The sequence below is a fragment of the Engystomops pustulosus genome, chromosome 6 (genome assembly GCF_040894005.1).
Source record: "Engystomops pustulosus chromosome 6, aEngPut4.maternal, whole genome shotgun sequence".
Taxonomy (NCBI): Eukaryota; Metazoa; Chordata; class Amphibia; order Anura; family Leptodactylidae; genus Engystomops; species Engystomops pustulosus.
In genome coordinates this window covers 91009083-91153261 of record NC_092416.1, presented here as the reverse complement: position 1 = coordinate 91153261, position 144179 = coordinate 91009083, and the positions used below count along the sequence as shown (strand labels likewise).

The window sequence follows — 144179 nt, the reverse complement described above, 5'->3', positions numbered from 1 at the left end:
AACTTAGTTCTGTTATTGCTGTACCGCTGTCTAAAATCATCAGAGATTCTTTATTGTATGATGTCTGGTGTGGTGCCAATATTTTAAAAAGGCTCTAGAACCTTTGCCAGGCAATTACAGTCCTATAAGCTTACAGGGGTATTCCCATCTGGGCATTTACATTTAATTTCATTCATTCATGTAAACATTTCTTCAATTCGATGTTATCAAAAAAAAAAAAAAATGTTCCTGTGTGAAGATAATAAACCTCCTCAGATACGACCACCTCACATTTTGGCAGCATTGACCAGACATGCACTATTGAGCCCTGCATCACCACCTGGATTCAGCAATCATTACCATAGGACAACTGTAGTATATACAGTAACTCCCGGACATTTCATATACAAAAACCTTTTTTATCTTTGTGCACGCACTCCAGCAGAGGTGGCCGTATCCGAGGAGTCAGTCTCGTTTCTAAGGGACAACATGACTACATTTATGAGAAATTATCTTCACACAGGAACATTTTTTTAATAACATCTAATTGAAGAAATGTTTATATATGGCAGATTAATGAAACAGAATGTGAATGCCCAGACGAGAATACTCTTAACCCCTAGGCGCACCACGACGTTATACTACGTCCCCGGGGCTAGATGCTTAGCGCACCGGGACGTAGTATAACGTCTAGCTTCTGGGACCGGCTCACGAACGGAGCCGGTACCAGAAGCAGCGGCTGTCAGCTGTCTATCACAGCTGACACCGCGCTGTAACACCCGCGATCGGAGCCGGCTCCGATCGCGGGTGTTAACCCCTTACACGCCGCGGTCAAGCATGACCGCGGCGTGTAAGGGTGTTCCTGCTGTGGATCGGATCCCCCGTGCCGCTTACCGGGGGATCCGATCCTCTTCCGGGCAGCTCCGAGGACTGGCATGTGCCCCGGAGCTGCCCGGTCTCCATGGCAGCCAGACCCCTTCCGGGTCTGGCTGTAAACTGTCTGAGCATGCGCAAGCTTGCTCAGACAGTTTACACTGCTCTACAATAAAATAGTATTGTAGAGCAGTGTATTGAACTTAAACCAGTGATCAGAGCATCACTGGTTTAAGTTCAAGTATGTATAAGTAAAAAAAAATGCAAAAACAGTTAACACTACACATTATAATAAATAAAAAATAAATACATAAAATATAAGCCCCTAAAATGTCACTTTCCCATAAAAAACTTAATAAAGTATAAAAAACATAAAAACACAAAAAAAACCTGCATATTTGGTATTGCCGCGTCCGTAACAATCTGCATAATAAAACAGAATTGTTACTGGACCCGCACGGTAAACGCCGGAGGAAAAAAACGCAAAAAACGTTCCGAAAAAAGATAATTTTTAATTAATACCCTATAAAAAATGCTCTAAAAAGTGATTTTAAAAATTTTATGCACTCTAAAATAAGCCCACTAAAAAGAACAACTGTTCTCGCAAAAAATAAGCCCCTAACCAGATTTGTCAGCCAAAAAATAAAAAAGTTATGCATATGAAAAGATGGTGATGCTAAAATGAATAAGATTTTCTCCAAATTTGTTTTTATTCAGTACAATTGAATAAAATACACAAAACCCCCACATATTTGGTATCCCTGCGTCCGTAACAATCTGTATAATAAAACAGAATTGTTATTAGATCCGCAAAGTGAACCCCGTAAAAAACAACCTAAAAAAACTCTCTCTGAAAAAGATGATTTTTTATTAATGCCCTTTAAAAATGCTCTAAAAAAAGTGATTTTAAAAAGTTACGCAATCTAAAATAAGACCACTAAAAAGAGCTATCATTCTTGCAAAAAATAAGCCCTTAAACAGATTTGTGAGGTGAAAAATAAAAAAGTTATACATATGAAAGACGGTGATGCTAAAATTAACAACAATTTTGCCAAATTACTTTTTATTCAGTAAAAATGGTAAAAAATTAAAAATATATATAAATGAAGTATTTTCATAATCGTGGCGACCCATAGAATAAAAAAAATATACTATTTTTATGGTATGGTTAACGGCCAAATAAAAAACACATAAAAATTTTCCTAAAAATTGATGATTTTCATTTCCTCCACCAACAAAGAGTTAATTAAATCTCACCAATTAAATGTAGATGCCCCAAAATTACATACCAGAAAAGTGCATCTCATGTGGCAAAAGAAATAAGCCCCTATAGGTCCTCATTAAAAAAAAGAAAAAAATTATAGCCTGTACAATGTGACATAGCAAATCTGATTTGGATGGCGCCTCCTTCCCTTCTATGCCCGGCCGTGCGCCCATACAGAAGTTACCACCACATATAGAGTATCCGTGTACTCGGGAGAAATTGGGTATCAAACTTTGTGGAGCCTTTTTTAATTTAATCCATTTTAAATGTTTAATTTTCCACCCAAAATGAGTGTATTGTGAAAAAATATTACAATTTGCAGACTGCACCTCCATTTTGTTTTAACCCCTATAAAACACGTAAAGGGTTAACAAACTTCTTAAAAGTAGTTTTTCATACGTTGAGGGGTGTAGTTTCCACAATGGGGTAATTTACGAGTCTTGCTATTATTTAGGCCTCTCAGTGTCAATTAGAAGTTGATCAGGTCCATCTAAGTACGGGTTTTGGCGATTTTACAAAAAATGTGAAAAATGGCACCCAAATTCTGAGCCTCATAACATTCTAGTAAAATATGTGGAATCTTAAAAAACCATGCCAACATAAAGCAGACATTTGGGAAATGTAAGTTATGAATTTATTTGGGTGCTATGACTTTCTGAATCAAAAGTAGAGAATTTAGAACGTTGAAAATAAAGAATTTTTCAAAATTTTTGCCAAATTTTGTTTTTTTTCATAACTAAACGCAAAAGATTTCATCCAAATTTTTAAACTAATTTGAAGTACAATGTGTCACGAGAAAACAATCTCAAAATCCCCTGGATATCTCACAGCGTTCCCACGCTATAACCACTTATAGTGACACAGGCCAGATTTGAAAAATGGGGCCGCGTCCTTTAGGCCAAAAGATGCTGTGTCCCGTAGGGGTTATTAATGAAACAGAATGTGAATGCCCAGACGAGAATACTCTTAACTTCCATTATGGGGAAAATTTTGGAAAGATTAGTAAAAGACTATATACTGCAGTAAGTGACAGCCAGCATGGGTTTAGTAAGGATAGAAGTTGTCAGGCTAACCTGATCTGCTTATATGAAGAGGTGAGCAGATACCTGGATGGAGGAGCTGCTGTGGATATTGTTGTTGGTACAGTACTGTTGGTACAGTAAGGTTTAGCAGCAAGGGAGGAATCATTAGCAATTGGATTAAAAACTGTTTTTCACTACATGGCTTGGTGTCATCTGCAAAAATAGACAGTGCTACCGGTAGTTTTAGTACAGTCCTGCTACATCTGGGTAGCACAAATGCATTGTACCAATTGGATTGAAAACTGGCTTAAGGATCATATCCAAATAATTGTGGTCAATGATTCCTACTCAGAATGTTCACCGGGGTTCTGTGCATGGCCCACTACTATTTAATATATTTATTAATGATATAGAGGTAGGAATTAATAGCACAATTTTTACAGATGACACCAAGATGTGTAGTGTTATACAGTCTATGGAGGATGTTCATAGGCTGCAGGGTGACTTGTACAAACAGTGTTTGGTCATTCACTTGGCAAATGAGATTCAATGTGGATAAATGTAAGGTTATGCACCTAGGGGCTAATAATCCACATGCAACATATGTCATTGGGGGAGAAAAATAACAGCATTCAATGTCAATCAGCTGCCTCTAAAGCCAGCAAGATCTTGTCATGTATCAAAAGTGGTATGGATTCTCGGGATAGGCATGTAATATTACCAAGATAGCAAAACATCACTTTTTTTTTACATATGTTTTTATGAATTGTAGATTTTTTTTTTAGATTCTATTTGCAGTCCATGATTATACAGTCTGCCTTCTAGGCCAAGCATCTTCTCTGTTTCGTTACGGACATGTGGTGATTTTACTTTAACCCCTTAAGGACACAGCCATTTTGTAGCTTAAGGCTCAGCCCGATTTTTTGGATTCTGACTTGCGTCTCTTTATACGGTTATAACTTTTGAACACTGTTACTTATCAAAGCGATTCTGAGATTGTTTTTTCCCCACATGTTGTACTTCATTTTAGTGGTAAATTTTGGCAGATAAGTTTTGCATTTATTTACAAAAAAAAAGAAAATATGATAAATTTTTGGAAAAATTTGCCATTTTCGAAATTCAAAATCATTGCGTTTTCAGGCAGATCGATTTACCACCTAAATAAGTTGCTGAATAACATTTCCCATTTGTCTACTTTACATTTTCATAATTTCTGAAATGTCTGGATAATTTATTTTGACGTCACGCGGCTTGCAAATAGAATATCGCTTTTCCGGATTTTCAGAATTGACTATTTTGGGGATAAATACAGTTTGGAATGAAATTTTACATATTTAGCATCAAAACCCCCTATATAACCAACCCATTTTCAAATCTGCACCCCTCAAGCTATCAGAAACAGCTTTTACGAAGATTGTTAACCCCTTGAGATCTTCATAGTAATTGAATCAAAATGGAGGTGAAATTTAGAATGGTCATATTGTTCCCTTATACGTTCATTTAGCCCTAAAATTTACACATTTCCAAAAGATAAAAAGAGAAAACCCACCATACAATTTGTTCTGCAATTTCTCCTGAGTACAAAGACCCCCCCCCACATGTGGCCGTTACTTGTTTTATGGGCGCACAGCGAGACGCAGAAGGGAAGGAGGGCGCTGCAGCTGCCAGGATTTTAGTTTCCTCATTGGCCCCTTTTGAAGGCTATAAAATTTTCGCTTTTTCGTTATTGGGGCCATGTGATGCCATTTTTTTTGCGGGATGAGATGCTTTTTCCACTGTTACCATTTTGGGGTTTGTATCACCTATTGTTGAAAATTTAGGAACGTTTTTTGAGGACAGGAGTAGAAAAGCATCAATTCTGTACTGGATTTTTTACTTCTTTTTTTTTTTGGTGTTCACCGTATAGACTAATAATCATGTTATCTTTATTCTATGGGTTGATACGATTACGGGGATACCAAACATGAATATATTTTCTTACGTTTTACTAAATTTGTCAAACAAAACCCTAATGTGGGGAAAAATCTATCATTTATGTATTGCCGTCTTCCAAGTGGCATAACATTGTTACTTTTTTGGCTACGGAGCTGGTTGATGGCTTGTTTTTTGCGGGACATGTTGTACATTGCACCAGTATCATGTCGCAGTACATATGGTTTTTTGATCACATTTTATAGCATTTTTTGTGGGATTGAAAAGGTAAAAATCATAATTTTTGGAGGGTTTATAACAGTTTTTTTTTACGGCGTTTATCGTGCGGGTTCAATAATGATTTACTTTTATTCTACGGGTTGTTACGGACGCGGTGATACTATATATGTGGGGTTTGTGTTATGATTTAGACTTTTTTTTGAGTTATATGTCTCTTTATATGTTTTGGGGGTTTGGGGCATTTTTAGTGATTTATGACTTTATTTTTTTATTGAATAACTTTTTTTTTTACTTTTTCACTTTTATACCATGGGATATGAAGAAGCAATCATCTGATTGCTTCTTCATGATAATATTCTGCAATACTCATGTATTGCAGAGTATTATCAGTGTCAGCCTATGCACTTGCATAGGCTGGCACTGTGCCAGTAAGATGACGTCACAGACGCCATCTTACTGGCAATTCTTGCAGGTAACTCTGGGGTCCAGATCGGACCCCAGAGTTACTATAGCAACGATCGGCGCACCCCGAAAACGGTTCGGGGGGGGCCGATCGTGGGGGAAAGATCCCCCAGATACATGTTAGATGCCGCGGTCGCGCTGACCGCGGCATTTAACGGGTTAAGCACCCGCGATCGGAGACAACTCCGATCGCGGGTGTTACACTGGGGTGCCGGCTATCAGTCACAGCCGGCACCCCGTCTTTCCCGATGCCGGTTCGGCTCAGATCTTGAGCTGAACCGGCATCAGCTCAGCGTCCGATATATCGGACGCTGAGCGCTAAGTCACTGCGCTCAGCGTCCGATATATCGGACGCTGAGCGTTAAGAGGTTAAAGTAGCTTTGTGGACATTGACAACAATAGACTTGAGCAGATTAACCAAGGAGAATCTTCTAGGTATGTTCTGGGCAGGAAGGGGCAGTCGATAAGCTATAGCATCCATCATAGGTAGTGAAACTAATTGCGTCAGGGACTCCTTGCATCATATATCACTATGATGCTAAGAGACCTGTCCTCAGTGCTGTGTTCGGTCTATGAAATCCAGCAGTACACAGTCCATGATTCACAGTCCAACCATGGCAGTGTGTGTCTCCGGCCTAACTCATCTTAACCTGTTGCATAAACTGTGTACCTGCTCAATAAGAGCTATACAACAACCTGCAACTTATTTTCTATGTGAACACAAAACACAATGCAATACAATTTTTTCCTAACATACAATATAATCTACAAATAGTCAGTGCAAATGGTTACAAGTTAATAAATTAGGTGTGTATTGGTTCTTATTTCACAATTTGATTTAAACTTAAAAAAAAAAAAAAAAAAAAGACAAAATTAAGACAATATCTTGAGCAGGACATTGCAGTTTACATGCTCCAGGAGTAGCAGCCAGTGTTGAGCAGCAGTTCTTTCAGCTACAGACAATATCTGCATTCCCATCTGTCCAATCACCTTCCACCACCATTGCCACCACCTCCGCCATTTCCTCCTTGGTTACCAGCATCGGACGCTCCAGACATCATTAAAAACAGAACAACGGGGATTATGTACATCCACTGTGAATGAATAAACAAATAAATCAGACATGTTAATCTTGCTGAAAAGTCCTAGCATTGGAAAGAAGGCTTAGAATGCGCAAATCCTTGAGTTTGAAAATTAAAGGGGAGAAAAGGGCTTCTTAAGAATACGTGCTGGGAAACATAGCAACCAATCGCAGGGACTCTTCATATTGTTTAAGGGGAACCTGTCATCAGAAATTGGCCTAATAAACCGCTACCAGTATGTTGTCAAGTAGTTTAGCAGCTTCTACATCATGTCTCTTTCATGGTCTGGTGTGGTGGCATCGACCAGAAAACCAACTTTACAGTGAGAAGTTACTTGGTTTTACGACATCAAGGAAGCGGAGAGTTGAACATTGAAGTTCAGCTCTCCCTGCCTTGGAATGCCCCCTTCACTGTAATTGATAGTCCTCCATCCAAGGACATCACTGACCAGATCTCCTGGAGTGTGGCGCATGATATCAATCACATTAGTGGAGGTGTTCAGAGGCAGGGAGAGCTTCCCTCCCTGACTTTATACAACCAAGTAACATCTTACTTCAAAGTTGGAAGCAGGGCCGTTAATCAAAACGTGGTATAGGAGCTGTTCAGCTGCTTGACAACAGAATGGTAGTGCTTTCTTAGACCCATTTCTGATGATAGGTTCCCTTTAAATGCACAGTGTAAATAGACAGCTGAACTGGACAACACTAGCTTTATTTTTACTGCAGAATCCATTATATTTCTCAATACTAAAACTCTAAGGGCATCCGCACACAAGGAATGGCTGCAGGGTTTACCTCAATGGAAATCTAACAGCCATTCTGCAAATCTCAGAAACCAGACAAAACAAACTTTTTTGTGATACGTGTAATGCCGCACTGCAAAGGTTGATTTCAATACTGTGGTCTGCAGAATTGGCTGACATGACTTATTTGCTGCAGATTTTTTTTCTGTGATATGCGTGTGGGATTGTCAAACCCTTAGACTACAGTACAATAATATTATGTTGTGTTAATTCTGCATGGCAAATCTGCACATAATAGGCAACATAGAAACTCTTAGTCTTTTAAAGGGGTTGGCAATTTATGTATCCAAGAATACAGTATTAAGGTTCTAGCAGGGCCTTTATGAACAGCAATGGCAGCTGATGAGCTAAAAGACATTTCTGATGCAGGAGCTTTGCTTTTCATAAGAGAGCCTTGCAGAACTTTTAAGAGATGGATATTAGTAAATAGCCTAATATCCTGCCCCCCACACGTTTGAAAAAAAAAAAAAATATGAGGTGTCTAGCCCATTTAAGCAATTTTCTTTAACCTTATGTGTTTAAGGGGAAGATTAAGCAGCTCTCCACGCCCTGTCAAATATAGACAGACGGCACAGATTTATGAATCATTTTACAAAAGAATTCTGTTGCAATTTGCACCAAACATAGTCTAAAACACCTAGCACCACATTTATCAAGAGTTTAGACTGTTTTTAGTCACTTTTGTACTGCATCAAAAGGCCACTTTGGAAAGTGTGCATCTCCTTATTTGCACAAAAATGTGCACCAGACAGTCTTCTGTTATTTGTTTTTTGAAGTGATGGAAGATACTATTGGAGGTCTGAGCACAGGATAGAACACATGAACAAAATGGTACTTGCCGTGCTACCCTAAACATCTAACCGATGCAACTTTCCCATCCAGTCATCTTCTTACCGCTCATGACCTGTAGTTTTCTTGAATAAAAATTGTGAAGACCACCACCATTATATGCTAAACTACCACAGTGAAAAGGGAAAGAGAAATGTGGAGACCCCCACCACCAGGACTACTAAGAAAGTTCTCTAACAGCCACGTAGACTAGAGTTGGGGAGCTGAAGTCATGCAAGTTTCTATGGCTGCAGACAACACAATGAAGCAGGAGGAACTCAGAGGTACATTTCTACAAAGCAAAAATAAGTCTGAGATCTGAGGTGCTAGTGAATGGATTACACGAGAATACAATACATCATCAATGTGCCTGCATCATATTGGTCCCACAGTCATCCCACCCTATCGATTCCTGACATCAAAGTCATCATTATTGCTAGGAATCACTACAGTGCAGCATGTCATCATGTTTTCTGTTCAGAAGTCTTGTCGGAAGGAGGCAGTGGCTCCGAGGATCATTGAGGACATGGAAACTTGTGGTCTCAAGTCTCTGGTCACTGTGGAAAGTAGCGCAATTATATTTTGCAGGCTGAATACACTGATGTGAAGTAGGCCTTAACTGTGGATTTTGTAACATGCTACAATAGATCTGTAAAGATCTAATGGTTTTCTATGAAACACAAACGCCTATTTATTAGCGTGAATCCAAAAGAAACAATAAGACCCGTCTCTCTCTGGCACTAGAGTCAGAGAGACAGTCAAGGCTGGGCAGCAATTTGAGGGATTAGCCAGGGTCAGGAAAACATGGTTGCATTTTCCAAATAACCTGACAATAGGTTGTGTCTGGTACTGCAGGTCCGCTCTCAGTAAAACATTGGTTACTGTGCTACAGTCACAGACCCCTGCATGAACCTCAAATAATGGAGAATATCCGATTCCTGTGGATCTCACACACCGATAACATGTTGCGAGATACCCACTAGAAAAAAGTGAACAGGAGGGAACCCAAGAAGTGTGAAAGCAACATCAATAAAATTAGGTCTATGAAATAAATGAAAGCTTATAACTGCTAAATTGCTGTGGCCAAAAGTGTATGTCACAAAATGCAAACAGATTTGCCCAGCAAGGGAATAGCTCCAAAATGCCACCTACTGTCCAAAAGTAGAAATAGCAGTTTCAACTGAACAAAAAGTGAATCTTTTCCCTGTTTGTAAAGGGAATGAGGTAAGTAGCAGTACATGTAATCTACTTACCAAATTATACAAGGTATTTAGTATGTGACTGGAAGTCACTCATTCAGGTTTAATACACTTATCCTAATCTCATTGCCCATTACAAACAGAAAAAAGTTTTGTGCCACTTTAAAAGTGATTCTGTACATCACAACCAGCTGTTACAACACGAATCCACCAGCCCCCACAGGTAGGACAGGTATGACATATCTTTTCTATCGTTCCCTCTTAGGTTTATCCACTACAAATAACCTCCCAAAGTCACATGCAGTTAAGCAGAGAAGAGTCACTTTGTCTGATAAGAGTCCTTCACAGAGGCTAAATGGGAAGTATCCCTTAACACACCTTGGCCTTTAGAGTACCAAGAATCTGAGCCAGAAAAAAAAAAAAAAAGATTAGACCCTTAACCCCTTAGCGCTCCGTGGCAGATATATCCACCATGGAGCGCAGTGACTTCGCGCTCACTGAGCTGATGCCGGCTCGGCTCTGGATCGGAGCCGAACTGGCATCGGGAAACACGGGGTGCCAGCTGTAACTAATAGCCGGCACCCCAGTGTAACACCCGCAATAGGAGTGAACCCGTTAAATGCCGCAGTCATGCCTCTGGGGGATTTTTTCCCTCAGATGATTGCTTGTTCATGTCCCATGGTGGAAAAAGTGAAAAAAAAAAAAAAAATGTTATTCAATAAAAAATAAAGTAATAAAATCAATAAAAAATGCCCATAAGCCCCATAACATATAAAGAGATATAAGCCCAAAAAAAGTCTAAATCATAACAAAACCTCCAAATATATAGTATCACCGCATCCGTAACAACCCGTAGAATAAAAAGTAAGTCATTATTGAACCCGTACGATGAACGCCGTTAAAAAAAAATTGTTGAAAACCTAAATTTTTACCTATTCAATCTTACAAAAAATGCAATAAAAAGTGATCAAAAAAACATATGTACTCCAGAATGATACTGGTGCAAAGTACAACATGTCCCGCAAAAAACAAGCCATCAACCAGCTCCGTAGCCAAAAAAGTAAAAAATGTTATGCCACTTGGAAGAAGGCAGTGCAAAAATGATAGATTTTTTCTCACATTACGGTTTTATTTGACAAATTTAGTAAAATGTAAGAAAACATATTCAAGTCTGGTATCCCCATAATTTTCAACAATAGAGGATACCAACCCCAAAATGGCAACACTGGAAAAAGCATCTCATCCCGCAAAAAAAAAAAAAAGTCGTCACATGGCCCCAATGACGAAAAAGCAAAAATTTTATAGCCTACAAAAGGGGCAACGAGAACTTAAATCCTGGCAGCTGCAGGTCCCTCCTTCCCTTCTGCGCCTCGCTGTGCACCCATAAAACAAGTCACGGCCACATGTGGGGTCTCTGTACTTGGGAGAAATTGGAGAACAAATTGTATGGTGAGTTTTCTATTTTTATCTTCTGGAAATGTGTAAATTTTAGGGCTAAATGAACGTATAACCGGCACAATTTGACCATTCTAAATTTCACCTCCATTTTGATTCAATTACTGAAGATGAAGATCAAGGGGTTATTAATCTTCCTAAAAGCTGTTTCCGATAGTTTGAGGGGTGCAGATTTGAAAATGGGTTGATTATATAGGGGGTTTTGATGCTAAATATGTAAAATTTCATTCAAAACAGTTTTATCCGCAAAAGAGTAACTTCTGAAAATACGGAAAATCGCTATTCGATTTGTAAGCTGCGCAACATTAAAATATATTATCCAGACATATGGGAAATGTTATTCAGCAACTTATTTAGGTGGTAAATCTATCTGCCTGAAAACACGATGATTTTGGAAAATAAACGCAAAACTTATCAGCCAACATTTACCACCAAAATGAAGTACAACATGTGGGGAAAAAAAAACAATTTTCAGAATCACTTTGATAAGTAACAGAGTTCAAAAGTTATAACCATATAAAGCGACGCAAGTCAGAATCCAAAAAATGGGGCTGAGCCTTAAGCTGTAAAATGGCTGCGTCCTTATGTGGTTAATCATTCAAATCGCATCAGGCTTGTGTGTTAAAGAACCAAGGAGGTGGGGAGTTAAAGAGGACCTGTCACCCAGAAAATGACCCCCACCAAATGTGCCCCCCCATAATCCTCTCCCCAGCCAGGTTTAAAAAAAAATGTATTTGTGGTAAGTAGATTTAAACCAATCCGACCTCTTACTAAATAAGAGGTCGGATTCTCGTATCCTGTGTCAGGGGAGTCGGCCTTATTCATAAGGGGGCCGGCCGATACACCCCCAGCATGCCCCTGTCAGCAGGGACCGGTATACACAGCGCGATCATGCCGCACTGACAGTGGCTGCGGGATACACAATACGGGGCATACCGCCGCGGAATACACACAGCGGGGACCTGTATACACAGCGTGGCCGGGCCGCACTAACAGCCGCTGTGGCCGCGCCAGGCTTACACACAGTTGAGATCCGGCAACGATTACTCAATACATGCGATGCTGCCTGCTTCTCCTACAGGACCCCGCTGACAGGGGCGTGCTGGGGGTGTGTCGGCCGGCCGCCTTATGAATAAGACCGACTCCCCTGACACAGGATACGAGAATCTGACCTCTTATTTAGTAAGAGGTCGGATAGATTTAAATCTACTTACCACAAATACATTTTTTTAAAAAACTGACTGGGGAGAAAGGGGCTGGGGATAGGATTATGGGGGGGGGGGTACATTTGGTAAAGGTCATTTTTTGGGTGACAGGTCCTCTTTAAAGACAGACAGAAATTGGATCTTTATCTGCAGCTAATGTGTATAAAGCTTTTAACAGTCTCTATTTGGTTCTGTAGCTCAAAGAACCACAATATGTTTGAAAGATGATATTCTCCTCTTGACACCATAACAAACCATGATTCTTGTTGCAGAATTGGGTCGCTTGGGCTCTCCAGCATCTAAAAATGTCTGATCTCAGATCTTTATTTATATAGTACCCTGATATTCTGCAGTGCTTCCTACATGCAATAGCTTACTATCGGGGAGAAGGTAGAGACAATGATTTTAGATGGGGATGAAACGCACAAATAAATAATGCTGGATGAGCTAGTCACAGGCACCATCTGTATTAGAGAAAACATGATGTATAGATCTGAAATGTGACTCTTCTCAGCTTGTTGATGACATTGAGGAAGAATGTTTAATTGAAGACAGACAAGTATTTACATAAAAGAGGGAAAGCTACTAGGCATCTCATCCCCTACCTGAGGGACTGGTAGATCAGACATGTAAAGGCTGCTGCCAGTGTTTCTATAACTAATAGATTGCTACCAGAAGTTCCTGTGAGCTACAGCAACCTATGCAGTTATGAAGATACACCTTCTTACCCATGTAGGTACTACAATTCTCAGTTGAAGTTTAGATAAATCTAGTGTGTATGTCACATAAGACAAACTGCCACTATAAAAGCTATGGAGTTTTCAGGTTGTACTACCTTTAAAGCCAATTAAAGCAAATTAAAGCCAAGGCATCCTTATGTATCAATTACAAACATAAGTTAGGTCTCAGAGCTCAGAGAAAAAAGTGCAAGTATGTAGAGGAGCATTAGAGAAGGGATAAAGTTGAAGTCAAGTGTATTACTTCAGTTCCTCAGGCCTGCTGTCCTGGCTCCCTTGGTACTTTCGCCGAATTGGTTAACATTAGCAACAGTGCCCCTCCTAGTATTAAATGCCACTGTGAGGAGGGAGAGACAAGACAGGCAGTCACAAAATATCCTAAATGAAGGGTTCATGGACATCATAGGGACCACCTGCTCAGCACCCCATTCTATTAAGCAAAGTGAAGAGCTACAAGTGTACAGCAGCTCACCCTCTGGTGGCGGTTTTACATAGATGACTATTAATACAATTCCTCCGTAGTCATCACTAGAGGAGAAAGGTAAGGTCATTCACAACTACACAATTTCCGAGCCTGAATTCACAGCAATCATATGATAGCTTGACTGGCATCATTGTAACAGAAATTGCTCATTAATCTATAGCTGCAATGTAAACTCCTAGAAAGACTTACATATTTAGCAAAAAAGGATTTTTGTTCTTGGGGATTCTTGGCTTTTTGTGCTTGCTCCATCTCCAAGCGCTCAATGTAAGCTGCAGTCTCGGGCCTAACAAAAGTGATGACAAAGTCAGATTAGAGCATATACCTCTTGATTTAAAAAAAAAAAAAAAATGCAGACAACAGGCTCTGGACTCACATTGCTGCTGGGATGGGCTGCTGAATATAGACAGTGGTGTTAAATTGTTCCAGATCTACATCCTCCACTTCTGCACCACTGCAAGATCCAGGGAGGGTTACTATGGATACTCCCACAATATTACCTGAGATGTCTGAATGAACAGTGATTTGATCTGAGAGGTGAGATTCAACAATGGAACACTGGGCAGGGGGGAAAAAAAAAACCTATTAAAAAAACCACATTCAGAAGTCTCTTCGTACATCTTCTTCAAGCAGAAGGCAGCCTGGACTGACAGTAGGCTTAATGTGTGAAGGGAAAATAGGAAGGCCACCTAAGAAGTGTCATCAGTATTCAATCCCACACATTGGAGAAGTCAGAAGCAAGGCGACCATGCAAGTGTACAGCAAAGTTTCCACTTAAAGGCATTGATGTGGAGCTGTAAGTCTTAGAGGAGTGATCCCATTTTAGCAAATAAATGTTATGATTTGCATTATGTGAAGTCTCAGAGGTGCACGGTTCATTGGAATCAGAGTATTCAGCTGTGTGTTATAACAAGCCGTGCACCTGTACGACATCACGTGACCAGGAACAGATATCTGTAGAATGACAGCAAGCAATTGAAACAGTAATTAGAAGCTGTTAGAACTTCTATCATCAGACAAATTAAAACATTTGCTGAAACAGGAACAACCCTTTAAAAAACCACCACTACAGACTCTTGGGTCCCCCACCTTTTTGATGATATGCCCATGCATGTAATCACAGATTTTAACCACCCGGGAGTGGGGTCATTATATAAACCAATGATTATTTACTAAAGTTTAATTTTATCTGGATATGTACCCTGCAGCAAATGAGAAAGATTATGGTTTATGATTATTATTTTTCCTTGGCAGAGTCTTGAGTCAGTGTCATGACACAGTATACAAACAATAGGGGAGACCGGGGCGGGGATTCCAACATACACCAACGTAAGGAGTAGTGACATATGAGAAATTCCCTACAATGGAGCTGAGTAGTGTAAGGCCACCTGTCAGACTTTCTACCAAGTTTTTTTAAAGTATGCTAAAAATAACAATGAGACATTAGTGTAGCAGTTTTGCTATAAAATTTTGGACAGAAAACATGCCTTAGTAAAAAAAATAAATCCAAATACATGTATACATACAGATCAAAGTGATACAGCAGTATGCCTAAACTAAGGTAAACATACCGCTCGGACAAATGATGTGACATACTCATGGGATTCTTCAGTAACTCCTAATTTACGAGGGATTCGGATTCTGTAAAGTCCATTTAGATTGGCAATGTCCTGTCAGCCATAAAGGAAGAATCATACATTAAATGTCTCAAGCAGATCACAAGACTGAATAGAGCCCATTTACCATGGGATGAGGTTTTCTTAAATGGAGCCTGTCACCAGGAGACCCATTTTCTGCACTCCCCCTGTCCCCACAGAGCATAGTACATACACTGCCAAAGTGTTTTTGTATATATAAAAAAAAAAAAAGTTTTACAGAAAAAAAGATATAAGTTATAGTTGTATAGTACCTTTCAATACTATGCGCTCTGAGACTAGGTGACTAGGCACTCGTCACCTGGGAGTGGCTGGAAAGGAGCACCACCCCACCCTTGGGAAACTGCTCCTCCACATGTCCTCTTCAAACATATGAAAACAACCATCACTTGGCTTAGCGACGCCCCATACAGCCAATCCCGGGTGATGGGAGTTATTCATTTATTTGAAAAGGACACATGGAGGAGCAGTTTCCCAAGGGGGGGGGGGGGGACTGCTCCTTTACAGCCATTCCCAGGTGACGAGTGCCTAGTCACAGAGCACATAGTATTGAAAGGTACTATAGAACATCTTTTTTCTGTAAAACCTTTTTTTTTTTCTAATACAAAAACACTTTGGCAGTGTATGTACTATACTCTATGGGGACTGCTAAAATGGGTGTCCTGGTAACAGGTTCCCTTTAACAGGACTTGCCCTTAATTTGTTCCTCTCGTCTTCTGTTAGTTGCTTCTGTAAAATAGACACACTCTGGTCTGTGGCAGGGCCCCAAATCAACGATCCTCTCTTCTTAAAGTTGATGCTGTCATCTATTTTGTATACAAAAAGTATATTTCTATAGTAAGTAAAATAGGCTAAACTCAATGTACATAAAAAAATATTAGTGGTTACAGGCTTGTTGACCGTTTCCACTAACAACTAGCAGAATTGTGAATGTACGTCTCTTTTATTATAAATGCATTCTAACAGATGGAACATTCCGTTACTGGTAGAGCTTGACTTCAATGCTAAACCACTTTATACAACCAGTTTGCATCTCTCTTCAAAGATGATTTTCTGGACGATGCCACCAGGAGGACCCAAGGAAGAAACATGATTTGGAAGGTATAAAGCTGCATGACTGCATATTTGTAGAAGTTTATTAGGTCAATTTCAGCTGACAGGTTAACTTTAAAGCGACATCTACCACCAGATTTAGCAGTGGTAGACCGTCACCAAAGCAATGCTTGTTACCTTAGGGGTTAAGTGCCAGTGCTTATGTCATGTTCCTCCACACCAAATAAAGCACTTTATAAAAAACTGCAAACGAGCCAGAGGTGCTCAGCCTCCGGTAGAATAATAATACACACGCCCCCTTCATCTATATTCACTCCGCCGGCCGCAAGCGCTGCAGATAGCCAGCAACGTCACCTGGCTGTCTGCAAATCTCAAGAATACTACACCTTGCACAGAGGACCTGAGACCAGAGCAGCTGTAAAAGGTCTACTGATCACCTGAGATTTGCAGACAGCCCGTTGACATCTGTTGTCTGCAGCACCTGCGGCCGGTCAGCAGGTTGAAATATATACATGTGAAGATGGCGTGCATATTTTATCATTGGACTGAGCCAGGAGGAGCTCAGCTACAGGAAAGACACATGCACGCCTCCCACTCATTTGCATTTATAAAGTGTTTTATTCAGTGTGGCGGACGTGGAGGAACAAGACAAACACTGTGATGCTTTGGTGACAGCCTACCACTGCCAATTCTGGTGGTAGATGTCCTTTAAGTCTGTTGTGTCACAACCCTCTCCCATTGAGCACCAACACATATCCACCTTTCACTCCAAAGGCATCAACTCCTCAGATTGTATCAGTTTAGGTTTGGCTACTAACTGCTCTCCATATGGGAAAACATCACTTCTGGGGAACACTTTCATCTCCTTGAAATATATACAAAAGCAATTACCAAGTTCAAATGAATGTTCCAATTCCAGGTTTGTTCCACAACTTTCTGATTCTCTCCCATCACCTGCCTAAAAAAGAAAGAGCCACATATAAAATTGACACAACAGTTGCGTGTTTTACATGGTGCAGCAAGTACTGCATTCTCTTACATCCTACATTATCAAGACAAATATACAAGGGCTGATGTCTAAAGTGACAGGCACCAGAAGACACCTCAGACCATAATGGACCCTTGGCATCAGAATACACAAAGCATCAAAAATATTAAGACTTAATGACGATTTCTTCTGAAATATTTGCATTCTGTTAAGGTATAACATCATGCCAGACCTATGTAAATGTGGTAACTCTGTGACTGTACAATACATCCCATGCTCCCATGTGTAGTATTAGCTAGTACTGCACGTCAGCGCCTCACCTTCAGCCTGCAGACATTGGCCTGAATCCCAGAAAGTAACAGAAAAGAGACTATTACAAATATGACCCAGCTGGACCCAACACCAGGGAGCAGCGGACCCCTTAACGCCGAGGACGCGGCCATTTTCAAAAACCTTCTCCGTCCTAAATCGACGGAAGCCATGACAGTTCGAGAAAGCCAACAGCATGCACGCCTGCGCACAACCAGCTTCCGGCTACGGACCACACCATTAATGGCTCACGGGGGTTAGCATGTTAAACCTTGTCGGCATTATTTCAAAACCTTGGTTGTTTTCTGTGTATCAACGACCATGATATGTCTTGTAGAAATCAGCAGAATGTGAACTCTTCGGTAAGTTGTATTGAAGATATAGACGATTCGGAACACTGCACATATGGTACGGTCTGAAGGGGTCGGCGGAGTTTCAAGTCTCGGTATCGTTGTCCTATTGGTGATGCTGACGCTCATGCGGTGTCGTAAGTTTAAAATGTGATGTGCAGAATGTACGCAAAAAAACAAGATTTTTTTTTTTTTAGACGTTCAAGTGAAGAAAACTGTGGGCACAATGCTCGTGCATTGAACACCCCAGGGGCCGTGTTCACACGTGGCGTTGCATTTTTTGACGCATTTGTAAAGACGTTCCTGGTCCATTATCTTCATGTGTTTGCGACCCTTCTGTTTCTATGTTATAACCGTTGTGTTTGTGAAAAAACAAACAAAATGCAACAGAAATTGGAGCGCGACAACTCCGTCATGGTTGTTGCTGAATGTCTTCACCCATGTGTAATCACAAAATTTTCACAATTGTTTTAACTCAAAGTCTGTACATGGCGCTTGGTTTTAAAGAGGACCTGCCATCCATAAATTCGGCACTAGGAGCTGCTTACTAAAGGCCGCAACGTTAGAAGGACAGCGTTACCAGTAACCTCCGACAGGCAGACAGTCATACCACCTTCATAACCCACATATACTTGAGTATAAGCTGAGGCCCCTAATTTTACCACTAAAAACTGGGAAAACCTATTAACTCGATTATAAACCGAGAGTGGGAAATGCATTGGTCACAGCCTCCCAGTATATAGCCAGCCCCCTTAAAGGGGTTGTACGGCTGCAGACATTATTCTCTACTTTCTAGATAACCTACAAACACTGACTACACTAATTCAATGTTATTAATTATTCTTGGGGGTTTTACAGATAATTAGATTGCAAGTTAGAAGGTCAGCAGTGTTTTCTACGCACCCATCTCCAGGGTAACAACAGGTACACTTTTAGCAGCGGTTGCCGTGCATGCGTGGTGGGCACTCAGCGATCCACGGCCACTTGCAAGCGTCAGCCTCCTTTGTGCGGGCACATGTGCCTCACACAATGTCATGCTCGTACATGGCTGCATTACATATATGGTGCCGTATTGAGTCAGGGGAGCCTGCAGAGCATGTGCAGCAGTCGTGCACGCTCCACAATACTAGTGCACAGCACAAGCAGCCAATGGCTGCTGTGCTGTGCATGAGTGGAGTGGAGTATCATGAGACTTGAAGTCCCGATGCAGAGTGCTGCGGCCATCTTGATTCATTGATCCTGGCCTTCAGGAATAAAAAGGTAAACCATTGTAAAAATAATGATTTCCACGTGATTTAAGTGGAAAACATTGTATTGGTATGAGTAGGCGATGTATTTATCACACCCAGGACTTATTTTTTTTGGTTTGGGGACCGTATAACCCCTTAAAGTATACAGCCACCCCCCTTTGCTCTACAGCCAGCCACCCCCCTTTAGTATATAGCCAGCCCACATAAAAAAATAAACTTACATACTCACCTTCCGGCATCCCCGATGCTCGCTGCGTGTTCTCTTCTGTATTCTTTCCGCTGTAACAGCCGGCAGAGACGCGGCCATGCGATCTGCCTGCCGCTGCATACTATGATGTCAACAGAGGCCACATCATAGTATGCGTCGGCCGACAGATCGCATGGCCACGGCCCTGCCAGCTGTTACAAGCACAGAGAAGACAGAAGAGGACCCGCAACGAGCATTGGGGACGCCGGAAGGTGAGTATGTAAGTTTATTTTTTTTATTGACTCGTGTATAAACACAATACCGAAAAGGAAGAAAAATGAGCACCGATGGTAATTTAGGTATGATTAAAAAGGGTAACATGTAACAAGACAGAGTGATAACGCAGCAAGCATATGCGGGTGCTGAGCAGCAGGAAACGTTCAGTGAGCTATAAGGTTATACAAATATAATAAGCAAAGTGCATAGAACTGAACATGCAGTGAAAAGGTATTATTGCATCACAATTATAAGTGGTACACAGACAGCCATAAAACGTAGTGATAATACCTGAAATCCAGTGGCAATAAAGTGCACAGAGGGGCCGCAAAGTGCTCAGCACCTCCCCAACACGTGTTTCGTCCACTCAGGACTTTGTCAAGGGGTGGTGCCAGAAAGGTGTGAGCAGATTAAAAACTGGAGCTGACCAATAGGGATTAAGAACACACCTGTGCAAGATGATGAGATGAAAGGACATAGGAGGTGGTAAGATGTATGGCGCATGTCCGGGGCATGTGCGCCAGGACGGGGAGCGGGACAAACGCATCATCCGGAGCAGTCATGTGATCCGGACGATGCGATGGCCGGCCGGCCGCCCGCACAGGCGCACAGCGGCCACCGGGCATGCGCACAACCACCTGTGAAAGGAAGCACCATCTTAGAAATGGGCAGGGAGTATACTCTGGCGATGCATGACAGACAATGGTATTGAATTCAATGGGCCATAGACGGAACTATATATATCAGGAGCGATGTATATAATAACCATATAAAGATGGAAGTAAAGTGCAAATGTGCATAAACAAATTAATAAATCAAAGTATACATGTGTAAATTCCCCCGCTCAAGAAATCTCTGTTTAAGATCAGCAGCCACCTCAGCCCATCCCAGTCAAACTATCAATGCGGTTTCAGTGGGCCAGTTTTTACTGATGAAAAGAATTTGTTCGACATCAGAAGAATTTGATAAACAGGCTGCTGATCTTAAACAGAGATTTCTTGAGCGGGGTTATAGTAAGAGATGTATCTCTAAAGCATATAGACGGGCATGCTCTACTGATCGTAATTCACTCCTGTATCCTAAGAAACCGATGAATACCAAACAACCTCCAAGATTCCTACCACCTACCACAATAGATGGAAAGACATGCAACAAATTTTCAAAAAGTTTTGGCCAATCCTCACAACTGACCCGATTTTGCAAAAGATATTAACAGCATATCCAGCTATTGTGTCTCGTAGAGCACGGAATCTGCGAGACACACTGGTACACAGCTATCTGGTCCCCGAACCACCCAAAAGGATCTTCGGAGTGCAGCCACCCAAATGGGGATGCACCCCTTGCGGGAAGTGCATCGCGTGCCCCAATGTGGAGAAATCAGTGGACTTTAAGTCCTCAGATGGGATAAAACATTTTACAATTACATGGTCCATCAATTGCACTACAAAAGGAGTAATCTACTACGCTATCTGCCCCTGCCAGAAAATCTACGTGGGTATGACAACCTATGAACTCAAAATTAGAATCCGTGAACATGTCACAGGAATTTTGGTTGCAGCATCCGTCTCATCGGAAGAGGACATTCTCAAGCTCAAACCCATTCCCCGCCACTTTAGGCAAGTCCACAATTCAGACCCGTCTGGGTTTAAAGTTATTGGGATTGATCATGTAAGGTTGGACCTTTGGGGGGGTGCTTTAAAACGTAAATTGCTCGAGCTCGAATCTAAATGGATCTGGACATTGCAAACTGTGTCACCCCAGGGATTAAATGAAAACTTTGGGTTCTCTGCTTTTCTCTGATATGTTCTTCTATTCACTGGGTCTATCTGTTGGCCTCTGCGTTCTCTACCTGTGGTGCAGTCCTTGTTTTTATAATTTTATATATGATTTTACTAACATGTTTTTCTTCTTTTTCATAGAATAGTATTGTCTTTGAATGAGCTGATCTACACTCACCGGCCACTTTATTAGGTACACCATGCTAGTAACGGGTTGGACCCCCTTTTGCCTTCAGAACTGCCTCAATTCTTCGTGGCATAGATTCAACAAGGTGCTGAAAGCATTCCTTAGAGATTTTGGTCCATATTGACATGATGGCATCACACAGTTGCCGCAGATTTGTCGGCTGCACATCCATGATGCGAATCTCCCGTTCCACCACATCCCAAAGATGCTCTATTGGATTGAGATCTGGTGACTGTGGAGGCCATTTGAGTACAGTGGACTCATTGTCATGTTCAAGAAACCAGTCTGAGATGACTCCAGCTTTATGACATGGCGCATTATCCTGCTGAAAGTAGCCATCAGATGTTGGGTACATTGTGGTCATAAAGGGATGGACATGGTCAGCAACAATACTCAGGTAGGCTGTGGCGTTGCAACAATGCTCAATTGGTACCAAGGGGCCCAAAGAGTGCCAAGAAAATATTCCCCACACCATGACACCACCACCACCAGCCTGAACCGTTGATACAAGGCAGGATGGATCCATGCTTTCATGTTGATGACGCCAAATTCTGACCCTACCATCCGAATGTCGCAGCAGAAATCGAGACTCATCAGACCAGGCAACGTTTTTCCAATCTTCTACTGTCCAATTTCGATGAGCTTGTGCAAATTGTAGCCTCAGTTTCCTGTTCTTAGCTGAAAGGAGTGGCACCCGGTGTGGTCTTCTGCTGCTGTAGCCCATCTGCCTCAAAGTTCGACGTACTGTGCGTTCAGAGATGCTCTTCTGCCTACCTTGGTTGTAACGGGTGGCGATTTGAGTCACTGTTGCCTTTCTATCAGCTCGAACCAGTCTGCCCATTCTCCTCTAACCTCTGGCATCAACAAGGCATTTCCGCCCACAGAACTGCCGCTCACTGGATGTTTGTCTTTTTCGGACCATTCTCTGTAAACCCTAGAGATGGTTGTGCGTGAAAATCCCTGTAGATCAGCAGTTTCTGAAATACTCAGACCAGCCCTTCTGGCACCAACAACCATGGCTTGTTCAAAGGCACTCAAATCAGCTTTCTTCCCCATACTGATGCTCGGTTTGAACTGCAGGAGATTGTCTTGACCATGTCTACATGCCTAAATGCACAGAGTTGCCGCCATGTGATTGGCTGATTAGAAATTAAGTGTTAACGAGCAGTTGGACAGGTGTACCTAATAAAGTGGCCGTTGAGTGTATATTCTACGCATCCTATCTGTCTCCTGGTGAAATTGACATGCGTTCTTTTCTCATTTGACTTTGGGATAACTCTCGGATTGGCCAGTGCGCGGCTTCGCTTTATATGTTTTGAATTGGTATCCGTATGGCTGTCCACCTATTTTGGGCAGCATTCCTGTCCTATACAGGCAGTCCCTGGGTTACATACAAGATAGGGACTGTAGGTTTGTTCTTAAGTTGAATTTGGATGTAAGTCGGAACTGTATGTTTTATCATTGCAATCCCAGCCAGAACTTTCTTAGTCTCTTTGACAATTGGATTTTAAAAATGTTGGATTGTCATAAGAATCAAGATTAACAATAAAGCTTCATTACAGACACTTTTGATAACTGTTACAGCTGTTTATTGTAGTCTAGGACTAAAGTACAATAAATTACCAATATCCAGAGGTCCGTTTGTAACTAGGGGTCGTATGTAAGTCGAGTGTTCTTAAGTAGGGGACTGCCTGTATATGCTCTAACACTCAGCACTTTTTTATTTTATTTTTACACAGTTTACTATCACTATGCATCACTGTTCATGCAGATGCTAACACTTGTCATTTCGTCTCTTTGTATTTTAATGTGTTTACTCTCAGTTAACACATGGTCATAGATAACAATTTTTAGTGGCATTGGTATCTTCCTTGCCTGTTTTGTGCATAATATTGACTCACCTGTATCTTTCACGTTTTATCTGCACTTTCTATTTGTACTGCTTTTTGTATGAATTTACACATGTATACTGTGATTTATTAATTTGTTTATGCACATTTGCACTTTACTTCCATCTTTATATGGTTATTATATACATCGCTCCTGATATATAGTTCCGCCTATGGCCCATTGAATTCAATACCGTTGTCTGTCATGTATACTCCCTGCCCATTTCTAAGATGGTGCTTCCTTTCACAGGTGGTTGTGCGCATGCCCGGTGGCCGCTGTGCGCCTGCGCGGGCGGGCGCCCGGCCATTGCATCGTCCGGATCACATGACTGCTCCGGATGATGCGTTTGTCCCGCCCCCCGTCCTGGCGCACATGCGCCATACATCTTACCACCTCCTACGTCCTTTCATCTCATCATCTTGCACAGGTGCGTTCTTAATCCCTATTGGTCAGCTCCAGTTTTTAATTTGCTCACAACTTTCTGGCACCACCCCTTGACAAAGTCCTGAGTGGACGGGGAGGTGCTGAGTAGCAGCCCCTCTGTGCACTTTATTGCCACTGGATTTCAGGTATTATCACTACGTTTTATGGCTGTCTGTGTACCACTTATAATTGTGATGCAATAATACTTTTTTATTGCATGTTCAGTTCTATGCACTTTGCTTATTATATTTGTATAACCTTATAGCTCACTGAACGTTTCCTGCTGCTCAGCACCCGCATATGCTTGCTGCGTTATCACTCTGTCTTGTTACATATTACCCTTTTTAATCATACCTAATAAAATCGTGGTTTTATTATTACTATCGGTGCTCATTTTTCTTCCTTTTTCGGTATTGTATTTGCTAAGAGCGGATGATTTTACAACATTACTGTGCCCCTTCTTATGTATGGCACATGCCCATTACTGTTTGGTATAGGTCCATCTCTTTCTTGATAGGATTTGTGACTCGTGTATAAGCCTATATGAGATTTTTTCTTGTCTGAATAATGTTTGCATGATATGTAGGATATTATGAGGCTAATAGCTTTTCGAGCGTTTTGAGGCATTTAAAGGGAACCTACCACCACGAATCTACCTATAAAGGTAGATCAGGTGGTAGGTGGATGTAAGGGACGTGAGGAGAGCTCTTTTTAGAGCTAATCCTCACGTCCCCGCTAACTTTTGGGAAACTTTATTGACCGAATATGTAAATTTAGTTATGCGGCTACTGGGGCGTGGAGTAGCCGGCACGAGGCTATACAGCGCGGCTACTCCACGCCCCAGTAGCCACATTACTCCTCCTACCCTGTTGTGTGCGGCGCGCAGCTACGAGCCGGCTACTGCGCCGCACACAACAGGGTAGGAGGAGTAATGTGGCTACTGGGGGGTGGAGTAGCCGCACTGTGTAGCCTCGTGCCGGCTACTCCACGCCCCAGTAGCCGCATAACTAAATTTACATATTCGGTCAATAAAGTTTCCCAAAAGTTAGCGGGGACGTGAGGATTAGCTCTAAAAAGAGCTCTCCTCACGTCCCTTACTTCCACCTACCACCCAATCTACCTTTATAGGTAGATTCGTGGTGGTAGGTTCTCTTTAAAGGATGTCTGTGCATGGTTGCCACCATATTGAGTCAGATTGATGCAAAAATGAGACTCCATAGAAAACCTACACAGACCAAGTAAAATCGACACACTAGCCCCGACACATGTTTCGCACACCCCCAGAGAAAGTATCATCTATGCAAAACACTTGTTGGAGCTAGTGTGCCACCTACACTGGGTCTCTATAATCCCCTTAACCCCTTCCCGCCAGAAGATGACAAAATTAAAAAAAAATTTGTACAGGAGGTTTTGTAAATGTATGAAAACATTATAAAACCTATACAAATTTGGTATCCACATGATCGTACTGACCCAAAGAATAAAGTAGACATGTCATTTGGGGCACACAGTGAAAGCTGTAAAATCCAAGCCCACAAGAAAACGGAGTAAATGCGTTTTTTCACCATTTTCACTGCATTTGGATTTTTTTTCCTGCTTCCCAGTAAACGGCATGGCATATTCAATACCATAACTATATTAATAAAACCATAAAAATTAAAGTTACATATTTTTGAAGGTGGGGAGTGCATAGTGGAAATGAAAAACCAAAAAAGGGCCAGGTAGTTAAGGGGTTAAAGGTTCAGTGCATTTTATTTGTTGCTGATGTACCTTTATGGATTTTTGCTCTGCCTGACCTATGATGAAATGTTATTTGTTAGGCAGTTACCTTTATTATGAGGTTTCTGGGTTCAGTACTACAGTGGGGTACTCTGACCAAACTTTACCTTGTAGGCTGACATACTGTTTTTTTTTAACTTCTGTTATCTCACTCAGCCCACAAAAACACCTCCATACACTGAAGTATGAAAAAGTTAATTTAATAACATTTTCTTATACAAAAGATTTTATTTTTTTTAAAAAAATTCCTGAAAACAAAATAATACCAATGTAAATTTGGTATCTCCTTTTTTTTTTTTTTTGTTAAAGGAAACCTTCCACTTGTAGTGGCAGGTTTCCGATAGCAATATCGGGCACCAGCTCAGGGTGAGCTGGTGCCGGAGCTTATTTTAGTTAGTGTTTTAAACCGCGGTATCGCGGTTTAAAACACTTTTTAAACGTTGTAGCCGGCGCAGGCAGGTACGCGCTCGGCGCTTACCGTGCACGCGGCTACATAGGAAGTGAATGAGAGCCGCGTGCACGGTAAGCGCCGAGCGCGTACCTGCCTGCGCCGGCTACAACGTTTAAAAAGTGTTTTAAACCGCGATACCGCGGTTTAAAACACTAACTAAAATAAGCTCCGGCACCAGCTCACCCTGAGCTGGTGCCCGGTATTGCCATCGGAAACCTGCCACTACAAGTGGTAGGTTTCCTTTAAGAGGAAATACAAGTTGTTACTTTAAAGTTCTGGATTTTTAGAGGAGAGAGCGATAAATGCCATTGATACATTTATATACACATACAGTATATACACATCAAATTTGCACACATTCTACAAAGTACATACACATTATATATATATACAGGCAGTCCGCGGGTTACGTACAAGATAGGTCCCTTGGGTTTGTACTTAAGTTGAATTTGTATGTAAGTCGGAACTGTATATCTTTTAATTATAGCTCAATTTTTTTTTTTGTAATTGGACCAAGGATTATCAATAAAGCTTTGATACAGACCCCTTACAGCTGATCAATGCAGCCAGGGAGGAGAGGAAAGCATCCAGAGAGCTTACAGAAGGGTCCCTCTGTAACTAGGGGTTGTCTGTAAATCGGGTGTCCTTAAGAAGGGGACAGCCTGTATATACATAAAATAGTATATATTTATCATATACTTATACATACAGAATACACTCACCATATATATGCATACATGCCATATAAACACACCATATACACACACATACTGCATGTAGATAGATACATACTGCATATACACATACATACAGTGCATACACACATATACAGCATATGCATATACATTCATACAGCTTTTACATAAATACACATACAGCATATGCACATACATATACATACAAAAACATAATTGTGTATCGGGGGGCCACGCTGAAGGGTGGGTGGTTCCTTCGTCCATCCAGGGCCCCTGTGCAATGCGGGCTACGGCTGTTGTTACACCTCTAGTCTTACCCCACTAAACTGCCAGCCCCCTCAGATAGGGTTTGGAATGTCCTTTCTAGAATTCCCTCTTTTATGTGAATCTCTCCCACAAAGTCAGGCAAATATGACTCTTCTCACCTCATCTTCAAATGAGAAGAGTCAAGTTTAGAGGTTGCAGAACCAAATGCTTTATATAATCTGAAAGATGAGATCCGTATCTTTAATATGACACAAAAATTTATTTCTAGGTCCTATAGAAAAGAAGATAGGGACATCTGAACTCAGGGCCAATGCTAGCATATTTGCTGCCTGAGGCGAATATTAAAATGCTGCCCCCCACTCCTGTTCCATTGTCCGCTCCCTGTTTAGTAAATGCTGAAAACTTTACTAACAATTAACATCCCCACAGGACTGACACTGTGTGACTGGCTACAGGTTCTGAGTCATTAGTGGCATCTAGAACCTTATAGATGACAACACTGTGCTCCTAAATGATATATATCCCTCACAACACAACTGACCTCAATCTCCCCCCATATATAAAACATCCCTACATTCTACTGGAATTATAGAATGCACAGCACTCCAATCAATATAGAACACCCCTAATTTATTCATACAGACCCCTCCAACATTTGGTTTACATGATGCAAAGTAATCTGTTGTATCTTATAACTAATATATCCCACCCTGTTATGTTACATATGATTTTATATACAGTTCTCCTCTGACCAATGTAAATATATAGCACCCCCAAATGAATATATACTGTATATATATATTATTTATTTTTATTCTTTTTCTTTTTATATATCCCTGCTCTCATATATTTAAAGACCACGTTATTCACCGCCCAATTAAATTATACACAGCTCCCATATACAGATCCCCTCCAGCTTAAATAAAATGTTCCCCCCCATCTACAGCCCTCCCAGCTTAGTAATATACTGTATCCCATATACAGCCTCCCAGCTTAGTAATATACTGTATCCCATATACAGCCCCCAGATTGGTAATATACTGTATCCCATATACAGCCCTCCCAGCTTAGTAATATACTGTATCCCATATACAGCCCTCCCAGCTTAGTAATATACTGTATCCCATATACAGCCCTCCCAGCTTAGTAATATACTGTATCCCATATACAGCCCTCCCAGCTTAGTAATATACTGTATCCCATATACAGCCCTCCCAGCTTAGTAATATACTGTATCCCATATACAGCCCTCCCAGCTTAGTAATATACTGTATCCCATATACATCCCCCAGCTTAGTAATATACTGTATCCCATATACATCCCCCAGCTTAGTAATATACTGTATCCCATATACATCCCCCCAGCTTAGTAATATACTGTATCCCATATACATCCCCCCAGCTTAGTAATATACAGTAGCTGAAATCTGGCCCCATATAATATATACAGCACCCCCCCCCCAGTATAAAACAATTATGGCCCCATATAATATATACAGCAGCCCCCCCAGAAGAAAACGATTCTGGACACATATAAATAATATAAATATATACAGAAACCTCCCCACCTCTACCCCGTTATTTCAGTATTCGCCCCTTATTAGCCACATTTAATTAATAAGAGTATATGAAAAATATTAAAACTTATGCTCTCCTCGAGGCAGGGTGCTCCCTCTTCAGTGAGCCGCAGCTCCCATCAGAGACATGGGCACGTGATCGTCCGCTGTCTGTGTCCCTGCATAGAATGGAGAGACACCAGTAGCCAGGTAGGTGCTGTTTCGCTCAGCATGTAAATCGCGTCTGTGTCTTAAAGAGACAGGCGTGATTTATTTAGTTGTTGGGCGATTTGGGCGTCAACAAACGCCTCTCTTTAAAGGGCTCCGCATTCTGCCGTCTGAGGCAAGATTTTCATCTCGCCTCATAGCAGATGCGGCCCTGTCTGAACTACACCTGCAACCACTGAACTTGACTCATCTCATGTGAAATTAGGTGAGAAGGCTTATATTTGCCTGACTTTCGGGAAGATTCTTTTTATAGGTAAGTGGATGAGATTGCATAAAAGAGATTTCATACCCTACCTGAGGGTTCTATTAGTTTAATGGGGCAAAACCTGTTGACAGGTTCTCTTTAAGTCATGTTAACGAGTTCAACATCTATGTGCAGCATATTCACTGCAGGTATATATTAAAGTAATCAGAAATTGGCATAATAAACCACTGCCAGAATGTTGTCAAGCAGCTAAACAGCTTCTAGATGATGTTTCTTTCATGGTCCATTGTGGTGGAATCATCCAGAAAATCAACTTTAAAATGAGATTTAAATGGGTTTTATGAAGTCAAGGAGGCGGAGAGTTTAACACAGAAATCAAGCTTTTCCTGCCTTAAAATACCCCATTCACTGTAATTGACGGCCCTGTGTCCATCATTGATCAGATCTACTGAAGTTCGGTGAATGATGTCAACTACAAGGCAAGAAGTTTTGAGAGTCAGGGAGAGCTTGATTTTAGTGTTTAACTCTCCGCCTCCCTGATTCAATTCAGTAGGTTTCTGGTGCTGATTTTTTTGAAGAAGAATTTGCTCCATCAGAATCCTCACAATATGCTTCATAATATGCACAGAAAAATCATGAAAAAATGTTGTCCTCTACTTGGTAACATATGCTCAATATTATTTTGATTAACTGCAGGTGGCGTAATATCTTTTAGAAATTTTTTTCATACACACGGGTTTTGTCTAGTGTAAATTAGTTTTTTTCTACAGTTGTTATTTTTAGTACTTTTATGAGATATGCATTACACTACAGTATTGAATATATGTTTAGATTTTATGGTTGCATAGTTCACACTTGTTTAATTGTAATTCTTTATGTACAGTATTTAGTTATGTGGCAAATTGTGCATGTCACATCTCAGGATTGCTTGGCTTCTTTCACTTATAGTATTCTAAAAGTTTGAACACTAGGAAGTGTTTGTAGTTTTAGTTGTTCTGTCAATGAGGAATAAATTTTGGTGTGTATGTATTTTAATGAACTCATGCAGCAGGTGGCGCTCACACGCCACTAACAATACATAGAGCTTTCATGTTATTTATTATTGCTGGATATTATAAAGTTATCCGAAGTTAAACCATCTGACAGGTGTACTACAGGTGGACAATGAAGCAAATCTTACAGTGTAATATGGTAATTGAATTATTGCTTTGACAGCTTACATGAAGGGAGTCAACACTTAGATCAATCTAAACTTTTTAATTACTTATAGACCAGTGATGGCGAACCTTTTGGTGGCCGAGTGTCCAAACTGCAATCTAAAACCCACCTTATTTATCGCGAGGAGCCAACAAAAAATGAAAGCATTAACTTATTGCTCCCTGTTCTTCAACAACTTTCGATCATATTGGCCTCCTGAGGAAACGATGGAAAATTTGCATCATTTTAGCTTCTTTCAAGTGTCCCTCTGCACACAGAGAATCATGGGGCCAGCAGAAAGTCCTCCAAAGATACTCATTCTCCCTCTTCATACAGTCCCAAGCAGCGAAGTAAGTATCACTTTAATAAAGGACCGAAAGCAACATCTTTTAAGTTGCTTGGAACCACAGGAAGATTCTTTGAATCCTGTCTGGTGCGCTGGGGCAATGGCTTGGGTGCCCACAGAAAGGGCTCTGAGTGCCACCTCTGGCACCTGTGCCATAGGTTCGCCACCACTGTTATAGACCATTCTGGGAATTTATCATCACCTTGTCTAGTTGCTTTTACTACTATACTTTTCAGTTGAAATACAAAAGTCTTAACTGAGACTCAAAGTCTCAAAAAGTACAATAGTAATATAGTAGTAAAATAAACAATAGCACAATAAAGCTCGCCCTCCCCTGTTGTCTCAAATTTTTGAAAAGGATGCCTAGAAGGATGCAAATATATATTAACCCCTTATCACCGACACTAGTTTTCAGCTCAATGACCAGACTCAATTTTTGAAATCTGACAAGTCTCACGATAATTGGTTACAACTTTGGAACGCTTTAACATATCCCGGTGATTTTGAGAATGTTTTCTCGTGACACATTGTACTTCATGTTAGTTATAAAATTTAAGTGATAAGTTTTGCGTTTCGTTCTGAAAAAAAGTGAAAATTTGGCATAAGTTTGTAAAAATTCTTCATTTTCCAAGTTTGAAATGTTCTGGTTTCCAGACAAGATGTAAAACTACCTAAAAAGCTTGATAATTAACATTTACGGAATGTCTGCTTTATGTTGGGATGATATTTTATGCTTCCGGTCATTTTTCTAGGATGTTATGAGGTGCAGAACTTTAGGTGCGATTTTTCTTATTTTCATGAAAATTGCCAAAACTCACATTTTGAGGGACAACTCAGCTTTCATGTGACTTTGAAAGGCCTAAATAATAGTAAAACCCATAAAATTTCCCCACTATAGAAACTTCACACCTCAACGTATGTAAAACAACTTCTATTAAGTCTATTAACCCTTTTAGTGTTTCATATGGGTTAAAACAATATGGACCTGTGATTTAGAAACTATAGAATTTTTTTGGAAAATACATTCATTTAGGCCAAAACTGACAGTTTCAGAATAAATTAAATGATGAAACGCACTGCAACGTTTGATGCCCAATTCCTCCGGAGTGTACTGGTACCCCATATGTGGTGGTAAACTGCTTTATGGGCGCAAGGCCGAGTATAGAATGAATGGAGGCGCCATTCACAGCAGATTTGTATTGTCACATTATGCGACCTATATTTTTTTTTTTTTTTGGTAATGCGAACATATGAGGGCTTATTTTTTATGGGATGAGATACAATTTATAGATAATTCATTGAGAGTCTAAAGCTTATTCATGAGATTTTATTAACTATTTCAAGGGGGACACAAACAAAATCATCAATTTTTATTTTGGATTGTTAGCATTTTTTTTCCCCGCTCACCGTAACATAAAAATAATATTTTATCTTTATTCTCTGGTTCACTACGATTGCAGTGATACCTCATTTATATAGTTTTTCTTATTTTTGCTCAATTTTCCTGAGCAAAACCAATATTGGAGAAAATCATATTGTTTTTACTATTGACAACTTTTTAGGGCCATAACTTCTGTATTTTTCTGTTGCCAGATCTGGTTGAGGGCTTATTTTTTGTACAAACAGTTGTTCTTTTCAGTCTTATCATATTAGGGAACGTAACTTTTTTTGATCACTTTTTAGAACATTTTTTGTGATGGTGTTTGATGAAAAATTGTATATTATGGGAAGTTTTTAGATTTTTTTTTTTTTTTTTTACGTCGTTCACCGAGCGGGTTCAATATTGATTTAAATTTATTATACAGATTAATACGGATGCGTTGATACCAAATATGTACGTGTTTTTGTGTTTTATATACTTTATTTGCATTTTATGTGTTACTGGGGAGATTATGGGACTTTTATTTTATTTAATTATATTATAAAATGATTTAATTTATTTTTTTTAACTTTTTTACATTTTCTACTTATTTGCTTGAACAAGCGATTGTATGATCGCTTGCTCAAGCCTTTACACTGCAATACACTTGTATTTCAGTGTATAGTGTAAGTAACTGAGCACACCGCGCATGCTCAGTTACACACAGCCGGGTCCTGCCAGGAAGGCAGAACCCGGCGGGGAGAGAAGCCTGCATCCTCGGGTCACTCGTCGGGACCCGGGGCAGCGGCACGAGGGATCGGATCCCCCGGTAAGCACACACCAGGGGGGTCCAATCCACGTGGGACACACTTGCACGTGTGTAAGGGGTTAAACACCCAGGATCGGAGTTTTTCCGGTCCCGGGTGTTAGTGCCGGGTCTGGGCTGTGAAATCACAGCCCGGCACCAGCGAGACCCGGTGTCCCGAAATCTTCTTCTGACACGCCGACGTAGAAAGGCGTATGCGTCAGAAGAAGTACCCTTAATGACCGCCGTAAAAAGCTGATACAACGGTCATTAAGGGGTTAAAATGGAGACACCCCAATCCAAATATCTAGATAGATTTTACTCTTAATTTGTCTTGTGTGGCAGGCTTGTCCAAAATTATGATGATTTTATTATGGAGGTTGTCTGGAGGCTGATGGTGGCGTTTCTGCCCCTGTGTCTATGCACTCGCTGTAGCCTCTCCTGGCTTAGGATTATCAATGGGCACAGCTGTCCACCGCATACATCAGGAGATGGGAACCTTGTGATATATCCTACATGCAGTTTGTTTGGTAAATGCTTTTTAACCCCTTCACGCTCCGTGACGGATATATCCGCCATGGAGCTGTGAAGGTTGTATGAAGAAGGCTCACGGGCTGAGCCTTCTTCATACAGAGATGGGCTTTGCTGCATATCGCAGCAAAGACCCATCACTATCACCCGCGGTCGGTGCTTGCACCGATCGCGGGTGTCAACCTTTTCTTTGCCGCCGGCGGCACTTTAAATTTGGCGGCGCATGGGAGCCGCCATCTTACCTCTGATCGCTGCTCCCCCGAACGTCATCGGGGGGCGGCGATCGGTTGCCATGGTAGCCTCGGGTCTTCGTTTGACCCGAGGATACATGGCTTCTGCATATCCATTACAATGAGCCTGTGGCTCATTGTAATGTATAGTAAGCAGAAATGCCATATACTGCGATACAGTAGTATTGCAGTATATGGCAGGAGCGATCAGACCATCTAGGGTTAATGTACCCTAGAGGGTCTAAGAAATAGTGGGAAAAAAAAGAAAAAAAAAGTTTAAAAAATGTAAAAAAAATAATAAAATATTAAAAGTTCAAATCACCCCCCTTTCCCTAGAACTGATATAAAATATAATAAATAGTAAAAATCACAGACACATTAGGTATCGCCGCGTCCCAAAATGTATCAAAATATAACAACGGTTATTGACGGCGGTGACCTCCGGAACGGCAAATGGCGCCCAAATGTCCAAAACGCGACTTTTACACCTTTTTAGATGACATAAAAAATGTAATAAAAAATGATCAAAATGTCGCACAGTCCTCAAAACGGTAGCAATGAGAACGTCGGCTCATTTCGCAAAAAATTAACCTTACACAGCTCCATGCGCCAAAGTATGAAAAAGTTATTCGCGTCAGAAGATGGCAAAAAATTTTTTTCTTTTTTGTACACATTCGTTTCATTTTTGAAAATGTATTAAAATGCAATAAAACCTGTATAAATTTGGTATCACCGCGATCGCACCAAACCAAAGAATAAAGTAGAGGTGTTATTTGGAGTGCAGAGTGAAAGTCGTAAAAACAGCCCACAAGAACATGATGCACATGCAGTTTTTTTCAATTTTTCCACATTTGGAATTTTTTTGCGGCTTCCCACTACATGGCATGGAATAATAAATAACATCATGGGAAAGTAAAATTTGTTACGCACAAAATAAGCCCTCACACAGGTCTGTACACGGAAAAATGAAAAAGTTATGGATTTTTGAAGATGGAGAGCGAGAAATTAGCGAAAATACCCTGCGTCCTTAAGGGGTTAAAGAGAACCTGTCCCCTCACCAATGGCACACAAACCTCAAATAGTCCCTTGTTCTTTATTTTAAGAATGTCCAATTGCAGCTTTTCTAAATCTTACACCGTATTTTTTGGACTATAAGGCGCACAAAAAATCCTTAGATTTTTCTCAGAAATCAAAGGTGCGCCTTATAGTCCAGTGCGCCTTATATATGAACCTTACTTACAGACAACAGCTGCCTTGAACTGTGCACAGGTCTGCCACCTGCTGGTCATTCATTCTTATAATCAGGTGCGCCTTATATATGAACCTAGACATTTTAGCAGGTATTTATTGATGGTGCGCCTCATACTCTGGTGCGCCTTATAGTCCGAAAAATACTGTACATTGCATTATTCTTCTAAAAATGTTTTATTTTCCTTATTGCTGTCATAAGATAGAGGCAAGGAGGTAGGTGTTCAACCATACAGTAAAGTTTTTCACTCACAGCCACTCTTTGCAATGCCCCTGACAGCTGACGTCACTCTTGCCTTCTGTGGAATTCTCATGCATATGTGGTGCGCCCTATATAAATGAGGTGTCTCCATAATCAAAGTGCCCCAAAGAATAAGGATAATGAATATGGTGGATGAATGGGCAAAAAAACCTTTTGTCCACCCAGAAAAAGCATTCTCGCTGGGGTGAATCCTTCATTTCTGCCCCCCTCCCAAAGGAACAGGCTATTTCTCGCTACCCAGCCATACATTTAAACTGCAGGTACGATCCCAAAATCTACAGCACTTCTCCTCCAGTCTGCCCTTGCATCTGCTTTATTTATGATGATCATACACGCTAATAGGGAAAATGATAATAAGACGGCTGCCCATATTAAAAACCATTAATGTCAGAAATACAGTTTTCAACAGGAATATTAGCCAATCTCCGTTCCACTATAGGTATTATCTTAACTAAATCAACTGGGGAATAGTCTGGGAATTGGCTGTAAGGACACCTTTCTTTCCTGGTGTTCTAAAACTCACAAGACATATATTTGGTTGTGTAGCTTCACAAAAAAAAATCGTCAGTCATTTATTTTTTTCCGTAGGAAATGGGACACGCCAATGTCTTGAAGGACGCAGAATTCTCCAGTGTTTCCTTTCAGCCATCCCCTGTACCAGGGCTCCTTATACCACTCTGGTACAAGGGTTGGGAGAGAGAAAGAGTGGACAGCACACCACATTGAATGGCCCAGCTTTTCACACACCTGTCAGAAGAGAGAAATCAGGAGAGACACTTAATAGTCTGCCACCACTAATGCTTTCTATAAATATGAATAAGCAGTGGGAGTGGTAATAAATTATTTCAATCATTATTAATACATGGGCATTGTCACTCCCTTATGAAGCTAAAAGCCATGCAGTTTGACAGTAAATCTTCATTGCATTAGTGGAATACAGTCACTATGAAATGTGCAACAGTCATTGCTGAGACAGAATAGATTGCATTAAAGATTGCAATGGGATAAAATAACGTAATTGGGCTAGAGGCAGAGGAAGTCTATGTTAAACTTTTTGACTCCAAATTTACCTGTATGCCAAACCACGAGTGTGCCGTGATTCTTGTACCACAAGAATCTTTGAAAGAGATTGGATGATATTCATAGGGTAGTTTGTAGCAAGTATACGGTCATCCATTTTATAAATTACTACTCAGCTGTGATGCAAAACTTTGATTGTGGCAAAATTACATGGTGACGTTTTTGCCCACTGGTCCTATGTAGTGAAAGTGTCTAGTGCATCTGCACTTGTCGTATGCGCTCGATTTAACTACAATAACAACAATACGATTTGGCTACATTTAGCTACAATAAAAGAGTACTACACATTCATAGGGTTGTTACCTGCGATTTTTCATTATGAAAAAGTTTGGGGGCTTTTTTAGTTAGCTTAGCATTCCTCCAATTGAAATTTGATCAATAAAATGTGACTTTAGATTGAGTGCCCCTCTTTTAAGTAGAACAATTTCTTCTATTAATAGATTGTCCACAAAGTGAATTCAATTGATTGAATAAGTAAAAACCTTACTAAACAGAGGGTTTAAATATACTAAGCTAAACAAAGCTAAAAAAACAAAAAAAAAAAACATTCCTTTTGGAGACTTTTTTTCACCCCCTGTAAAAGTTATAGGGGGCTTAGAATATCACCATATACAAAAGGCTATATAAATTTCTAATAATTTATCACATATTCATTATATATATATATATATATATATATAGATGGCACTATAAAGTTTAAATGTATCAGAGTTATGTGTAGACTCCCTTGGACAAGAAAAGTGTTCTCGAGCAAGTAGAGTGCACTACTCTGTTCCATTTTTTCACTGATGACTCATAGACTAAAGTTTATAAGGGTCAGAGAAAATCAGATGCTATATGGATGCAACTCAATAAAAACCGTCTGGGTTATAGCCGTCATTTTAGAATGGATGTCTATATGTACCCAATTCTAATATATTTGAAATATATAAGGAAACCTCTGAAGTGCATAGAATTGTGGTTATCGTTCATCGCCACCTGACAAGCTTTTTAGTAATGTGATAGTCCCCATGCAGTTATTTGTTAAAACCATGACATTCCCCATCCCAACAGATATCTAGTCTGCACAAATGTGACATGTCATTGAGTGTGTCAGCTCAATCTGTCATCTGTGTGTGGTTTGCTTCAAGTTTCTATCATCTCATTGTGAGAAATGACTTAGCTGTGCTGTGTAAACATTGAAGATGCCTCAAATGGCATTATACTGGGCAGGTCAAAAATATGTGTACAACAAATTATAACAGCCATTGCATTGTAGAGGTTAAACCATATGGATAGTGACTTTAATAGCTATCAAAAATTGTAATATTTTTAATGGATAATTTTAATAAATTATAAAAGTAATTTACTGGTAAATTCATGCTGCCAGGAAACTAATGCGTAACTGCACTGTTATAAATGCCTTTATCTACCCTCTCATATAGTCTTTTTGCTTGGGTCTTTTAACAGACTGAAGCAGGTCTATTGCAGCATCTGTCCATCCATATTTTATTCTCTGTACATGTACAGTTATCTATGTATTTATATTTTCTTAAATCTATATATAGGGTATGTATATGTGTGTGTGTGTATATATATATATCTGTCACAACATAAGATATACACACTGCATATGATATTAAAATGATGCATCTTACCTATATATGGAATTTGTAGTCCCCTGGTTCTATGATATCTGAAAATGTATGACTAAGTCTCCAAATAAAAACACACATGTTCCCTCCCCAGGTCAGAGGGATCCAAGCGACCAATCAGGAAGCAGAGGCTTTGATGGCAGGAAATGCTAGTTCTCGGGCTTCCTGCATTAAAGGAAGTATGGGCTGAGGGAAGTGAAGTCACTACTAACAAAATAGGCTGCTGTTTACTCTAACAATCAAATATTAAGAGCATAAACAGGAAGAGGTGTTAGAGGAATGGAGGGCGGAGGTCTCTGCATAGAGGGTGTGTGAAAGGAGTCATAAGAGAAAGAAACCTTTCACCCTGATTTCATATCCAGAAGTTTCACTCTGATGCCCTTTCATGTGGTTACAGACCTGGGTTACTATATTGATGGTTACCGTTGCATAGTAGGGTGAGGTTCGCATACTGCGGTTTCACTTCCATGTATTCTATTGATCAGCTTGATATGTGAGATCAATCTGTCTTCATGATACTTTTGGCCATAAACTGTCACTGAAGTAAATTGAGCCTCATGATCTTGTTGAGATTACATACATATACTTCTTGAGTGCAGCATTTTATCCAACTTAATGAACCACAACTATATGTATGACATGCAAACCCCTGCAAACTGTAACCCCTATTTATCAGGCATTTATCAAATTAATTTGAAATGGATAGGTTTTAGATTGGTTTCTTTAGAAAGCCATTCAATATTCCATGCTATGGCCTTATGTTATCATAAAAGGGTAGTTTTCTTGCTGACCAGTGTGAATCACTTTGTAGCTAGAAACATCTACCATAATAGAGAACACACAGAGAAAGATTTTACTGATGTGACAACATCTTCGAGGCATACATATAGTGACATGGACAAGAAAATAGCATTAATCAGGGAAATACAATACAAAGTAGTGCATTAGATACAAATCAGTACAGGTAGTCCCCTACTTAAAGAGGACCTGTCACCTAAATTTTCGGCACTAGGAGGTGCTTACTAAAGTAAAGTAAGCAGCTCCTAGTGCTTGATCAAACGCTGCAGTGTTAGAGTGATAGCGTTACCGGAGACCTCCGGTAAAGCTATCAAACACTGCGGCGGGGTACAGTGTAATCATCAGACAGCTTGCAAAGCTGTCCGATGTATTCATGAGGGGGCGGTCCGAGGCGCTGCCTCTTCCCCGGATCGCCCCACTAGCTCCATAGGCTGCAGTCACCGCCCCTAGCCACGCCCCAACCCCGCCCCCTCATGAATACGTCGGACAGCTTTGCGAGCTGTCCGCCAATTACATTGTATCCTGCCACAGTGTTTGATAGCGTTACCGGAGGTTTCCGGTAACGCTATCACTCTAACACTGCGGCGTTTGATCAAGCACTAGGACAGTGATGGCGAACCTATGGCACTGGTGCCAGAGGTGGCACTCAGAGCCCTTTCTGTGGGCACTCAGGCCATCACCAGAGAGGACTCCAGGTATCTTCCTGCAGTCCCAGACAGCCCAGGACTTGCTGTACACAGATCTATTTTAAAGTGACAGTGCTACCTGGGACTATTTTCTGCTGTATTGGTGTCCTCAGAGTGCTTGTATCAATGAAAACTGTGACAGAGAAGGGAGTATAAATCACAAATTAAATTTCTGTGTTTGGACTTTGCGATAAATAAGCGGGTCTTTGTTGTAGTTTGGGCACTCAGTCTCTAAAAGGTTCGCCATCACTGCACTAGGAGCTGCTTACTTCAGTAAGCAGCTCCTAGTGCCAATAAATTGGGTGACAGGTCCTCTTAAAGGACACCCGACTTACAGATGACCCCTAGTTAAAGACGGACCCCTCTGTCCCCTGTGACCTCTGGTGAAGCTCTCTGAATGCTTTACTATAGTTGCAGACTGCAATGATCAGCTGTAAGGTGTCTGTAATTAAGCTTTATTGATAATCATTGGTCTAAATACAGCAAAAAACATTTTTACTTCAAATTCAACTTAAGTATAAACCCAAGGAAACTATATTGTACGTAACCCGAGGACTACCTGTACAGTGCTAAAGTAAGGAGTTTTATCCCAGTCCTCAAAATGTGTGGTCACCTTGTTAAAGGGCACCTACCACCCCGATTCTACCTATAAAGGTATAAGGGGTGGTAGATGGATGGATGGGATGTGAGGAGAGCCCTTTTTTGGGCTAATCCTCACGTCCCGGGTGTCTTTTAGAAAACTTTATTGCAGTTATTTGCCAATTTTTTTTTTATGCGGCTCCTGGGGCGTGGAGTAGCCAGACATGAGGCTACTAGTCGCGGCTACTCCACGCCCCAGTAGCCACGTTACTCCGCCTACCAGGTAATCTTCGGCGCGCAGCTCCTGGTAGTTGCGTGCCCTCGTCCGAGTCCCCCGGCTACTGCGCATGTGCAGTAGTTCTGGCCCCTGAGCCGCGGCCGCGCAGCCGAAGGCCTGCGTTCTGCGTATGCGCAGAACGCAGGGGACCCGGACGAGGGCGCGGAACTACCAGTAGCTGCGCGCCGAAGATTACCTGGTAGACGCAGTAACGTGGCTACTGGGGTGTGGAGTAGCCGCCACTAGTAGCCCCATGTCCGGCTGAGGATTCCACCTTTATAGGTAGAATCGGGGTGGTAGGTTCCCTTTAAGTTGTCACCATTCTAGATAAAAGGCGGAGTCACCCCAATAAGCCTCTCATGTCTTCCATCAAGTACCAGCTGGTGTATTGGAATTTCCACAGTTTTTGTGATAACTAATCTCCTGAAAAAGCTTTTGGCTTTCTAATTTTTTTTCTTTTGGAGTTGTCACCTCCTGAGCAAGACGAATTGCTTTGATGACGTAGTACTGCCATATTTTTGAATAAAATGGGCAAAAAAACATTCTGTTCATAGTAAGTAGGAGACAATGAACTGAGATGTAATATAACTGAAGATCATAATGTGGATTTATATGTATTTCAGTCTGGAATGGCTACATATACATAATATGAATAGGAATGCTGTTTTCACCTAGCATCTACTACTGATGAGATAATCCAGAAATGTATTAATAACAGTTAAAATACTGATGGTAATCTTTTTTATTCCAGGTAATTTTCTGTTTTAAAGGAAATGCTAAGTGCGGAGGCATAATAATATACACAGCGGCTTTTCAAGATGTTGTGTTATTAAGAGTTATGTTTCCCTCCCCACCCAGGGAAATTCCTGTCATCCTTGACCATACATATGATTTCCTGGACATTTCCTCTGTTGCTCTTTTTTTAGGATTTTTGATGTCAAAAGAAATGCTCACAGCAGCCCCCTTAATGAAATGTCAGCAGATACCCACTTAAGGAAATGTCAGCAGATACCCACTTAAGGAAATGTCAGCAGAAGCCCCCTTAATGATGTTTCTAACATGCATATAATTGATTTTCTTCACCTTTTTATGGTCACGGTTTATATGGATCTGTTGGGTATCTGCAGATCTGACACTGGGCTAAACCAAGAGAAATGTCTACGGTAATATGAGTTCTTATAAAATTGTTTCAGGCCAAGATTGAACCTCAAAATTTCCCCAGATTATACACCATGTTCCTAATTATTTTGCAAATTATATTTAGCCCTGATTTCCTTAAATGGTCAATGCAAATGACAGTCAATATAATAAAAGTCATCACTCATTAGAGTATAAATCAAATTTCATTAAACAAACCTCCCAATGATATATTCTTGAAAACAACTCAAAATTGTTATGCACAGCAGAGTTTCGAATTATTTTGTAGGTTGCAAAGGACTGAAACTGATAATTTGTTGAATTTGCAGCATTAGGAGGTCACATTCACTGAAATCAAAAGCTATTTCAATCCAAAACATCTACTTTTATGCCCATAGCAGCCAATGACAGAGGTATCTTTGCAGCATTAGGAACCCTAAAGGGACCTGCCAGCTCTCCCCATGATTCCGGCCCTAAACATGACTCCGCCACCTCCTTGCGGACGTCGCAGCCTTGCAGGGACATGGTGGCCATTCACCAACCATCTACTATTCCATCCATCTGGATCATCCAGGGTTGCACAACACTCATCAGTACACAAGACTGTTTGAAAATTAGTCTTCATGTATGTCTGGGCCCACTAGCCCTAACCATATCATCAACAAGACAGCAGCTCGGTAGCTAAAATGGTAGCAATAAAACATCATCATGGGCTGCAAAAAATGACACCTTTAACAGCTCTGCACACCAAAGTATGAAAAAGTTATTAGCCTCTGTAAATTAAGATTTTTTTTTTACACAAGTGAAAGTCATGAAAACAGAGCCCACAAGAAAATTTGCCAATGTAGTTGTTTATCAGTTGCAACGCAGTTTTCTCGCTTCTCAGTACATGCCATGCATAAATATAAAAGCTTTGATTCCATGTCCTTTGCGTTTATAGTGATTTCCCATTGTGACCTTGATTCCGTTCCTGACTATGCTCCTCAGCTGCCTGCCTTGACCTGTTGGTATGTCCCCGACTCTGATCCCGTGCTACCCGTCCTGACCTTTCGCCTGTCCCTGACTACGATTCTGCCTAACGTCTGTGTACCTTGCCTTGGCTGCCACTGCGGACAAAGTCGCACCTGTGGAATGACGTGGTGGTACCATACCGCAGCAAGTCCAACCCGCTTTGTGGCGGGGCCTGGTGAAAGAAGGGTGCCACTTAGACTCCGGTCCCAGGTGCCGGCTTACGTCCTCGTCCGCAGTGGTCCAGTGGGTCCACTACCCCTGGAGCCTGACACAGCCCCTTCCAGCCCCCCATATTTTTTAAACTTTTGGACAACCCCTTTGATATACAAGGTGAGTCAAAAGTCCCAGGGCAACCTTTTAAGCAACAATAGTAAAATTAAATGTCTGATTGCCCCAGGAAGTGATGAGTGAGGGGCCCTATCATTACAAAAATTCTCCTCATGCAGGTTGATAAAGATTGGTTTAGCACCTTCAGCTCTGAGTTCAGCATTGCGGATAACAGGGACAACCGGTCAAATAGTTGTGCATCTTGGAGAACATTCCTGGGTGCTGTTCGACTTTCTGTGCTGATAACTTTTGATCTAATAGAAATCTTGCAATCAAACATAGTTTGATTCCTTCACATCCCTCTCCCAATCAGTCACTTCTCACGCACTAAAAATTTTATCTCTTTCCTTTTTTCTGGTGTTTTTACCTCTTCCTTCAAACATTTTGTTGTAACCCCGTTACTAAAATAACCCTCCCTGGAGCCATACAGTGTTACTACTGACCAGTCTTTATTCTCCTTTTCATCTCCATACTATTACTAGGTTTATTCTCAACTTACTCGTTATATCTCTGCTAACTCCCTCTTTGCCCCCCTACAATCTGGATTCCGCACTTGCACTCCACTGAAACTGCTATTTCTAAAGTTTCAAATGATCTCCTACTCAATATTTAAAACTGTGGACCACCATCTCGTACTCAATATGCTTTGCTCCATTGGACACTGGTCTCTTGGGTTTCTTTTGATCTCTCTAACCACAGTTTTAGTGTCTCTGGATCTCTCTAGTCTCCTCTTACTGTTGGGGTTCCTCAGGGCTCAGTCCTAGGTACTCTTCTCTTTTCCCTCTATACCCCCCCCCCCCTCCGCTGGAGTAACCATTAGCAGATTTGCTTTTCAGTATCATCTGAATACCCAACTATTTACTTCTGTGCATAACATCACTTGTACGTTACATTTGGTTGCAAAGCTCCAAAGATTCTCTATGTTCCGTTTTTAATATCATGACCTCCCTCTATCTGAAGCGTAATCTTTCTATGACTGAACATCTTGTCTTTCAACCATATACTAATCAACCTAACCCTGACATATCCGTTTCCAATCTGCTGTCTTGGGGTTGTGCTGGACTTTGACCTTTGGTTTGCGCCTTACATGCATTACTTGCATGCTCCTGCCACTTGCACCTCAAAAACATTCATAGAATTGGTCCTTTCTTGACCATGGAAACTTCTAAAACCCTAATTGTCACACTGATTCGACTAATGTAACTCCCTACTGAATGGTCTACTAAACTCTCTCCTCTACAAACTATTCTTAACCCCTTACAGACGCAGCCATTTTGTAGCTCAGCCCAATTTTTTTGTATTCTGAATTGGGCCGCTTTACGGTTACTTATCAAAACGATTCTAAGAAAGTGTATTTTTTCCCCTCACATGTTGTACTTCATTTTAGTGTTAAATGTTGGCTGATAAGTTTTTTGCTTTTATTTAAAGAAAAAAAGAAAAAAATGATACATTTTTTGAAAAATTTGCCATTTTCGAAAATTTTAATCATTTTCAGGCAGATAGATTTACCACCTAAATAAATTGCTGAATTACATTTCCCATATGTCAACTTTGCATTTTCATAATTTTCGAAATGTCTGGATAATTATTTTTGATGTCACACAGCTTACAAATCGAACATCGATTTTCCGTATTTTCAGAATTTACTATTTTGGGGATAAATGAAAATTTTTTTACATATTTAACACCAGAAAACCCCATATATAACAACACGTTTTCAATTCTGCACCACGTAAACTATCAGAAACAGTTTTTAGGAAGATTGTTAACCTCTTGAGATATTCATAGTAATTACCTTATATACTCGAGTATAAGCCTAGTTTTTCAGCACAAAATTTGTGCTCAAAAACCCTAACTCGGCTTATACTCGAGTCAACTAAAAACATAAAGACAAAACTCACCTTTCTGACGTCACCCATAGGTCCTCTTCTGTCTGAGACAGTCTGAGACAGAAGAGGACCTATGGGGGACGTCGGAAAGATGAGTACAGTGTTATTTTTTTTCCTACTACAGGGGCTGGGCAGGCTGTATGCTACAGGGGTTGGGCAGGCTGTATGCTACAGGGGCTGGGAGACTATATACTGGGAGGCTGTAACCAATGCATTTCCCACCCTCGGCTTATACTTGAGTCAATAGGTTTTCCCAGTTTTTGTGTTGAAATTAGGGGTCTCGGCTTATACTCGAGTATATACGGTAAATCAAAATAAAGGTGAAATTTAGAATGGTGAAATTTTGTCGGTTATACCTTTACACATTTCCAAAGGATAAAGAGAAAAGTCATCTTAAAATTTGTTATGCAATTTCTCCCGAGTACAACGACTTCCCCACATGTGGCCGTTACTTGTTTTTTGGGCGCACTGCGAGGCGCAGAAAGGAATAAGCGCCCTGCAGCTGCCAGGATTTTAGTTTCCTCATTGGTCCCTTTTGTAGGCTATAAAATTTTTACTTTTTGGGGCCATGTGATGGCATTTTTTTTTTTTTGTGGGATGAGATGCTTTTTCCAGTGTTACCATTTTGGGGTCGGTATCCACTATTCTTGAAAATTTTAGGAACTTTTTTTTTTTTAGGTCAGGAGTAGAAAAGCATCAATTCTGTACTGGATTTTTAACTTTTTTTTTTTTGGGGTGTTTACTACATAGCCTAATAATCATGTTATCTTTATTCTATGGGTCAATACAAATACGGGGATACCATACTTGAATATTTTTTCTTACGTTTTACTAAATTTGTCAAATAAAACCCTAATGTGGGGAAAAATCTATCATTTTTGCAAGTGGCATAACATTTTTACTTTTTTGGCTACGGAGCTGGTTGATGGCTCAATGTTTTTGCGGGACATGTTGTACTTTGCAACAGTATAATTATTTAATTTTTTATCATATTTTATTGCATTTTTTGTGGGATTAAATAGGTAAAAATTATTTTTGGCGGGTTGTCATGGATGGGGGGGATACTCTATATGTGTGTTATGATTTAGACTTTTTTGCGCATTATGTGTCTCTTTATATGTTATGGTGTTTATGGGCATTTTTATAGATTTTTTTTTGTTTTTATTGAATAACATCCTCGGAGCCCGAGGATGCGCGATCTCGGGAACGAGGCCGGAGTTACTGCGCATGCGCAGAACTCCGGCTTCTCGGACGACGGCGCGCAGCTGCCAGGAGCTGCGCGCCGAAGATCACAGGGTAGGCGGGGAAAGCGGCTACTGGGGCATGGAGTAGCCGCGCCGTGTAGCCTCGTGTCCGGCTACTCCACGCCCCAGTAGCCGCTTACCGTATATACTCGAGTATAAGCCGACCCGAGTATAAGCCGAGACCCCTAATTTTACCACCAAAAACTGGGAAAAACGACTGACTCGAGTATAAGCCGAGGGTGGGAAATGCATTGGTCAAACCCCCCCCAGTAGTATACAGCCTGCCAGCCCCCAGAAGAATACAGCAGCCCCTAGTAGTATACAGCAGCCCCCTGTAGTATACAGCAGCCCCCTGTAGTATACAGCAGCCCCCTGTAGTATACAGCAAGCCCCTAGTAGTATACAGCAGCCCCCATGTAGTATACAGCAAGCCCCTAGTAGTATACAGCAGCCCCTAGTAGTATACAGCAAGCCCCTAGTAGTATACAGCAGCCCCTAGTAGTATACAGCAGCCCCCCTGTAGTATACAGCAGCCCCCCTGTAGTATACAGCAGCCCCCCTGTAGTATACAGCAAGCCCCTTGTAGTATACAGCAGCCCCTAGTAGTATACAGCTGCACCCCAGTAGTATACAGCAGCCCCCCAGTAGTATACAGCAGCCCCCCAGTAGTATACAGAAGCCCCCAGTAGTATACAGCAGCCCCCCAGTAGTATACAGCAGCCCCCCAGTAGTATACAGCAGCCCCCAGTAGTATACAGCAGCCCCCTAGTAGTATACAGCCTGCCCCTAGTAGTATACAGCCTGCCCCTAGTAGTATACAGCCTGCCCTCAGTATGCCTAGCGAATAATAAAAAAAATAAACTTAATACTCACCCTCCGACGATACTCACCTTTGATGCTTAGTGGCGGCTCCCGGTCCTCGGCGACGGCTCCCGGTCCTCGGCGGCGGCTCCCGGTCCTTGGCGGCGGCTTCTCTCTTCTCTCTTCATGTGCCGGCAGTCGCGTCCATGCGACTTGCCGGCGGGCGCACAGTGCGATGCGGCGGTGTCGCCGCTGATGACGTCATCAGCGGCGACACCGCTGCATCATATTGTGCGCCCGCTGGCAAGTCGCATAGACGCGACTGCCGGCACATGAAGAGAGAAGCCGCCGCAGAGGATCGGGAGCTGCCGCCGAGGACTAGGAGCCGCCGCCGAGGACCGGGAGCCGGAGGGTGAGTATTAATTTTTTTTTTTTTAATTAACTCGTGTATTTTTTTTTATTAACTCGTGTATAAGCCGAGATTAGGTTTTTCAGCACATTTTTTGTGCTGAAAAACTCGGCTTATACACGAGTATATACGGTAATAAAATTTACATATCAAGGCAATAAAGTTTATGCTACGCTAGCGGGGACGTGAGGATTAGCTCTAAAAAGGGCTATCCTCACGTCCCATACATCCACCTACCACCCGATCTACCTTTATAGGTAGATTCGTGGTGGTAGGTGCCCTTTAACTACCAAACTTTCAAATGTATAAAAGGGAGAAATAACTGATCGGCACAGCTTATACTCTGGTGAATGAGCCAATCAGGAACAGCACTGAAGGACTCCCAGCAACAGGATTTAGCAGTCTTCAGTGGTGTGGTGCAATGCAATGAAGAGAAGAGCGCGGCACTTACTGAGGCAGTAGAGCAGGGTAGACACCTGTGCCCTAAAACCCATTTTTCCAGGCCACTGTGGTTCATTCAGCATTTTTATATATCTGTTGATTCATTTATTTATTTTATCCCTTAATGAATGAACCATTTTACAAGTCACCTTCTGTGTCACCCCTTCATCCACATAGACTATAAGCTCTTGCAAGCAGTGCCCCTTTTCTCATCTGATTGTGTTATTGCTCTGTAATGTTATACCCCATGATCTGTACAGCGCTTTGGAATATGATGGTGCTATATAAATAAACCTCCATTATTATTGTTAGTCTGTTTTGCTATATTTGCCTTAAAAAGGACCTTTCACCAGCTCACACATTAGATGAGCACATTCTCTAGGGGCTGCTACACAGATTCAGGAGAAGTTTCTTTCTAGCCCCCATAGTTGCAGAGTTATCAGTCCCAATATCGGACCATTATAATCTATGTTTGGTCAGAGAGTAGAAACTGGAGGTGTGTTTTATGCTAATCTTCTTTCATACTGTCAAATCAATGTCAGAGGCTTCAGTGCACATATCAATAAAGTGTTGCAGAACCTTTAATAGGTGTATATTGTAAAAGGAAACCTACCACGTGAAATAGTAGTTGTAAGCTTCAAATACCGAGCTGTATTGCGGTTTAAACACTTTTTAATCTTTATATGTGAAGCATGCGTGCGAGCATGACGTCTCCGGCACTTCCTGTGTAGGCGTGTACATGGTGCGCTGAAGCTGCTTCACATATAAAGATTAAACAGTTTTTAAACCGCAATACAGCAGTTTATGACAATAACGAAAATACGCTCCGGCACCAGTTCACCCTGAGCTGATGCTCGATATTTGCAGCTTACACCTACTATTTCACGTGGTAGGTTTCCTTTAAATTACCTAATAACCTGCCGCCAAACTTACACACACCTTACAAGAAGCATTCGTTAAAGTGGCCAACCCCTATAAGAAAAAAATACCAAGGTTAGGTAAAATATCCGGTAAATGTACAATACTTATCTGACAGAACTCACACAAATAATGACAACATTTTCTTCTGCAGCTGTTGAATTAAATTGATATAGAAAGCATTTTAACTAAAAAACATGATGCGAACCTGCAGCAGCTACTACACTAATGCAGCGAATAAACATCCAAATGCTGTTTCAAAGATTATATGTGATTAAATTAGGTGTAAAATATAAAAGAACAAATCCCTTTAGTTATAAAATGAACCATGCAAAACTACGCAGCACCTTGCACCCTTTAATCCATTTCCCTGAATCCATCCCCACTGTCGTCCAAAAAATGCCCCCTCTCCTTTTCGTTCTCTCTTGTCATCCCTTGCCTCTGTACATAGTTGTGCCCCTGAGCGCCAGGAAGCTGTCAATGTGAACTGTAGTGCGGTCACCTCGAATCAGGGCGCTGGAGCGAACAGGAAGAGCACTAATTGCCAGTGCTATGGGGAGGGTTTATGGAGAGGGGAGGGGGTGATGGCAGGGGGTAGATAAGAGTGTAGCCTCAGGTTAGAACTTTTAGACATTAATGTAGTCATATAATGCCATCCCACACACAGAGCCGTGTTTACAGCTCTGTGATTCCTTCAGTATAGTGACAGGAGGAAGCAGTGATGGAGGTAGAATCCCTGCCCAAGCATGATATCCATACAGTATATACAGCCTGCACCGATTGCTAGCTATATCAAACTTATTAATTTTACCAAGAAGCAACTTCTTGGTAAATCGGAGCATTGTACTGGTACTTAACAAAGCCTCTATGCAGATGGCTATACAGTCTTTACTTAAATTCACATTTAATTAATTTGCCATATACATTAATTCAACTGGATGTTATTTAAAAATATATCTGTGTAAATATAATTTCTCATAAATGTAGGCACGTTGTCCCTTACAAACATGATAATTGTCCTTGTATATGACCACCCCCAAACCCTGGCAGCAGTGGCCACACATGTGCTACTGATCTCTGCCGATTGCCTGGATTTAGTGTTCATTACCACAGCACGGCTGGGAAACATGCAGTAACTACTGGACATTTCATATGCAAATACTTTCTTTGTGCAATCACTCCAGCAGAGGTGAGCGTATCCAAGGCCAACAATCTTGTTTCTAAAGCAGTGTCCCCCAACCTTTTTGTATCCGGGGACCAGCTGAAACCAAAAAATTTTTTCCAGGGACCGTGGCAGGTATTATTCTTGTGTGCCCCCACAAATACCCCCTATGTAACCACAACCCATATAATGTCCACTGTCCATCAGCCCCTTGTTTAAAATGCATCATTTCACTGTGAGGAAAAGAATATACATACAACATATACACAAGTATAAGCCGACCCGAGTGTAAACCGAGGTACCTAATTTTACCACAAAGAAATCGGAAAACTTAGCCTTGCGTATAAGCCTAGTGTGGAAAATGCAGCCGCTACTCTTTCATAAAATGTCCAGCAGTCTCCCCTCATCAATGAAATGTCCAGCAGCAGCCTCCCCTCATTAATAAAGTGTCTGCAGCAGCCTCCCTCATATATTAAATGTCTAGAGCAGCCTCCCTGCCATTAATGAAATGTCCACAGTAGCTTCCCTGCTTTTAATGAAATGTCCGGAGCAGCCTACCTACCATTAATGAAATGTCCACAGCAGCCTCCCTGCCATTAATAAAATGTCCACAGCAGAGCGCCCCCCCCCAAAGCAATATCCCCAGCAGTACCCCCCTCCCTATAAAATCTCCCCAGCAGTGCTCCCCACCTATAAAATTTCTACAGAAATGCCCTCCCTAATGAAATGCCCCCAGGAGTGCTCCCTCCTAATAAAATGCCCACTGCAGTGCTCCCCATTAATTAAACGCCCCTTGCAGTGCTCCCCCCATTAATTAAACACCCCTTGCAGTGCTCCCCCCATTAATTAAACGCCCCTTGCAGTGCTCCCCCTAATGAAATGCCCACTGCAGTGCTCCCCATTAATTAAACGCCCCTTGCAGTGCTCCCCCCATTAATTAAACACCCCTTGCAGTGCTCCCCCCATTAATTAAACACCCCTTGCAGTGCTCCCCCCATTAATTAAACGCCCCTTGCAGTGCTCCCCCTAATGAAATGCCCCAGCAGTAGTCACCCATTAATGAAATGCCCCCAGCAGTGCTCCCACCCTAATGAAATGGGGTGTTCGCCCCACCAATTAAATGTCCATAACTCATAAAAATAATAAAATTAACACTTAATTCCGGTTCTCCTCCGGTGCACCCCGCGACCCTGGCTTCTTCTATCCTCAGTGCCACTGCCCACAGTGTTGGGAAGCTGAGGAAAAAAGAAGCCAGAGCCCACGGGGTGAATAGCAGTGCTGGAGGTAAGTACCTGTTTTTTTTTTGTTCCCCAAGTTTAAGTTTTTGGCCGCGACCCAGGACCAAGCGATTGAAGGACAAAATGACTAATTAATGTATATGGCAGATGAATTCAATTAAATGTGAATGTCCAGATTAGAATACTCCATTAAAGGTACACATTGCATTCACCCACTTACTTATAAGGGTAAATCACTCATAGTCAAAATTCATACTGTATAAGTCAACCATTTACAAAAAAGTTGAAAAATGCAAGGAGTGTATACACTTTTTCCTGTGGCCTATACAGGTCAGAAGATGAATGCAGCATTATGGATATTTTTCACTTTCATGTTTGCAGCTTGGATGGAGTGGCTGAGCACATGCTCAACCTCTTTCTCCATTCATTAGGAGAATGTGGTTGAATCCCCTCAGGTCAGCGTGTTTTATCCTATCCTATGGATAACATGGATAAGACTTTCCTGAAGCCCTGACAATGTTTATGAATTGAGAAGAGGGAAAATGTCTTTGCATATCTTTGCTTTGACCACTGAGATTTTTGAGGAGCATGAAATGTTCACTAACACAAGTAGATTGCACACATCCTATGTTAATAGATGGCTATTTAGGTAAGAAAATCATTACAGACTCTGTTTGCTGTGTTTAAATAGCCAATTTAGGCAATTATAGTAATCTTGCATAATTCATTATACAAGAGGTGCCTCAGGTTTTTTGTCGTCTCCTCAGAAACTAAACCCCACAAACCAGAATATAGCTGACACTGGCAGCCCCAACACCAGATTCTGCCCCCCAACAGAACATGCCATGGCTGACACCACCGCTATCTCCAAAGCCAGACTATGGCTTATGCCACCGCCAGATTGTGGCTGATGCGGCCGACCCCCCTGACCAGACTATGACAGGCTTCTGTGTTACATTAACTTTTTTGTTATAGATGTGTTCCCTGCTGTTATTTTATACAGTTCCCAAATAACAGTGATCTTATAGTAAGATCCCATTGGATCAGTGATCTATATACACAGCGATGTATAGAGAATGCACATCACACCATCCCTGCATGCCTCTCACCCCTCCCCCCTGATGCTCTGGGAATCACAATGACATCATCAATGACATCATGGTACCCCTCTGCAGTCACAGTATGAGCACTATATTCAGGGGCTACTGTGACAGGGAACTGATGATATTGACCCCGTCACAGTACAGAATTAGGCTGCCAGATTGACAGCCTGTTGCTGCCGATAGTTCATCTGAACACTGTACTAAGTGTCATGTGAACAGGCGGGCTCCTCACTGCTGAAGCTCCCGGCCCCTGTAGAGGGTCATGTTACCAGAGTACTGAGTGACTGAACTCTGGCCACATGGTCTGATATCTGGGCCAGGATCTACAACAAAAAAGGGACAAGAGAAGGCTTCAGCCTGCTGTCTTGACAGAGGAAGAGGTGAGAAAAGTTGCACACAAATTTATCCACATGTCTCAAGTCTCTCCAGAGATGTTGAATTGGTTTAGGTCAGGGCTCTGGCTGCGGGTCAGGGCTACTTAGCCACATTCATCCCATCTTCAATTGCAACCAGTTGTTCTGTCCCTGCAGCTCAAAAACGCCTCCATGATTCTGCCACCAACATGTTTCACAGTTGGGATTGTTTTTAGCAGGTGATGAGCAGTTCCTGGTATTCACCACACAAACTGCTTATAATAAACACCAAAAAGTTCAATGTTCATCTCATCAGACCAGAGAATCTTATTTCTCATAGTCTTGGAGTCCTTTCTGTTTTTTTGCAAACGGTATGCAGGCTTTTATATTTCTGCATTGAGGGGAGGCTTCTGCCTGCACACTGTCATAAAGCCTCGACTCATGGAGGGCTGCAGTTTCAGTTGACTTTGTGTAACTTTCTCCCATCTCCCTATTGCATCTCTGGGTCTAAGCCACAGTGATGTTGGTGTTCTTTCTTTACCTCTCTCACCAAGGCACTTCTCCACCCAGTTGATTAGTTTGGCTGGACAGCAAGGTTGAGGAAGAGTTGTAGTCATCCTAAACTGAATACTTTCCCTTCCCACTATAAATTTTTTTTCTTCCTTACATGAAATTAATTAAGAAACATTCTCTCTGCAATAGCTGGGATATCTATAATTACAACATCCTTCTTTGATCTCAGATGTATAGAAGTGTACCCCACCCTGAAACCCACAAGTCTCGTCTGAACTGTCCCGGAAAGGTGCTTCTTAAAAGTGAAATGAATGTTCCCAAAGTCAAATCCCCCCTTTTGCACCTCTCTCTGGTCTGATGTGGGTCATCAGGAGTAACAGAATTCTAACTTCAACCAGGTCACAGATGCCACTCCTGCCACATATCACTGCACAAAGAAATCTCACATCTCTCTGTGCCACCTGTATAGGTATAAATGTAAAAAAATAATTTATTAAAGATAAATTCAATAAAATTGTTGACATGTTTAGTTAATAGATAACAAAGTCAAAAGAAATAAAGTACAGGTCTGCTCTAACCCCAGGCGCTCGAATCCAGGAGACGCCCTCCACTCTCTTCAGTACACAGGTAACAAAAGGAAATAGGGTCAGCACTCACTTGTTCCAATGCACGTTGAATGTTCTTTATTCAACCATGATGAAAAGCAATAAAAATTACAGCCATGAGAATTAGCGGTAAATCTTACACATTTCAAACCTATTGAGGTCCTTAGTCATACACAACCTTATGAGAAAGTGAGCTTACTGTCATCTTAGCCTGAAAGATACACCCTGTTCTAATTGTGAACAGGTGATAGTACATCAGAGAAACTCCTACTCTCAGAAACAAAGCACCATACACATTGATAGGATAGGATCAATGGAACTAGGGGCTAGGCTGTTACCTAATGTAGGCGCTCTTCTAGTAGAAAAAATTGCAACCCTCCTGTGGGATAGTATTCAAATTCAGAGAAGGAATGGACGGCACCCACCAATCTTCAATAAAATATCTTCTTGCTCTTTATTTCACATTACAGGAGCAAAGACATACTCTCAACTGTGCATGCAAGGGAGGTGGGGGGTTGAAGGCAGAATGCCTGTAGTCGGTGGCAACGGCCGTTTCGCGCAGACCCGCGCTTCTTCCGGCCTCCGATGTCAGTGATTTAAAACATGTAAAGGTATTTATGCACCATCAGACTTAATAGGGTACTCCCTCCAGAGTAAATGGGCCTCATGATAGGTGATGAGGGCCATCAATCTCAGCCCCCAGGAAGTCTACCTTTAACCCACCAATCCTTATGCCCGGGCCGCTAAACTCACCTGGTGCCTAGTAGCTCCACCCACCAAATCTCGGCCCATCCAGCAGGAGGTTGTCTGGGGCCACGCCACGCCATTCTGATCTTAGGCAGCGGCGCCGGCTGGGTGACGCCTCGTCAGGTGACGCGTTGCCGTGACAACGCGGCTGAGCATCACCAGAAGACGACACTTACGAGCGGGTGCACTACAGACCGTGGTGGGGTGCAGACAGATGGCATCCAAAACGGTGATACGAAGCCGTGCCCAATCATGAAAGGCATAAAATTCGCAATGTTTCGATTCGCAATGAATCTTTCTCATGCTTGAGAAAGATTCATTGGAATCGAAACAAGCATGAGAAAGATTCATTGCGAATCGAAACGTCGCAAATTTTATGCCTTCTATGTGAATAAAGCCTTCATTCTTTGGAATCTTCTGCGTGCTGTGGCCTCCTCCATCAATTAAAGGGATTACTATTCATGTGAGATATCATATCTGTATCGGGTTACCTGAGACAAAAAAGGATTTGTGTCTGAAAAAATGTAAATTTCCTCCCACCATGCAACAAACAAATATTTGCAAGCGATGGGAAATACATTGCTCCCATCGCCACTCCAGATTTTTGCAATAAAAAGAATTGTCATATTGAAAATAATAAGAATTGAGTAAATAATTTGTGACCTGTATGATGAACATTCTTAAATCAGGATAATATTTAGAGTATTTATCCAGTTGATAAGTTAACACTGTGCGGGTCATTCACTAAGGGCCCGAATCGCGTTTTTCCGTCAGATTACCCGAATATCACTGGTTTACGACGATTTTCCCTGAATTGCCCCGGGTTTTTGGCGCACGCGATCGGATTGTGGCACATCGGCGCCGGCATGCACGCAATGGAAATCGGGAGGCGTGGCCATCAGAAAACCCGACAGATTCGGAAAAACCGCCGTATTTAAAAAAAAAAAGTGTTGCTTGACACGCGCTTACCTGCACCCAGCAACGGATCATGAACTCCAGTGAACTCCGACGGACTTCAGCGCAGCAGCGACACCTGGTGAACATCGGGCGCACTAAGTGAATCGCCGGAAGACCCGAATCCTCCACTGTATTGTATGTAATGGAGTGTGGAATACTCGTGTAAAGGGCTTCTTTGTCATATGTAAGCCAAGAATAGTCAGAAGTATATTCAGTATGTTGCAATACCTGTAGGTCATGTTTGCTATCATTTAAATATACAAAACATTGTGTGACTAGCGGCTGTAAAAGAGAATCTAACCAAGCTCCCAAACGCTCAGTTAGGCAATCTAAACCCACGACGATTGACCCCATTTGGGAGGAAATTTATTTCTTTGACGCTTTAGTACTGTATGGAATATGGGAGTAGTTGGATTAATAACTTTTAGATAATCTGTTTCCTTCTGTGAAAAAACAGCCAGATGTAAACCCTCTTCTACTAGATTACATAGTTGCTGGTTAAACTGTGCTGTAGGATTATGGCTTGATGGGACATAGTTACTACAGTCATTTAATAATGACTTATTTGGCTCAAATGTTATTAAGGAAACATTGTAATAGTCCTTGGAATCATCAAGATGATCATTTTCCATATTGGTATTGAAAAAATGTTTTTTAAGTCAATGTCCTGGCAAAACTATTTACATCAAGTATTGTTCTGTATAGGTCAAAGTGATAAGTAGGAGCAAACTTCAAACCTTTAGATAAAAGGGATTCCTCTGATTTCGTTATAATGTATGAAGACAAATTAACAACGCTTACTCATTCTTTGCTGTCTTTGATTCTATCTTGGGATATTGTCGAGCAGTGTTTCCTCCCTCCTCTCCTTGTGCATTTTTTTTTTGTCTTATTTTCGCATTTGGATGGAAGAACCAGTTTATCCATAGTGGTAGTTTCCAATGTAACTGATTCAGCTCATTAATATTCTGAGCTGTCTGCTTCCATGGAACTGAAGCTAACAGATATTTTGCCATTGTTGGTATTTGAGCATTATTTTCTTTAGAATTGTCCCCATTCATACACAGTGTTTGTTTGATAGTCCAAGAGATCCTGTCGAAATTCTCTTTTTTTTTTTTTTACTGTGGTGATTGTCAATGTCAATTCAGCAATCTAATCTTTTAATTTTTTTAGGGTACATTCAGCCGTCTGTGGGGATGTATATGCAGCCGCAAATTTGTGTCTGCGTATACATCCCCATAGACGGCAATGGCGACCGCTCTATCTTTCCCCACAGGCCATGCGCCGCTTTTCTCTATGAAGGGGTCACCTCCTCCTTCTCTCCAGCACACAGCAGTATGTCCTGCCGGCATACGGATGTGTGTATGTACCCTTATCCATATTGTGAAATTCTTTGTTTTGTATATGGGGTTGAAGGCCTTTTTGTATATGTTCATTTTCAGTACGTACTGAAATGCTCAAAGGCTGCTAAACATTTTATATGCAAACACAATGGAAGCACAACAACTTTTCGCTTCAGTTCTCTAGAAAGAGTTAAAAACTACAACAGAGGGGGAGAAGCAAAAAGAAACTGCTAAACCGTGAGGGTTTTGGGATACTTCTTAAGGACAGCATTTGTCCCAAAGGTCTAAATGTTAGGAATGATATGCTTCAAAACTATTGACATATGTTGGGTTGTCATAAGAATCAATATTAACACTAAAGATTCATTACAGACACATTTGATAACTGTTAGAGCTGATCATTGTAGCCTAGGACTAAAGTACAATAAATTACCAATATCCAGAGGTCCGTTTGTAAGTAGGGGTCGTATTTAAGTCGAGTGTTCTTAAGTAGGGGACCGCCTGTATATATGTGTTCGTGTATATATATATATATAATATATATATATTTTATGTATCTTTGTTTTTTTATGTACCTTTGCCTTGTTTCTGAGAGTAGGAGTTTCTTTGATGTGCTATCACCTGTTTACAATTAGAACGGGGGCATATCTTTCAGACCAAGATGGCATATCAGTAAGCTCGCTTTCTCATAAGGTTAGCTATGAAAATAAGGAACATTTCTCGTGCATTGGAACAGAGTGCCGACCCTATTTCCTTTTGTTACCTGTGTACTAATTGATAATAAAGCTAACTGAAAGATTTTCAAATCTTTAATCTTCCTTGTCCTTCATGTGACACCTCAACAGGGTGAAAAGAATTTATTGGTTTCCTATAAAAGTCTGTACCATGATCTTCTTTTGATTTCTTCTGCAAGATTTCTTCTGCAATTTTTACTTTGAAGTACAAAACTTGATACCAGTCCAAAATTATTATCCTAAAGAGGACCTGTCACCCATAAATTGGGAACTAGGAGCTGCTTACTAAACAAGTGTTTAAACAAATGCCGCAAACACTATCTAACACTGCGGCGGAGTACAATGTACAGATGCTGCCTCTTCCCCGGACCGCCCGCTCGCTCCATAAACCGACGGTGACTGCCGCCCCAACCCTGCCCCCTCATGAATACATCGGACCGTTTGGCCAGCAGTCCGGCATTTACATTGTACTCCGCCGCAGTGATAGCGTAACCGGAGGTTTCCCGTAACGCTATCACTCTAACACTGCGGCGTTTGTTTAAGCACTAGGAGCTGCTTACTTTAGTAAGTAACCCAATTTATGGGTGACAGGTCCTCTTTAAAGACATTTTTCCGTGTAGTGATGGGTCATTCGCGAATGAGCCTGCACTAAGAGGCGGTTTTCGTATAAACGACGGGAGTTGGCTCCCTTCAGTGAGCTGATGGCTCACTTAACCCCCCTAATCTGCTAACCCCATAAAAATCGGGTTCAAAGTGGAATGGTGTGTGGTGGTATTTAATAGGGAGCAGTTCAGGGCCAGAAGAGCCAGTGAGCGGAGCCTAATCATCCAGCTCACTAAGAAGAGCCAGCCTTCTGACCCAAGGTCCTTTACCAGTTACGTTTGCCACACCTACCCCACGTATGTATCTGATCACATGGTAGTATCATGGCATGATCACAGCATGCCTCCATGGAAATCTACCCTTCCTGCATGGATACTGTTGTGAATTCATGTGATCAAATACATACATGGGTTAGACTGTGTAAATGTAACAGGACCCTAGAAGACATCACCATGGCATGAAGTGGCCAATGATGTAACAAACCTCTCTCTCTCTCAATGTTCCACATAGCTGCATGTTCTTTAGAAGTGAGAATTGTACACGGAGGCAGGGCAATGCAGTAACCACTGAATATGCAGGGCTTCATTGGACTCACTTAGTGTCATTGGACTCACATCAGGTGAGCTTACAAACTGATATTTTAACATTTCAGCCATGAAAAGGAACCATTTAGGGATAAGGGCAATGCTTTTTAATCATAGTTTTTAATTAAGTATTTATTTTGTGTGGGTTAATTTAAGGTTCTCTTTAACTATTCTTATTTACATCTTAAAGAGGACCTTTCACCACCTCACACATGTGGAGATTCACATATCATTCTGTACGGGCTGCTACACAGATTCAGGGGCACTTAGAATTTTCTTTCTAGCTCTCATGGTTGCAGGGAGATCAGTCCTAGTATCTGACCATTGTAATCTGTGTTTGGTCAGAGAGGAGGAGCAGGGGATGGAGGTGTGTACTATGCTAATATTCTGTCATACTGACAGCAGCAGGCAATGTCAGAGAAACTTCTATGAACAATAGTGAGCTGTGATGTTCATTTAAAGGCTATGTTCACACACTTTCCGCTAGAACTCTGTTGTCATTGCGTTTCCGCTGTGCGACCAGGATGCAAACTCAATGGAAATGTGAGTGCAGTGTAAACACAAACGCATTGTAAACACACGTGCAATTCAAACGCAAATGCTTTGTAAAGACTTATGCAATGTAAATTCAAAGACAATATAAACGCAGACCTGATGCAAGTTTAAAACGCCACGCAAGTGTAAACGATACGCCAACATAAATGTAAGAATGAACGTGACGCAAGCACAACGGAAATGCCACATAAGTGTAATTGTGAAACCATGCAAACGTCGCATCAGCACAAACGCGACGCAAATGCAAACCCCACATAAGCGTAAGTGTAAAAGTGTCACAAAGGCAAACACTGCATACACCGAGTAAAGTCACAGCTCACAACAGTTCACACCCAGCTGCCTTTCAGTATCCCTGGAAAGCTAGGTGGTTCGCTGTAGAGCTCAGGCTGTATTAGCTGTGTGATTAGTTTGTTAATAGTGTACAGTAGTACCTTGATTGTAAAGTTGCTCCTGTCAGTGAATAGCGCTCACTAATACATAGATCATAAAAGTGTTTGTCCATTAGTAGCATCCAGTAATAGCCTGATTGTAAAGTTGTTTGTAAGAATCCTTTCTATGGACACCTAGCCACACCCAGCTGCCTTTCAGTATTCCTGGAAAACTAGGTAGTTTACTTTGGAGCTCAGGGCTGAATTAGCTGTGGGATTCATGATGTAAGGCCTCACCAGTCATCTATGGGGTGCGGAATCCTAGGATAAATTGCTGTCATTTAGGTGACTCAGGGTGAATTATAATTTCTCCTGAACCAGACTCTGAGCATGTCTGCCTGACCTGTGTCTGCTCAGACTAGTCATTTTTTCTGGAACTCTATATCCTGCCTGCAGTTGTGGATCTTTGAAACCTGCCAGAAGCTCTGGAACCCTGGATCCTGCCTGCAGCTCTAGAACCCTGGATCCTGCCTGCAGCTCTAGAACCCTGGATCCTGCCTGTAGCTCTAGAACCCTGGACCCTCCTGCAGCTCTAGAACCCTGGATCCTGCCTGCAGCTCTAGAAACTTGGATCCTGCCTGCAGCTCTAGAACCCTGGATCCTGCCTGTAGCTCTACAACCCTGGACCCTCCTGCAGCTCTAGAACCCTGGATCCTGCCTGCAGCACTAGAACCCTGTAGAGCCAGTGGAATTTCATATATCCAACCAGTTAATCCGTATCCATTTTGTCCTTTGTTCCTGCTATCTGGCTCTTCAAAATAAATATAACTTTTTTTGTATCAGTCTTTTTATTGATTTTATTAAAAAGAGGAACACGTTTTATGTATTGCAATACCTGTACATTCAAGCTTAAGGTTTACTTGTATAATTATACTGTAGAACAGAAAATACATAGAACAATGTACATAAACAATACCAATAACATTGCCCGTTAATCTTAATTTTTTACATTCTTTTTAGAATAAGTACTACTGGAAAAAAAAAGAAGCAGGTGAACAAAGTTTAGATTATGTTGGCATTTGTGAGCAGATAAATATTTTGTCCAATCTGCCCATTTATTTTCAAAAGAGCCTTGGTAATCCTTAGTGTTAGAAATTAGTGACTCCATTTTGTAATTATTATTAATTGTATTCATAATTTCCTGCATGAAGGGAAGGGATGCATTTTTTTGCAAATAGGTTTCTAATAAGGTTCAAAAAGTGTGAAATAACTGTTAGGTGAGAAATTTGGATATCCTCTAATCTTAAATATAGTAAGGTGATACCTGGGTTCCAGGTTCCAAGGGATGGGATAAGAGATAATGGGGCACATTATTTACCCGGTCCCACAGAGTTCACGAAAGTGCTTTGTCCATCTATAATGCACTCTGCCACAATTTACTAAGAACGTGCGTCCGATATCCTGCATGGGTCACTTCCCCGCTCAGGTCCCCCGGAGTTCACCTTCTTCTTCCTGGTGTATGTAAGTGCAATGTCTTATGACATAATTCGATTCTTAAATCCCGCACTCAGTCCGAATCAGTCGGATCGTCCAACGCCACACCGCCCGATTTCTCTTGCACAGAAGCCAGGGCAGCTGCGCCACAATTCAATCGCGTACAACACAATCCCAGCGCAAACCACTGTTAAATACCTGTTAAAGCTGCGCAAATATCAAAAACCGTGAACAGTCCGACGAAAGTGCGATCCATGACCCATAGTAAATAAGCCCCAATTGCTTTTATTTTTGCATAGATTGATTTCCACATTATTTGTATTGGTATACATTTCCACCAGATATGTAGTAGGGTTCCTGTTTCTGTATGGAGTTAAATACTACCTATAGATCAGCTTTCTTGATGTTTCCTGGTGGTTGGCGCATTTTAGATGTGGTGGTGGTGGTTAGGGAGAAAGCGTGATCCCAAGTGGATGTATTGTATGTCTAATTCAATTCTTTTTCCCAATAAAGAATTGGATTTGCTCCTATGCATATCTATGTTTTATATGATTTCTCTTAGCTTAAGGTATTTGAAAAAGTCATTTTTTGGTATTTTATATTTTTCTCTTATGCCCTGGAAGGTATGCAAATTGCCATTGGAGTAGATATTGTTTATGGCAATTATACTAAAGGAGATCCAGTTGGAGTAGTCTATTTTGGGCAATATTCTTTGAATAATTCCTATTGGGAGATCTAGGAAATTGAGAGATATTAGTTCTCTTGTAGGGGAGTCTTTATTCCAAAATTGTAAGCCTGCTTTAACAGTAGGTGAGATGCATTTGGTAATTTCCCTTGATATTGCAATTTGCCACAGAAGAGAGTGTATATTTGTTTGGTTTAATAAGTCTGTTTTGATTTTTACCCATTGTTTGGAAGGGCCGTTGGACCACCAGGTTTTAATTTGATCTAACAGAGCAGCTTGGTAATATGCTTTAATAATGGGGCCGTGTAGTCCTCCTTTGTTAGAGGGTAAATATGAGATTTTTGCTGCTACCCTAGCTTTCAGGCATTTCCATATAAATTTCTGTAGGGCTTGTGGTATGCGTTATAATGTGGTAAATTGTACATTAACCGGATTGTTTCTAAAAAAGTATAACATTTTTGGTAAGAGTATATCATTTTGGTTGCTACACTTCTGCCAAGCCAAGAAATTGGGTAATTGAGAAAGATTAAATATGTTTTTGTAATTGTACTAGTAGTAATGAAAAATTGGTAACTGCAAGGTTTTTTATTGGATAAGTTAAGACAATAACGAGGTATGGTATTTTCCCTTTAGTCCAAATATATGGGAATTTAGCTTCTAATATCTCCTGAGACGCTTGGGGAATGGCCATATTCAGTATTAGAGATTTGGGTTCATTAATTTTATAATAACTTACTGAGCTGAATTCTTTAATTATATTGGGTATGTGTGATAGTGTGTTTTCTGAGGAAGTTACACAGATGATCACGTCATTGGCCAATGTGGTGATCTTTATTGCCTATTTGTAGTCATGACATGTGTGGGTATGTGTTGTGCTAGCAGTTTTTTTTATAAGCATGTATATTAATTGGGATGGAGGACATCCGTGACGGGTTCTGTTAGTTATTTAAAATAGTTAGAAATGATATCCTGACGTGTAGCTGGGCATGTTGGCTGTTTTCCTGGATTAGGAACTGTGATTATTATTGCTTCTAACATTTCATTTGGGAATTACCGTATATACTCGAGTATTAGCAGAGACCCCTAATTTTACCACCAAAACTGGGAAAACCTATTGACTCGAGTATAAGCCGAGGGTGGGAAATGCATTGATCACAGACCCCCCCCCCCCAGTATATAGCCAGCAAGCCCCCAGTAGTATATAGCCAGCAAGCCCCCAGTAGTATATAGCCAGCAAGTCCCCAGTAGTATATAGCCAGCCTGCCTCCATGAAGTATACAGCCTGCCTGCCCCCAGTAGTATACAGCCAGCCTGCCCCCAGTAGTATACAGCCAGCCTGCCCCAAGTAGTATACAGCCAGCCTGCCCCCTGTAGTATACAGCCAGCCTGCCCCCTGTAGTATACAGCCAGCCTGCCCCCTGTAGTATACAGCCAGCCCAGCCTGCCCCCTGTAGTATACAGCCCAGCCTGCCCCCTGTAGTATACAGCCAGCCCAGCCTGTCCCCTGTAGTATACAGCCAGCCCAGCCTGCCTCCTGTAGTATACAGCCAGCCCAGCCTGCCTCCTGTAGTATACAGCCAGCCCAGCCTGCCCCCTGTAGTATACAGCCAGCCCAGCCTGCCCCCTGTAGTATACAGCCAGCCCAGCCTGCCCCCTGTAGTATACAGCCAGCCCAGCCTGCCCCCTGTAGTATACAGCCAGCCCAGCCTGCCCCCTGTAGTATACAGCCAGCCCAGCCTGCCCCCTGTAGTATACAGCCAGCCCAGCCTGCCCCCTGTAGTATACAGCCAGCCCAGCCTGCCCCCACTAGTATACAGCCAGCCCAACCTGCCCCCACTAGTATACAGCCAGCCCAGCCTGCCCCCTGTAGTATACAGCCCAGCCTGTCCCCAGTACTACACAGCGAGCCCAGCACAAAAAAAACAAACAAAAAAAACGCATATACTCCGATGTGCCCCGATGCTCAGCGCTGCTCCCACAATGTCAGCACGGATCCTCTTCTGGCTTCCGCGCCTGTCTTCTGTCTTCGGTAAAATCCTGCAGGGCGCGGCCATGTTCTTCCCGGTCGGCAGGCGCATAGCATGGCGCAACCGCTGCTGACGTCATTCTATGCGCCAGCCAGAAGAAAAACATGGTGGCGTCCTGCAGGATGTTACCGAAGGAAGAAGACAGAAGAGTGCCCACGCTGACATTGGGGGAGCAGCGCGATAAGTATATACGGTATTGTGAGTGGAATATGCTATTAAATACTTTAGTCATGTATGGGGTAAGGGTTTTTTTTTTTTTTTTTTTTTAAGTTGTTAGTGAGTCCGTCAGGGACTGATGATTTTGTTCAGATTTAGTTACAAAACTACCTTTGTAATTTGTACTTCTGAAATTGGTTTTACTAATAAAGCCTATTGTGTTTTAGGAATTGTAGGTAATTTGTCTCTTTTTAAAGAGGATTCTATTTCATCTAGATTTGGTTGAGGAGTTAATGGATCATTTTGTAGGTTATAGAGTGGTGAATAATATTTAGAAAATGTGTTTGCTATTCCTTGTGGGTCCTTTATTTTGTTCCTATCTGAGGACATAATGTATGGGATTTTAGTTTTGAGCATTTGAGTTTTTAGTTGCTTAGCTAGTAATGCTCCAGATTTGTTGCTTTGCCAGTAGTGGCTTAGTTTCAATCTTTGTAACGCTAGTTCAGGTTTATACATGTTAATAGTGTGGAGTTGGTTTTGTAATTGTGACAGATCCATGGTTCTGTCTTGTAAGAATGATATTTTATTTAATATATTTAAAGGAAACCTACCATTTAGAATGGCAGGGGTAAGCTGTAAGTACCGAGCACCAGCTCAGGGTGAGCTGGTGCCGGTACTTACTTTCATTAGTGTTATAAACCGCGGTATCGCGGTTTTAACACTTTTTAAACTCTAGACCAGAACAGGCGGAGATGTTGCGCGCGCACGGTCGCGCGCAGCGCCGAAGCCTCTCCTGCTCTAAAGTTTAAAAAGTGTTAAAACCGCGATAACGGTCACCCTGAGCTGGTGCTCGGTACTTACAGCTTACCCCGGCCATTCTAAATGGTAGGTTTCCTTTAACTCCACTAGTTTGGCATTAATTTGAAAAGTCTGCTTATCTCTCTTTTTCTTTTTTTGTGCAGCTATATTTGTATAGGGGGATATTTATCATATGCCATCTTAAACCCTGTCGCCATCTTACGGGTACTACCTGAAGGGCTGCCATGTGAACGGTTGGCAGCCCCTGAAGACGGCACGGGGCGGCTCGATCGTTGGGGAAAGACCCCTTTCAGGCGAGTTACGCTGATCGCAGCATTTAATCGGTTAAACACCCGCAACTGGCTACAGCTACACACAACTGGCTACAGCTGACATCCAGTGTATCCCGATGCCAGCTAGGTCAATCACGATATATCGGACACAGAGTGTTAAGCAGTTAAGAATTTCTTTTGCTGCTTGTTTGGGGAATAAATTGAAACCAGTGTATAGGCTATGTTACAATTGAGAAGAATATATCTTCCTTTAAATATATTTCCCATATTTTCCCATTTCCCATTATATGGGAAAAATTCCTATTTTTAAACCTGAAAATGTCATAATCTTGTAGGTGCGTCTCTTGGAGAAATAAAATGTCGGCTTTAAGCATTTTTGTCTCCAGACAAGAGATCTCTTGAACTGATAGTTAAAACCCTTAAAATTTAGGAACACTATATTAAATGCCATATTTATCCAGATCTGATTACTCAGAATTACCCTATCACAGTAAACCTGATGAGGGCACTAATTGCTGATCTAAGGGTATCAAGCCACTCACAACTACATTCAGATTTCTCTAACTTACAACAAGAAATAGAGGGATGGACAACAGAACATTCCATATTGAAAACAAAATGGCAGAGGTTATGATTATGCACCAGCTATTGGCCGCCCAACAGCAGACTCCAGTTCCTGCACCTTCCGCTCGAGTGGCTACAGTGACTTCTGCAGGACCCAGACTGCATTTATCTATGCTGTCCAAATATGACATAGACACCAAGTCATGCTGGGCCTTCACATCCAGCTGATGCCTATGCAGTTCACAACAGAGACGTCTAAGGACTTCATGCTATCCAGATATTCCCGGGCTTTGCTAACTACTACCAGCATTTTATACCACATTTCTCCTCCCTCATGTCTCCTATTGTGGCGTTAACAAAGAATGACGCTGATCCTAAACTCTGGCTTACGGCGACTTAAGAGGCATTCTTTAAGCTTAAGTCAGCATTTGCCTCTGATACTGAGAAACTGTTGCTACTCCAGGTTGACGCCTCCTACGTGGGAGCTGGAGCCATTCTCACGCAGAAAGGCCCCAAAGGCCAAATGTTCACCTGTGGTTTCTTCACAAATACCTTTTCAGCTGCAGAGAAGAACTATTCTATAGGAGATCGGGAATTACTGGCCATAAAACTTGCTCTGGAAGAGTGGCATTATCTTCTGGAAGGAGCTCGTCATCTGATCTGTGTCTATGCGGATCACAAGAACCTCTTGTATCTTCAGACTACCCAGTGTCTCAACCCACAACAGGCTCGCTGGTCCCTCTTCTTTTTTTGTTAGAACTGGCTCCTCGACATATTGTTCTGCCTGAACGTCTGCTGCCTGTCGTCCTGCTCTTCGGAGGTTATTGACTTGGGGACATTGCTCTCCTGTGGCTGGGCACCCTAGGGTGCAACGCTCTGTCACTCTCATTTCCTCTTTCTACAGGTGGCCAGATCCGGTCAAGGATGTGTGCCCGAAACAAGCCATCTCATCTCAAACTTGCCGGTCTTCTTCTGCCATTGACGATACCCAGCTGTCCATGGACTCACGTGGCCATGGACTTTATCACGTATTGTCATCTAGGTGGTAACAGACCGGTCCTCCAAGATGTCGCACTTTGTTCCTCTGCCAGGTTTGCCATCAGCTCCATATCTCACCAGTCTGTTCTTCCGCCACATCTTCCGGCTTCATGGACTTCCTCAGCACATCGTCTCAGACTGTGGGGTTCTGTTCGTTTCCAAGTTCTTGCGATCCGTGTGCAGTCAACTTCAAGTGAAGCTGGATTTCTCCACTGCATACCATCCACACAGTACAATGGACAAGTAGAGAGAGTTAAGCAGACTCTGGGCAGTTTTCTCCGTCATTTTGTCTCTGCTTGTCAGGACGACTGGTTTTCCTACAACTCCTTGGACTTGGAATCTGCTGGCTCCACTCCATTCTTCATAGTCTAAGGACAGCACCCACGCCCACCTCTTCCACTCTCCATGTCTGCTGATGTTCTTGCCATAGAAGAGTTGGGAACAGACTCGTTAATCTCTACTTCGGGCCTGCACCAAAACTTGGGCCGATAAGAAACTCACACCTCTTCCAGTTTTTTCTCCAGGTGATAAAGTGTGGCTGTCTTCCAGATATGTCTGGCTGAAGATTCCCAGCTACAGACTAGGTCCATGTTTCCTTGGTCCATTCGATGCACATCCCGATGTACACATCCCACTATGCACATCCCGAGGTCCTGGATATGAAGATGGTGAGAGGGAAGCGTTCTTCCTTGTCAACTGGAAGGGGTTCGGGCCTGAGGAGAGTTCATGGGAGCCTGAGGGTAACATCCTGGACCATACTCTCCTGCAAAGGTTTCTTCAGACAAAGACGAGGGGGAGGGCGGGGGTACTGTCACATGTGCTCCTGCAACCTCCATCCCGGGTCGCAGGTGCACCTGTGTGCCTCCTCCCGCCTGCTGCAGCCCTGCTTACCTGCTTTTGTCCGAGAGTCTCCTCGCTCCAGCGCGTTGGCATTCTTAGATTTAAAGGGCCAGCGTGCCCATAATAGGGTGTTAAAATTTTAGTCTGTTGAATTCAATGGGTTTTGTGGTTAGGTCAAAGTTCATACCAAAGTCTGGGTCCCGAGCCAAATTTTTTCCCAGTATTTGGAGAACCCATCAAACCCAAATTTTGCTCAACATGCTCCTCACTACTTGTTGGCTTTGGAAAATTGGCACAGCAGTACTACTGGTTATGAACGCATAATAATACTCAACACGAAGAAAAAGTACTATGTGTCATGAGACCAGGAAACAAATTGTAAAGTTTATTAAATAGATACAAAGAATACCACACAAACAATAATAAAAACAATTTAAACGTACCAAAGTACCTCCAAATTCACACGTTGCTTCATCTAGGTACATGAAGCAACAAAACACCTCCTATTAGGGTCAAATCTGACCCTCACCATCTCACAGTGAATTAGTATGATAATATGTATATCCACAACCACTAGGGCAGTGGTGGCGAACCTATGGCACTGGTGCCAGAGGCGGCACTCGGAGCCCTCTCTGTGGGCACCCAGGTCATCATCCCAGCATGAACTTCACCAGACAGGACTCAAAGAATCTTCCTACAGAATCTCCCTACAATGATAGGCGAATTTGCCCTCCTCCTTTCAACTGTGTTGGTGTCTTTAGGAGGTTGAATGATTGAAAGTTGTCAAAGAACAAGGAGAAATAAATTACTGCTTAGATTGCTCTGCTGGCACTTTGCAATAAATAAGTGGCTTTTGTTTGAAGTTTGGGAACTCAGGCTCTAAAAGGTTCGCCATCACTGCGCTAGGGTATATAGGAGCGCATTGTCAAACATAAACACCAATGAAAAGATCTACAACTGAGTACTTGTGAGACCTAAAAAAATAATAAGGAAAGACAATTGCACAAGTTTCCCTAATATACGTTACAAGTCAGATAGCAGCAAGCAAGGTCAGATAATCACAGCATTGGCCCGGGGTGGTGAAGATATGGGAGGTGTGGTACACGTTATGTCTCCAGCAACAGGATTGCTGCTTACAATGCATCCTATTTGGTATGTATGTATTGGCGCAAACCTACTGGATAGACTCAAAACTATTGCCAAATTCATGTGAAGCAAACGAGATGTAAGATATACAACAGAATAATAAAGGTGACCTCCTGAATAGGTAGTATATACCAAAGTAAACATATGGTATCAAGGAAGGTAAATATATAGGTATTGTTAATGAATCGGCAAAGCAAGTAGGCTTATAAAAACACTGTTGTGGTCATACAGAACAGCAAGTGCTAGCAATTGAAGGTACTCGCGTATAAGATATCAATAGGAGTACAAACCAAGAAATAGTACAAATATGATTCTGACCACAGAATAAAGAATCATAGATTATAAACATTTTAAAAAGTTATATATATTATTAAATATCGATGGCAAGAAGGAAAATAGATATGGCAGTTTAGATTTATCAAAATATGTGGCCATGTGTATACGTCCACAGGCAACCGAGCATAGGATTACAAACGGATAAGGATGCATTGTAGAAAGACAATGATCAAAATGCAAACTGCAAGTGCAAACAATAAAATTATAGCAGCATTGTAAAAAGTAAAAGTGTAAACATGCAATTAAGTAAACAAGATTTGATATAAACCATAAATAAGGAAAGTGTCATCCATATGTCAAAAAAATATATAAGTGACACAGCCCCAGTTGAGTACAAAGTGTACCTACAACTAAAATGTACCACATATCATGTGGATGAGACCGCTAATCTAAGCAGCATACAAATGTTTAATATGTATAAATATACCACATACCATGTGAGCAAACCTACTTGTCAAGGCGGCATATATGTAACCATTGCGAATCCCTAATAAATAAAGAAATCATCCTTCCATCTAAAAACCAGATGCCCGTGAGATTAAAAAAAATGCTTCATAGCCATGATATCTTAGATGAATTGAGACAACCAGGGGATCTAAATAGGCGCACTAACATCTATCCCAAATATACTGGTACCATAAAAGAAAAGAAGTAATATAAAGATAATAATAACATTTATGTCCCAAATGGTGCATGCTAGATTAGGAGCATCGAGGGCAGCCAGGGTAGGTGTAAAGATCTTGGAATAATGATCAACATTCATTGTCCATGTGGAAAATGGTTAGTAATGGTAAGTATCTTGGAGTCAATTCATATGTAATCAATTGGAGTCTCTAAGGTCCTTTAGAACAGGGGAAATGGGGCCCGTTTCAGTTGAGGAGATTGTATCAATATGATCTTAGGGAAAGATGTAACAAGAACAGTAAAAATAATGTTGGAATTCTTGAAGTCCCAGATGTCTTCCGTCTGAAGAGAAGCCAATACTGCAGAGCTGGAAGAAGTACTTCTAAGGTAAGTCTTCTTCTGTTGGAAGGGAGAAATTCTTCAGCATATTATGTCCGATTCAGGTCAGTTTTGGATGTAGATTATGGTGGAGATAACTACAAGGTATCTACCCATGCTGATAGTTATCCAGGGTTTTCAGGATTCTGCTGTGATTAGTTCACTCCTAGGATATATACAGACAATATACGGTCGTAAGCTAAGAGAAATAAGTAAGGCAACAATCTTAATTGTTAATGTACAAAATACCAAAAAGTGTGTGATACATAGTATGAGAAAAGAATTTAAAAGAAAAAAAAGGAAAGCGTGACATTAAGGGGACTTTAAGAGTCCAAAACTCCATGGGGCACTGAGACTGCCCAGTGAAGGTGAAGTTATTGACACATATTGGACATATTACTGTGATAAAGAGAAACAGAAAAGCATTGAATCCTTGACTTAGCCCTGGTGGAATGTATGTTCCAGATGGTTCTTCACCGGTCACTGTATCATCAGCACTTCTAGAATCCTGTGAACAATAAGTCCTCATTGATACTAAGGAAAGGGGGCCCAATGCTTGCATCCTTGCCTTAGCACTAAAACAGAGCTGTAATACTGCTTGAGTGGCCAGATCCAGCTGTAAGATACTGCTACAATTCATTAGCTAAGCAGCGCTGCCTGTTCTTTTCCCTACAGAGCTGCTATACCTGGAAGTCCTGGAAGTATACAGGTGGCTAGTAGCATGGCAGGGAAAAAATACATGAAGCGCGTGGATACCTTATTAATTGGCATAGTATGTTGAGAAAATTGTTGACGTACCGTGTTAGCCAGGAAAAATCAAAAATACTTTTGTGTAAAAACTACAAAAGTGCTTAAAGAATGATACCTTTATTAGCTAACCAGAAAAATTATATTTGGTGCAAGCTTTCAGGGTACACAGGCCCTTTCTTCAGGCATGGATACAAATGAAGCACTGAGAGAAAAACACAATATTTGAGGGATGTTACAACAAGATAATTTGAGGACATTTACTTGCAGTGTATGGGAAGCAGAATGTCACCACAGTATGCCAACCTGTTCATGGCAAAACTAGAGGAGGAGTTTCTTGCAACCTGCGCCACTAAACCTCTAGCATACTTACGGTATATTGATGACCTGCTTATTATCTGGTCAGGATCTGAGGATGAACTGTTGTCTTTCCACAAAAGTTATAACAAATTCCATCCTACCATAAAACTCTCCCTGGACTACTCAAAATCTAAGGTAAATTTCCTGGACACAACCATATACATTAAGGACAACAGCATACAAACTACAATTTATCAAAAACCTACAGGTCGTCCAGCGTACCTGATGTGGAACAGTTTTCATCCAAAATATATCAAGAAATCTATTGTCTACAGCCAAGCTCTGAGATGCATCCGGATCTGCTCAGAGAGTGAGGATAGAGAACAACACCTTCTATCACTAAGAAGAACATTCTTACAACAGGGATATCGCCCCCAGGTTATAGATAGACAGATCCACAGAGCTAGAAGGATTCCAAGGAGCAGCCTGCTGGAATACCAACAGAAAGAGGACAAGTGCAGAGTACCCCTGGTGGTCATGTACAACCCACAAATGAAGATTTTAAAGAAAATTGCAGCAGATCTCCAAGCCATTCTTCATAAGGACAACAGACTAGAGGACATATTCCTGACCCTAGCCCGCCTTGCCTACAAATAGCCACCAAATATGAGGAATCTCCTGGTAAGAAGTGCCCTCTCACAATCTACACAGATAGGCACTTTTCCCTGCCATAACAAAAGATGCAAGACTTGTGCCCATGTTCTATCATCAAGCACAGTCCACATCCCCAACACACAACAGGAGTATAAAATCCCGGGCACATTCTCCTGTAGATCCTTCAATGTACATGATACTGTGCACAAAAATAATATATACATTGGGGAGACTCAACAAAAACTTCAGAGCAGGATGAACTCTCACAGACACACCATAAGTGAGGGGATGGACACACCTGTGGGAAAACACTTTTCTGGACCAGGCCACAGCGAGAAGGATTTAAAGGTCCTAATACTGAAAGGTGACTTTAAGGACAACAGTGAAAGGAAAACCTGGGAGTTTAAACTGATGATGACCTTCTAGTCACTGACACAAGGGCTCAATATTGCACCTGGATTTATGGCTCATTACATGGACTCACTTCAATCCCCACAAGAGACTAACTCCAGACCCCTACCATCCTAGACTCTATACACAGACAGTATTACTAATAAATTACCACATATAAACTCCATTTACTGATGATATTTATTGCCATATTGTTATTATGTAAACACCACCCTGCAAAGGACAATAATGACTGGATAATACTGCAATACTAAATGATAACCTATTCACACAGACCAGTATTTACCACCTTATAGTGACCATATAGTAGTAGATACCAGTCCTGCACAGAGGATGCAGTGTAATCCAATGACTTACAGGGGAAGTCCTTGATGTCTCTTCACCAGTGCACCTCAGGACTGGGACTTGTCACATTCCAGCAGCTGAAGGAACGTATCGCTATCGAGCAGTTTTTGTGCAATTGACCTAAAGAATTACAGAAGCACATTTGTGACTGGAAGCCAAAGTAAAATTTGGAAACAGCTGGCCTGGCAGATGAGTACAGCAACCAGGAGACCTTCTGGTTGGAGAGGGGGTAAGACTAACACCATCCCTATTACGCCTGCACCCAAGGGGCTACCTGCTCATGCTCCCCTCTCCACATCATTGGGTGAACCCCATTTATGTCAGCCCAGACACTTCAATGCCATATGTCCACAGCACCAGAAAGGCCCAGGACTGTCCCTGACACCAACTCCTCTTTGTTTTTGTGGGTGGGTATGGTGGGAGGTCCCATGATAGTTTGCAGCCCGTCACCATAGGCCAGGCCATGGCCATGGGACTGAGAGAGAGTGGGGCTGGGCTGACCCTTGTACGGCCTGAACTGGTGTCCCCATAGGATTTGATACCCGGGAAAATCCTCACTGTTTCTGGAATTGGAGGAACTGAACCTGCACTGCCTATTGCCAAGGTGTACTTGGACTGGGGTACGGGGAGAAGTGTGAGGGAGGTGGGGGTGTCATCTGACATTCATGTGAGTGTCGTGCTAGGAACAGACTTGGGGTGATTAGTGTCTCAGAATGTGACCCCAGAATTATCCGGGACTGATTCCTCAGATGGCAATATCGAGCCTGCCGCTGTAGCTGATACTGTGATTGATTGTTATGACAGTGATGTTGATATTGTCAATGTTATTAATGTGTGTGACATACCTACTGCCAGGAATGTGGGGGTAGGTAGGGTCTTGGGTCCCACTTTGCTCTTGGGGAGGTGACCATCCAAGCATGGGGTCAGGCTTCTATAAGGAGGGGCCTGTCAGCCTTTTGATACCGGTTGTCCTCTGAGACTCCTAGTGTAGGGAGAGGCTGTGAGGAAAGGGCTTGTAGGGGAGGACGGGAAAATACCTGGACTTGTTAAGCTTCCAGGTACAGACTCCATGCAGAGCTTACCCTCAGCCGGACTGTCCAGGACAGGGTCTATCGGTCTGCCTTGACAACTGGGTCAGAGCTGGAGAGGAAGTGGACGCTACCTGTGGTCACAGTGACCATCGCCTCTGGGACCCACAGTCGGAGCCTTGTAGCCCTTGGGGGCTCGCTGACTTCCTCCCTTCTGATCAAGTGGCTGCCAGGCTAGATGGAGGCCAGGAGACCGATCCGGTGAAACTGGCAGAAGACATGGGGGTTTCTTGTACTCTCACCATGTTGAGTCAGTGGTCTCAGGTAGGAGGGCCTGCCAGTGACGCTGGGAAAGTGCCACGTCCAGCCAGGGGTTTCCAGCATCGTTGGACACCGACACTTTCCTGAAAGTTCAGGAGAAATAGGTGGTAGAGTCTCCTTTGGACTCCGACTCCAAGCGAGCCTGGGAGCAAGGGCCAATGGTGTGCCCTACTGAATTGTCCTTTGGTACAGAGGTATGGATCTCCCTCAGTTTCTTAAACAGGAGACAGTGAGTCATAAAACTTTCGGACCAATATGTTGGTTATGAAGTTATGGTCCATCTCAGCCCAATGGAAACTACATTTTTGGATTTGTTATCGTCAGGGGATCACAGTGTCCCAATTCCCAAAGCTCTAACACCCTTAAGTCCGGAGATATACATAACTTGGGATGGTACCATACCAAATGGGTCAGGTTTGGTATCAATGCAATACAGGGATTCACCCGGATCTAGTGATACCAGAACCCTGACCCTATGACTTCCCCTTTTGACATCCAAGTTTCTGGATGTAATACCAGGTAGGAGCAACCTATAAGCACTCCTAGAGGTGTGCAGAGGTGTGTCTGCACCTAATATAATCAGAACACCCCTGATGCTTTCGTCTTTTGTCTGGGAAACAATTTATCATCAAGTGCAGAGGAAAGATCTTAAGGTGTGGACTATTAGATTCCATTAGGCCCACACGTACGGTAACTAACATAAGGATTGCTAATACTTGTAGTTCTATCTGTGTATTTGTACTCTGCTTAACTGTAAATATATATATATGTGTGTGTGTATATATATATATATATATATATATATATATATATATATATATAAATATATATATATATAAATATATATATCTATTGTGTGTACAGTTTGTCTAGAATGCCCTTAAAGGAAACCTACCATATGAAATAGTAGGTGTAAGCTGCAAATACTGAGCACCAGCTCAGGGTGAGCTGGTGCCGGAGCTTATTTTCGTTAGTGTCATAAACCGCTGTATTGCGGTTTAAACACTTTTTAATCTTTATATCCGAAGCAGCTTCGGCACACGAAGCGCACGACCATGTGCACACCTACATAGGAAGTGCTGGAGAGCCGGTGACGTCACGCGAGCAAGATCGTGCGCATGGTGCGCCGAAACTGCTTCGGGTATAAAGATTAAAAAGTGTTTAAACCGCGATACAGTGTATCTCGTTTTAAACGAAAGTAAGCTGGTGCTCGATATTTGCAGCTTACACCTACAATTTCATATGGTAGGTTTCCTTTAAGGCAATTAAATATAAAATTTAACCTGTGTTGCTCTTTTATCTCGATCCACGCACCCCAAAATCTCGGTTATATACATGATGCTGTGTTGGTTCCTCACCTTATATTATACCGTTACGGAACGGGCTTATATTAAAAGAGAACTGGTAGTAGCCTTATTGGGTTGATAATATTCAGTTTCACTGAGGCTAGTTAAATGGGTCTTATAGCTATTCAGGGTTGTGATTTATTGTTGTGCCATATCCGGAAGTTGTGTGGACAACTTTAAATCACTTTGTTCTAGGAGTGTCTAAAAAGGATAATTAAGCGACTTACGTACCTTTCAGTGGTCCAAAACATCACAGTTTCTTACATACCCAGGCTGTAATGTCGATGGATTGTTGCTCTCAAATGGGGAGCGATGATCGAAACAAAGATGGCAGCTGTCACTGTCTTTTGACTGCCACCGACACCCGCATATTTGTACCAATCTTAGATTTTGCTGCATATTGCAGCAAACACCCACTGCTAATACCCATCTCTGTATGATGAGAGCTCACTCTGTGATGCTTCTTCATACATGCTTAACAGATCCATGCCATAATAGTAGCATGTATTATATATACTGGGCCACCTCATATATTATATATGTGTTAGGATCAGTGGACCCTCCGGACCACCGCGGGAGATGGAACTAGCCAACACCCGGAACCGGAGCCCAGCGGCACCTGGTATTCACCAGAGCCCGCCGCAAAGCGGGTTGGACTTGCTGCGGCAGGATACCACTAGGTCGTTCCCAGGTGTGACTAGCCCACGGTGGCAGCCAAGGTTGAGGTACCTTAGCGGATGACAATCTCGTAGGCAGGTCCAGGCACAGGGTCAGGGCAGGCGGCAGAGATGCAACGTCAGGTCCAAGTCCGGGGTCAGCAACAGGAGGTCCAGGCAGGTGGGAACGGGAACACAGGCACACAGCAACACGGAGGAACTCAGGTAACACGGCAACACAGGACTCAGGAGCGGGAATACACAGGAACGCAGGAATACACAGGAACGCAGGAATACTCGCTTGGAAGCTTTCTCTAAGGCTATGAGGCACAAAGATCCGGCAGGGGACACAAGAAGAGGCAGGATTCTTAAAAGTGAGGTTCAGCCAGTGCACCAATTAGCGGTGCGCTGGCCCTTTAAATTTTCGGCAGGAGCCACGCGCGAGCCCTAGGACACGCGCGCACGGCAGTCCGGGGGAGAGCAGGAGCCGGGAGAGGTGAGTGAAGAGACCGGCCTGCAGCGGGGGCAAACGGGGGAGCACGGATGCGCCCGCGATCCGAGACAGGGATCGCGGGAGCACCCGTGACAATATGCTGAGCCCATTTAATTATTTAATTTACTGGGTCCGTGCTCCCAGTAAATGTAGGTTACTGTCACATGTACCGCTATTGCAGGGGCCAGGCCCTGGCCTGATCTCATTAGCATTTCCAGTTAAAGACAGCAATAGCGGTACATGTGACTGCACCCTTAATATACAGGGCCCCCATCAATTAATTATTTAATATACTGCCCCTCCCCCACAATTAATTTTTTTGTATGTTGCCCCACCACTTTTAATTATTTCAGATGCAGCCCCCACCAGAAATAAATATTTCATATGTTGCCCCCACCATAGTGAATTATTTCATTTGCTGCCCCCACCATCATGAATTATTTCATGTGCTTCCCCCTCCCCCATAATGCTTCCCCCCCCCACACACAATTAATTATTTAATTTATTGGGCCCCCACCATCTTTTTACTGCTATTAGTACTCACCAATGGCTCCCGCATTCTCTTTCTTCCGCCTGCTGCCAGACAGGAAGGGGTGCACGGCTGCGTGATGACGGGGTTGTCTTCCAGCCACATCACTCCATCTGCAGTAATGGTGCTCAAGCCGTTTCCGGTCGCATGGAGCACTGTTCAATCACAGGCAGGAGTTTCCTGTCTGGACGGACAGAGGCCCCTGCCTTGGTGCTAGGTGTCAGCCGGGGCCCATCGTCGGGCTCAGCAGGAGCCTGTTAATTGCTGTTCTTGGAGCACCATGCCAGGGTCCCCTGCGAAATAATCCAGATTGCGGTGCCATGGTTAATCCAGCTCTGGGCACAGGAATCTATTGAAATATTAGAAGAATTAATCTGTTGCAATATTCCTTACAATTTATTATTGGGGCATTACTTAAAGGTAGTCTGGCCTTTCCTTTGATATCCTACAACGTTTCTATTAAATGATGTCAGGACTTATCTCAGGACTATATAAGGGCAAAATCTCAGACATATGTTAGATACAATATATTTACTCTCCTAGCTTCCATGATATGCAAAAAACTGTATATATATAGCAAGGACACTGGAGTTTGTGTCTTAAAAACCAACATGAGAGCGGCCTTCGATGGCGAGCCTGGGATGTCGAGGTGATGGTTATTGTCTGTGACATCCTTCCTCTCTGTGCCTTGCTCCTACCTCCCCCACTGCTCGCCCTAGGGCCAGGATTCTGCTCCTGTCGCCTAACACCCATTCCGCTGCGCCAGCTCCCTCCGCTGTGGTGTCAGAGGCAGAGCACAGGATGGGTGAAGGGAAGGGAGAGAAACAGAGAGGTTATTTTTATAAAGAACATGACCTTTCAGCAAGGGCCTGGAAGGAAACGGGAGCTTGAAAGAGCAATGAGGAATGTAAATACATATATATGCTCTTTAACCCGTGGCTACTGGGGGAGGGCATACAAATTCTTGTTCCAACAAGCTTAAAAAAGTATTGCATATTATTACATATATTATGCTAAAATGAACAACTACACTCTGTCTTTACACAAACATCTACGGTATATAAAACTTTTTTATACTTCAGTGAACTGTCAAAGTTGTTCAGGTCTGAGCAAATCTGCTTTGCTGTGTTAATTAAATGTAGGGCTTAAAATGGTCGTGAGAATAGTTTGTCACAGCATAGTCACCCTCTTGGTCAGCAAGAGGTTAGTGTAGTAAAACCCTATCAAAAACAATGGCATTGGCTACAGCTCCCACACTTTCTGGTATAGTATGTTGAGAAAATTGTAGAAGTACTGTGTTAGCCAGGAAAAATAAAATATCTGATGTAAATACTTTTGTGTAAAAGCTACAAAAGTGCTTAAGGAATGATACCTTTATTGGCTAACCAGAAAAATATAATTTTTATACCATATATTTTGTATACCAATAAAGGTATCATTCCTGAAGCACTTTTGTAGTTTTAACCCCTTAACGCTCTGCGCCGTAGCTCTGCGGCGCAGAGGTACAGGGGATGTATGAAGAGGGCTCACGGGCTGAGTCCTCTTCATACAAAGTCAAATAGAATAGAAAACCGCCGGAGACTGGCAAGTCACCTAGGGGGATGTCAGCACTGCCAGACCAGGAGCGGGGGTAATTGATGGCAGAAACATAGGCACAGCACTTCGGGCTTGATATGATTAGAATATATGGGTGGTGCTCAGCTGTTTAACCAGGTAGATGATCCATGCAAAAAAGACAAGAGATAGCGGCACTCACCCGGGAATCTTCTTTATTTAGGTTGATGCATAAGACAGGGAGGTGCAGCACAAGAAAGGCTTCGGCGACGGGCCGTTTCGCGCACTCCTGTGCTTCGTCTAGCCGTAACTAGCTAGACGAAGTGCAGGAGTGCGCGAAACGGCCCGTCGCCGAAGCCTTTCTTGTGCTGCACCTCCCTGTCTTATGCATTCCCGGGTGAGTGCCGCTATCTCTTGTGTTTTTTTGCATGGATCCTCTACCTCTTCATACAAAGGTTGGGGTTGTTGCATATTGCAGCAAACCCCCATCGCTAATAACCGCGGTCGGTGCTTGCACCGATCACGGCTATTAACCTTTTGATTGCCGCCGGCAAAGTCGCCGGCGGCACTTAAAAGACATCGGCGCGTGGGCGCCGCCATCTTTATTCTGATCGCCGCGCCCCTGAACGTCATCGGGGGGCGGCAATTGGTTGCCATGGTAGCCTCGGGTCTTTGTTTGATCTGAGGCTTAATTGCTTCTGCAGATTCGTTACAATGAGCCAGTGGCTCATTGTAATGAATCATGTGCAAAATTGCCATATATTGCAATACAGAAGTATTGCAGTATATGGTAGGAACGATCTGACTATCTAGGGTTAATGTACCCTAGATGGTCTAAGAATTAGTGAAAAAAAAAAGTTTAAAAAAAGTTTAAAAAATAAAAAAAATTTATAAAATATAAAAAATTTAAATCACCCCCCTTTCGCTAGAACTGATATAAAACATAATAAACAGTAAAAATCACAGACACATTAGGCATCGCCACGTCCCAAAATGCCCGATCTATCAAAATATAAAAACGGTTACGGCCGGCGGTGACCTCCGAGATGGGAAATGGCGCCCAAATGTCCGAAATGCGACTTTGACACCTTTTTACATCACATAAAAAATGGAATAAAAATGATAAAAATGTCGCACAGACCTCAAAATGGTAGCTATGAAAACGTTGGCTCATTTCGCAAAAAATTACATCTAACACAGCTTTGTGCGCCAAAGTATGAAAAAGTTATTAGATTCAGAAGATGGAAATTTTTTTTTTCTTTTTTGTACACATTCGTTTAATTTTTGAAAATGTATTAAAACACAATAAAACCTATATAAATTTGGTATCACCGCGAGCGTACCGAACCAAAGAATAAAGCTGAGTTGTTATTTGGAGCGCACAGTCAAAGTCGTAAAAACTGAACCCACAAGAATGTGACGCAAGTGCATTTTTAAAATTTTTTTTCCACATTTGGAATTTTTTTTTAGCTTCGCAGTACACGGCATGTTAAAATAAATAACATTACGGGAAAGTAAAATTTGTTACGCACAAAATAAGCCCTCAAACAGGTCTGTACACGTAAAAATGAAAAAGTTATGGATTTTTGAAGGTGGAGAGCGAGAAATGAGGGAAAAAACCCTGCATTCTTAAGGGGTTAAAGTATTTACATCAGAAATTTTGACACTTTCTGGTAAACAGAGAAATAAGAAGTGTCTCGTTTGCCCATGTGACCCATATCCCAGGTTGCAGGCGCACCCATGTGCCTTACTGTGCACCCGAAGCCTGCACGTTTTCTCACCTCTCCCGGCTCCAGCGGCGCTCTCCTCGCTCCCCGTGGTCCGGCGCACATGTTCCCATCCCCTAGGACGTGCGCCCCGCCGGCTCTGTAAAATTTTAAGGGCCTGCGTGCAGATAATTGTCGCTGGCTGGCTGCCTGTCAAGATAAATTCCTGCCCCTTCCTGTTTCCCCTGCCGGATCTTTGTTCTCTATGCCTGAGAGAAAGCTTTGTCCGATGCCCTTTGCAATTATCCTAATATACCTTGGTGACCTCGATTCCGTTCCTGACTCCGATCCCGTGCTGCCTGTCCAGACCTACCGTTACATCTCCGACTCTGATCCTGTGCTGCCTGTCTCGACCCCGACCGCGAGCTTGCCTTACTATTCTGTACTTCGCCATTGACCGTCACCGCGGAGAAAGTCGCATCTGTGGAACGACCTGGTGGTACCACACTGCAACAAGTCTAACCCGCTTTGCAGCGGGCTCTGGTGAAAGCCGGATGCCACTTTCAGTCCCCATTGTCTGCAATGGTCCGGAGGATCCACTACCACTGGTTTTTTTTCTTTTTGTTATGGCATTTACCACATGGGATAGTTTTATTATAAATTTAATTGATCTGGCATTTTTTGGATGTGTGGATACTGAAAATGTTCTCTTTGTTTATTTCTAAGGAAAAACAGGATGATTTGAGTCATATAATATGGTAGGGACATAGGTCATATAATAGAGTGTCAAACAAGTATACTGTAGGTGAGGTTACTCGAGCCTAATAGTGGATCACATTATTTGTCAGAAAGCTTTATGCACATATATTTCTCTTTTTGATGGTGACATGATCTTATGTTCCAGAAGGAGTAAATTTTTAAGCAGCTGCTACATTGTGGATTATGCAAGGGACATCAGCAGAGGAAATATAATGGATGCAGATTCTCTCTGCCATTTGAACTCTGTTTGGGATCTGTCTTTTAACAAAATCAATTCAAATGATTGTGATATGTGATCACTAGAATCACAAGAAGCATGTGTCCCTAGGGCCGTATTAAGGCTGGTGGGGGCCACTGGGCGCAAAATCTGGTGGGGGCCCCCATTGAATGTAGTTTAGACAGGGTAGAGTAATTGCTATATACAGCCTCTCTAGTAATAACTATATACGGATCCCAGTATTCACTATATACAACCCCCAGTAATCACTATATACAACCCACCAGCAATCACTGTACACAGCCCAAAGTAATCGCTAAATGCAGCCCCCAGTAATCACTATATGCAGCCCCCCCAGAAATCACTATATAGAGCTCCCCAGTAATCACTATATACAGCCCCCAACATTCACTATATACAGCCCCCCAGTATTCACTGTATACAGCTCCCCAGTAATCACTATATACATACACCCATAATAACTATTTAAACCCCCTATAATAACTGTATACAGACACCCATAATAACTACACCCCCTCATAAAAACCATATACACCCCCTAAAATAACAAACTATATACAGTCCCCCAATAATAACTATATACACCCCCCTATAATAGCTAGCTATATACAGTCCCCCTATTATAACTATATACACATTTTATAATAACTAACTATATACAGACACCCATAATTACTTTTTTCACCCCTTACGCATGCCTCATGCGTGCTGACTGCCCGGTACAGCAAATACACAGCCCAGTGCCCAATACACAGTGGGTGATTCAGGTGGCCATGCGACCGCCAAAATCGCCCACATTTGGTGGGGGCCCCTTTAAGGGCAAAGTGGTGGGGGCCCTGGGGCGCGCTCCCCAGGAGCCCCCCTATAATCCAGCCCTGTGTGCCCCTTATGGAGTTCTGGTCCTCATGTACATCCTCAATCAACTTTTGTGGAACTTCCAGGACTGCTATCTCTTGCAGTCCCACAGAAATGAATGTAGTACTGGACAAGCACAAGAACTTGGGGAGGAGTGCCCCCATTCTAATCTAGGCACCACTATACTGATGAGCTTACACATTGTTTAAGCTTTTACGTATAGTGACACATAGATCTTTGTAATCATTATGACATAGAGTGGATTTTACTAATATTTTTTTTGCTGGGTCCTGGAATAACCTTGTTTTCATTCTGGATCTAAATGTAATGGCTCAGACACCGTTCTCTGTGCAATAGCATACTTCTTGATAGCTGCAAGGAAGGTTAGCGGAATACTGCATATTTTTGTGTAATTTAAAGATTGAATTGTCATTATTTTAGTAAACAATATGTAAAACAATTTTCGAGACACATTATAGGTGCCATCAGTGAAAGTTATGGCACAGCACCCAACCTGGTCTTGGTACTGCCAACAAGGGTAACATTGTTTTTAGTATTCCAATCATTTTTTATTAAATTTTAAGTAACATTAAACAAACCCTTTGTTACCTTAGTGCATGGATGAATGCACTCTTAAATGATGTACACCACACACCCAGTAATATGCGGTTACACTGCAGGAAATAAACATGAGTTGTTAGAGAGAGATAGAGTAGAGTTTAATAGGATCACAGTGCATAACATAGAGGACAGTTCATGCTATACACTAATAATGCACAATAGGGAGATAATGCATGCCAAGCTGACTGTATCTGAAACACAGTGTAGGGGCATGCGAGTGGCACACAGACAAATCATACAAAAACAAAGCAGCAAGTTCCAATGGTGAAGTCTATCTCCAGCCCTAGTGAGGACATTGGTAATTTTCCAAACATTATACCCAAGAACACAAAAAAACCCACATTAAACACAGCTGTATACACTATTAGAACATAGGACTAAATGACAGCAATGTCAAGTGAAAAGAGACATACTCCATCAGTATATGCAATGTTGGGGCAGCACCAAAAAGTTTTCAATTGGTTATGAAACATGCACTTAAAGTAATCAAACAAAATGGAAAAGAAGGTTTTCAACAGTGCAAATGTATAGAAATTCCTAGATAATTGGTGCAGTTTCTAGAATAGGATATTCCTTAACATTATGTCTGAGTTTCTTCTCTGAAAATAGGAACAATGGCAGCAAGATCCTGTTAAGTTTTTGTTGCTTAAAGGGAACCTACCACTACAGATCAACCTTTAAAGGTAGATCGGGTGGTAGGTGGATCTATAGGACATGAGGATAGCCCTTTTAAGGAATATGTAGAGTAGAAAGAATATGTACATTTTCAAAAGCGGCTACTGGGGTCTGGAGTAGCTGGAGCTGAGATTACACCGCACAGCTACTACACGCCCCAGTAGCTTCTTCGACCCTCCTGCCCGAAATCTTCGATGCACAGCTCCTCGTAGCTGTGCACACTTGTTCGCGGGCCTGCTACTGCGTGCAGAGATTTAAGGTAGGAGGATGGAAGAGGATACTGGGGCCTGGAGTAGCCACGCCATGTAGCATGCGCTCCGGCTCCACACCCCAGTAGCCTCTTTAGAAAATGTACATATTCGGATAGTAAAAGCTATTTTAAAAAGTGCTGGGACGTGAGGATCAGCCCTTAAAAGGGCTACCCTCACGTCCTATAGATCCACCTACTAAACGATCTACATTTATAGGTAGATTTGTGATGTTAGGTTCCCTTTAAAGGGGCTGCTGTTAACATGCAGTACAGGGAACGGACCACAGCTTCAGCTTCATGTTGAATAGAAGCACTGCTTTGCAGGAAGTCACATTGCTGAGTATTGATGCATGGAACCTGTAATTTATTTTCCTAAATTTTGATACTTCATTTAAAGTATGGTTAAAGGAAGTCTACCATCAGTTATGACCATACAAAACTGCAACCAGCGTTAAGTACCTTTATGGTCCTGGTGATTTGTGTAACCTGTGTGATCCGTGTAAGTTATTTTTCCCAATTATTGTTGGCCTTGAGTACTGAAGTAATGACCTGTGCTATGAGAACTACTTCTCAGCTAATCTCATCTGCTCTTCGAGTATGTTTGTATGCCCTGAAAAACCTGTTAAAGCACAAATATTGGAGGCTCATAGGACATCTGGACATCTAAATAGCCAAAAGCAGTACAACTCTGTACTAAATACATAAAATGAGGTGCTGAACACATAATGGGCAGTGGTGTAATATGTATATAAAAGGTTGCAACATTTGTATTACTCCACTGTTTGTAGCTGACATATAGTTGACTTCCTGTGCACACATCTTTATGAAATAGGTGCTATTCTCGGAAGCACAGGAAGTGCCCCTCTTCATCAGTCGCCCCCAATACGTTTGTACTCACACAGCAGAATTTTTATGAGGATTTTCCATGTTCTGCACCATTTCTTTATTCATAAAAGCATATTGAGGAAAAATTTTAATTAGATGTCACTTTTCCTCACAGGTTACATGTGAAGATCATGGAACTGTAACTGGGAACCACATATAGATAATCAATAGGGGAGAATTATCAGGACTGTACACGAGTCCTGAAAATATATTGCAATTACAAGCGAACCTCGAGTTATTGCGATTTTTTTTTCCTCCCTGAAAGTTTGCAGGCTATAGCGTAATGCTATGGCAGGCGGGACCTAGTATAGAATTGTCAGCCACTACAGCCGCTTTCCATGTACATTGGTGTTGTTGATATATCCCTCATCCCTTTAAAACATGTGGTTACAGCTAACACCATGACAAAAATTAAATATTTATGTATGTAAATGTGGCAAATGTCCATATGCATTACAAAGATCCTTTCAGTGCAGCATATGCTGAAAGATGAATGTTTTTCATTTTGTATTTCAGACTTTTAGCTGTAGTTAGGACTGAGTTTGTCATTGGGTAATAGATTTCATTATACACAGTGTATAGATTCATTTCCAATTCTTCTGGTGAACTGAATGACAGCTCTCATTTCAGAATTTTAATTTGTGATGTTGAGACATATAGGAAAAAGTTTATTACAAAATTTCAAGGAAACTTTCAAAATACTTCTTGTGGAAGATGTCTGCTGCAGTTGGCCACCATATATTATAAGTGTCAGATAATCTGTATTCCTGGTACTAAACCTGTGCCACAACAATTTTGTAGAGCTGAATAATAGTGGTTCTTCCATATTAAAAAACACACACAGTATATAAATATACAGGTAAACAACAGCATCCATCACTTCACAAATTAGAAAACTAAAGTTTCAAAGTCAATATCAATAAAAAATAAATTGTTGATGGTTCTATCATTTCAAAACCCTGAAATAGTTAAAAAGGTTGCTGTATATTTGTAATTGGCTCAAAATTATTTAAACACTTCTAACCACTAGGCCAGTCTGCAACTGGTGCCTTTTTGTCTATCCAGAAGATCCAGGAACCTTTGGAATAGGATCTGAGGTGCTGACAGGGAGACTTAAATGGATATTCTTACCTGGGCAAACACATTTAATTTAATTCATCTACCATATGCAGACATTTCTTCAATTGCATGTTATTAAATAAAATGTGATTGTGTGAAGACAATTTCCCATAAATTTAGCCATGCTGTTGCTTAGAAACAGAATCTTTGTCTTTGGATGCAACCACCAACATGCTCTTCCAGAGGTGGCCACACATGACCTTTTCAGGCCTGACCAATCAACTGGATTCAGAATTCAATACCACAGGAAGGCTGTAAGACATGTAGTATTTCTGAATGTTTCATTTGAAAACATAATTTTTCTTTGCACAATCACTCCAGCAGTGTTCGTCATATCCAAGGACAGCTGTTCTAAGGGACCATGTGACTATATTTTTGGGAAATTATCTTTATAGGTAAATTTTTTTAACCTCTTAGCAACATGTGATGAATACTTGTCAGCAAACACCCACCGGTAACACCCACGAACAGTGCTAATGGTGGTAAAAAGCCGGCAGTGCATGAGTCTTTGTTTGACCCAAGGGCGTATGATTTCTGGCCATTTGTTAGAATGTGTCCTCACACAGCTCATTATATGGAAAAAAAATTATAGATTAGTTATAGGTGGGGAGTAGAAAATGAAAACTCAAAAATAAAAAAGGGCCTGGTCGTTAAGGGGTTAAATAACATACAATTAAAGAACTGTATGTATATGGAAAATTAATTAAATTAAATGTCCCTGTCCAGATTAGAATACTCCTTTAAGCTGAGTATTGCTTTTTTAATGTTTTAACCCATTCTGATCCTATGTAAATAATTTACTACATGGACACTCCGAACCTTCTCTATCACCTCCAAGTCACACATAGAAGCCTCTTGTTGTGGTGCCCTTTTCTACAAGATTTGCATAATGGAAAAATTGTTTAGCCAATACTGTATACCATAACAGTGTGGTCACCAATGAACTTCATTCCCTAAGTATTCGCTCCACAATGAAAAGAAGTAAAAATATTGCAAGAACCCTATAAAAACCATTGGCAAAACCCTAGACATGTGAGCATATAACATGAGAATAGCAGGAGTGACATGTTTGGCACTTTAACCTGAATTTTCTATTATCTAGTGAAAATAAACACTCAGATCAAATACCATATTCCCATTCAAATCTGCAAATCCAGATTAGAAATATCAGTGTATTACTAACACCCAGTGAAGATCTATATACTACAGCATCGGTTGGTGCAATATTACAAATTCTTCTGGGGTTATAAAACTTGTTTCCCCTTTGTTATGCTGGAAATAGTTAATTCTTGAAGAACAGACATTAAAAGCACTGTTCTTAATACCAGGAAGCTTTCTTAAGACAATCTTTAAGACAGAGGTGCGGATGTTTAGTCCTGAAAGCAACAATATCCATTTGTTTAACAGCTCCATTTATCAGAATCAGAGTCTTTGATCAATTTCTGGCTGTAGATAAAAAATCTTCTCATTCCTGGTTAAGTTTTCACCGGGCAGTGTTCTAAAGTAGCATCAATAAAACTGTGGGAAATGGGTGATTTTTGCTTATCAAAATCAGACCATCTTGCGCATAGTTCAGAAAAGAATTCTGTTGACTTTTTAAGGTTGAATGTTCTTGTGTTGACAATACTGATAAGTCCTTTCTAAGAAAGCTGGTGAATCTAATGGAGTCTTCCTCCATTTGTAACACAGAGGTCTGTTGATTCATGAGAAAAGAAACTTGAGTTGACAGTCAATGGATACTTGTCCTTTTTTATATTCACTGAAGCCTGGGCCAATATTGGGTAAGATCTGGGTCTCCTCCTGGTACTTGAACAGGTACAGAAACCCCTGGAGAGATCAGACCTGTATAAATAAATATAATTAGCAAATTGTATTAACTATCATGCTGTTTTATGATGGAGAATTGTAATGCAAATATATATGGAAAATTTATATTTTAAGGAGGTATATACATTTCTTAGCCAGAGTTGAAGGCCTCAAAAAGAGAGAATGCTTCTCTAAATGACACAAAAAACATGTGCAGCACAGTCTTATTGGAATGGGCTTCATATAATATCACATTCTCCAGCAGTAGTTGCTGTATGATACATGAGACTGTATGTACTTTCCCCTTTAATAATAGCTGTTAGTTATAGTAATGTTAGGGTTAATAAGCTGGTTTTGGTTTTCCTTATAATAAAGAATGAACCTTAAAAAGATAAAGTGCCTTATATGTACAGTTATTAATATTACTAAATGAAATTATACACTGAAATACATGGCTAACAGCTGCCCAGAAGCCCTTAAAAATGTTCCTGGGTTATGAACAAAATAGGTTCTTTAGTCCTAAAAGGACTTACTCATAGATCCAGACACCATGATTGGATATATTTGTTATCCATGGCCTCTGGGGCATCTGGTTTATCATTCTTGATTTTGATGTGATTGGGGTTTTTTTGTTTTTAATGTGAAATGTCACCTGTCACCTCCAAAGTCATGCAAAAATGAGAAGAAAGGAGTAATATTTTGTCTGAGATGAGTGATTTGTCCAATATTTATACCTTTACCAGATTTCTCAAAAGTACTAGTATTAGAATATAATCATATCATATTTATACAGACGTTTCAGTCATTCCGGACTTTTATCAAGCTAGAGCTAAATATGAAGAGGTGAACACCTGGAGGTGCTGAAGAGTTCCACCTTTGCAGGTTTTTCAACTGAATGGATGATTGCCTGCAAATAGTTAAAGTGTAAATATATATTTTTTTTTATTATAGAATTTTTTTTTTATTTCACAACCGAATAGAGCAGGTGATAATAGTAAACTTTGTAATATACTTCATAAAGTAAAGTAGATTCTCTATGTATTTTTTCTGCTCATCCTTCTACTATAAACGGTGCATCTGAAAACAGTCAGGGGTGCTGTCCACCTCAGGCAAATAAGCAGACTTATTATTAACTCTTTCCATATCTACAGCATATTTATTTTGATCATTTCGCTCTCTGAGGTGATTAGCTTATCCAGTGACTGTAAAAGTCATTAGACAATTTATCATGCTTCTTTATCTCTATCTATCAGTGGTGTACAGAGACAGTCACCTGGCCAATCTGGGGTCTCATGTTTATGCTAAAAGTTTGTTTTGGGATAGGTTGGGGATATTTTCTGATGTGTAGAAAGATATCTTTTGTATATTTAGCACTTGCCTGTAGAGCCACTAGCAGTGGACCCCAGATTCTGGTTATTCATGTGAGTTTGAAGTTGAGGAGGTGTATATGCATCGTAACTGCGCACAGTGACTGAAGGACTTGGTGGTATCATGCAGGAATAGGAAGAGGACTGGCTAGCAACTGGCTGCGGAGAAATGAAAAAGAAGACATTTTTATATAGCGTATTTATCTACTGTATATAGAAAAAGAAAGACAGAGTCATATATATTTATTTAACAACAGCACTGCCAATAGAAAGATGAATTAGATTGTTCAGCTTACCTGGATGGGGAGGTTATTTGGCATACTGAAGCTTGGCAAAGGTGGAAGAGAACCATAGGTGTTTGTTATAGCTGCTTCGGTGCGGCTGAGCATGGACCCTATGGTAAAAGTTACAATAATGTGTATGTTGGAACAAATAAACTTTCAATCTTCAATAAACAAACTTTAAACAAACATGACCTTTAATAGGACTCTTTCTGTGGCCAAGATTAGGTTTGTGACAGAAGATTTTTTTGTCCTATAGAACTATATAGAAAAGAATTTGTAAAGTATTATTTATTAAGGAGTCTTTTGTTGGAATTATTGTCAAGGCTGGTGTCACTTGAAGTTGAGATATTACACGATCTTATGAACATGCTGCCAGTAATATACAGTGTAAAGTAGATTTTCTGTAGCCCTACCTTATAGTGCTCTTTTATGTAACCCCTCCCATTACTGTAGCCCCTTTTTCTGTAGCCCCCTTTTTATGTCTTTATAAGAAAGGGCTACAGGAAATGGAACATCATAATACCCCTTTTTCTATAGCCATCTATAAACAATGGGGCAGATTTATCAAGATGTCTAAGAGTAAGAATGTTCTTAGTTGCCCATGGCAACCAATTACAGCTCCCCTTTAAAATATTCATGAGCACTGGTAAAATGAAAGCTTGATAAATCTGCCCCAATGTTCCCTTGTCTTTGGCCTTTTCACTGGGAGGAAAAAAAATATATACATACCGCATATACTCGATCCACATAAAATAAGCAATTTAATTAGCGCAGCCCCCACAGCCATGTCCCCAGCACAGCCCCCATAGTCATGTCCCCAGCGCATCCCCCATAGTAATGTCCCTATCGCAGCCCCCCATAGTAATGTCCCTATCGCAGCCCCCCATAGTAATGTCCCCAGCGCAGCCCCCCATAGTAATGTCCCCAGCGCAGCCCCCCATAGTCATGTCCCTAGTGCAGCCCCCCATAGTCATGTCCCTAGTGCAGCCCCCGTAGTCATGTCCCAAGTGCATCCCTCATAGTCATGTCCCCAGTGCAGCCCCCAAAGAAGTGTCCCCTGCACAGGCCACTTAAAAATGTAAAAAACCCTGTATACTTACCTCTGACGCTAATGTGGGAAATGTGGCCTCTACTCTTCAATGAAATGTCCCCAGCGCAGCCCCCCATAGTAATATCCCCAGCGCATCCCCCATAGTAATGTCCCCAGCGCATCCCCCATAGTAATGTCCCCAGCGCAGCCCCCCATAGTAATGTCCCCAGTGCAGCCCCCCATAGTAGTGTCCCCTGCACAGTCCCAATATATATGAATGATATAGAAAATCAATAAGTTATATAATCATACTGGGTGGGGCAGGGCGAAGAGGAAAACAAGTAATACAGAAGTCTCTTCTCCATGTGCGGTTGTTTTAAATCTATGTTTTCTTTCGAACATGGCAACATTTGGCAAAGTAGCGTTTTTTATTTTGTTGTGCCCATGGTTACTTGGTTACGTAGTTCACTTACACCTCTTCTACAAAGCACACTATTATTAATTTTTTATGGTTTGTGAGAGGAGAGCAATTATTATTGTCTGCCTAGGACACCAAAATGACTTGTCCAACCCAAATGACCACTAATGGGCTAGACACAGTCAGACAAATGTCACAACCCGACCTCCAATCATAGCTGCCATCTTAAGCAGTAAAAATACACAAGTAGATGCAGCCATTCATTTATGATCGCAACCTAGGATTGATTTTACCTATGTCTCATATTCACAAGGCACCACATCAGCCTTCAACGGAACGGCATGGCACCACACGCGTGCTGCACCGTACCGCTCCCGTAGGGGACCGTACGCCCATTGCCGTGTATGGGGGACATATATACACCATATATACGACGACCGTATATACGTCCCCCATACCCTCATGTGAATGTAGCCTTAGACTGTATACATGATTACTACTCCTTAACAGTTAAAGGAAATCTACCATCAAAATCAAGCATGGAAAACCAAGGGCACTCAAAATTATGCTAATGAGCCAAAAGAGTTCTGGGGGTGTTACCATAGCCCCATAGCTACAGCTTAACTGTTATATGGTTAGTACCACCTCCCTCCTTCCACTGTGTGCTAAAACTCTCTACTGTCATGAGCTTACAGTAGGGAGGGGGAAGGGGAAGTGCTGATTGAGCAGCAACGGCTGTGACAGTGTAAAACCGTTTGAAGCCAGAGCACAGAGGGGCTCTGGTAATGACTCTACAGAGTCCTTATTAGAATAAATTGATTTTATAAGTTGATTTTAGAAGGATGGCTTACATGGATAACACATATAAAAAATTACCACATTCACAGTGACTGGATCTATGAGTAAGTGCCCCTGGTTTATCATGCTTGATTTTGATGGTAGATTTCCTTGAAGCATGATGTTAAGAAGTTAAATTTCTACACTCTTACAGCTAACCTTCTTGGAAGTAACATTCTCTTGTGAACCACCACCTCCTCCTTCCAGGGCAGTAAAATTATTTTCTCTTAAAGGCCATCTGCCAGGATGAAGGACTGTATGCAAATGAGCCTGTGGCGTTCCAGGCTCCATAGGTGTTATTGGAACCTGGAGTCCCTCAGGCTCAATTGCACATTTTTTCATCCTGGTGGTAGATGCCCTTTAAGGAAAACTCCAAAGCTTGGCACATATACTGGGGTGGCAGGCCACGTTTTAGTTTTGTCAGTTTTACCTGAGGTGCTGGGCTGTGGTATAGACTGATAGACACTGCTGGAGAATGAGCTGTTAATGGAAAGGTGGCTGGAAGCATTACTAGCTTGACGTCTCTGGTTTCGTAATTTCTCTTCTCGTCTCCATTTGGCTCTTCGGTTGGAAAACCAGACCTGTTGTATAATGAAACAATTGCCAACATTTGTTAAAGTGTTTGTGCCAGTTTTCTGCACAGCGCTCTGTGTAACCTATGTTTGCTAGGTTAAGTGTGATTTTGCAGATAAATATGAATCAATGATATTTATTATCAGGGTCAGTGAGAATTCAAGAATTCAGAATATGTCATGAATTCATGAAATTATTAAAACTCATCAGGCAATACGGTTACTATGGTTTTTATTCTGAAAGGTTTATAGAATATATACCTGAGTAAAGATAGTGTTTTTTTTTTTGTTTTGTTTTTTTTTAATAGGGCAATTCAATATTCTTTGTACTGGCCAGAGCTCACATTACTGATCTCATTACAGAGCTCACTTAGACTTACCTGGATTCGTGCTTCAGGCAGGTCGATCTTTGCTGCTAATCTCTCCCTAGCAAAAACATCGGGGTAGTGGGTTCTCTCAAACTCTGGTGCAAAAAAAATCAAGATGAGCATAAAAGTGCATTGACACATACATTGTATTTTTCATAAGATTAGACAGCTTTTTCTTACATCTGTTTCCTGCTATTCTTTACCTAAACAATTTGTTTTGCCTGTGGTGGTATCCAGCCAAGTACAATACAATACAGGGAATTCATTGAGACTGGCGTTTTGAAAGCCAGTCTTCAAATTCCCCCACTGTCTCTCCCATGCGTGTATCTATTAGGAGGCTCTGGCCTCTTAGTAAATACGGGTGCAAACTCCGCCATATCGGACCGAAGACCAGGTCTCAACTGGCAAAGTTTTATACTAAAGTCTCGGCCGGAGTTTCCGGATGTGATTATAGTAAATATTCACGTCCCTGTCCACCCTATGCCTGCCCCGTACCAGGCCCCGTACCCGCTTCCTGAAACGCCAAAAGTGATGTGCTGGAGGTATATATGTGATGCGTAAATTTGAAATGTATATGTTTGAAAAAGTGTGTAAATATCTGTAAACTGTATGTGTGCATGAGCATATAAATGTGAGTCATTGCATAAATGTGTCAGTGTACAAATGTATATTCTTTTAAGAAGTAGGGGGGGGTCTCCATTCAGAAGTCTGCTATGGTGCCCAGCCCAACCGTAGTTACGCCCCTGTTTGGATGCAAAAGTCCTGAGCACTATATGGCTGCTGCTACTTGCATGTAAAGTTGTTTTGGGGGAACATAAGCTATTGAAAATGGAAATTATCTTAGCATAACTAGTAAAATCCATTTGTTTAATTTATTCCATTAAATGTACAAATCCACAAATAACCCAAGATGGATTAAAATAAAGAAATGGATTCTAAAGCTGATGATATGATTTCCATTTAATCTGATTCCTCGGTTGAACATTTATGCCATGCATCTTGGATTTCGTTCACAGGATTTCACCTGCCTTACTACTAGAGAAGCATGAATTTCATGGATGATCAGAATCTAACAAACAATTATCGATCCAAAATAAAATATTGGAGTCTTCCTGGACATAAACGTGTACTGCTCTCTGTAGTTTGTTTTTGCAGTTTGTGTGTCACCACTGCAAAATGGTTGCAAAAACAGTTTTTGGGGCAGATTTACTTACCCGGTCCATTCGCGATCCAGCGGTGCGTTCTCTGCGCTGGATTCGGGTCCGGCCGGGATTCATCAAGGTAGTTCCTCGCCGTCCACCAGGTGGCGCTGCTGCGCTGAAAAGCATCTGAACGCGCTGGAGTTCACCGGGCCGGACCAAGTGAAGGTAAGCATGTCCCAAGCGACACTTTTCTTTTTTTAGATGTGGCGGTTTTTCCGAATGTATGTCAACCATTTTTGTAAATCTTCTAAAAAAAAATGTAACCTGTGTCAAAGTTAACTGCCAAGGAAACAAATTATGGAGCAGGTCCTATGCCCAGGCAGTCTTATTATTGTCATTGGCGGGTTTATGTTGCGCATCCAAGGTTGACATACGGGCTGCAATCAACGGTCCACTGGACCATTGTTTGTGGTGCTAGAACTGTACACATTTTTGTCCAGGAGGGTTATATTCTGTAATTTATGAGTGGGATGGCAAATTATTGCATGAAAGGTGTTATTGCCTGCAGTATTTTTTTGTACAGTGCGCCTCACCAGTTAACTACAACCCCTTTGTAGCGACATAGTACTGTAGATATCAAAACAAGTATCTATCAGTGTTAACTGAATAAGGACGAGTGCCGTGCCATGGACCTATGCTAGACAGAAGTTCTCTGAGCCGTCTGTTGGCTCTGCTGCATATGGGGGCCATAAGAGCCCTGTGCATCATATATGTCACGGGTGCTCCTGTGACCCATGTTCCGGGTTGCAGGCACACTTGTGTTCACCCCCTCTCGCCAGGAGCCTCGATTCCGTTCCTAACTCCGATTCCATGCTGCCTGTCCTGACCTACCACTACATCTCCAACTCTGATCCTGTACTGCCTGTCTCAACCTCCTGCTTGCCCTCTACCATGAGTTTGCCTTACGATTCTGTACTTCGCCTTGACCGCCACCGTGGACAAAATCACACCTCTGCAATGACCTGGTGGTACCATGCCGCTACAAGTCCAACCTGCTTTGTAGCGGGCTCTGGTGAAAACTAGGTAGCACTTAGACTCCGGTCACAGGTGTTGGCCTACATCATCGTCCGCAGTGATCCAGTGGGTCTACTAACCCTGGTTACTGACAGTAAGGTTTGTAGGGGCTTTATCACTCAGTAATCCTTGCACATTGAATTCATTCCTACGCAGTTTGTCAGAGAACGGTCTAAAGTGGCTTTCATTATTAGCCTCCTCTCTGGGAAGGCCCTGGCATGGGCTACTCCCATCTGGGACAGGAAAGACCCGGTCTGTCTTTGAGGAACCAGCCTGGGCATCTTTTGCTGAGTCACCCTGCTGAACTCAAGTGTCCAGTCCAGTCCGTCCTCAAGTGTCCAGGAAACCCACGCACCTAGGGTTCTTGGGAGGAGCGTCCCTAGGTGAGAGCAAAGCTTCACCACGACTGAAATTGCCTGTTTTACACAGCTCCAGGAGAGGTACTCAGGTTCAAGCCACAGCCTTCTTGGATTCTGGTTCCGCAGGAAATTTGGAGGATGCTGCCCTGGTAATTTTGAGGGTCCTGCTCCCAGTATCACCTACCTGTGGTCCGCCTAGAGAAGCCGCAGGATATCTCCTGTGTCTGTAGGCAGGTCCTCAGAAATCCAGTATATGAAAGCACCTAGCTTCTGTCTCTGCAAGTTGGGGTTATGCATTTTATGTGCTTCCCATATCTACGTCTGCTGTTCTGTTGGGTCTCCCGTTGTTGTAGCAACTGGCACCAGTGCTCGAATGGTAGACTGGGGAATGGTAGACCAGTCTCGCTGTCTCTCGGTTCTTTGGCCGGTGTCCACCATCTCTGCTTTGGTATCCTCCAAGCCTCTGGTGGGTCTTCCCGCTGCTTATATGGACTTTGCCGAAACAAGCAGAGACTCTTCCACCATACTGTCCTTATGACTGTCCTATAGAGCTGCTGCCGGGCATGTCTCCGCCACTAGGTCGGGTATACCCATTGTCCGTACCCGAGACCATGGCTATGTCAGCCTATATCAAGAAGAATCTGCAGAAATTGTTCATCTGCAAGTCTTTGTCTCCTGCCACTAGTTTGCTTTATGATTCTGTACTTTCCCTTGGCCGCCACCGTGGACAAAGTCACGCCTGTGGAACGACCTGGTGGTACCACATTGCAACAAGTCCAACCTGCTTTGCGGCGGACTCTTTTGAAAACCGGGTACCACTCAGATTCCGGACTTACATTATTGTCCGCGGTGGTCCAGTAGGTCAGCTACCCCAGGTTCCTGACAATATATCAATCACCATCATAGTGATCAGTATGTGGCATGGCACTTGTCACAGTCGTGATCAGGGATTAATCACGGAATAAAATAAAATGGCCTTTTTTTTTTTGCTTTTCAATGTGTTTTTCATGCGCATACGACATGTGTGCAAAGGACTCATAACTGCGGTCTTTTCTATGGCTATTGATCAGTGAAAATCACATTAAACTTGCATGTGTCTCAGAGTGCAATGCATTTTTAATGCATCTCCATAGACTTTTTCATGTGTGTGGCTTTCAAAAGTAGAGCATGCTAAGAGTTTCACGTTCATACAAAGAAACGTGTGCGTGCATGTGCATGAAAAAAAATGCAGGTCTAACAAAACCCATTGAATACAGCCTGCCCCCTGTAGTATACAGCCAGCTTGCCCCCTGTAGTATTCAGCCAGCCAGCCCCATTTAGTATACAGCCAGCCCCATGTAGTATATAGCCAGCTTGCTCCCTGTAGTATACAGCCAGCTCCCTATAGTATACAGCCTGCCAGCCATCAGTAGTATACAGTCAGCCCACCCAGCACTTTAAAAAAAATAGACTTATATAGTCACCATGCGGCAGCCCCAATGCGCAGATCAGCTCCCCAATGTCGACACAGCTCCGCTTCTATCTTCCCTGTGGCTCCTCTTCTGTCTTCGGTCTTCTGTAACAGCCGGCAGAGACACGGCCGTCATAGTATGTGCCGGCCTAAAGATAACATGGCCGCGTCAATGCCGGCTGTTGCCAAAGACAGAAGAGGAGCCGACCGACATTGGGGAGCCACGCTGAGCATGGAGGCTGCCAGAGGGCGAGTATATACGTTTAAAAACTTGGCTAATACACAAGTATATTCGATAATTTACAAGTGTTCATTTTTGTAGTAGTACTCCTGCCGACTCTGTACCCCCCTAAATTATGCTCCAGATTTCAGGTGACATTATGACTCACCTGAAACATCAAATAAATATCTCTCCTTCACATATCCTGTTGTATAAGTTCTACCTGAGTGAAGTTGCTTCCCCCCCCCCCTTCCCACTTGTTTAAATCAAATAGAATTGGTGTCAAACGATTGTGTGACAATTGTGCTGGTTTGTGCAGCAAAAAATTTTGTTTCTGCCGCTATCGTTTTTAAGATATTAATAAAAGTTTCCAAAGGTCATCAGAGGTCAACCAGCCCCCCCAAATTAACAGAACTGGTGACAATCAATTGTGCTACATTTTTGCTAGATTGTGCTGCTTTTGTTTAAGAGATATTAACAAAATTGTAAAGGTCAGCCAGCCCCCCACCACCACCACATTAACCGAATCAAACAAAACTGGTTACAAACGTTTGTGCTGCTTTGTGCAGCAAAAATTTTCAATTTTGCTGCTATTATTTTAAGGTATATTTAGGTGTTTATATAAGTTCAGGTGTTTAGGATGAACTGGTGAAAAAACAAACCTAGTGACACTTCTCTGGTTTGATCACCAGGGGAAGCTAGCAAACACATACTTTGGAAGGAAAAAACCCTGCTGACCTCTGGAAATAATGATCAATACATTTGATCAGGAGAGTGTGCCAAACCCAGACTGCACAGGAAGATCAAGCAATGATCTGTGTGTAACCCTCTACCTTCTTAGAAAACTGATTGACATACTTAAGTAAGTATATGTAAGAAATGTGTATCTGTGTGTGAAAATAAATGAATATAACCTTTATTAAATACACAAGTATGCTGAAGTACATGCATGTATGTATATTTGCATGTGTGTATGTCAATATGTGCCTTTGTGCATTTTCCAGCATGTGTCTAAGTGCGTGCATGTGCATGTCTATCATTGTGCATGTTTCTGCAATTGTGTCATTTTGCATGAGGTTCTCAGCTGCAGTAGAACATAATATACACTTCAGCTGCTAAAGAAGAGTTTCTGCAGCATTTCAATGATCTTTGCACACATTGGTAGTAAAAAGGAAAGTCAGAAGGTGTCAGATTACTCTGCACACTAAGAAGAGCCGGCTCTTCTGGCTCCTGAACGGCTCCATATTTAATATATAATATGGAGCCTCAGGCCAGTCAATGGCCACACGCCACACCACTTTTAACCAAATTGTATCGGGTTAAAGGGGGCACGATGAGCCGGTTAGGGACTGTGTTAAGTGAGCTATCAGCTCACTAAGGTGACCCGGCTCACGTCATTCACAAACAAGAGCCAGGTTCGCGAACGACACTAGAAAGGAGAAGGCTGCTACAAAATAAAGAATAATAGTTGTATAATAACCAGAAACAGTGTTACTCCTTTTGGGCTACTGGACTACTAATTTCTGTATAAGTTGTTGAAAGATAAGTTATAGTTTAATATATAATATTCATAAAAGTCTTTTTATTAAATGGTAATTATAGGCTACCAATTTCTTACTTTAATCTCCTGTGTCTGCAGCATACAGCATTGGGTGACATCGCCCAAGAAGATTGGGAGGAGGTCTGTATTACATCCGTAACAGGTGCTTTATTCACACTTCCTCTTTCTCAAGCAGGTCTTTGTATACTGGTTAGGGTTCATTTCCCCTCAGCTTTTCAGATGAAACTATGGCATATGCCCTTCCAGATTCATCCCTAGTCTAATACTGAGTAAGAATGGACATAAATTTGCCATAATTCCATTCCAGGTTAAAGAGAGACATCATAAGCATTTAGGATGCCTATAGGGATTGTCATGCTGATTTTAGTTTGGGAACTTTGTTCCTGGTTTATTAATTGCAGGGCTAAGATGAGGGGTAGGTGACTGCCCAGGGGTCCACTCTTCCTCACAAATTGGGGTGCGCAATTCTGCCACCATCCACATAGAAGTCACCTTTAAGACAAACATATTGATGATTAGGAGAACGGCGCCCTGTATGCTTGAGTAAAGAGGTTGTGCTGGGTGCTCTCCTTGCCATTCTGATTGCTCTGTGGCTGCAGACTCCACTATTATCCTGCACTTTATCCTGCACAATGTACATGTGAGACATACCCCCTCTCTATCTCTCTCTGATTATCTTATAGCTCATGGCTGCCATGTGCTCTAACTAATGTAGTAACTATCTCCCTGTACACTCCCTGTCTCTAAGTAATGTAGTAAATATCTCTCCCTGAACACCCTCAGCTTTCCCTACACTTGTATATATACAAATACAGTCTCCTCTGCCCCTTCCCTTCTCTCGGCAGCAGGAAATGCTTCCTGCTCTGTAAGCATGCCTCCCCTTGCAGCTGGTACAGAGTAGTGATGGAAAGTCCGGCTCATCTTAGCGAGCTGGCTCATTAGGCTCCACTCACTAAGAGGAGCCGGCTCTTTTGGTTCCTGAACGGCTCCCTATTGAATATATAATAGGGAGCCGCAGGCCAGTCAGTCACACCACACCACTTTTAACCCAATTTTATCAAGTTAAAGGGGGCATGGTGAACTGTTCAGGGTGGGGTTAAGTGAGCCATCGGCTCACTAAGGTGAGCCGGCTCACGGCGTTCACACAAATAAATGAGTCTTTGTGCCGGCTCTTTCGCGAACGATTCATCACTACTACAGAGATGGCAGGGTTTTATGCAGTGCCATGTAAAAGATGCCTACTGTCCTCCAAGGAAATGGAAAAAGTTGAATACAGTAAATAAGGATATATGTGTATATATGGATATATGTGTCTTATATGCATATGTGTGTGTCTATATTATGTGTGTAAATGTCTGTATTATACATATATTTGTGTGCGTGTCTATATTATACATACGTGTGTGTGTGTATATGATAATATATGTATATAAATATATATTTGTATTTGACTGTACAACACATATATGTTTATGCATATGACATACATGTATGTGTTGTAATGTGGTTAGGATCATATGTCGCATAGGCTATATACTCACCACTGCTTGTGGAGACACACATACCATTCTGTAGGGACTGTTACACAGATTCAGTGGCTCTTTGAATTTCTAGCCCCCATGGTTGTGAAGATATCAGGTCCAGTATCTGACCATTAAAATCTGAGTTTGGTCAGAGAGGAGGGGCTGGAGGCGTGGGTTTTGCTAATCTCCTCTCCTACTATCCAATCAGCAGTAAGCAATGTCAAAGAAGCTGCTATGAAAAGTAGTGAGCTGTGATTTTTTTCTATGTTCAGCTAGAGACTGTGCTCACACACATTCTGCTAATATTCTGCTGACATTGGGTTTACACTGCATTTACATTATCACAATGCTATGAAGTTGCATTCACATTGCATGTACTCGTTAAATAACGAGTTGTGAAAGCAAATGCGATGTTACCACAAATGCACTGTAAATGCAAATTTGATAACATGTAAATGTGGTACACTTTCGTGGTTTATATTTGCGTTGCGTTTAAACTTACGCTCACGTTTATACGTCATATTTACACTTACGTTTACTCAGGGTTAGTGTTTATTTTGCATTTGCATCGCGTTTAAACTGACGTGGCGTTTGTGTTTGTTGCATTTACACTTACGTGTACGTGGCGTTTGCGTCGCATTTGTGTTTACGTGCCATTTGCTTTGTGTGCACATGGCATTTGGTATATAAAATAGTGGGGTACATGGCAAAGTAATAACGGGGCACTTGGAAAAAAAGAAGGGGTCACTTAGCCTCAGCCTTAAATAGGGGATTTATTACATAACTTTCCAGCTCCCTTGGAATTTCCAGGAATCCCCTGATAATAGGCAAGCTTTTTTCAAGTTATTTTGGGTATAACGAGAGGGGGAGCCCCATAAGGAATTTTGCACTGGGGCCCAAAAGGTTCTAGTTACGCCATTGGCAACACAATTCTGTCGCAACAGGAGGGCAATATAGCATGAAGCCAGTATTTTTATATTTTTGGGCTCCTGTCTTCTAAAATCACTTCTTATCCCTTTCGCGACCCGTGACGTGCTATTATGCTATTATGTCGGGTCAATGCCATAGCCGGTAAGTCTTTGCTGCATATCGGTTAACCCACACATTGCCGCTGACAAAGCTGCGCCCATGCCCATCTTGCTGAGGATTGTCGCTCCCCGTGACGTCATCGGGAGCAGTGATCCGTCACCATGACAGCCTTGGGTCTTCTGAAGATCCAAGGCTGTCTCGTTTTAACCCTTTCATTACAATGTGCTATCAGCACATTGTAATGAATGAGGAGGAAAATCCCCATATACTGCCATACAGTAGTATGGCAGTATATGATAGGATCAATCGGACAAACTAGGGTTAAAGAACCCTAGGGAGTCTGAAAAATAGTAAAAGTAAAAATTTAAAAAAGTAAAAAAAAAAAATTATAATAATAAAACCCTAAAAACTCAAATCACCCCCCCCCCCTTTCCCTAGAACTGATATAAATAAACAGTGAAAATCACAAACACATTAGATATCGCCGCATCCAAAAATGCCCATCCTATCAAAATATAATAACAGTTTTTCACTGCTTTTAAACCCCATAACGGAAAATAGCGCCCAAAGTTGAAATGGCACTTTTTTGCCATTTTGAAAAATATAAAAATAATCTATAAAATTTGATCAAAAGGTTTTACAGTCCTAAAAATGGTAACATTGAAAAAAATCGCAAAAAATGACACCACCCACAGCTCTATACACCAAAGTATGAAAAAGTCATTAGCGCCAGAATATGGCAAAATAAAATATAAATTTCTGCACGAGTTTTTAATTTTTGTAAATGTATGAAAACATTATAAAACTTATAGAAATTTGGTTTTGCCGTCATTGCACCGAATAAAGTAGACAAGTCATTTGGGGCATACAGTGAAAGCCGTTAAATCCAAGCCCCCAAATGCGGTTTTTCACCATTTTCACTGCATTTTGATTTTTTTTCCCGCTTCCCAGTACGCGGCATGGAATAATAAATACCATCACTATGAAGTGCAATTTGTTACACAGCAAACAAGCCATCACCCAGCTCTGTACGGATAAAAATAAAAAAGTTATTTTGATTGTGGGGAGTGAAAAATGGAAATGAAAAAACAAAAAAGGGTTAAAGGGGAAAATATAGTGACCTATGCTGGTGTCTGTAGCTTTATAGTATGTATGTGCTTCAGTGCCTATTTCTTTGTATGTTTTTGTATACTCCCTGCAATGCTATAATTATTCAATTGTAAAGCTTACAGACCATCATGAATATATTATAAGAATGTGTTCCCACTCATCAGATTTACTGTAGAACATTTTTGCAACTGTCCTTTTTCTAAATAAGGATAGGCAGAAATCTATGCACATGCTGAATAGACAATGCTCTTAAATAATCTTCCCAATACGTGCTTGTGTCAGTGTGGCCTATGGCCTTTGATACAGAAACTATAGGTATGTCAGGGGACATATGCTAAGGAAAAAGGGTAATTCAATGATCTATTTAAAACAAACCTATCAATGTGATTTGGGACACTAAAACAAATACAGGTCCTTTTGGAGCTATGCTTTACTGCCCAAATAGCCCTGTAGCATCTCTGTCCACAGCCGCTATATAAAGAAAAATAAAATAACAAACATTTATACTAATTTATACTTACCTAGAGATGATAGGTAAGGAGCAGACTCATTGGGGCTTATTTACTAAGGGTCCGTGGAACGCACTTTCGTCAGATTTTGGAAATTTTAGGGATTTGTGCTCCTGTGACAGCTATTTAGAAGGGGATTGTGTCGCACGCGACCGGATTTTGTCGCAATCGCGCCAGCTTTCATGCGACAGAAATCGGGGGGCCAAGAAGGTGAACGCCGGCGGACCTGATCGGGGAAGCAACACATGCAGGAAATCGGGCACGCGATCTAAGTGAATTGCGGCACAATGCATTCCAGTCGGACATTCCTGATCGGGGAACGTGCCCGGGACTGGTAAGAAAATGTGCCCCATTTTGTTTGTTTATCGTGGTCACAGGCATGTGTATCGTAATTGGGAAACTAGACCACCAGTCCATAAGCACTTGTCGGTGGTTTGCTGTCCAAAATCACAAAATCATTTGCTGTTCTTCTCATCTTGTTGCATAACTCAGTGTATAATGGTAAGGATTGTGAGACAGGGAACATTCTAGATGTACAGCAGAAGTCTGGGAGGTTGCTGAGTAAGTGCAGAGCTTCTCTAAGCTACTAAGTGGAAACAGTGCTGGTTTCACCCATGCAGGTCTCCCTTGGGTGTCTTGTGGTCTCATCCGCTCTCTGCACTACTGACTTCTTCCTGCACGTGTATGTGCAGAAGGTGCAAATAGTCACACAATAGAAAGACACTCAATGCTTGCTTTTTATTTTTTTTTGCAAAAGTTTTCTAGATGCGGGACAGATAACAGTCATCTTAGTACATTTGTTTGCAGATTGTTTCCTAAAGGCGTAATTTAGATATTCCATCACAACAACCATTAATTTTAAACCTGTAAGAAAAACACATTGGCATGGTCTTTTTTCTTGGACCCCACTGATTTCAAAAATGAAAAGACTCTTAAACATCTTTGGAACTGTTTAGAGATTTCTTTAGCTGGCATAAGATGAATGCTAGTAAAATCAAAGGATTGTGATGAGAATGCTTTCTCAGTTTTTCAATAAAAGAAAATCTCAAAGCTGTACCAAATGAGTTTGAGTTGTCTGTAGAGCCTGTTTAATTTGAAATTCAAAGTTATTCCAAGATCATAGACCAGGGCCGAATTTGCCAGCTGAGGTCATCATTCATCACATGCCCTGGAGATGTGGAGAAGACGCCAAGAGGAACAGGTGAGTATGTTTTTCTTTAATTTACTGTGGGGGGGGGCAGCACTGGCTATTGGGTCATGGGGGCAGTTTTGTGACTACATGGTGACAGCACTGGCTACTGAGGCACGGGGGCAGCTCTGTGACTACATGTGGGCAGCACTGGCTACTGGGGCATGGGGCAGCTCTAAGACTACCTGGTGGCAGCACTGGCTACTGGGGCATGGGGCAGCTCTAAGACTACCTGGCGCCAGCACTGGCTACTGGAGCATGGGAGCAGCTCTGTGACTATATGGGGGACAGTACTGCCTAGTGGGGAATGAGGGCAGTTCTGTGACTACCTGGGGGCAGCACTGGCTACTGGGACATGGGAGCAGCACTGGCTACTAGGTCATTGGGGGCAGTTCTGTGACTACATGGTTACAGCACTGGCTACTGAGGCACGGGGGCAGCTCTGTGACTACATGTGGACAGCACTGGCTACTGGGGCATGGGGCAGCTCTAAGACTACCTGGTGGCAGCACTGGTTACTGGAGAATGGGAGCAGCTCTGTGACTACATGTGGGCAGCACTGGCTACTGGGGCATGGGGCAGCTCTAAGACTACCTGGTGGCAGCACTGGCTACTGGAGCATGGGAGCAGCTCTGTGATTATATGGGGGGCAGCACTGGATACTGGGACATGAGGCAGCTCTGTGACTACCCCAGGGGCAGCGCTGGCTACTGGGACATGGGGGCCACTCTGACTACCTAGGGTCAGCACTGGCTACTGTGGTGTGAGGGTAGCACTGTGGCTACTTAGGGGACAGCACTGTGGCTGCTTAGGGGGCAGCATTGTGACTACTGATTAACACTGTATGGGGCGTAATTGTTATCTTTATGGGAACAATAGCATCATTGATGATAAAAAAGCGGAACCAAACTTCTTTGTGTTTCTAAATCTTTAGAGCTAAATTCTGGCAGGAAGAAGCTGACGTATCCTCCAGAAGAAGATGTAAGATAATATTAGATTTACATTACAAGTGCTGGTATCGCCCATTATCTCACCATTCTGCACTCAATACATAACACTCAGCTGGGTTTTAGTTCTGTTTTCATGTACTTGTATGTGTTTGTATATTTGAATATGTGTATATGTATATATATGTTTCCCTGAAAATAATACGGTTATATTAATTATATTAATTTTTGCTCCTAGGCACTAGGTCTCATTTTTAGGGGATGTCTTATTTTTCCATGAACAAAAACTACTTCTCAATAACTTCTCCGACATCTAAACTCCTAATTGCACCCTTCATTTCATGTGACTTCATTTCTATTTCAATCATTCCCCCCAACCTCACACTTTCCTTCAATGACCCCTTCTTGTTCAGGTAGCTGCATGTATTGCATTTGCAGTGCAACAGTCAGTGATTTTATCCCTTGAATACTTTACCCATGACACAACCTATTGTAGTATCTAAATGATTTACTAATAGTAATGTATGGTGTCAGGGGAGCTGTAGCAATGATTGGCACTAGGTCTTATTTTCAGGGGAGGACTTATATTTCTAAGCTGCAAAGAAATTGTACTAGGTCTTCTTTTCAGGGGTGTCTTATTTTAGGGGAAACAGGGTATATATATATATATATATATATATATATATATATATATATATATATATATATATATATATATATATATTGTGGGGATTTGGCCCAGTAGAGACCGTGGTAGCAGGGTGCTGTGATGCAGTTCAAGACAGTGACACCAAGGTACAGTCCAAAACAGGTCTCGCCTGCGTTTATTGCAGCAGCAAAATAAAACAGCCTTTACATTCAGGCATTAAACAAACAAAATCCTACCCGTCAGGGTGCTAACTATACAAGTATTCCACTAACTCACCACTATACAAAATCACTTGGCTGCTCCAGGCACAGAGGTCAGGGCTGTGTGCTCTCCAGCCTCCTTCCAGAGAGACAACAACTTCAGCTCTGCTGAGCGGCCTTATGAGGCTAATTGGGCTGCTCCCACCACCTGTGTCCAAGGTGCTGGACACAAACCTCAGCACTAAGACCTTGCATAATAGCAAAACCTAGGGGAAACATACCGCCCATCCACAGTTAACCCCTTCAGTGTCTCACATACCCTCCCCCTCTGTTTGACCCTGTGGGGGCGAACACTTTTGGCCATCAGACAGTGGGTACGAGACAGGGCATCGGCATTCCCATGCAGCTTTCCTGCTCGATGTTCCACCGTGAATTTGAAATTCTGCAACATTAGGAACCACCTTGTGACCCTGGCGTTCCTCTCTTTAGCCTGACTCATCCAGGTGAGGGGAGAGTGATCGGTCACTAGTGTAAACTGTCGCCCTACTAAGTAATACCTCAGGGATTCCAGAGCCCATTTTATCGCCAAGCACTCCCTCTCAACTATGCTATAGTTCTTCTCAGGGGGTGTGAGCTTGCGGCTCAGGAATGTCACGGGATGTTCCTCACCCTCCACTACTTGGGACAGGACAGCCCCTAAGCCCACGTCAGAAGCGTCAGTCTGCACAATAAAGGTCTTGGTGAAGTTAGGGGTGATCAGTACCGGTCCCTCGCACAAAACCGTCTTAAGTCGCTGAAACGCCCCCTCAGCCTCTTCACTCCACTTGACCATCACCGCCCTGCTACCCTTGGTTAGGTCAGTCAGGGGTGCCGCTATGGTAGCAAAACCCTCACTTGTTTCTTGCTCATAGGTCGTGGCCACTGCTGGATCGCCTCTACTTTATTTACTTGGGGTTTGATGACACCTCGCCCAATACGGTACCCCAGGTAACGGGCCTCTTACAGACCCAGTGCACATTTTTGGGGGTTCGCTGTCAACCCTGCTGCCCTCAGGGAGTCTACCACTGCTTGCACCTTGGCCAGGTGACTCTCCCAATCGGTACTATAAACTATGATGTCATCCAGGTAGGCCGAGGCATATCTCCGGTGAGGTTTTAGCACGAGATCCATTAACCTCTGGAATGTGGCGGGGGCCCCATGTAGCCCAAAGGGGAGTACCACGTACTGAAAAAGCCCGTCAGGAGTAACAAAAGCGGTCTTCTCTTTGGCCTTGTCAGTAAGGGGCACCTGCCAATACCCTTTCGTCAGGTCAAGGGTGGAGAAGAACCTAGCCTGTCCAAGTCGTTCTATCAACTCGTCAACCCTGGGCATGGAATAAGAATCAAATTTGGACACCTCGTTCAACTTCCTAAAATCATTGCAGAACCGTAGGGAACCATCAGGTTTGGGAATCAACACAATAGGACTCGACCAGTCACTTTTAGACTCCTCGATAACCCCCAGGTCTAACATCTGCCTGACTTCTTTGGATATGGCAAGTCGGCGTGCTTCGGGGACCCGGTAGGGTTTTTGGTGTACCCGGATGTGGGGTTCGGTTATGATGAAGTACGTCCCGGTAACTTAGAGAACACATCCACATTTCGGAGCACAAACTCCTTCGCTTCCTGAATCTGGGCCCTGGAGAGGGACTCCGAGATCCGTACTTCAGGTACCTTGGCATCGGGTACACCTACCTCCGGTGTCCCCTTCTTGGGGACAGACGCCTTTTCTACTCCCATGGCCATCAGGGACTCTCTTTCCCTCCATGGCTTTAGGAGGTTCACGTGGTATATCTGTTCGGGTTTCCTCCTCCCCGGCTGAGATACCTTGTAGTTTACCTCCCCCACTTTCTCCATGACCTCATATGGTCCTTGCCATTTTGCCAAGAACTTGCTCTCAACGGTGGGCACCAGAACTAGCACTCTGTCGCCTGGGTTAAAGGTCCTGAGTCTGGCTGACCTATTGTAGACCCTACACTGGGCCTCTTGTGCCCTTGTCATGTGCTCCTTTACAAGGGGCATTACCGCCTCTATGCGGTCCTGCATAAGGGAGACGTGTTCTATCACACTACGGTGGGGGGTCCTCTCCTGTTCCCAGGTCTCCTTGGCTACATCCAAAAGCCCACGTGGGGAACGGCCATATAACAGCTCAAAGGGTGAGAAACCCGTGGAGGACTGTGGAACTTCACGTATGGCAAACATCAAATAGGGCAACAAACAATCCCAGTCCTTCCCATCTTTGCTGACCACACTCTTTAGCATCCCCTTCAAGGTCTTATTAAACCTCTCGACCAGGCCATCTGTCTGAGGATGATACACAGAGGTGCGGAGCTGTTTTACCTGCAGTAACTTACACATCTCCTTCATTACCCTAGACATGAATGGGGTACCCTGGTCAGTCAAGATTTCCTTGGGGAGGCCTGTGCGTGAGAACACCTGGAACAGCTCCCTAGCAATATTTTTGGAGGAGGTGTTCCTTAATGGAATCGCCTCGGGATACCGCGTAGCGTAGTCCAGGATAACTAGGATGTATTGGTGCCCCCTTGAGGATTTGACTATGGGGCCAACCAGATCCATTGCAATCCGTTCAAATGGCACCTCTATGATTGATAGCGGGACCAAAGGACTCCTGAAGTGGGAGACCGGGGCAGTAAGTTGACACTCAGGGCAGGAGCTACAATACCGGTTTACCTCCTCCCACACCCCGGTCCAGAAAAATCGCTGCAGGATCCTCTCTCGGGTCTTCTCAGCACCTAAGTGCCCTCCCAGCACATGTTTGTGTGCCAACTCTAGCACCAGCCTACGGTGAGATTGGGGTACTACCAGTTGCTCAACCTCCTCACCCCGTATCTGGTCGACCCTGTACAACAGTTCCCCAACAATCACCATTCGGGGGTATATTTTGTCAGCCCCTGGTATTTGGAGTACCCCATTTATCACCTTAACATTCTCCCGTGCTTTAAACAAGGTAGGGTCCTGTAGCTGTGCAGCCCCAAAATTTTCACAGGAAATCTCAAAGTCCGGCATGTCGGCCACCTCCTCGTGGCCCTCGACCTCACCAGCTAGGACCTCTAGGGGAGAGAATTCATCACATGGGGTCGCCCCTACTGCTGGTGTGGGTACATCGGCCTCAAAGGGTTCAGGGGCCAAGGCCGGACATACCTGATGTCCATTATCTGCAACAGCACCTGAGGTGGGTCTTCGTCTTCAGAGGTCCCAAAACACCGGTAAGTCTCTGCCGATAATAGCCTCATGAAACAGGGTCCCCACCACCCCCACTTCATGGGCAATAGTACCACAAGGGGTATGTAGGTTGATGACAGCAGTGGGATATTCGCGAGTGTCCCCATGTATACACAACACTCCCACTCTCCGCCCACTGTATAGTCCAGGATCAACCAAAGTTCCCCGCACCAGGGTGACCAGACTCCCTGAGTCTAGCAAGGCTTCCACTGTGTGACCACCGATTGTGACCATGCACACTTGGGGTTCTGCATCCGTGACTGACTCGGCCGCCAGAACCGGCCGGGCAAACAGTGACACTTGCCGGGTCTGGTTGCAGTCCATTGGCTCCACTGACAGTGGACAGTTGGCAGCAATATGGCCCATTTCATGGCACCGCCAGCACTGGATACGGCCATGACCTCTGTCACGAGCCTCACTGGGTTTCTGGGTATCCACGCCCCCCAATGAACCCCCTCCCAACCTGACATGTCTCCCCTTTTCCGCAGTAGCAGTCTTACCAGCTGGTTTGGTGACCCTGTCACTGGCACTGCTTCATGTGGGAGAGGTAAGTAGAAGGTCCTCCGTAGCCCGATACCTCTCTACTAGGGACACGAGCTCCTCAGCTTTTGTGGGACCGGCCTGTCCAACCCACCGCTGGAGCCGAGAGGGCAGAGAACGGGTGAACTTGTCGAGGACCACTCTCTCTACCATCTGTGCTGGGGTGCAGTCCTCTGGTTGTAGCCACTTCCGGACAAGATGGATCAGGTCATGCATTTGGGAGCGTGGGGGTAATTTTTCTGAGTAAGCCCACTGGTGGACCCGGCTGAAGCGAACTTGAACGGTGACCCCAAGACGAGCCAGAATCTCCGCCTTTAGCTGGGGGTACTTACGGGCCTCCGTTTCACTCAGGTCGTAGTAAGCCTTCTGCGACTCGCCGGTCAGGAACGGTGCCAGGACATCTGCCCACTGCTCAGCCGGTAACTCCTCTCGCTCAGCTACTTGCTCGAACAGAGTGAGATACGCCTCCACGTCGTCGGTAGTCGCCATTTTTTGTAAGGCTTTTTGTACTGCAGCCCGTGCGGAACGCTGGACAACCGGGTACCCTTGCAGACCCGTATGGGACCCCTCAGTAGTCGTCGCTTGCGGTGCTGCCATAATGCCAGAAAACTTTTCCATCATCAGCTGGAACATGGCTCTGGACTCTTCCTGCTGTTGCTGGAACATGGCTTGCTGCTGGCGGGACCTCTCCTCCTGCTGCTGGAGCATGGCTTGCTGCAGCTGTCGATTAGCCTGGGACTCTTCCTGCTGCTGCAGCCGAGTAGCTCTGGCCTCCTCCTGCTGCTGCTGCCGATTAGCCCTGGCCTCCTCTTGCAGGTATTTAATAAAGTCCTCCATCTTGGCTGTATCCTGCAATTTGCCTGCTGTTTTCACCCAGGCCATGCAATGTTGCAGGATGTAGCGAGCCTTTCAGGTGTAATCACTTGGCTGCTCCAGGCACAGAGGTCAGGGCTGTGTGCTCTCCAGCCTCCTTCCAGAGAGACAACAACTTCAGCTCTGCTGAGCGGCCTTATGAGGCTAATTGGGCTGCTCCCACCACCTGTGTCCAAGGTGCTGGACACAAACCTCAGCACTAAGGCCTTGCATAATAGCAAAACCTAGGGGAAACATACCGCCCATCCACAGTTAACCCCTTCAGTGTCTCACAATATATATATATATATATATATATATATATATATATATATACATATACATATATATATATATATACATAACCTTCATGATTAAAGGGGTTGTCCAGGCTTGTATAATTTTTTTCACCAGTGGAATGGTGAGGCTGTGAAAACAAGAAGCAGTTGTACTTTCTCCCTTTGTCACCCCCGATCCAGTGTTGTGCCCCCCAGCAGCCCCAGTCTCTGTAGGACCTGCATCAGCTGTCGCTCTGGTTGTGATGTCATGGCTGCACCTCTGTATATATAGACTGGAGGTAACGGGAGGCACAACACTGGAAAGGAGCACCAGAAGTGGGAAAGTACAAAGCCCCCCAGCTTGGACAACCCCTTAAATTATGGAGGGCACTGTAAATGTTGTGTGTATATATGTGTATTATGGTAACGTTCATATGCTGTACTTGAATTACATTTAGGAATAGAATTCATCCGCATGTGCATATGTGATCAACACAGTTAGAGACCGCATTCTGATGAAGTAGCAACATATGTTTGTCTTTTCACATTAATACAGTAGTAATGACTAACAATGTCACACACTATTAATCTTTCAAATAAACATGACCCATATCAATATTTTTCATACAATTTAGCCCAGCATTTTGGCTTATTAATCTTAAATTTCCATTATTGTATTCTACATATGGTTAATGGCTGCTAAAATCAGCGGGTTGGACATATATAATCCACCTGAAGTAGAGAGATGATCTCAATTTACTTCAGTGAGTTGACAATATTCTTAGCATTTATACGGTAAATGTCAGCAACTATTAAATAACCATATCAGTTTGGATTAAACATAAAAGGAGCCTGATATTTATCATCATAGTAGTTCCTAATATTACCCAACCCATGCCCAACATCTTTTGTTAATAAGCATAAAGCTAATACACTTAAAATCCACTTACCTTTTTCTAATGCCTCAATCTGCTCCTGAGTGAATGATGTTCGATTACGCTGAAGTTTCCTTTTCAGTTGCAACCGTATCTGGGAGTCATCAAGGTCATCATTTACTGTTCCAGTCTGATGTTCCGAATCTAGACTGCTGTCCAGCTGCTGGCAACTGTCTATGGAAAGCAAGATATTTACAAAGGTAAAAATCATCGACCTAATAACTTTGCAACTAGTTACTTCTGCTTACTGCTCTGCTTGCTTGGTTTCTCAACTAAGTTAATATATATATAATTATGTCAAGTAAATTAAAGGGAACATGTCACCACAGTTTCACAAAAAAAGCTAGTGACCGGTTCCCATAGAGCCTTATTAAATAAATTCCACCCTTCTTTTAGTGAAAATTGTTTCCCATACATCCCCATAAAATCAACTTTGATACTTTATCTAGCATACAGCCAGATCTAACAGGAGTCAAATGGTGGGCATCCTGCTCAGCCGAGTCCAGCAGCTCCTCTATATGCCTCCTCACCATTCAGCACTACATGTCATGTGACAAGGGTGATTTAAGGTTGTTTACCCTCTAACATTTGCAAAATCTACCCCATGTATGTATCTAATCAGAGAATGCCGCAATAGAGAAGTCTATGGAGGCATGCTGTGATTTTATGTGATGAAATAAATATATGGGGTAGATTTAGAAAATGTTAATGGATAAAGGATCTTAGATGACATCACCATCGTCACATGACATACAATGCTGAGCATGGACATGCTCCTTCTGACTCCTGCTGGATCTGGCTGTATGCCAGGTCAGATAACAAAGTTCATTTAATGGGGATGTGAGGGAAACAACTTTTATCTAAAAGAAGGGTGGCATTTGGTTAATATGGCTCTATGGTAACCTGTCACTAACTGTATTGTGAAAAATTATCCTTATTTGAACTTTACACATACCATTGTGAATGATGGCACAACATATTGAAATGTTTAATGGTGAATGGGTTTGTCTACCAAAACCCTATATGAGGAAGCTTTTTGTTTTGCATTTAGCTTTCTCTGTTGAGGTTTCATGCATGACTAGTTTGTGCATAGGGAAGAACATTGAGGCCTCTTGTAAAAACCTTTTCTAAAAACAAAAAGAAATCTATATTAAAAACTTTATTAAGTGCTTTTGCAAGCACTTTCCTAAGGTACACATTTCCTAGTAAATACTAGATATAAAATTGTGAATTTTATTATATACTATGCATGAGTTACTGCCTATTACCCTGCTGAAAAACAGCATACATTTTATGTTGTGCTATAGCAGTAGGAGCTGATTTGGCTAAAGCACAAAGCAAATGCCAAATTAAAGCAACTTTGTGCTTGAGCTGACAACCCTACACAGGAAACCTGTTACTCTCAAGAAGAATCACCACCAATTCAGTCCTTTGAATGCTGCACCAAAAATGCTTTAAATTTACAGAGGTATTTCCCTTTAGTTGTAGTTGGTATCTGAGGTCAACAGCTAAAAATGACATTCCTGGAGACAGGTTTGCTTTAAAGAGAACCCGTCAGGCAAAATAACCCCCCTAAACTAAATATATTTTCATAAACTGCCATTAGAAAGCATTGCCTCTATCCCTTCATTGTCCCTCTACATGCCTGTAAACCTAAGCAATGAGGTCCTAAAGCTGTATGCAAATGACCTGTGAAATGTCCAATGAAGCATTAGCATATTCAAGCTGTCCACTCTATTCATGAGTGGGAGGTACAGCCACACCCCCAGTGCTTGACTGACAGCTTGTATAATGATGTGAGGCTGTATAATAATGTGCTTCCTGGTGCTGGTGGCCACACCCCCTGCAGCCTGTGTGTGCATGTATGTGTATATAGGAGAGATACAGCAGCTCCAGGCTGCAGCCATGTTACAGCAGAACATGTCAGATTCATGTGTAGCTGATGTCTGTGTCTCTCACCTGTATATTAGGAGGATGCAGCATGTCAGCAGATGCAGCACACACACTAGCCATGCTTTACTATACATTACACACAGACATGAGCAGGGGGAGGAGAGGGGAGGGATAACAGGGGTGACATCACTGCCTCTGACCATGTGACCAGCCTCATTTACATGATAAAGAATAGATGATTTTATAATGAATAATGTATGAAATAACGAGATAAAGGCTGGGATGGGATCCTTGTGATCTGCTCCAACAGGTAGTAGTGACAGGACAAGTGGCAGAGACCTGATGACAGGTGTCCTTTAAGTCCTTTTGAGAAATATATGTAATATGACAAAATAATGTGTAACTTTATTCTACATGGGAATTCTTTGGTCATCCAATAAGGTCTTTTATGCTTGTCATATATTTCAATGTATTGGGATTTCCATTGAATGACTACAAATAAAAATATCAGACTCTTTGCATAGCATTTCACTATATAACAAATAGGTTTTATTAGCTAATGTTCCCTAATTTGGTTTGGTTAACCAATGAGATGTTGATGTTTTTTTTAAACTGAAGACACAACTGAAGAAAGAATTGATATAACAAAAGAATGATACATTTCTGTCTGTTTAAATTGCTGCCATAAGACTGTAGTCACGCACAGTCAAAGCCAGGAATTGATCCAAAATTAAGGAATTCAAAATCTGTTAGATAAAGTCTGTACAAGGCTTTAGCCTCATTATAAAGGTTTATGCAAAATATACCTTAAAGAGAATGTCACATGTTTTTAACCAAGTTTTCATGTTAAACATTTTACAGGTATTGTGTTAAAAATACTACCATGTCACTTTTATGTATTTCATGAAAGTATTAGATCCTGAAATTTTCACTGTAGCCAGTAGGTGTAATAGATTGACAATTGGTAATTCTGTAGAGATTTCCTTTAAAGGAGTCAACTCATTTACATCACAGAGAAGGCAGAAAAAACTATAAAATATATCTTCTCTAAGACAACTATCTCTGCTTTCACTACTTGTAATAGATGATATAACAGCTACTGTACATCTGCATAAAGCATTGCCTTTAAAACTCTACATAGACTTCAATGATTCCACTCCAGTCCATTGCTGCTTAAGGATATGAAGCTGCTGGAAAATATATCACTAGTGATGAGCGGACCCAAACGGAGATTTAAATTTTGCATTCGGTTGAACCCGAACACGAATTTTAAATCCCTGTTTGGGGATGCCAGCACTGATCATCAGTGTTAAAGGGGTATTCCTGCTTTGGCAAATGAATGTTCTTGTTTGTATGACGAAAAAAAAATTCCAATATTCTTTCTGTATCAATTCCTCACGGTTTTCTAGATCTCTGCTTGCTGTCATTTTATAGAAAGCTTCATTGTTTACATCCAGTGGACAGAAATCTGACCATGGTCAAACAGGGCACAGTTCGTTAGTATCATAGAGAGTAACAGAGTAAGCAAAACTGTGTGATATAATGAGCCGTGCACCTGTGAGACCATGGTCAGATTTCTGTTCACTGGAAATAAACAATGAAGCTTCCTACAGAATGACAGCAAGTAAAGATCTAGAAAACTGTGTGGAATTGATAAAGTATATTAGAAAATTGTATAATTTTTCATTATTCAAACAATAAAAATTACTTGCTGAAATGGGAATACCCCTTTAACTGTTTAACTTTTTTCCTGCTGAGGCTGCATCTCATACGTCCTCATGTGGTGGCACCTCTATGGCCAAGGACATATGAGATGCGCCCTGGATTCTAAGAGCTATAACCTAAAAGCTCCTTTTCATGAGTATAAAATTGTGTTTATTTGGGGCCAGGGTGCAAAGAAATTCACATTTAAAGTGACAATTTGAGTACGTTTTTTATAGATAAAAAAACCCCCTCCCTTATTCAATATAACAGTCATCTTCTTGGTACCTGGAAAAGCAATCCTAAGTTATATAGAGAAAATTCTCCTCTTTCAGAGGAAAACAACCCTGAGATTCTAGGTGTCAGGAATCCAAAGTTATAGCCTTCTGAAATGTAACTTGCCACCAGCTCCTTAGCTGGCAGCATGCAGGGAGAAGCCTAGAGGATGGTGCACACAGAAGCTTCTCATGGCTCGAATAGAAAGTGAATATTCACTGTATCTCTTACTAAAGTTTGAAAAGTAATCATGTTAACTAATGTTCCTACCCAGAATTATCTGAGCGCACACTTACTCTCTGTCATATATTGTGTGATCATTTTAATAATGTAAATTGAGTGAGGGGATAAACAGTTGATGCCCTTTTCCTATTATGGCTACATATTAAAATTGTGACCCAGAAATTATCCAAAAGCACCCACATTTCTGAATAAAGTTTTTCGTTCACACCATCTGTCCATTATTTATATCTACATTATGGCGTTCTTACTCAAATTCTTATGAACCATAGAAGGTTCCGTTATTTCTCTGCTAATACAATGGTGCACATGTTGTTTGTTACCTTTGTGGCCTTTGTTGCCTTCAGCTTGGTTTATGGATATATAGTTTTTTATTTGGGTAACATTTGTTAATCCCCAGGATTAATACCTGCTCTTTTAGTGACAGGCTCACTCTGCAGAATAGGGCGTATTAGACTTCTGATCATGCGTCCTTGTGCTCCTATTCCAAGAGGACCCCTGGTACCTGTTCATTCAGTGTTAACATCTGAGCTGGTAAGATCTAACCATTTATTTAGTAACTGCAAGGTCTTTTTCTACAGCTTGTATTATTTTATTGTTGGTGGCATTCTATATTTGGCTATTTTTAGCAATCTTTTATTACTTATCTATTAAAAGTTAATTATACATTTATTTCCACACCAAATGTTGGTTTTGGTGGTTGCAGCCTTTGAGTCCTAGATCAGTATCTACTGGACTGAACATTGGGACATGTTCACATAAAAGGCCCTATTAAATATGGCAAATATGTGTTTTGTAAAGGTAACTACATCTCTAATAATGTGGCAGTCAACTTTTATGCCATTCTTCTCATTCTACAAAAAACTAGTGGTACTAGTGTATTGTACTCAATTCAAATGAGGGCTAATGGGGGTAATACTAAAAATCGCTAGAGATACTGTAGTCTTACAAATTTGTCACACAACAGCTGTCAGTGCTTCTATGCCAGTTTCTTGGGCATAAAAGCATTGATATAATAGCAATTTCTTATGCAATGCAAAAAAAAATTGCCATTATTCCCACAACAATGCCACCTCCACGCCATGGGGGCGTGGAGGGGTGCAGCCACTGGCGAACATTCACCGGTGAATGTTTGCTAATTTTTACTGAAAACTACACCAGGTCGGACCTGGCTTAGTTTTGACAACCAGCCAGGATGGCCAGCAGATACAGTTGCTAGATTATATACAAAACAGATCAAAAGAGCATGACGTTTTCTTCATCCTAACATTGGTCAAGTTAGATTGCATTTGTTTGTTAAGGCATACTGGAGAAGTAAGGCAAGGGACAACGGGGCTGATGACTTGGCTACAGGGGAGGCAATGTCACTTGGCTACTTTGGGTGTCACTTTGGATGACTTGCTACTGTGGGAGACTGTCCATACTGGCTACTGTGGGGGATACTGTTACTTTGCTACTGTAGGAAAATGTATCATGGCTATTTTGGGGCACTGCAACTTGGCTCCTGGGGGGGGGCATTGTGACTTTACTACCATGGGGCACTGTAACTATGAGCTACTGTAGGGTACTGTGACTATATTAGCTACTGAGGGACACTTACTATATTGGGTACTGTATGGACCCTGAGATTATATTGGCCACTGTGGGGGCTCTGTTACAATAAAGGCTTCTGTGGAGGCCATGTGACTATTTGACTGCTGAGGTGGCCCTGTAACTATTTTGGCTGCTGTAATTATAATGGCTGCTAGGTAAAAGAAGAAAATAAAAGGGAAATCTTCTGATTTAAGACATCATCATGAGTCACCAGGTTACCAGTAAATTCCTTTTTGCCCATAAGATCAAAATTCTGCACAATCTTGATGCTGTGGTTTTCTGTTAATTCATATCAGGGGGAACTATATAGAGACAGTCTTACACTACTTTGGATTAATTCATTGACCATGAATAAGGCTTGATTAGCCGAAACATGTAGGTCCGGTTCTCCGATATGTGTTCTGCTTCTATCCTTTGTATTGAATAGAGAAGATTTTATGAATATCTGCCGTCCAAGTCTGCAGTTCAGTGCCGAGTATCTCCTCCTTCCTTCACTTACTGATGTGTTGAAGTCTCCACATGATCTACGAGCACCTGCTGATGACGAAAGACAAAGCGGCTGGAAGGGTGAGCTGGAATTGCACATAGTGCGCTACTTTGTTTCTACTTTGGATTAATCATCCAGCATCAGACATTGTGATATTTGCTTGTGCAGTATACGGCTATCTGTCTAACTCTGATTGTCTCTTGTCATGTAGTTATGGAGTAAGCTTGGTTCTGGTAACACATATATGTAGTAATCGTGATACTGGTTCCATATCCATGTCCTATCCATATATTAATCTTGGTTCCAGTGCTGTATATATGTAGCAGGATTGGTTTTGTTACTGTCCCCATTATTTTATATTTTATTTGTATTATATTACTTATTTTATGCACTAAACATTAGATCATTTAAAACTGTAGACTGTTAGGGCCAGACTTTATTCCCAGGGTCCATGATAGTCTTCAACTTATACTTCAGCTATATCACATTGCAAATATAAGATAGAAAACTAATGTGTGCTGGGAAGGGGGCAGGGGCCCCAAAATTCCTAGTGGCAGCTCTGTGTATGTCACCTGGGGGCAGCTGCTAAAGATAAAGCTTATAAGCTAAAGCTTATAATGAAGTATTTGTCAAATGGGACATTAGTCCAGTTTAATACAGCATTTATAGATTGGCAGAGAGAGAGGTTCTCTGAATGCTGTTTAGGAGGTCCCAGTTGGGCCAGGGTGTGAATAAATTACATTACTGTGGACTCCTCCAGGCTCATTTGAATATTTTTAAACCATATTTTTCCCCAAAATGCAGTGTTTCCAAGGTATATTGGAATAAGATTAATGCAAAGGCGGACAGAACAGAGACTACTCATTATGTGGCAACTGCATATCCTATATCCAGCCCTGGAAGTCATGTAACAATTTTTGTAATGCAAAGGTGTTTGGGCCAAAGACTGTATCGACTGACTGTGGCGTGCTTAGTTCAGGGAAAAAAAAGGTAGTACTGTATCAGATATAAAAGAAGGGAACAGAGTCACTAGAGTCAGATTAGGTGTTAATTTTTGTAACATGCAAGTTACATAGAGAGGGAGAATGTGTAGGACATTTTAGAAGGTGTGCTTCATCCGGCTACCATGGATCTAAATGACACAGAGGTCCTGCCTAAATAACAGGACAGATGTCCTGTCTGGGTTTTGATCACTTTATATTCACATTTTGATGGCTGTCAAAATGGCAAAAATGTGGCTGTTTGATTATTGTTATATTTGAATGATTAGGCATTTTTGGCACAGGGATACTTGACATAATATAATTTATATATGAATTTATTTATGATATACAATCTATCCAATAAAATGCCCAGAATAAGGATGGCATCAATGTTTTGAGCAACTCTAGCGACAAAAAAATATCAAAGTAATCAATGTAGACCATGTAAACATTTTCCACTATAATGTCTATTAAACATCATAAAACCGTTTATTAAATGTGTTGATCTCATTTAAATGCAAAAACACTATAAATAACTAATACCCTCTGGAATCCATAATGTAAGTCACATTTCATTGTCAGAAAAAAAGACATCCCTTGGGCTCTACAAGAGACACCAGAAGGATGTACAAGCTATGCTACTTGAACAGAACAGGTTGTTGTAAACTCGAGCAGCCAGTCCTAAAGTAGGAAACATCCTGGAATCGAACATACGAGACTAAAGCACAAGCCCAAGGGCTGGAGTAGCCGCTGGATGCCGTACATGTTACTATAGTTATCATGAGCTGCAGGGCTATCAGTGCCTCAAACACAAGTGTCATGTCGGACACAAATTTCTTTGGGCGCAAGTCAGTCACCAACACAAGATGCTATAAGCTGCAGTCATTTCTGGTGTTAAAACCAGTCAATCAACAGTGACTGCTGCTGACCACATAACGCTGCAGAACCCCTAGTGACCTGGATGGGATTTAACTATTCACGCATGGGTGGAGTCACCCAACTGTCAAAGTCAATATCACTTTCTGCTCATTGATTCCATGGTAAACTTATAAAAATTACATGTATGCATGGTTATGGAACTATGACAGGGTCAGCATAACTAAACTGTGCCTTTTAACCAAACCAGAATGAATATCTATTTAGATAGCACACAGTGATTCTTATTTCTATAAACCTATTTTGCCTAAATATCTTTATATTAGCTCAAAACACCTCATAGTTTATCTATTTATGTATATATAAGCTCACATTACCACATATGCTCAGATTACCACATGGTCAGTATCATCTCTCTTTACTCTCTTTCTCGTTACATTACCACAAAGCCAATATCTACTATATAAAGCTGAGTGTATGTTTGTGTGTGTATGGACGCTAAAGGAATCCGCACCGTCATGTTTACAATCACCAAATTCTGCACAGCCGCTCCCTGTGAATCGGGGAATATCATAGACTAGGTTTTGAGTCAATGTTCACCCTGTGCTTTCCAAAATCCACTTATTAACCACCATCTACAGCTCAGCTCAGTTTCTAGTTTGACACAGGTCATTTATAGGAGCTCTGATCTTTGATTGGTAACTATAGGAGTATATGACAGCTAATGTGTGAGGATATATGTGAAATTACATGTGAGTAATTTGTAAAGTGATATGTGAGGTAATGTGCAAGGTCAAATGTGAGATGATATTTGCCTAACAAAGTTCACAGCAACATCCATGCACTCTGGCCGCGGCGCACACTATGACATGAGGAAGAGGAGCCGCATGGAACATTGGAAGGTGAGTATATGAGATTTTTTTATGCAATGAGGCAATGCTTAAAGGCATTTCATTACAGGGGGAGGGGGCTGCTGCATGAAAAATTACTGGGGGAGGTTGCTGCTGCTGCATTTGGGATTACTGTGCAAGGCTACTGCTACTACTGCATGGGGGATTACTGGGAAAGGCTGCTGCTGCTCCATTTGGGATTACCGGGGAGGCTGCTGCAGCATAGGGGATTACTTTGGGAGGCTACTGCTGCTGCATTTGGGATTACTGTGGGAGGCTTCTGCTGCATGGAGGATTACCGGGGGGACTGTTTCTATAAGGGGCATTACTAGGGGAAGCTGCTGCATGGGGCATAACTAGGGAAGGCTACTGCATGGGGCCTTTAATTACTGGGGGACGCTGCTGTATGGCAATACATTACTCAGGGAGGCTGTGACCAATGTATTTTCCACCCTAGGCTTATACTCACGTCAATACATTTTTCCAGTTATTTTTGGTAAAATTAGGTTTATACTTTGGTCGGCTTATACTCTACTATATACAGTATTTTGTTTTTCCCTAATCAAAGTCAGCAACAATAAATAACTTATTTTTCAACTTAATTTTCCAATGGCTTCATTTTCAAAGGAAAAATCAAATAATGATAAAATGTATTTGCTCTTTTCTACAGGGATCGGAATACAATAGGTATTCCACCATTTGTTTTATTAATTAAAACATTTACTCAGTTCACTGTACAATATAAAAAAAATGCAAAAATTATTCTGTAGGTTACTGAAATGAAGGAGACACCAAATATGTACAAGTTTTATTGTATTCGGTCAAAAAACTACCTTTTTAAGAACTTATTGGTATAGGTGTCACCAAATTGTGAGTAGAGATGAGTATTCCCAAAGTGTAGGTTCAGGTTGGGTGTTCGGCACATTCTTCAAAACCAAGCAGCCAATCTGGCAAATAAACTAGCCATGTCTATAATTGGCCAGGGTGCATTTCTGAATCACAGTGTAACAGGCCAGTTTCTTACACTGGAGGGGATGGGCGATTGCCACGGGTGCCACCCAGTGGAGGGAACTGAAGGGGCAGTGTGCTCGCTACCTATATACTGGGGGGAGCAGTGTTCTGGGAAGTACCTATATACTGGGGAGGGGCAGTTTTAGGACTAATATACAAGGAGGGCAGTATGCCGGATACATATATACTGGGGGGGGGGCAGTGTGCTGGGGCTACCTATAAACTGGGGACCAGTGTGAAGAGGACTACCTGTATACTGGTATGGAAATGTATTTGGGGCCTACCTATATACTGGGGGGACAGTGTGTTGAGGACTACATGTATACTGGGATGGCAGTGTGTCTGGGGCCTACCTATATACTGGGGAGTGTTGGTGACTACCTATATACTGGGATGCAATGTGCTGGGAACTAATTATATATGAGGGGGGGGGCAGTGTGCTAGGGACTACCAATATACTCTGGGGGACAGTCTGCTGGGGATTACCTATATACTGGGGGGCAGTGTGCTGGGACTACCTATATATTGTGGCAGTGTACTTGGGCTACCTATATTATAGGGATATGTGTCGGGAGTACCAATATACTGGGGAAAAGTGCTGGGCTACCTATATACTGGGGCCATGTGCTGGCTACCTATATACTGGGGGTATGTTCTGGGCTACATATATACTGGGGCAGTGTGCTGGGGCGACCTAGATACTGAGGAGCAGTGTGCTGAGGACTACCTATATACTGGGGGGCAGTATGTTGGCTACCTATATACTGAGGGGTCAGTATGCAGGGGACTATCTATATACTGGGGGCCAGTATGCTGGGTACTACCTATATACTAGGAGGGCAGTGTGTTTGGGGCCTAACTATATACTGGGAGGGCAGTGTGCTGGAGACAATCCGTATACAACCAATATTTGGCAATGTACTAGGGACAAGCTGTATACTTTGGTGGCAGTGTTATGACTACCTATATACTAGGAGGACAGTGTGCTGAATACCTATATGCTGGGGGGCAGTGTGCTGGGGACTACCTATATAATGGAGGGGTAATGTGCTATGGACTATCTATATACTTTGGGGGGCAGTGTGGTGGGGACTATCTATAATCTGGGGGGGAGTGTGCTTGGGCTACCTATATACTGGGACAGTGTGCTGGGGCTACCTATATACTAGCATCATGTGCTAGGGATACCAATATACTAGGGCAGTGATGGCGAACCTTTTAGAGACCGAGTGCGCAAACGACAACCGAAATCCACTTATTTACTGTGAAGTGCCATCATGGAATTATAAGCAATAACTTATTGCTACCTGTTCCTCTACATCTTTCAATTGGATCGGCCACCTGAGGCCACCAATACAGTTAAAAGAAGAAGGGCAAATTCAGGCTATCATTGTAACTTCTCTCCAGGGTCTCTCTGTACAGAAAGAATGGTCAGGTCCAGCAGGATGACATCCGAAGATAATGCACTTCTGTCAAAACCTTCTCACAGTTCCCGCAGTTTAAAACAGACATGAAGTGTCACTTTAAAATAGAGCTGGGAGCAGCATCTCTTTAGTTGCCTGGGACTGCAGGTAGATTCAGTGTTTGGAGAACTCAGTTCTGGGGTGATAGCCTGAGTGCCTGCAGAATGGGCTCTAAGTGCCACCTCTGGCACCCGTGCCATAGGTTCGCCACCACTGTACTAGGGGCATGTTCTGGGCTACCTATAAACTGGGGGCAGTGTGCTGGGACTACCCATATACTTGGGGCAGTGTGCTGCGGCTAACTAAATAGTGGGGAGCAGTGTGCTGAATACATGTATGCTGGAGGGGCAGTGTGCACTGGGGGCACAGGAAATATGTAATAGAGGGGGGCATCATACACATATATATATACACACAAAAAGGGAGCAAAGTATTTAATATAGGGGGCACAGTATATACATCTAATCGAGTGGGCTCAGTATAACAAAGTACCTAGGAACTGCCCTGCAGTGTATTATCAAACCTACTAGACCTTGCCTCTGAGCCTAAAGACCCATAGGGTATGATCAGGGGTCTGACTGCCATAGCTATCTCTTTAGCTGCCACAGTGGGCGTCATGGGCCGTGGAAGTTAAGAAGTTGCTGCTCTGAACTGAGCTTTCTCCATTCAGGGCATATGCAGCATGAATAAGGCTGTGTGTCTCTTTCTGCTGATCATGCTGATACACTCGCAGTACCAGACTGATCCACAAGACAAGTATGCTTGTCTTGATATCACCACCGAAATGTCAAGCTGCTCCATCCTTAAAGGGGTATTCCAGGAATATGAACGTCTGACACAAAAACCCATGATGATATAAATAAATGAGTACAAGAATGCTCAATGTCATTAGTCACAAAACGGAGCTTAAATAGTTTGATTTTATGATTTACAAAATTTATGGCCTCTCTAAAGTAGTTAGAGTTATCACTAAGATGGCCGCCACTGGAAACTACAAGACCCAGGATCCTTTAGTTCTCAGTAACTCCTCCTCCGTCTTATGCTCTGCTCCAAGTGATGATGTAACAGACTGTGCTGCTCTGTTACCATAGTAATGTGTAACTGCCATCCCGGCACATCACCACAACACTGGCCACACTGGATGCACTTCAAACAACTGACTACAGCCAAACATAGTGGTGATCACATGACCTGCCCAGGCAGGGGCAGGACATGTGATGTTGACATGTGACCAGCGGCCATCTTCTGTCTTGTGTCTGTTCCGCAATGGACCGCGCGGAGGAGATTAACGGACTAATTAAAGGGTCAGTAGCATTTTAATTCTTCATTACAGTCTATGTCAACAGCCTTTTCTGCTAAGGGTAGCACAATTACACATTAGCTTATATTTTGAGTACTCATTTGTATATAAATTATGTTTATTCCTGGAATATCTCTTTAGCTCCTTTTTCCTCCCACCATCTCCTGAGGCCTTCCAACTACTTCCCTCCCTCTTCAGGATTCTTTAAAGGATATGGGTTTGTCCCTTTTTCCGTATTACCACCAACTCCAAGGACCTCCTAACCCGCCTACGCCGCCATGACACCAGCTAACAAAATTCCCTCTTCTCACAAATCCTCCTACCCTGCTTTAACCCCTGACCTCTGACCCATCAAACCCAATATTTTGGTGGGTGGGCGGGCTAATGTCTGTTCCTACATAATGGCAACTCCTCCCTCACACAATCCCTTTTGATCCCTACCCTTAGCAACCAAAAACTTCTCCAGACTCCTTAGCTACCCAACTCCACCCTCCATGCTGTGTCATGACAGCTTCCCCCTACTCTCAGCTCTGGGTCCAGCCTCTCCTGTGCTTGGCTAAGAATACAACTAGCATACTCCTCTATCGTCGGCAACCAAGTGACTGACCATTGACAAATCACCTTTGATGTAAAATGTAGAAAACATGAGAACTGTATAATTTACCTTTTAATTTTGACCATTAAGTTTCATCTGCTTTAGTTAGTACAGAAAAACTATTCTAGAATTTTTGTGTAAAAAGCAACACAAGAAACACAAAGCAGAAATGTAAAAACACAATTTCTTACATAGACAAACAGTTCCAGCCACACGTATATGCAAAATGTGAAGATCGCTCATGGGACTGTAAGCTTCCTGCATTGACCACAACACAGCACCACAACATGTCTATTGTGACACAGATATTTCCAAAATATGGTTATTACATTTACTGACTCAGCACTGATAGGAAAACTTATGAGAATAACTCATAAACAAACCAAAATCTCTAATTTAATATATAGGACAACATTTAGCTGCTGCTATGATATCACCTACAAACAAGTTCTTACCTATTTGATATGGCAACATGATCAAGCACAAGGAACGTAGTATACAACTAGGTCATATTAATTAAATAATTGTCATTTTGTAAGGGGCTTGCATGCACTGAAAAGTCAGAGTACTCTGAACTGGAAACTATAACCAAATGATTTTAGATTCAACTAATATTCATAAAAGTGAAACTAGCACCAGATTTATATTGCCCTACCTTAAAGTATAACAAATAGAACAATGGCCATATTGTATTCCTTGACATTTTCTTTCCAAAGTTATGGCATTCTCTGTACTGAAGATACTTGTCAAAAATCTTCTTCAGCAGTAGTTAAGTGGGCAGAGTCTATCCTCTTCCTGTATCTACCCTCACTTCCCATGATACCTTATGTTCTCTCAGTCAGTAATTTAGCAGCAAATCCAGTGAGATTCCTACAAGTAAATTTACTGAATACTTCATAGTGTACATATAGGATCTATATGGTAACTAGTCTGGCAGCTCTCATCACATGGAGGATATGTGGTGGAAATGGGGAGAATTGACCCAGCTAAGCTTAATTTCCAATTTTCTCCCTTCAAGATACAGAAAGATACAAAAAAGGCAATCCAAGCACAGGGTCCTGTCCAACAGATTTCTCCCAATTCTTAGCACCGATCTATTGCAATAACCAGACAGTGGATGTAAATGCACATGAGAAATCCATTACAGTTTTATGGGGATAAGAGAGTTTATTTTAAAGATGGAATATAGATCCATCATAGCCATCTACTCAAGGACATATTATAGTACCTGGATTAGGTGGGCCGGTCACTAGATTGTCCTGGTACCAGTCCTGTCGACTTCCCCAAGCTGCATTTTGTATGTTCAGCATTCTGATCTTCTGATCAGTGCCATCAGCCCCCATGGGCTAACCAGCTGTGCTTGGAGCAGGAGAGGTGATAGTAGATCTTCAACACAATCAGTTCTGCTGACTTAACCTGAAAGACAACCAATGGAAAATATTATTTTCCCTGCAGCTACAGTGTTGGCATAAACTATGTATATAACACATTTAAAGCACAGTGCATTTTCTTTTTGCAGATGATATTCTATTATCTGCGACAACCCCTATGGTGTCATTCCCTAACCTGTATAGAACTTTTGGTAGTTATGGTATCATTGTAATCATTCTAAATCAGAGGCCTTAAAATATTTAATTACCAGATTTGGTAATTAAACTCCTAGCCTTTAAATTTGAATTTCAGTGGGGAGAGATGAATTGGCTTATCTTGGTATTCACGTATCCTCTTCTTTTGAGAATATTTATGCAGTAAACTACCACTCTATTTTGAGATTTCTGGAGCAGGAATTGGGTCGATGGTCTTCATCTCATAGTTCTTGGTGTAGTCACAATTTTCACCTCAAAAATGTAACAACCACAACTCTTCCAGGTAAACTAAGCAATCGTGGGAGAAGAGCCTTGGTGAGAAAGGTAAAGATGAATCCCAAGATCAGAGTATGCCTACTAATGCCTCTCCTCACTGCAGGACATATGAAAGCTTGCATATAGTTTGCAAAAAAAAAAACCTCTACTCAATACTGAGCAAAGTGTTTGAATACTTTTGACAATGTGTTATTTTAATTTTTTTTGAATAATAAAATAGCAAAAACATCTCCATTTTTGTTTTTGTCTAGATGGGTTGCAGAGTGCACACTAAAAGCAATAATAAGCAATTGGTTACAATGAAGCAAAGAGTGAACAATATAAAGGGGTCTGAATACTTTCCATAACCACCGTACCACAGGGCCGCACAGATAGCCTTTCTAGTTCCTTGTGGGTTCACTGGTTCCTGTGTGGATTTATATAGAACAATTGGCCTGTCCCTCGCTTCCCCTGCTCTTGATACTTAGGCAACCCACTAAAGAGCGCCTATACGTTCCGTGTCTCTTGGTGAATCAATAAAGGTGTCTTTTAGGATTGGCGACTTTTTGCATCAATCCAGTGTGAAGTTGTGCGACTATTGTAACCCCTTAAAGGGGTATTCCCACAAAAACAAGTTTCTTAAATATACTCAGGATAACAAAGTAACACGTTTTCTCTGGGAAGTACAAAATAACTCTACTTATGGAGACTTTGCCAATATAGGTAATCTCTGCAGGTGTGTGGAGACCTACAACCATTGATTATCTACTGGAGGATTATGGGAAAATCCAATTTCATAAATCTGTCTACCGCATCTGGATCCAAATGATTAATCTGGAGGAAGTTGAATGGTTTGGAAAGATAGCAAAACAAGTGCAACTGTGTATCAAATCTTCAAATGCCTCAATTGTGAGACATTTTGAGATAAAAAACTGATATAACTGCAGTGACACATCTCCAAATTGCGTTTCAAACTTTTTCAACACCTAAGCCTGCTGTCAGTAAATTTTAACAATATTTATTGCATCCAAGTTCTTAATTCAGTTACACATAATAATTAACTTCTGAAGAAAAGGTATCTACTCCTGTATCATGCCGACACTAAAGCTCCTTGCCTGAAAACACAAACTGGTGATAAACCAGACAGATGTGTAAGTTCCTTATACAAAATGACAGGCCCATCTTAGAATGATTACGCAATGCATTCTCACTGAGAGAAACAGACAAGGATTGATGCAGTCCTTTATATAGAGTGCAGAAGGTGGCATGAGTGTAAATATTACATTTTGTGGACTATAAATTGTCCACAATGTCCATGCTGGCTGTTTATGTTTGTCTGATGGCACTACTTTATCTTCACCAGATTACTACTGTAGACTAACTAGAATATAAGTGTTTATTATGTATTCTATGCTATCATTACTAGTCATCATTACTAAGTGGTCTGATTGACAAACCCCGGTTAATGATGGATGAATTTGGTGATACTGCAAAACACATTGGCCCACATTTATTAAAGGGTTTGTGCCAGTTCTCTGTCTGACTTTCCCCTGAAAAAAACATGCAAACTGCTTGCACATGTATTTATAAAGTGTCTGTGGCAGTTTTGTGTCGCAGCTGCACTGTGTCCGACAAGACAGAAAAAATGTGCACCAAAAGGGGTCTCTTAGTGCTTAGTCAGAGTTTGTGCAACATTTATTACTGATGTATGCCACAATTCTGTCTGTGCCCCAATTCAGCAGCAAGAACAAAGTACACCAAAAAACACATGGTGCACAATCCAGAGCATATCCTCTCTGCTCATGCACACCTGAGCGGACAGAGATTTCCTTGGAGTATGGACGTGTAGGGACATACCTTTGTGTGTGTTTTTAGAAATACTGTGAAAGATAACACAGCTATTCAGGGCCAGAACTTAATACTGTCTACAGCTTTGTATGGATAAAATCAATGATAAACTCCCTGATCAGTGACTATACTCAAAAATTCTTATTGGATATTTTGGACCTTAAATGCATAGGGTAGTAATGGCAAACCTTTTGGAGACAGAGTGCCCAAGCTACAACCAAAATCCATTTGTATGTTGCAAAGTGCCAACATGACAATTTAAGCAGTAACTTATTGATCCCTGTTTTATCACAGGTTTAAATAATATTGGTGTACTGAGTTCACCAATACAATCAGGGTCCCCTGAAGAGGAAGAATCAGGGGGTCAAGAGCAGGAGCTTCAGTGACAATCCATCTCCATCCACACCTTCTCGCTCCTCCTGTAGTTCTGGCAGCCAAGGCTGTCGCTTTAAAATAGTGTGGAGAATGGCACGTCCTGGGCTGTATTAGACCACAGGAGAAAGCCATGAGTCCTATCTGGCAAACTCTGTGTTGGTGCGAAGGCTTGGGTGCCCACAGAAAGGGCTTTGTAGAGCCAGTGGGCTTTACCAGTGCAGCAGCCCAACAGAGATTTAGTTTAAACAGATAAGAAGGACTTGGATAAGGAACAAATTCTTTGGCCCAGGAGAAGAAGAACTAAGCTATGACCATTATGAAATGAAATTACAAAATTTGGACCCTGCAACATAGCTACATATACATAAAACATCATCGGTGTCAACCAAGGTGTGGAAAAGATAGGGGACAAGGCTGAGCAGACCTGTATTTACAACCTCATACATCTGTAGGCATGGGGCTGGAGAATTCTACACCAGGTACTGCCTGGTATGGAAGTGCACTATAACATGCTCCTGTGCAGTCAGGCGTCCTCCATTACACCTATCTATGCCCATTTGGCCTGGAGGTGAAATAAGGAGGGAATTGCAGACAGTATTTGTGACTATTTCAAGGCTTGTATGGCAGAAAACTGGCATGAAAGCGTTGACGAATCCCCACCTATTACTGCATAAACTTCCATTCCTTTGACTCCCTTGTGTTTCACTGCAATACACTATAACCCCTCAGGTCCCAACTCTATGTACTATGAATACCTTGTGATGCACTGCAGTATGTTATAAAACCCATACCTATACTTTAGACTTACCATTCATATCTTCACTCCCACTACAAGATCCTATTAAACACTCTTCCTATGACTATTAATTGTGTCCCTACTCCTATATAGTATAAAGTATTCACTCCTACATATTGTAACTCCTTCCCCTAACGTTTATAACATACTGTCAGTCTGTTGCAGCACTATGATTACGGATGAAATTAAAAAAGTAATAAAAAATTCTGTTTCTGAAGACACCCCCTCTGTAACTGGATATGTTAGGCACAGGTTCTCTAGTGCCTCATGGTAAATACAGGCATGGGCTGAGGGAAAAGGTTATGAGGAACAGAATTCTATACAAAATCAATAAAGCCTGCTGTTGCTGCTAAAACCGATGTGTGACGAAGACTTTTCCACAGATTCAGAGTTTCTATTGGTTTTTCTAAAGACTGAAACTTTTTTTCCAGACAGAGATGTGATTTAACATGGAATTTTTCACCACATTTTTGTACTGCCTGTAATAAATTATGGGTTATGATGTACCCTCTTTCCCAGTGGAAATCACCTTTACCTTATAAGATATCGTAATTAGCACCTAGATGGCGAACCTTTTAGAGACCGAGTGCCCAAACAACATCCAAAATCCACTTATTTACTGTGAAGTGCCAACATGGCATTTTAAGAAGTAACTCATTGTTACCTGTTCTTTTAATCTTTTCATTGGCCGACCGGAGGCCACCAATACAGTTGAAAGAAGAAGGGCAAATTCAGACTATCGTTGTAGCTTCTCTCCAGGGTCTCCCTGTACAGGAAGAATGGTGGGTCCAACAGGATGACCTCCAAAGATCTTCTGTCATAACCTTTTAATTTTTCGTGCAGTTTCAAGCAGTCAATGAAGTGTCGCTTTAAAATAGTGCTTGGGACTTCAGGAAGATTTGGTGGATTTGGTCCTGTTTGGTGAACTCAGTCCTGGGGCAATGGCATGAGTGCCCACAGAAAGTGGCATAGGTGCCATAGGTTCGCCACCACTGACCTAGAGCCTCAGAAATCTTAATGAATGCAGAATCTGTAACTCCAGCTCGCATGAGTGTTTGCCATGTACCAACAAATTTGTGATCAGCATCCTCTGATATTCCGGAGGTGTCAAGCACCAAATATTGCTGAGTTGGGGAGTCAAGAAAATAGCTAATAGACCATTGGGCCAACATTTCCCAATGGTGTTTTGTATTGTTGGATTTGTTAATTCATGCTGGGAAATCTACAAGCATTTAGCATTACATACCGAAAAGTTGTGCAACACTGTTACACTTAGCGGTCCGATTGACTGACCTATCTTCTGGCAGTCCAGTGTATACATGAGGGGGCCGTTCAGGCACCCTACTCTATTTGGCTAGCTCCCCTGGACTGCCACTCCCACACTAGATACTGGTGGTGACTGTGCCAGGCTTGATGCTGCAATCACCTCCCCCTTAGACAGTCCCCATCGGAAGATAGGTCCAGCGCTCAGACCACCAAGTGCTGAAGTGTGGATTAGCTTTTCGGTATGTTCTGCTAAAGCTACAACTTTGACCGTGAGATAATTGGAAGAAGGCTAGGGAGAGTCTCATTAGTATGTGCAGGTAGTCCTTTTTATTGAGCTAACAGATGTCCTTTAAGTTTACATTTAACCACATTGAACTTCACTTGCCAAGTAGATACCCAAACACTCAATAGGAGCATTTATCAATAGACAGACTGCTGGGTTATTTCTATTTCAGAATTATTTTAAGTGGCTTTAGCTCTTTTTAAGAAATAAGTTTGTAGTTTTCTTATGCTCTGCTTGCTGTCTGCAATTGTTTTACAAAAATTTGTACAAAATGTCACAGCACATTTGACAACATACAACAATAGTGGAATTACTATGTGGCTTTTTACATGACTTTTTACAAAAAAATGATCAGCTGTAATCTTACAAACAGTTGTGGGAAAATAAAACGTGAGCTCTAAATGGTTGCCCTGGGCAACTAGAATAGTTCTGCTTTCAAACACTTCTGATAAATACCCTCATAGACAAAGTGACAGTCAGAGAAAAATACAGAGACAGTCAGAGGTAGACAGAGACAGTCGGGGAGAGAGTCAGAGACTATCGGAGAGTGTCAGAGACTACGACAGTCAGAGACAATGGAATACAGACACAGTCAGAGAAATTCAGAGACAATCAGAGGCAAAGACAGTCTGAGACAGACTGATAAACCTGGAGATAGAGACAGAAACAGAGACAGAGACACTTGGAAATAGAAACGGTCAGAGACAGATACATTCAGAGACAGTCTGATCACATGGATACAAATAAATTATTTGTTGTTAGCCCATTCTACTTTGTTAAAGCTAAGAGCAGTTATTTACTATCCCAGGCAATGCCGGGAGCTACATCTAATATAACATATTAACAGCCTCTGCACTTTAAGGATGGTACCCACACAGGAGCTGAGCAAGCGTTGGATTACCACTGCTTTATATAACAGAAATTCATAACCCCCATCAATAAGTCACCACTTTTTGTCATCAATAAAAATTAAATAAAAAGTGAACCAAAGGGTGTACATCTCTCAAACTGGTATCAATGAAAATGAAAGTTTGTTTTGCAAAAAAATACATTTCACACAGCTTTGTACACAGTAGTATATAAAACTTGTGGCTTCCCTTTGTTGTTTGTCCCGCCAACCACCTACACAGCCTCTCTTTTTTATTTTATATATAGAGCGGTTTAAAGAAAACCTTATGGTAGTTTGGCCTTATTTTGATCTGCTGCTTCATACTTTCAGTTTTTGGGATTTGATTTACTTTACTTTTCATCTAAAGTAAATATTATTTTATATCAGCAATACATATTAGAAAACATAATTGCATGTTAGATGGTACATAAATAAATTAAATTATAAGTAGGGAGGAACTTACAAAGTCTTCCCATAGTAAAAAAACTTTGTAAATTACAAAATTGTGTAGAATTCCATAAAGAAGCAAATGGCTCCTAGTTCATAGTTTTTGATGGCAAGGAGGAGAAGTTTATCAGGATAGTAATTACATGTTGTGAGGGCTTCCCTGATCATATAGTCAACTATATCCTAATTTTCTTGGCCTATATGCACTACCATTCCCCCTTATTTTAGCTGGGTTGTTTTCCTGGCTCTTAAAGGGAAATAGCTTCTACTTATTCATTACCATACATAAAGTTAAGGCATGTGTCTGTTATCCTCCAAAGAATATAAAAATGGAAATGGTTCTCCCTTTTTAGAGCAACATATTGTTAAGACTGGATATCATTTTAATCATATCTGGCAGCTGAAAGTGGAGCTGTTGGTCAGCCCTTCATTAACCCTGTAGTGGCACATCAAGGGAAATGCAGTTTTTTATTTCACCTATTGAATGGACAACAGCTTCTCTTTGCTCTGTCTAATTGAAAGGAGTCATGAAGCCACATATTACAACTTCCATCAGCTTGTGTACAAGCTTCAATAAAGAACAAAGCACTTGCTAACTTTACCACACGAAATGCTTCCAGGCAAATAGCCCTCGGGATCCTTTGTATGTGTTTATTATACTGATGGTAAACTGTGACTATGAAGCACTTATCTGCATGAATGCTTCCCCACAGCCTTGTTTCACCAATCAGTTTACGGTCCACATTAAAGAAAAATCTCAGTGGAAGGTCATTAGAAACATTAATCTCTGAAATGACTCCTAAGTGGCTTATTGTGGTGTCTGTACCATAATAATCATTTCCATTAAGACATGATATTAATAAAGGTAGACACGTAGAAATCTGGCTTTGCGCTGCATGTCAGCCAATAATTGGTTGCTTTCCTTATGACTGTTAATGTACAAAATGTCTGTATACTTAGTAATGTGACTTTTATAAATAGCTGAAGCCCAATTTTACTGACCTGTGTTATACAATATTACTCATATCTACCCCATCAGTATTTAGCGTTCAAATTGTTATTACTCTTATGAGGAAAATATAAAAATGTTAATATATAAAAAGCTGCATATTTTTGCATAGAAATTCTGTAAAGTCTCATAACGCATACAATAAACTCTACCTCCTAAACGAAAAACCAATATTTAGTACTGATGATTAAATGAAAAATAATATTTCAACATGAAATACAATATGCATATTTATTTCTTCCTCCTTTACTGTATTCTTGGGGGACACTTGTCTGCATAGTTGTGGCTGATACTGATATACTGTAGATGAGTGCCTCATGTGTGCTGTGTCTTCTAGGCGTATTGGATGGATTTATCATTTAGCAGGTTTCTTTTTTTGTCTTAGTAGCTTGTTGTGTGTCAGATTTATCATAGTGGCTTAGACAGCTTGATAAATGTGGCATATGAAGTGTCAATATCTGTTGTGGATTTGAGACTTTTTTTTTAAAGTTGCAAAAAGAACAAATTTTTGTTCAATTAACTTTCTTCTTAAGTATTTCCTATGCCCAGAGAGGGCTGAGGAATTTGTGCCTAAATGTACGACTTTTTTGATAGTCCCACTTCATAAATCTGTCGGACAGATCTGAATTCAATGTAAGTAGGCTAAAGTGAAAAGTCCAGTAGGTAGTCAAAAGTCACAAAAAAATTTGAAATTCTTTTCACAAATCAGCAGTTGTAACAGTTGTGAGACATTCGTACCCTATAAAACTGACGTAACTACAATTATAAATTTGGTTGATATGTTGATATGTTCTTTCTAGAAATGTCCCCGCTATATTTTGTAGTGCTTTCTTATATGTCAGATGCAGCAGAACTGGGTTTGCCACATAAACCTGCAGTACCTGATTATTTTGATAATGTTGCTTTCAATTTATATTAAAAGGAAATATGTACAGTAGGTAGGTTAGTTGCGGTGTTTGTTATTGGCATAGTTAAAAAACATGACTGACAAATTATACATTTCTCTTTACTAACATTTATATTAGGTATAGAGATATTTAGATGGATAAATACACACTGGGTTGATTTTGGATGAGGTGCTAGAACCAAGCCATGAAATTTTTTGGAAAGATATATTAAATAGAAGACACAAGTATAGCTACATATATAAATAAATAGATGTCATAGATAGATAGACAGACTAAGCAAACATAATGCCTCTAATCCACATATCAATATAAGTTCTAGCAGAGCACTTTGCATTACCTACCTCATAAAGCTTGTCAACTATGGTGAATCACAAGGCACAAGAGCATATTAGCACTAGCCTCTGGTCAATCAGACTCTAACCAGGCTCATCAAACAAAAACGACATGCCCACTGGGCAGCCAACAATAATCACTTGCATTATTTCGATCTCTCTGTACGGATCAGTGTAATTTAAACCCGAGATCTCATGACCGCCACAGAAAGTGGCCAATTATTCTACCAAGTGGGAATGAAACGGCTCTGAGCTCCAACAAAGTTTTGTTGTCTACTTTACTGGATCTAATTTCAAGTTCAGATGGGTGTTATACAGGTAAAAGCATATATAAATCCACATTGAATGATAGTTTAGGTTTATGTTTCTTCTTATCGCGAGCAGACATTTAATTATCCCTTTTCAACATTTGTCATACTTTTTAAAAAGTGAAAATTGAACACAACTGAAAAAAATGAACACAATAAAGACATTAAAATATTTACTAGCAATAACTTCAAATGCATTTAGTTTATATGTGTCTATAAGTTTACTTTTAGCCATGGATAAAAGAGTTATTTGATATTTATGGCCCACAAAAAATATGTGATAAATCCAGTAAAGCCACAATGTAAGATAAATATCCAGATTACAATTACAAGTACCTACTGGGAGAAATAAACCCATAAAAGAAATAGGAACATTATAAAGCATACATTGAGCCAATAAATTATCCACTCAGCAGCTAAGTCTGATGCAAAGTAAAAATGTGTGTTGTGCTATCACCTTTCAGAGGCTGAATTTCTGGAGTTGGACCTGGCTTGCTCTCCACACACATATGGGTCTTCCTCACCCACAGCTGGCAGTCGCTCCAAATGACTGTGCCACTCTGAAGCAGTAATGAATAAATAAGTTCTGGGAGCTATGAAAAACCAACAGGATGGTTCATCTTGGTGACACTTGTACTAACCATTAATGTCATGTTTGAACTTAATTCTACAGAATGGTAGGGGGATGGGTGGGAGAGGGGAGAAAACGAGAGATACAAAAAGGGAGGGAGTAGGGGAATGCATGCGGAAGGGAGGGTAGAGGAGAGTAATAAAAAGATAGAAGATGAGGGAGGAATACAGCAGTCCCTGAATATCAGCCATGGTCTGTTGGGTGAAGAGAGAGCCACTAAGGTTTCTGGCAGGGCATGTCAACTCTCGTCAGGGTCCAAAACTAACTGCAAATACATAATCACTAAATGAGGTCTTGTATTTGACACACAGCAGTATTAGGCAAAATGCCTCTGCCAGCCAATGGTGTTAGGAGTGCAGCATTGAGACATACCTGCTATGTGACAGCAGTTTACCATGTTGGACCAACACTGTCTTATCTATTTCATTTACTTTAATTGTGATTTTTAAAATACAAAAAATTTTAAAAAGTGAAACACTTAAATTTACTGTCAGAACTTTGTTTTTTTTCTTCTTTTTTTCAGTTAATAAAATGCTTAACTCTAAATCTAGACAGAATGCAAACATCCACATTGTTACAGTCAGAAGTATATTTGCTTGGAATCCTGCAGTGCAAACTTTTTATGGGTTTTCATTGGTTACCATCCTGTGGCTTTCCAGCTGTGATGAAACTGAAGCCTCCAGCATTATGGTAGTTTTACAACATATGTGAAGAACTTGTTGCTATTAGTAATGATATTATTAAAGGGGTTTGCCCATGGAAGAAAGTTATCAAATTTGAATCCCCAAGTGATGTTTACACAATAATTTTTAAACTCCTTCCTTTATAATTTTATTCAGTTTTATTGGTATTTTAGCTCCTATAACTCTGTGATGGTCAGTGTAAAACTCCAGAGTGTGGGTGGGGAGTCTCTAAGCAGACATTTCATGATTCCTCTATGCTATGAGATGCTGTGTGCTGAAAATGTGCTTAGATCATCACGGTTTATCTACACTTTTATTTAGCTTCTGAACATTCTACTAGTATCTGACACATAGTAAAAGAGAGATGAGACAGATCAGAGATGAGAAATGGATATAAAACACATTGACACGCTGAGCTCTTCTCCCTCACCTATTCATAAAACACACAGACAGCTCTGCTTATCTTGTCTGTAGCTTGTAGAGTAAGTCCCTGCACCCTGCTTCTTTCCTGGAGGAAGTACCTGTGTCTGAGATGGTCTTGTACTGCAGGGGAGAGGGGCAGGAGGACGAGAGCATTGCAGTGTGCAGATAGGAGAAGCTATTCATGAGAAAAATCTGACCATAGTCAGAAGATTTACGGTTGTATCTAGGAACAACCAAAATAGTAAACAGCAGAACTGATAGAGAAATGTTGGAATTATATCTGTGAAATGTAAATTAGAGAATGTGTTATTTTGTTATCCTGAGTTTATTTAAGAATCTGGTCTTTGTGGGGATACCCCTTTAACACCTAAAAAGAAAATTGCACAAGGAGAAGCCATACTTACTAGATACAAGGTGATACCTGATTCACTGCAAGTGCGTTTAAATATTGCAGTTAAAACTGCATCTCAACTGCATTGTAATCAGTTTTGATGTGGTTTTAAGTGCAGTTTCTTAGTTTAACAGGAGAAAAACATTAAGTGAACTGGTGAATTTGATTTTGAAGGGGAACATAAATATGATTCGCCTGTTCAATTAATGTTTTTTGTCATGTTAAACTAAGAAACTGAACCTACCTCCGCTATACTTGCTAGAACTGGGAACACAGGGTAGACCAGCTGACCATATATACACTGTGACACTGATACGTAAACTATGGCAGAAAACTAAGAGTATACTCAGAATGAATGGTTTTATGCGGTTCTCACCGCTGTGGCAAAACCCTGAGCTACAAGAAATAATGCAACTGGAGGGCTTTCAGAGATGGGAGATTGAGGGCATACACGGGATACATCAGCTATACCTGGAGGGTGCTCTCAAAAGCTTTGATCAATTGAGGGAGGAATTTCATCTTACGCACGATTCCTTTTATCAGTACCTACAGTTAGGCCGCGCCTTAGAAACTCAAAATAGGGTTGAGACGATACATATAGTAACACATGAGCTGATTGAGGATATACTGACTACAGATGGCACAAAAGGATGTATATCTAGGGTGTATAGTATGCCTTTGGAGGCCCAACATACACAGAATCCCCTTACCATGCGGGAGAAATGAGAAGAAGATGTAGGACCTTTTAAAGATGATCAATGGACTGAGGCACTTTCCATTGTCCCCCTCACTATCTCTATGTGAGGCTCACCGGCTCTCTCGAATATATTTATTACACAGGGTATATCGTACTCCTCACTCGCTATACAGGGTTGGTCTGCGTGAAGTGGACTCGTGTCCCAGATGCGGTATGGAGGACGCCCACATACTTCATATGCTGTTGAAATGTAGAAAACTCAAAAGATTTTGGGGAGAAGTATTAAGGCTGATTATCAAAGTGTATGGAGTGACACTGACGGCTTCCCCGGTAGTTTGTCTGCTAGGTCTGTTAGGGCAGGATAATTTGGAAGATGGAGTAACTGTGGGTATCAGTAGAATGCTATATCAAGCGAGGAAGCTTATTGCTATGTACTGGCTTTGTCCCTGTGCACCAAGGCAGGAGGCATATGTTAAAAAACTGAACAACATTATAAGGCTGGAAAAGACTGTTTATTGCAAATACCAAATTTTAACGCATTTGGGGCCCCTGGCTGGATTCGCCGGGACTCCCCTCGATACACCTGAGGCGCCATCCCCTATCAGCATTCATGTAGAGTGTTTGTACTGTTAAGAATATGATACTTTGTAATTGCTAAATGCTGTGTATGTATTAGCTATGTTTCCATATTGTATTGAGCTCCTGTAATGCCATTACTACTATGCAATTGCATCAGAAGGGTACGGGTCAGGGGGGTGGGTATCAGTGTCAGAGGGTGGGAGGGGGAAGTGGGAAGTTGTGGTTATGTATAAAATGTTTTAAAAAACCAATAAAAAAAGATTTGATCAAAAAAAAAAAAAGAAACTGAACCTAAAACCCCATCAAAGCTGATAACAATGCAGTTGATACGCTGCTTTAATTGCACAATGTGAACATGCACTGCAGCCAGGTCCAAATATCATAGGATGGAGGCCCCACAGGTGCAAAACAGGTGAAAAGACTCATACACGTACTATTCATGGAGTTTAAGCGCCATTCACATAGAATCAAGTGTTCCCCCGTGGTGGTTTATTACATATTAGGCTACATTCACACAAACATATGGGGGACGTATATACGACCGACTTATATATATGGTGTATTTACAACCTCCATACACTTCTATCGCCTCACGGCACCGTACCATTCCGGAGCTGGTAGAAAGATAGAAGAGTGCACTGTGTATTCCTATGGAGAGGGTCAGGGGTGAGCAGCTGTGTATCCAAGGTCCATTTGATTTTTTTTTTTTTTCTTGTTGTCCATGCAACACACGTTGCTGCCTTTCATAAACTACCAACTGCTATCGTAAGATCTTGGCAATTAGAGTGTTAAATGAGAAATTTGACATGGAATTATATTTAAATATTTTAATATAAATGTGCAGTCTAAAGCATAGTGCTGACAATAAATTGTAATATGAGCATCAATAAATTACTTGGGAGTTGACTGTATATTCTTGGCAAACAACCCAGCAATAAACTGGACCTTGGTTCCCCTGGTGTCTCAGTGATGGCAGTGGTAGGTACCATATCACCATTAGCAATGTTAATAGAATTGTATCATGACTCAGCAATGCTTACCATACAAGAATTCACCATGAAAACACTTGTAATACGGTATAGCACAAAATGTATAGATGTAGAGATTTCTTCATACCCTGGAGATACAAAAGTGCTATATGAGTTGAAATCAAGCTTGTCCTTACTCTTGGATTCCGGCTAGTCCCATACAAAATGGGTTTGGAGACGTGTGATCTGCCATGACCTAGATTTATTAATTAGCTCTAAAATTATACTTACTCTTGAATAAGCATAAGCCATAATAAGGGGCTCCCATGAATGTTGACATCTGCTGCTTTGACCCTACTGAACAGCTGACCTGCATTAACTGCTTCACCGCCAACCTATCTAACTTAATTGAAACGGGGACAGGGGCCTTTCTTCACATATTAGAAAGAATCTGTGGTGTATCCTAAGGAGGCTTAATGTGACATTATTACCCACAAAAAAGGATATGGCAAACTTCCCTTGTGTGTGGAGGGAGCTGACATATAATACAATACTATAACTGTTAACATATATAACACCTTTGACAATGATTATAAAGATGTAGTGTGGAAAATTTACTAAGCTAATTAAAACAAAATAAAGCTTACATTATGTATAGTAAGGGTTTATGCTATGCATAGGTGCTAATTTTCTCTTGATATCTTCCATGTTCAGCTGGCAGATGGCTGGGGGATTAAACATTCTAGACTCTAACCATACAAGGGAAGGGCTTATTCATGTGCCAGTTGCTTTACAGCAGGACTGAGATCATTAAAGGGTACGTATGAAATCATGGGAGACATAAAAAAAAGTATCAGATTTTACTTGAATGTCTGTAGAACAGCAAGTTGCAAAACACAGCTCTGCTTCTGTATGGGTTGTAAAGAAATCTTCAGCTCACCAGATCCTGTTTGGAGCTTAATTCGTAGCACAGATCACATGTGGACTAACGCAATATATTTACAGAAACAGCAATCAAATCCAGCAAGATACACTCCAATCAAAAAAGTTTCTTTAAAACATATCCTTCATTGGCTTGTAATCCATAAAATGCTGTCCAACAATGTCATAGCTAGCAAGCAACAATGAATAAAAGCGGCATATCCGACTCATTTCCACGCTTACTCATGGCTAAAAGTTTGGGCTTCTGCAAGTCCATATATGAGACATAACTTAGTAAAAACCAGCATGGATTCACAGCCTCCCACAAATAGATATAACACCATACTTTGGTTACATCAATATATAATTACAATATATAAGAGTATAAATGTACACATATACTACATCGCATTAAAAATGTTATATAGGCAAAATATTTTATTATATTTATTAATATTATATTTATTTTCTCTACTTAACAGTTGTTAATGATGTATAGTGTATGTGTACATTTAAACTCTTCTATATTGTAGTTTTATATTGATTAAACCAAAATATGGCTTATATCTATATGTTGTGGGATGTGAATCCATGCTTTACTAAGCTATTTGACTTATAGTTCCAGTTACATCTCATATATGGACTTGAAGATACCCAAATATTAACACTGGAAAAACGCCGGATATGCCTATTTTATTCATTTTCACTTGCAAGCTATTACATTGTTGGACACTTTATGGATTGCAAGCCAATCAAGGATATTGTTTAAAGAAACAATTTTTAGTTTGAGCATATCCTGCTAGATTTGATTGCTGTTGTTGTGTATGGATTGCATGAAGTATGTGTCTCTGTCTCTTGTGTCATGTCTCCTGCTGGCAGTGATAGACTAAGGGCAGGCTGAAATGTTTAAAAATTCTGTGAATATTTGGAACTTTGTACAATCTGTCAGGATTTTTTTTTCAATTAATGTGCAACTTCATAAAAGGAAAGTGAAGTTTTTGGTAATATAAGAAAAATCAGTGTGGTTTCATCATCTCATCACTAAATCAGGGCATTGCTGTATTGAGGAGGTAGAGAAGAGATGTTCTCACGCTGGAATCATAGCCTTTGAGTTGTGTTCTTCTTTCTAGTCCATTGTCTTCCTCTTATCAGACAGGGATTGCCATTACAGATGTGGCAGCTAGCTGTGCTCCTACATAAGAACACTTGCTCGTTGCTTGAGTACTTCTTTATTTATAATGTATAGAACACTCAGGTTACAGCTGGATGGTCACAATCTGTGTCAGCACAAATCTGTTCTCCTTGCTGTGTGAGGGCCTTCTGGCAGTCACCTGGGATGCCCCACCAGAGACGATAAAATGAACACAGCTTTTGGGACAGGGATCTGACATTTATGATGTAAAATATTAACACATTTACCTATCAGAGTAGCACAGACCTCATTACTATCTGCAAAGCATACACAATGTTGTTTTCTACACTTTTGAGCACTAAATTCCAGCTTAGTTAGCTGCATAGAGCATTAGCACAATAGAACAGAACGTCATCTGCACCGCTTTCTAGAAATATGACTTATTGAAGCTTCTGTATCCTTCTTTCAACACATGGTTTCATTTTAATTCACCTGCTATGACTTAAAAAGAAAATACTGTCTAGTTTTTCCTTTCATTGTATAGAAAAATTATCTGCTGTGCTTTATACAAAAGACTCACAAGTGCAAGTTATGAATAGCCATATTGGAGGGGCCATTGTGACTACTAAAGCCCCAAGGCAATAGGCTCCCCTATCTACAATGTGCATGTTTTTAAATAAGTTAGAGAGGCCTTTGAGCCTCTGTGTGCCCATTGTTTCAGGAGTGCACCTTCTAATTATTTTTACATAGAAATTAATATTTTGATCAAAAACAGCATGGGTCTCACACAAGGCACAAGAGTTATAAAAGCCACAGGTTAGCTGCTGTGAAGTTACCAGCATCTAGCACCCGGCAATTATCAGTAACAGTACACAATGCAGATAAAACAATGGGCTGGGGGGTTTGAAATTACATCAATTACTGAGGAAGATTCTGACATAGATTAAATAGGTGAAAGCTGGTCTAGCCACTCAAGGATCAGTTGTTAAAACCATAGCAGAAAACTGCCACCAGATCTTTGGTAAATACGCTGACCCTTCAAAAGGAGTAGTGAGCCAAAAGCATTTATTGCATACCCACTGAATAGGTGCAAATGGAACACAGATAGAAATCCAGCTGCTAGTACTGTCACAGATTGCTGGAGGTAGACCCAGGCTACAGATTAGCTACAGCCGGACTGCTGCAGCTAAGGGAAGATTCACACTGGCGTGTTGGTGGCATGTCCATTGCGCACCCATTGCATTTTGTCTCCGTTTTGTTTCAATTTTCTCTACGGTCCCCCCTCCTCAGTAAAAAGAAAAAAGAACGTGGACCCATAGACTTCTATTCCCATCTGTGATATGCATAATTGAAAAATTATACAAAAAAGGTGAAAAAAAAGCCAATGTGAAAACGCTCATAGAAAACTTAGTAAGTCTTCACTGAAAATCACGGAGGCCTAAGAATGCCTAGTTGTGCTTACAAATAACAACTGATCAATACACACAGCATAATACTTTTGCTCAATATTTCATGGTGTCAGGATCAGTGGTAGTGGATCTCCTGTATCACAGCATTTGATGGTATAAGCCAACACCTGGGACTGGAGTCTAAGTGGTACCAGGTTTTCACCAGAGCCCGCCACAAAGCTGGTTGGACTTCTTGCGGAGTGGTACCACCAGTCTTTGTCTACGGTGACAGAATCGTCAGGCAAACTCATGGTCGGGGACAGACAGGAGGTCAAGACCGGCAGCACAGGATCGGAGTCAGGGACGCAGCGGAAGGTCAGGAGAGGCACCACGGGATCAGAGTCAATAACAGAACCGGGGCCACAATGGGGATTCAGAAACACAGTAAATTGCATGGAACAGCTTTCTGTTCCAGGCACTAAGCACAAAGATCCGTCGGGAATGCTGGGAGAGGCCAGCTTTTATCAATTTCCTGGAAATGGCCAGCACTAATTAGCCGTGTGCTGGCCCTTTAAATCTTCGAATGCAGGCACGTGCGCGCCCTAGGAGGCAGGGACGTGCGCGCCAGGTTGCCGGAGCAGAAATGCGGACAAGTAAGGCAGGGAGCAGAGCCAGGGGCCAATGAGAGGCATGGGAGTGCCCGTGACCCGGGATATGGGTCGCAGAGGCACCCGCACAGCAAGGGGCACAGGGGTGTCAGCGAGCCAGAACGTGGGTCGCGGGGGCACCTGTGACACAAGTAAACAATCCTCCTACAAGAATTCTGCTCATGTGAAATTTCAGAATCATTTTCTCCAGTCGGCCCAACAAACAAATTGAGGGCATTCATAAGTAGGTCCACCTAAGATTGCCTGGGCTTCATGCTTAAGTGAGGTTATCCAACGTGAGTAATTTAAGTTGAAACTGCTGTTTCCTATAATATTTACTAGTCAAACTTTATGAAAGATCTCCCATATCTATGCTGATCAAAACAGTTTCTTCAAGAGCTTTTACGTTCTGTATCTCCTGTCTGCCACCCCTCCTTCCATACTCTTTCCTGTACAACGTGTAAATGTTTAATTCATGTACAGCGTGTGCCTGAAGCTCCATCTCAGCTCGGTGACACCAGATCCTTAGTGACAGACCCTCCTGCTCTCTGCAGACATCTCAATCCCACATTCCATAACCGCAGGGTGAGAGATTTGCACAGCACCAAAGGCACCCATCACATGCTTTGATGTCTATACTTTACCAAACTCTGATATAGGACAAAGGGTATCTATTACACCACAGTGACAGAAGTGTCTAGCAATCACTACACACCTAGCATGCCAGGCTTACTTTTTTATGCCAATGTCCATTGTTTTAATTCCTGTAAACGTCTGGACAGTGGTTTTAGAAATACAGCTGCAATTTTACAGGTAGTTTTGCAATGACCAGGTAACTGGGAATTAGAAAGTGCAATGCACCCAAGAACTTGAAGAAGCATTAATCAAATCCATCCATTTTTTCAAGTCTGTATGGATTCTGTTAATGTGTCTATTTTCATCCCCACTAAAAAAATAGTTTGTAATGATTATATGGCAGAACACCCCAGCATTATCTGATAAGAAATAGACTGCATATGGATGTCAACTGCATGCTGTTCAGTTTTTTTTGCAGACCCATCTACTTCTATTGAGGTACTCTTTCTCTGGCGCAGCCTCTTGATGTATCGGGCTGCGCCAGAGCACGAGCGCCGGCATATGATAAATAACCCACTATTTTTTAATTTCTAGCAATAAGCTAGCATTTCGATTATTTCAGGGCTTCAACGCCACTAACATGGTGAAGAGACATGGATAAATATCCCTTATAGTGTATGGAAAAAAACTAAAAGTGGCCACAGACACTTAAAGAAGCTCATTTTTCATACACCGGTGCCCCTCCATCGCAGCTGAATACATCAACAGGCTTAGGCCTCTTGATGTATCCATAAGGTGGCTGCACCAGGTTTTATTTCTACGCATGGTTCTACCAGCAACTATTAACATGTGGAAAGTTGCTGGCTGCAGCGAATGCCCCAATGCTTAGACAGGAGTACCCTGCACCGGACCACTTTCACGCCACCTGCACCTCCTGCACAGGCCCCCACGCCCCCCCTTCCCCCTGACGTGGAGGTAGGGGAAAGGGGAAAC

The 144179-nt window shown here is 41.7% G+C and overlaps 2 protein-coding genes and 1 long non-coding RNA gene across 5 annotated transcripts; all 3 read right to left on the bottom strand.

Moving 5' to 3' along the window:
* Positions 1 to 6124: 6124 nt before the first annotated feature.
* On the bottom strand, positions 6125 to 17761 carry EMC10 (ER membrane protein complex subunit 10). 2 transcript variants are annotated; one of them, XM_072110369.1, is made up of 8 exons: positions 17557 to 17761; positions 17140 to 17206; positions 15889 to 16001; positions 15112 to 15210; positions 13917 to 14098; positions 13733 to 13826; positions 13304 to 13396; positions 6125 to 6845 (listed from the first exon to the last, which is right to left on the bottom strand). In XM_072110369.1, exons 1-7 carry the CDS (start codon positions 17716 to 17718, stop codon positions 13313 to 13315), a joined length of 801 nt encoding a protein of 266 aa, XP_071966470.1. In that variant the 5' UTR covers positions 17719 to 17761; the 3' UTR covers positions 6125 to 6845; positions 13304 to 13312. The 2 variants fall into 2 exon arrangements, with proteins under 2 accessions (XP_071966470.1, XP_071966469.1); XM_072110368.1 differs by lacking the exon at positions 13304 to 13396 and having other exon boundaries at positions 17557 to 17760.
* Positions 17762 to 67441: 49680 nt separating this feature from the next.
* LOC140063999 (uncharacterized) lies at positions 67442 to 78111 on the bottom strand. Its single transcript, XR_011847679.1, has 3 exons — positions 76364 to 78111; positions 71988 to 72095; positions 67442 to 69684 (listed from the first exon to the last, which is right to left on the bottom strand). It is a non-coding gene; the product is annotated as an uncharacterized lncRNA (long non-coding RNA).
* Positions 78112 to 82041: 3930 nt separating this feature from the next.
* LOC140063998 (paired box protein Pax-6-like) lies at positions 82042 to 134802 on the bottom strand. 2 transcript variants are annotated; one of them, XM_072110366.1, is made up of 8 exons: positions 134608 to 134802; positions 125077 to 125264; positions 110556 to 110714; positions 91705 to 91787; positions 91183 to 91333; positions 88480 to 88577; positions 88195 to 88342; positions 82042 to 86852 (listed from the first exon to the last, which is right to left on the bottom strand). In XM_072110366.1, the coding sequence occupies exons 2-8, from the start codon at positions 125189 to 125191 to the stop codon at positions 86767 to 86769; spliced, it is 840 nt and encodes a 279-aa protein (XP_071966467.1). In that variant the 5' UTR covers positions 125192 to 125264; positions 134608 to 134802; the 3' UTR covers positions 82042 to 86766. The 2 variants fall into 2 exon arrangements, with proteins under 2 accessions (XP_071966467.1, XP_071966468.1); XM_072110367.1 differs by lacking the exon at positions 134608 to 134802 and adding an exon at positions 133852 to 133922.
* Between the last annotated feature and the right edge of the window lie 9377 nt (positions 134803 to 144179).

Excerpts from the sequence above, each read along its gene's own strand:
- EMC10 (XM_072110368.1), bottom strand. The coding sequence starts at position 17,718 with ATGGCTTCCGTCGATTTAGGACGGAGAAGGTTTTTGAAAATGGCCGCG. Across the intron at positions 16,002-17,139 it reads GGAACATTCATTTGAACTTG|ATGACAGCATCAACTTTAAG; the intron begins GTAATTGCTTTT and ends TATACAAAATAG. Across the intron at positions 14,099-15,111 it reads TCACATCATTTGTCCGAGCG|TGTTCCATTGTTGAATCTCA; the intron begins GTATGTTTACCT and ends CCCCCTGCCCAG.
- LOC140063998 (XM_072110366.1), bottom strand. The coding sequence starts at position 125,191 with ATGGGGGCTGATGGCACTGATCAGAAGATCAGAATGCTGAACATACAA. Across the intron at positions 110,715-125,076 it reads GACCGGCCCACCTAATCCAG|ACAGTTGCCAGCAGCTGGAC; the intron begins GTACTATAATAT and ends TGCTTTCCATAG. Across the intron at positions 91,788-110,555 it reads GATTGAGGCATTAGAAAAAG|AGTTTGAGAGAACCCACTAC; the intron begins GTAAGTGGATTT and ends TTTTTGCACCAG.